At 40.3% G+C, this 138,986-nt stretch overlaps 2 protein-coding genes across 2 annotated transcripts; both read left to right on the forward strand.

Annotated features, from left to right (window-relative positions):
• Window positions 1-610: 610 nt before the first annotated feature.
• LOC135492253 (adhesion G protein-coupled receptor L1-like) lies at window positions 611-106,691 on the forward strand. Its single transcript, XM_064778602.1, has 26 exons — window positions 611-1,125; window positions 68,554-68,682; window positions 74,014-74,127; window positions 76,699-77,022; window positions 79,335-79,679; window positions 80,075-80,140; window positions 80,685-80,798; window positions 81,415-81,521; window positions 81,670-81,822; window positions 82,107-82,208; window positions 82,730-82,937; window positions 83,116-83,268; window positions 83,705-83,774; window positions 84,487-84,601; window positions 84,789-84,838; window positions 86,259-86,382; window positions 88,054-88,163; window positions 89,670-89,769; window positions 91,156-91,321; window positions 91,548-91,614; window positions 92,438-92,498; window positions 94,542-94,627; window positions 94,918-95,044; window positions 95,344-95,385; window positions 101,271-101,429; window positions 101,860-106,691. The coding sequence occupies exons 2-26, from the start codon at window positions 68,586-68,588 to the stop codon at window positions 102,031-102,033; spliced, it is 3,234 nt and encodes a 1,077-aa protein (XP_064634672.1). The 5' UTR covers window positions 611-1,125; window positions 68,554-68,585; the 3' UTR covers window positions 102,034-106,691.
• Window positions 106,692-116,631: 9,940 nt separating this feature from the next.
• LOC135497630 (zinc finger protein 488-like) lies at window positions 116,632-131,745 on the forward strand. The gene is made up of 5 exons (XM_064787488.1): window positions 116,632-116,755; window positions 117,631-117,721; window positions 128,492-128,635; window positions 128,846-129,074; window positions 129,335-131,745. The coding sequence occupies exons 3-5, from the start codon at window positions 128,498-128,500 to the stop codon at window positions 130,564-130,566; spliced, it is 1,599 nt and encodes a 532-aa protein (XP_064643558.1). The 5' UTR covers window positions 116,632-116,755; window positions 117,631-117,721; window positions 128,492-128,497; the 3' UTR covers window positions 130,567-131,745.
• Window positions 131,746-138,986: the final 7,241 nt, after the last annotated feature.

Consider the following 138,986-nt stretch of genomic DNA (forward strand, 5'->3'; position numbering starts at 1 on the left):
ATAAAATGGCGAATTGGCTGAATTCGGTGGATCATTTTAATGAATGCATACGCTACGGAAATCATTTTCACATGACCGCTTAATAAATACTTGTGCATTGTATACGACAACATGTGGAGGTTGCCCCTGCCTTGACTTCGAGTAAAGGTCCATGTAACGGCAACTGACAGAATGGAGGTTGTTCCTGTCTTGGCAGCGATGAATCTCTCTCATGTTGACACCCGAGGCTGGCGTCTGGTCGTTGCTGTTAGGTACCTTAATATAAATCATAAACACGTCATCACATTTTGCCAGGCAATGTCTTCCCCAACGTCACAGACACTTTGTCTTCCCCAACACAAGAGAAATTGTTTTGACTCGGTTATCTCGGGTAAAGGTTCATGTAACTACTGGTGTGTAGATGTTGCGTTTTGTTGGTAGAGTCACCAGGAAACGATGTCTTATGTTGCTGCAACTCTCAAATAGAGGACGACTTGATTCACCCCCCCTCCCTCCAAGTGAGTCACTGGATTACATTCTTCACCACCTTTGCCAGGCAATGCTTTCCCTGACGTAAGACCAATAATACATCTTACTCCCTTCTCCTTCACGGCGCTGCTGTCGCCTTGACAAGTTCATCACGTTTACATGCAGCTCAGAGTTGTCGCCAATCGAAAGTTGATCAAAGATCAACAACGGCGTTAATGTGATCGCGGTGATATTTCTGAGCATTCAGGTAGGAAAGGTTAGAGTGTCGTGTAGGCGAAAGAGAGGAACCAAGCAAAGCTAAATCATTGTGACTGGCAGAGCTAAGCTCGGCTACACAGCGTACTGAGCGGATTACGAGGACATACATAGTGATATGATCGATAGAAGGCCCGCTATAATGGAATATTAATTCAATTCGCACTTGCGATGCGCTCACTCGCGGATGAGCTAGAGTTGGTAACACTTGTCTATCGGAGAATGTACCGTGATTTCTGACGGGGATTATATACAGATATCCAAGAGGAGTACCCTCATAGTGTGTTTTCTCGTACAGACGCCGTTTTCATTGATTGTCCCGAAATAGAAACTGTGAATAAAGATTGCATCCACCCGGGGATGGAAAACTAATGTTTTATCTGTGCCCAGAGGATCTGTGAGGTAAGTGGCTTTAGATGTCTTTCTGTGTCAATGTTTGTCTTCGGAGAGGCGACACGCTCTTGCCATTATATGAGCAGCCAGCATCGCTGCTTGCATGAATGCATCCTTCAGTGTGCATCCAATAGGTCAGCAGCAAATAATGTTTTTGTATTCGCAGGATATGTTAAAAAATCACTTAATGTAATTGGATCATATTTTGCCGATGTCACTGGTCATGCGGTTTGCCTGAATGCATGGCTTAATGATACTCTCCCTCTAACGCGTATACCTGCAGCCAAGTAGTGACTAATGACTTGCCATTTACATCATACCATGCACAACTTGCTTTACTTCGATTGCTTTATCCTTTGAATGAGACGATAAGACGAGACGATTTCTTGTACCTGGCATCCATGTTAACTAAAGGACCTCATTTAAGTGGCCTGTATGGCTTGCAATCGTCTCCGCCTCTGGTCTCTGGCCGAAGCAAGAGTTGGAATCACTAGGCCAATGTGTCACCGAAGTGGTAGGCAAAAGCTCATTCCGCCTTGGAAGAGGAATATACTGTATGAGGATAACTCTTCCAAATGCAAGGTGGAACAGGAAGAAGAAGAATATAGTCATAGAAAGACGGGGTATTTCCTTGGCTTTTACTGCACACTTACATTGCTTATGTAGCCAATCACCAAAAGGGGAAAAGGAACTTGTCGATGCACTTTGGCTAAACACCGAATGTCATATTCTCCCCAGAGGTGCATCTGAAAATTGGGTTTCTCACTTTACAACCAATGTCAAAAGTTAACAATATTTTCTCTACCGACTTTCACCAGAAATAATCAGATTCGCTCGTAACCTTTGAAGTGTTGTGTGGACGTCGGATATCTTTTTATCTAGTTTGACAAATCAATGTAGCTGAAAACGGAATTACCTTCATCAGATCAATCGCAGGGCGGCAATATAAATTTAAATCCATGTCTGGGCAACAGCTCGACCGGAGGAAGCGGTTGTCAGGGTGTATTTCGGAGTTCGAATGCCTGACTACCGAAGTATAGCTGTGTACTGCCAGACAAGAACATTAACAAAATTGTTAATCAGGTCATAGATGGGTTCTTTCTTCTTTTCTGGGAAGCTGGTGGCTTGGCATATATACGCTAACACTCAGCAAGGGTCTACATTGTATAAGACGGAGCTCAATCTGGAATGGCATACGCAAAATCTTGAGAAATAAAGGTTTTAGAGTTTTAAAAGGTATTTTTGAACGTTATTCGGCCAACACATGAACATCTTGAGATGCTTTTCAGCTCAAAGTTTTCAAGAACCTTTTTATTCACTTTGTTGAAAAGCCTTTTCGAATTCTCAGAAGCCTTGGGAATACAAATTGGCTTTAACAAGCACATCGAAATGATAGCTTTCGAGCCGTTCGAATTAGAATAAATCGAAATGAGGAAGTCTAATCACTGTTTAATAGGCAGCAGGCTTGACTCATGACTACCTAACGGCAATTGATGAAGACGGTTCCTGTCTCATTTCGTCAAATTAAAACACCTCCGTCAGCGGTAATTTTCATTTGACTCTATTGTCTAGACGGTACATGTAGGTACGTGAAACCCTTGATCATTGATAGCCATACCTTGTGGTCCTTTACTGTTGACGTGCGAGAAGGAGAGGAACATGACAAATGTCTGAAATGCGATTTCATCGAATACATTGAAGGGAAGCAGTGCCATAATTAACTACTGGAAAGCGACATCACAACGATTAGAAGTCGGAATGAGCCACATCAGGCTTGAAACCGAGTGTGCAAGTCATGCTTAGACTGAGAGTCAATAGTCGATAACTAAATGACTGCAAATTATGTTGACATGTTGGGTAGGTTGCATTTTTTGTGACACCCTGTGTAAGATACTTGATATCTCCTCGTTGATTTGAACTCACTGTCTAAATGACGAAAATACTTCAGGTACGCCAGAAATCAAATCCACAAACCTTTGAAATAACGGTACATAATGTCACTAAAACTTTTGCAGATTTACGAGAAAATATCCAATGCCTCTAGCTCGACCTCATCGAAACTTGGAATACTTTGAAATTGTGCCTTATAATAAACTTCATGATAACATGAAATACAGTAGTTTTGTTTCATCGATACACCCGTCGGCGATGCATCAATGGTTTGCATTCAATACATGCGATTCAATAGATTTGAAAAACAAATACCATATCATTTCGATGTTCATAATGGTTATCGGTTCCCATATCAAAGTCAGTTTTGCGCCTTTTGCTTTTCTCACAAAGGCACATGTAAACTTTTACATTTGACGTAACTGCAGGAAAATAGCAATTTATAACTTGCTATCCTTTGACAATGATGTCATATCTCTATATAAAAGATGTTTTCGATGCTCCCCTTGGCGACGATTATGTCAGAAGTTCATCTGGAATGCATACCATATAATTATATTGTTCGTCATGAGTCCCCATACCCTCACATCACCATAGACGACGTCAGACCCCAATTACCGTGCGCAAATAAAATGGTTGACGGGTTCATGCCTTTGATATCGTTGTTATCATTGGATCACAACCTTAAAAAAGTGTCGCATACGTCATTCTCATTATTAATACCCAGCTTGTCACGAGATGTGTGGGTAACATATTTTCTATGCATGTATGCCTGCTGATATTGTCAGTGATACGTTTGACGGTTGTATATTCGCATGAAAGAGGAAATATATTGATACATGGAGGCATGTCCTATTACATGCATACGTTAGGAATTCGAGCTCTTAGGCCAGGAGACCGGTAAGGAGAGAAATGTTTTGAAAAAAGATCCGTTGCTGCAAAGAATTGTTATGTGTAATCCCTTTGAAAAGTTACAAGGACCTACACTTGGTGCACCGTATTTGTGTACGAGTACTCAGTTGTGCATGTACATGTACATGAAGGCAATACAAGCGATTTTCTTTGATTAAAGAAAACAGGACTCAGTTACAATTGCATCCTAATTTTACTCATTATTAGGATGAAATCGAGAGAGGCAAATTGGTTACGGAAACGACCATGGCTCTTGCTGATCAAAAGGCCTCTAGACCTTCAATTGAGACATCACTGGTAATATGCTCAAATGAAGGACATCTTGAATTGCCTTCTTTTTTTTCGAAATAAAGCATTACCTACATTTTGTCTATAGTGCAACACTCGTTGTATTGCCTACATCTAGATACTGCTTCTTGTGTTGCCCATAGTCTTCCTTTATGTTTAAGATTCGATTATTAAGTTGCGTGCAGAGGCAGAGTGGTCAAGTCACCAATACCAGCTACATCGAAAATCGTTAAGAAATTATAAATACTGCTGTTTCTAATGAATAAAAGGGTCGCATCCCTTTGTGTGGCAATGTCAATAAAATCAATGATGGTCCGTCTATTGTTTCTTACGCTTAATCAATGCGATTGATTATTGATAATACCTCGTGATTCGATAAAATGTACGCGCAGCGTTAGATGCGGTCATACATGTAGATGAACGTGTACATCATTATTATCGGGAAATACATGATGTATATTTACTTAGTAATTCCATCACATCGTAGGAGGGGTTATTGAAGTTACTGCTCATTTATATTCTCGTAATATATATATAGTGATAAAACACTGATAACGAAATATGTAAACATAACATCACATACTCACATACAATGTAATCATAAAAAATATTAATCATGCAATCATGCCTTCATGTTGGTATCTTCATGAATGTTGTCCAAACATATCAGTTTCGAAGTCAGCCATGAAAATGCCTTTAAATATTTAATATAGTGGCACGACATGTGTGGCCTTCCCCACGTATACTGCCCTTGCTAGCACAAGAGCGCGGGAACCAAATTATCTACATTGCTGGGCCGCTGTGTTCCTCGTCAGTGGACCCAAAGGTCCAATTCAATGGACCCTAAACGGATGTAGGTCTGGAGGAAAATGAGAACCTCAAAAGTTAGACTTTTTAAACAGGCCATAATTTTGGTACAAGACAAATATATCGTCGACCATTTGCTTTGTTAGAGCGTTGAGGGGTGGGGGTAGAAGTAGAAAATGTCACATTGAAAAAGTGTCCGGCTCTATTGTTTTCTGTTGGATTATGGTATATGGTTTTTAGAGGCCATCACCGTCAACAGCTTAGAGATTAAAGCACTTGATATAATCCTCTGTTTCCTGGACAAATCTGTTCCCAGGACATTTCTAACTTCTACGCGTGGCACAACAAAATCAGCAATGAAAAAATACCTAAATATCTAATTCCTATGCGTCTCAATTTCTCAGTTTGGATAATATATATTCATGTTTATACAGGTGATACTAACCACAACAACCCTCCCCGGCGACAGCTGAGATGTACTGTCAATAGTCGTTTTCGTTGCCCTGAAGTAGGTTGCCAATAAGAGGCCAACAATTCAATCAAACCAAGACAGCCACCTCACGAGATTTCAACTAGCTCACGCGTGACTAGCATGCGAGATTAAAGTGAGCAACGATTTTCAATCTCAGGATTCAATCGCATTTTTTTTCACGCCTCAGTTAAAATCATTAGTATAACGTACATGTGTATCACTTAGTTTTATGTGCGAATCACGCAGTTTGTAAGATTCTTCGCTAGTGCACTTTTAATAGTTTCCTACTTTAGAATGGGCCATAAAGTCATGATTACTACGATGCGGTGTCTTCATTGATCGAGTTGTCGAACTGGATCCTCCATTGGCTGTGATAATGAGACTTGCTCGGCTCAAAATGACAGGGCAATGTGGGGTGACCGGCTCGGGCTGATCATCGCCACCTCTGTACAAAATAATAGTTTCAAAGCAACCGCGTATAAAGCCCTTCTTCATAGATTTGGGATGGGTATTGTCGTGATTGCGAAGGATAGTCTTCACGCTTGCAACGAAGACGGATATAAAAAACCCTGCTCAGTCAGCAGTTCTGTTTTGTATAGTCCTGTTTCGTTGGATAATCTAGTCTATGACTTTTTTGTTGGATAATCTAACCAGCCTAATGGCATGCTGCAATAGCATCTTTTTTTACGGACACTCAAAAATCCGCGATTTGATACGGACACAACAAGAAGACGGACAAGCACTGCACTTGTCGCAAAAGTTAGTCGACATTATCGTTGATTTATCTACCCCGTGCTATCTTTATGTTGTATCCGTAACACCATTTTGCTCGGATATTGCGATAGGATCTTGCACAACAAAAAGTACCCTATTCAACTTACTGGTCATGCTTGCCATGAGAAGCGCAACCGACATTGATGGGCATGCTAATGCGTCATTGTGCTCGACAAGTTTATGGCCTCAATCCCATCACATGTCCATTACGGCCTAGAATGTTCTCAAGTGCGGCAATTCCCGACTACCGGTTTTGTTTTCCTCGTTCATTAGTGACAATCCATCAGGAGACAAGATTACGGTGATCATATTTCTGCCCGCTTCCCCGAGCTCCAGGCTCTCTAAGCGAAAGCTCATGGACTCGGATAACCAACAGTATTTTGGGCCCTATTTGCTTATATGGATATGGTGCGCGGAGGAATTATGATGTATAGAGGATGTCAAATCAATCGTAGGCTGAAGTGGTCGGCGCGTCATGAAGGGGGACCGCATTGATCTTGCCATCAGATCATGATGGATGAAATCGGCGAAATTCCCGATGATGGCGTGGATAAGTGGGCGAAAGCAAAGACCAGGAGCACTCAGACTGGATGGGTTCGGCAATGTTTGTCGTTTGACGAATGATGTGCCCTGGGGATATGCTGCATTGACATTGGTGTCAAATTCCTGGTCTAAACTCAAGCTGTTTCTGTATGTTTGAACATCTTGTCTATAATCGCTGTTGTTAGCGTTGATCACATTACCGAATATCGTGGTTGAGGCTTGACTGAGCCATTTCAGCAATGTTTAAACTTTGTACCCCTGTCTGATCCGCTGCCGCTGAATCACATTGATGTGAGTTTGGGGATGTTTCGGCCCAGGCTCAAGCCATTTCAATCATATCTATACGTCGTACCTCTCCCACTGTTTCATTACGCCTTCAGCTGCCACACTCGCCATCATTCCCCACTGTTTCGTTACGCCTTAAGTTGCCACACTCGCCAACATCCCCCAACTGTTTACTGCAATGTTCGCCAACATCCCCCCCCCTCTCTCCACAGGTTTTCTAAACAAGTCGTGGTGACTCGCACCTTCGAGTTCGAGAGTAATGGATTTCTCGATAGTTCGATGCTCAGCTTATTACATTGTGACCGATTACTTGCCCCTGAGCCTGTAATGAAGAGCCGTTGTAAATAACTGGGGCGTAATGCTTTATTGCGGTGCAGGCGTGGTACGACTATGAAAGATAATGAAAATTTAGAAGTTCTTAACCATACAATGTAATAAGTAGGTGGATGGTGGTGGTGGTGGTGTTGATGGGGGGGGGGGGGGGGGGCTATAAAACCATGAAAATGATGTGTGGATGACCTTGGTATTCGAAAATGAGCCCCAACATACCCCAATGGAATAAATTCAATTCCCGCGCTCGTGCAGGAATCGCTGATCGCAGATCATACAGTGTCACGATGGCCTTGCCCGTGTCAAAAGGAGAAAACCAGCAGCATGCAGTTCCTGACCTTCACATCGACTTATTATCAATATTGACTCTCATATAGATGTAATTTCTCTCTATCTATCGATGTCCAGCCGCGTATCGATTGTTGCCCCATATGGTTTGACATTGTTATGCTCCGTATCACGGCTCCACTTGACAAGCGAGATGGTCAGATTAGATTTGAGGCCCTCTTTAAGTGCTATAACATTTTAACACTGAGTACACAAAAAATATGGATATCTACGCTAATTTAAGTGCGCTCGAAGTGAAACCAATCACGAAATCTGCGAGGTTTCGCAAATTCGCATTCTGAATTATCATTTTTTATTTCTTTTATTTTCTTTTGCGGGAAGATGACGATAACCATAGCTGATTATTTCATGTAGACGTTCACGCCTCTTAGAAGGGCGACTCGATAGGCAAAATTAGTTTGCTAATCCATTGAACTGACGTTAATAGATGCAGCAAATTGTGAATTCGTGGCAACGAACTAACTGAGTCGTTACCAATTCGTTTATACACTGTATTGTTGCAGCGTCCGTTCTTCAACCAGCGCAGACCGGTAGATAGTTTTTCAAATAAAGAGCAGTGGGATCAAAGGAAACTTGCCGTGACCAGACTCTTTATTGGAACGACTCTGATACAACGTTATTGTAAACTGGAAAGTTAGTTTGAAACCACACTATTGCTCCTACACTATTGCTTCATTGCTCCTACATGCATTACACGTTCTACCTTAGCATACATTTGTATATGTACTAGAAGATGTACATCTATCGCCAGAAGACAGGAACTAACTAACACCTTGGCAACGTATTTAGAAAAGGCAAGCCTATTAGTTCTACCGCCATTCAATTAGCTTTCATATACAGTGTTTGATTTCACGGACCCTTTTTAAAATATTGACTCTCAATATTCTCGCAGAAGAAAAAGTGGCTGCGCACATACAGATATTGCCAGTGCATGAGTACGGATGCCATTAATTTCGATTTTCTTTGTCAGCCCAATATTAAATGGTCGACGAGATTGAAATTCAATTCTGTGCTCATTGATTAGTATTAACCCTGACGTTACAATGGAACATATCTATTAATATAAAATCAGGTTAATGGAGTTCATTTGCACATATCAAATATGAGACTTTTTAATTTCTTCGCTATGATGACGTCTTCTATATAAGAAGCAGCTGACTTCATACCAGTGTTGTTGGATGAGTGCGTTTCGCACGAATTACTGCCCGAGCACAACATGGATACGTGTATTGTGCTAAAGCATGGTAGGGGTACATGTACATGTGTGTGTACACGTATATGGTATCAGCCACGACCGAGCGTCAGTAGTTGGCTTTAAACTCCTTCTTCAATCAAATTATATCTCTTTTAATATTTGGTTATTATATTCAAAATATAATTTGTAACATGACTTATTCTTCTTCTGCGTTCAACTATGTGCTTGTTGTATGTAACAGAACAAATAAACTGTTGTAACCGGCTGAAAAAAAGCAGCAGCATACCTGCAGTATCCTATTCTTCCACAGAGCGTGGTGTTTCTTCTATCATCGATTGCTCGGGCTGCGAACCGACGATGCCTTTGTGAGTGTTCATATTAGAACAGTTGTTCAATCTCAAATATTATTGACGTTTCTTTAGAGGATAAACAATGATTATAGAAATGTACGTCGATCGTTTTTCTTCTATATTGGCATCGTTACTCTTCGCGATATTACACAAGAAGGTCTTTTCTCTCCGTTGCATTGCAGGTGTTCTTCGGTATCAATGTATGGCTCATATTGGTTGGTTTTGAGACAAAAAACCTTATTTATTTGAGTTAGGTTGGTCTTGATAGTCAATTGGCTTACATGTAAACATCAGTACCTTGGTCTCGCAGGTGCCGACATCGTTAGGCCTACACTCAAAAGTGATTCGTTTGAGATGGTAACAGAAGCTAATAGCAAATTATGTCATTTGTCAGTGCAAATGCATTTGCAGTCAGCAGGTGCCTGGGCCTAGGAAATGAATTCAAATCCAAGCCAACGACTGTGAAGAACACGCTGGGACGAGTGTATACAGTTCTTCTGGGAAGTAATTGAGACAGCTCGTACACAAACAACACACCTTGGCGAGACACCTACGACCTTCTCCACTTCCATTTCGCCTCGTCAAAGTCCTCGTCCTCATCACAATGCACGATGCAACTCAACATCAGCCGCACTAATGATGACACACATCAAATGTTCTACATCCTGCAATGCATTTTATGGAGACCCAGCCACATCGGGCGTAAAATTTCTGCAATTCGTTTTCTTAGGTCTTCCGGCAGAAATATGAGTGATGTTCCTCTAATCGGTTTTGACATCCTATCGGGTCAGCGGAGAGCACTCGCTTAGAAGACACATAATCAACGACATTTTCGTGGACTGTACATGGCTCTGTCATCCAACCAGTTACATCTGTACACAGACAGATATAATTCATACGTCTCTGTTTGCGTGTTGGAATCATGGAATTTGGGATTAGTGTTATACTGTCTGCGAGCGGAATGATTTATTTCCGAGATGCGTCTCTACTTGGCGGAGTGGAAAAATATGACAGCTAGTTCCATTTGCTTGTACACGTATCAGCTGTAGCAGGTTGTTAGATAAGCTCGAGGTGTTATAATGACTAGAGGCTGAGCGTTGTGGGCGCAAGCAGCAGCGAATTCGTTACATTTAATCAAGTTTGAATCGAAATTTTTATTTTTAACTCGCATGGCCTACCCACACTCGTCAAACTGACCATACGAGATAAGATTTAGTTTTTATGTCCGCCAGAGCGATTTGATCATCAGTGTTATGGGAAAATCGAGCCGGTCTAACAGTCATCTCTCAGTGTCTCAGTCATTGCCTGCTTATCCTACATGTACCATATCGAACTCGGGAGTGAATCTAGGTCCTGTTTTCTAAATTCCTGGTTAATCTAAGCGAAATGTAACATTTATATTTGTCATGGCTTACTATGACAGGACCAACCTGCCAGCCATTTGTTATCAGTGTTGGCGATATTAAAGCAGGTTTCACACACAATATTCTCACCTGCCGACAAGAAAAAAACCAACCCGATCTGTTTATTCAGAAGCCCTGCCACTGAAACATTTCAAACTACCAGAGCGCATTCATGACAATCTGGCAACACGGATAGTGATGAAACAGGATGGGTCCAACTATAGCAGTTGTATGATAGCAGAAACTGGATAGTTAAATATTTCCTGAAGGCAAGCGAGCGCTGTTGGCGTGTGAATAGAATTTCGTCTGATGATGAAAATACTTCTAAGGCGCGAAGTGTCGACGACCTCAGCCCACCCGTGCGCTGGTTTCGTGTGTTCTCGTTCGTATCGTCATCTTTACAAAATGCCTTAACGGTTATTTACTTAAACGGCATCATATTGAAGCCAATCTCACTAAAAATGTGCCAGTATTTCCCTTGGCAATTTTCACCCTTTGAAAAAAGCAATTCATGTCAGTGGTTGAAATGAAAATAGCTGCGAAATGAAGGTGACACCTCCTTAAAAAGAGTGTTCATTGTAACGAGAGACGACGTGAGTGCATGATGTCTTACTGGTTTCAGTCAATGCAACCGCGGGTATGTCGAATAACTATGCCAATTTGTCCATGCGTGGTCTTTTTTTGCTTTAAGGCGAAACTGATTGCAACCAGTATAGATACAGAGTTATTATCGCCATGTACGAGCAGAGATTCGTTCTCTGAGATATGGACTAAGCTATGGTTTTGATCATAAGAGGATGGATTGATGAATGAGTTAGTCCGTCTTGGTATAGGGAATGCCCAGCATATACCTGTACTTTTGTTGTACTCTAGACAGATCGGTAAATTGCTACTACTGGAGGTTATATATACGTTTAAGAAGCTGTTTTTTGCCAAAACACTATATTTCAGAACAATGGCCTGAGGTATCAGGCACTGTCTTTGGTTCATCAGAATTCTAATGCTTTTAAACCAAAAATTTGTTTCTTCTTTCACAAATTCGTGCCGGCCGGACCGTCCTCAGCGACTGCCACTGACATGACTGCCGATGTGAAAAAATATTCGTTATGTGCCCATAACATGCTTAAGCGGACCCATTCTCAGGCTTAAATAGGGTATTGTGTCATCAATTTTATCGGCATACTTATAAGGATCTGTGATAAGTTGCTGTTCTCAACCTCCCTTTTGATAAGATCCAAAAATCTTGTTGGTCAAGATGCTTCCTTACATGTAATCACAACAGCATTTTGGCCAAGCCATTTTCACGAATGTTGCAGAGTTACTAGAATTCGTTAGATAATCCGACAATGTTGTAACGAGAGAATCGGAAAAGTGCTTTTGGTGCCGATGCAACGCGGTTCACCAGAAACTTAAATCTTATGTGTCCTAGCAACCAGCTGAAGTAGGAATTACATCAACCCCATGAGGCCGTTCCTTCTTCTAGCCACTTCATACGATTTCAACAGAGAAATACGGCTTGTCATTTCGATGAATGGGCACAATGTAGAACATCTTCCTTTTCTGTGCAGGATCATCAACATTGATGTACATTAATCACTTGCATTGATGCACATTGATCATTGTGTATACATTGCACTGTACGCATCGCTCTTTGTTTTCTGCGGTATTTTAGTTAGAAAGTACGAATATCTTCAAAATGTTATGAGTGGCACATTGCGTAATTCTACTGTTTGTGTTACTAAACAGACATCGCGTCTGCAATATATTGGCAACCGTTCTTCAAATGCTCTGTTATGAGTTGTACTAGTGAAGCAACTTTTGTCTGGTTGAGACAATACGGCGCTGTGCCGACGCCAGTTCTCATCGGACTATTTGTAAAGCTTCGATTGACAGTTTTCATATTGACTCAGTAGTGTTTCAGTTATTTTGTTCCTATTAATGTGACATTTGCTACTAAATATGTAGTTTTTAACTGGTGAAAGAATAAAATCACTTAGGTATCATGCAAATGGAAATAGCGATGGCAGTTAAATATAAACAGCAAAAGACAGTAACGAGATTAAGTAGATCTAATTCAGTAAAGAAATTGATCTGAATTGTCTACTGTCAACATACAGCCTACATCCCAGCTCCACACATCACTTGATCTGATGAAATGTGTTTGATTATCTAAGCAAGGGGGCTAAATCCAACCACCGTGTGACATAAAGTGGTTTCCTGTCTGATTGCTATCGATACGCTGCTCGTCATTTAGCAAATTGGTCTTAGTCAGACACTTTGGATATTGATGATTCGGATGCTTGGGGAATCGTAGGCCCGCTTTTGACATGCCAGACGGAGCTGTAATCACCTACTAGCATCAAATACATCCCCAAGATGCCAAGAAGGTTAATTTGAGTAATCTGGTAAAATGGCTGTGTTAAGAAACATATTTGAGTTGTACAGTGGCACTCCCAATTAATTGCGATTTTGTATATGTATCATTAAAGCTTTCAACTTTAAAAAACATAATTTTTCTTTGCCTTGGGTATCTAAATAACCACACCGTTCACAATACGTTGCGAATCTAATTCAATAATAACCCTTTCAGAAAAAAGGTCCTGCATTGGTTACTCTGATCGATGAAAGGCAATGCACCAAAAGAAAATTTTGAACTGAATTAAAAATCGGTTTAAACATAGTTAAATAAAACTGTAAGCGAAATCGATGAGGACAGTACTGGTGTGTTGACTTGTACATGTAGGCAGTGTACCTTTATCGACATCGAGCTTTTTATAGCCCTTAAACATACATCACCAATACCTTAAGCGATTGTACCAGTCTGCTGTATGGTTATTGTTTCCCCTTGACCCTGAAGCTTAGGCAAACAAACGAGAGGTAAAAAAATGGAGAAACAAGTGTGACCATGGTTACCATTGGCTTAAACTTGGTAAGCACTTCAGATGGAAATAACGGAACTGTAATCATATGATGCGGTACATTGCAGCACTGCTTATAAAATGTGGCTCACAGGGATAGTAAGAAATGCATTTTCTCTGGACAGTACAAAACGTTTTAATTGTATTGGCTATACGCCCCTCAGTTACAGCGGTTGCCAATGGCCTTCACGTAGTCGTCATTTTGTCATTTCCCATGACTGAAGCACCATCAAGGACACTCCATGGTCAATTGCGGTTGCTACTGCTTGAATAATTAAACGGTAAACGTGGCCAAGTGTAAGTAATAGTGAAATTAACGGGAGTATTTGCATGCATGGAGAGTGGGCATGCGCTACTTTGGGACTCTCGAACAGCTTCTCGTGGAATTGAATTTTTCTCTTTCTTAAAAAATAAACAAAAATGAACTTGCAGTTGTTAGCGTAATTGTAGTGTAGTTTAAACTGTGTTCCTAAAAAAAGGAACGTGTGTTGGTCACCTACATGCAGGTCGACCCTGAAGCTTATACGATAAAAGGACATTCCTAATCAGGTTATTGAATCTACCGCCAAGTGACTATCGGTTGAAACCTTACTGAGTGACTTCCTTTACCGATATTCTTAAATTGAAGCTATACCTCCCAGAAGCATATCTAGAGGTCAGAGAAGGGGCAAGTTGTGCCATGGTAATTTTTAGGGTCTATTACCAAATTTCGGGTAAATCTTAAAGATTTATTCAAATAAATGGGATGCACCCCCCCCCCCCTCCCCCCCCCAACCCTCTCCTGCATCCACTGATTACTCCGGTATTGCAGTCATGGCTATGGCCAGTCAGTGTTGTCGTTGTATGATGTTGAAAGAGCAGGGTAATTTAATCTTCTGCTCGGTTGATATTGGTCGAAACTTCACTTGCTATCATCATTTTCCGATATTTTTCAATTTAACCATACTTACTCCTTTCAAAGCTGCATTGCGGTCATGGTCACCAGTCTCATTTGTCAATTTCCTTCAATCGCATTAAATACCTCGAGCGTGTAAAAGCTTCCTGGCAGTGTACGTAATGGAGGTATGGCTTGAGAAATTCAATTTCCTCTAATCTGAGAGTAAACCAATCCGAAACTATCGAGAAAAAGAGAACATCAGTGAAGATGGGTGCCATCTTTGATTTTTTTGAGACACATTTTGGCTAATGTACATGTCTGTAAATCTTCTTCTCCCGTATTCTATTTGCGAACTCCGATTCTTCGATAGATTTTTAAAAGTGTGTAAAGAATGTGCATATTATAATTTTTGGGCAAAGAATTGTTTTTTAAAAGGTGCTGAAAATCGCCTAGGCGACATGCGGCTTATACCAAAAGAAAATATTTACCCCAAAGTGTGTGTGACGACCTTCTATGTCTACCACCTTTGCTGAGTGCATTGTATTTTTTTCCCAGTGAAATAGAATTTAAAAAACAGAGGATATTATAAGGTGTACTGCCTCTTTTTATCCATTACCCCCCCCCCCCCACGCGATTCCAGGCAACTTGTCGGCGGTGGCATTGAGTTTCAGTCTTTCTGCAGTCGCATCATCCCCTTTACGTTGAGAAAATCCACTCCTTCCTATTTCCTTCTGCAAACTTCATTATCGATTACATGCAGAGAGAAGTGCACGCAAGAGCAATACACATTACAGCACTCATTTGCATAAATCAAATCGAGTTCGATCTATCTTAATGTTGGATTGGACCCATAATTGAACTTGTACTCGAACCTAAAGAATGTTTTCTAATTAATACAGAACAGCTGCAGTTTCTTTCAAGTGTACCGCTATCAGTTAAATCTAGAGATGAGGACTGCTCAACATGCTCAAGGGGGACGCTGAGGAAATTAATAACGAGAGGATCACAGAGCATGATAGCCGTCTCATCACTCTACAGGCTGTATCAGAAAAGAGGCAGAGACACATTTCACCGGATTGTGTGTATGAAGCCTTGAGTACACACATTTATGATGGACGCTGATTGAGAGTCAGTTTACTAAGGCAGTCTAATTACTAAATTCAGCAATTACATGTAATTTTGATGCAATCACCTTAAGCCTGCACCACACGGTGAAAATTTGCGTGATGCAAGTGACACGCGTGCATGTTGCGACAGGCAAATTCTCACTGTGTGGGGTCGTTTTTTGCTGCGTATCTTCCCTCGCGAGTCGAGACGCAGCCGATCTAGCATGTTTGATATTTTCTCGACACGCGAGGAAGTTAATCACCGTGTGGGGGCTACCTGCAGCAATGTTGCGCGAGTTCGACGAATCACAACAAGCAAATCGGTCACATGATTTATAGGTCAGTCACATGATACCAAAATGGCAGCTCCCATTGAGTCGACAGCAATTCAGCAATTAGATTTGCATAGGCCCCCTTATGCTCTCTTCTCTGAATCCATGGCCTTGTCCAAAGACTACTGTCCACGCGGCGCCGCCTCCGCCGCCGCCTCCGACGGAGTAACAGCAGGAGAATAAGGGCAATTTGGTCTTCTTGGTCCATAATACTTCTCATAGGATTTGACAGTTCCCGGGCGCTGCCATTTTGGTATCATGTGACTGACCTATAAATCATGTGACCGATCTGCTTGTTGTGATTCGTCGAACTCGCGCAACATTGCTGCAGGTAGCCCCCACACGGTGATTAACTTCCTCGCGTGTCGAGAAAATATCAAACATGCTAGATCGGCTGCGTCTCGACACGCGAGGAAGATACGCAGCAAAAAACGACCCCACACAGTGAGAATTTGCCTGTCGCAACGTGCACGCGTGTCACTTGCATCACGCAAATTTCACCGTGTGGTGCGGGCTTTACTTGTACTTACACCATAATGTTATAAGGCATAACGTCTCTGTTAGCGTAAGCGCTAGTCGTTCTAAGGAAGTTGGTGCCCTGGGAATCACGCGGGGCGGGGGGGAGGGTGCTCTTGAGGAAAAAACGGAGTGTGGAATTTGGAGCCATCCTTTCTTTCCTCTGCATGGGACACCGTGTCATGCATATCTGTTCAGACTAAAAATTGTCGTCGGTTATCGGCGACCCCAGTGATACAAGTTAGACAGATAGCCCTCAGTTATCACATGTACATGTAAACTCACCCACAATATCTATGGTATCTTCAAGAACAGCTTCATCGATTCTTGAAAATGGATATACTCCAGTATGTTCACCGAGGGCTATAATCTGGCTTTAGAATGACAATAAGAGCTGTTCGTATTGAGATAGCCTAACGACATATCGACATATGTTTTTGGCATTCAGTTTTTCCAATTTCCTAAATATTGATTATACTTCTTGAAGTAAACTTTCTCTGAAAGCACCTCTGCATACATGATTATTAAATCGGTCTGAGTACCTCTTCAGATGGAAAACCAGCATTGATTGGATCGCAATGCCATTGTCAAGTTTTTCTAAAAAGCAATGTCAGCAGGGCTTATCATAACTCAATCACCATCTTTATGGCAGGCACAAATTGAACAAAATGATAATGATCATGGTTTTCAAATCATAATGGTGACAGTCTTGTAGTAGGAATGCAGATTTTATCAGCAATTGCAATAGAATTACACGCTAATAGCTTGGGACGTTATAAATAGCGTGTCCAACATTTGCGGTGCTTGCTTTGGCACTTGTTTGAACGTGTCAAAGAAGGAAATTTATGATGCTTGCAAAACGGTAGGTTCTTCCACATCTTCAAACGTATCAAAAAAGAACATTTCTGGTGCTTTTATACAATACAATCGCCCAGTATTGTTTATACAGCTCAAAATGTCCAAGTTTACGCTCAGCTCTCAATGCTTTTACTACAGTTTTCTACAGAGATGGCTAGTGTAAATGTACATAAAGTTTAAAGTAATAGCATTTACTAGTCTTTTATAAATATCAGCCAATATTTGAAAACGAAAATGCAGATTTACAACTTGCACCATCCATTCCTATTCATTGAAAAGCTGAATCATAATGTTAAAGGGTCTCACTGATGAATTTCGAACGTTGTCATGAATTTTACAATGCTCTTTGCGATTCCTAATTAGTGAACACACTATGGGTAATCCGCTGCTTGAAATAACCAGATGATCAAAAGTGATCATATGCTCAGCCTTTGAATGGCAGTGTTGATTTACATGTAATTACTCACCTGACTAACGAAAATGACATTCTCTGCACGGCTTGCATAATCTTTCTTGGAGTGGATTTATTCCAAGGAAAAGATGGGTGCATCTCAATATCAAAGGCATTTTGCAGTCTTTAGCGTGTATAATGATGGCCTTTCCGTATTGTCAAAGGATACAGATGTCATTTCAGAATTTTAAAAAAATCCGAAAACTCATTTTAACCCAAGGCTTAAAGCAACTGAAATGTACGTGCTTTACAAAGTTTCTCTGATTAGAGATACATCCTCGTAGTATCATTCCGAATGATAACAATTTCAGTAATCAAATAAAACAAATTGAATAAGACAACTTTGCAGCCGGTGGCCATGCTGTAATAGGCACCTGTTCTTGATACAATTAAGGCTGGTTCTTGAAACAGGGATACTTTTTCTTCTGCGGTGAGTCAGTAACGAGTCTTTTTTTCGTTTGACATTTTGTTTTTGGCATAGTGACTCCGTCTTTGCCTATGGAAATGCTTCACGGTTATAGATGGAGTCAATGCATTGGTTCCAAGTCCAGGGAACCCCCTGACCCCAACGTCTTCTAATCGACACTGGTATTTTCTGTTCATAATCGAGGCCAATGAGGACCCGCAGCGGTGCACATACTTTAATGTCCCTCCTAGAGAATGTAACTGGTGAACACAGGCTTACTGGATATCGATATCCTCATGGTGATAAAAAACTAGCCGGACAACATGGCATGGCGGTATGGACGTATCGGTTTCTATAATAAGACATGTCAACATGGTCAACGCCATGAAAAACTCTTTTTTCGGTCATTGTTTTTTCAGCATGAAACTAATGCTAGTATCTAAAATAAGCCTGGGGTCCACCCTGGAGTTTGCCTCAAATCAAAGATGGCCGTAAAAATCCAAAATGGCTACCATCGGACACACTTTAACTTGTAGTGGTTATCATTATCCACATACCACATGTAATAAGCCAAGCGCAATAAATGTACATGCATGTATGAAGTGGTGTATCGGTTTAAATATCTGACTGAATACCAAATGAGCTCACAGAATCTCGCGCGCCTCAGCACCTTCCCGAGAATAGACGCAACAAAGGGCATCAATAGACGTTGAGTGCAAGTATTGTCTAGGCTACTAAATCATTAAAATGACGGTGGGAATGTTATAGGTACATGTATACATGCAGGTTTGGTGGGAATTATACTAGTATTTAGTAGCCGATGTGGCAGTAGGTTATTAAAAAGTTTGGGTTATTTTGAAGAATGGTAAAACAACAGAAGGACAGCAAACCGCAAAATCAAAAAGATAACATGAAAAATAGCTATATTATGGCACACAAAAGGACGTAAAAAAGAATAAGTACCGCTAACCAAAATAAGAAATAAAAAATCAACACTAAAAAAAGCTTAATAAATTTGTAACGGTAAGGTCATTGTCAAAAATGTTATGTGACTTTAATCGTTAACACTATACCCAAAATATTGACCAAACACTAGAAAATAAGTTAATACTAGTGGTGCGTACCCTCCCGGTGGCTAGGAAAGGACATCACATGATGTTTTTTTCAACTTGACATTTTTTTTTCAGGAAATATCTCGATCGCTCGAGATATCATCTCGAGAGATCGAGTTATTTATCTCTCCATTTTCTTTGGGAAAATCACCAGATGAGCTTTTTAAAATGTTGTTTTTCCCATTCGAAAACCGCTTCTCGGGGCAGTTTTTAAATTGACATAACTGTGTGTTGAGGCAGGTCATAGAGTACCGGTGATGCACAGCACAATGCATGCTTGGTAATCTAATGAGGTCAAAAACCTATGATTCACTCTTCAATAAGAGGCTACATGTGGGCAGATACATTTTCATTGACATATCGAATAGTGCCTCGATGCCAGGGTGTTGCTGTACACAATTTAGATAGAAAAAGTAAATCCCAAGATGCGATGTCCTTTTGTCTGGAAAGGTTTCACCAACATATTGGTTGATAATGTATGTATGCGGAGGCAGTGTCTGCCGATGTTACCTAGGTGATTACACCTTTGATGTAGGTCCTGCCTTTCAAGAAAGAGCCATGTTCTTTCTACTCCCTGTCACCAAGGCTTTGATCTCCCGGCTAGGGTGTTCCCCTATTGTCCAATACTCATCAGTGTATTCCTTCATTTACTATACGGCTATTTTAAGATATGGCTTCTTTCTGTTTACATACGAAATGCAAGCATCTCCGACACAACGGACTATGATCTCTTCAGTATTTTTAGGCCAGGTGATCTTTAACATCACATCAAATGACATTAGCCTGATACAATATACGTACATCAAGCATCAATCTCTAATGGATATCAAATTGTAAACATTAGGCAGCTTTCGCAACCCCTACGAACGACGAAGAAAAAATACAAAAGGTGTGTCTTATCATCAGGTCCAAGCTGTGCTTATTTGTTTTCGCGACTCTTGCACAGAATGGCCTGGTGTAAATGTTCCTGAAGCTATAAGTAAACGCACATACTGCGCTTCATTTATAGAAACCGATGTCTCCCGCATTTAGCATGCATGTTAATAACGTAAAAACTTGCAAGAGTTTGTCCGTGTCTGCTGAGAATTGTGTCAGACTGCTACTCAGAGAAGGGTTGGGTACTGAATTGATTTCTTTGCCGTCTTACCATTTCTGTAATGATAAGAGTCCGCTTTAGTCCGCCTGATACATCTTATAGAAATGCATTCACGATTTCAAAGGGCGATATTTCCAAGTCTGCTTGTCAGAACCATTTCTCGTGTACAACAATTTTTAAATGATTAAGTGGAATTCAGTTACTAATGGGGAATGTTTATCAGGAGCAAGATTTTGACTAGTCAAGTAGTTCCTGTATCCCATTTCAACCATCATCAAGTGGAATCTGATGGAAGTATGTGTTTGTCTGTTACTTCAGTTTGACATTCAGAGTCTGCAATTGCTCTCAATGTCTATCGCAGATAGGCCAGCCTCAAACATATATTTGTTTGCAGTTTCGCTGCCTATACCCAAGTATTTCGGCCAATAACATTTTCGGGTAGGCAAATTTCTCTTGTTTGTTGTTTGCATAGAAACATTTGCAAGTTTACATAAGGAAATAACATTGTTTATCTTCTGTTCATTATCATTGCAGGAAGCCAACAGTATGCTTTGCCTGTTCTTGAGGCTGGACTCTCGGCCAAATGTGCGTGTTTTGCCATGGCTAAGAACGTAACAAAATATTGTTTTATGAGAACTGCGTAGGGCAGCCGATGTTTTTGGCAAAATTACAACCAATGTTTCCAGTTCAGTATCAATTCCTTCGGCATTTTATACGTCATGGGCTTAGAACTGAGAAGAGCATGATCACGATGTCAAACTTCAACCGTGCCATGCATCTTTCCAACAGCAAGTAGCCTACTCTCTCTAGATTTGTAGAACCCTGAAGGGTCTTTGGTAGACCTCAATAGCGTCCGCATCAGTTGCATCCAATTGATCACAAATCATCTTATTGACTGAATCATTTCCACAGGAGCTAAAGGTGATGAATAAGGCATCCGCTTTTAATGGCTTGTCAATTCATTTTTCTTCAGCTAGCGCTAGGGTCATTGAACTCCAGCCTAGCATGGCGCTATCTGGGATTGGAGCTGTTGAAGAAGAAAAGCAACTTCCAAAAGACTAATGAATCTATACGGGAAGGCTTCCTTTCAGCACCTTGTTTTCCCAAAGAATGATAGAAGGTCGAGTGATTGTGCAAGTGTTCCAAGGTCTCCAGTTTTGTGTATCACAGTGCATCAGGTCAGTATGGTTGCTCCGAGTGTATCACAGCGTTGTTCGCCGAGACGCCAAATCAGAGAGGAATTTCGACTTAACAGTCAGAAAATGTGGATCAGTATGTATGAATGATGAAGATGATCTACAAGTTCTCTGGATAAGCGTAGTTAGGAATAACCCTCTACGTTTATAGACCCTGCTCCACCCTCAGCTACGATGTGGTTATTTTTGCTCAGCTACCTCTAGCTACATGCAACTCAAGCCAAACATAAGACTACTCGCATCAATCTTGTTGAATACTTCACGTCTTAAGTCGACAGCAGATTAAAGAAACTGTCATGACCTTTTCTAACGTCAGTATCCGTCAGCGTGATTGGGTTTGAAAAGAGAACATCAACCTATCCTTTTTAGTTGACACTGAACTTTGCTGTTGTCTTGCAAGGAAGTTCGTGACAGCGGACATCCTCATTTTTATGAATAAACTGATCGTGTGTGTCAGTGCGTTGAGTTTCCTTATACAAAATTTGGTGAGACACCCGGTCATATCGTCCAATCAAAAGCGCTCAATCCTGCTTCCCCGATGTTTTGAACAAAAAAGCCAATCACAAAGGGTTGTAATGGCTGAGTTTCCATTTTTCATACGCGATCCTCTAAATCCTAACCAATGCCGGGTATGGAATCTGCCGAAATGTAAATGGTGAACGAAAAAAGATTTGTGTTGATATCCATTTTCGTAAAGACTAACTGAGAGAATAACTGTTTTATTTTGTTAGTGACGGCAAGGTTTTATATCAAGAAATTGGCCTGGCAATGAAATAGAGGAAAAATAACGAGGACCTTTAGCACCGGTAACCAACACGATCTCTGTTTACTGCATTTGCTGCGGAACACGACACACTCAACAGGGCGCTTCGCGAAGCGTACCGACCATGAAATAAAACTAGATTGCTGCAGAATAGCAATCCTTTTATGTAGATCCTGTAATTGACATGAAAAAGAAAAAAGATCAAAAATGAACGAAGCTCCTTTTTGTGTTCCCTTTAGGCTGTTGTCATACGCACGCTGGAAGATTAGTTTAACCTTTTTAACGTAGAGCGTAAAGTCGAGAGATGGCATTCCTCTGTGTAGTCGCATTATTTTCTGTATCGATAACTCCATAACCCATGGAACCATTAATATTAACCTGAGGGAAACTGGGTCCACCCACAGCATGGATTTTGCTTACTGATTGAAGCCGGTGACTGCTGGTTTTGCGTAGAATTGTTGATGTGAAAGCCTATGCGATGTCGATATGTGCGCACAATGCACTACTAACTCTGTTTTGGTGAGAATTCAAAGTTCAAGAGATTCAACGCAGTACAGGTATTACCATATAACATGGCACTCGCCAGTTAATTGCATGGCCTGGACAGAAAGTCCTAACTCTAAAGCACTAAAGATGCCAACCATCCAATAAGACGAAGTAGATTTTACCATTATGAGAGAGTGCCGCTTGCACGTGCCTGCATGGGTCGTTCAAAGAATTCCGGTTGGACTTCATATTGCGAATATACTGCATCAGCATTACCATGTGTGTTATTTGATACGTCAAGCATACTCACGCCGCTGGCCAGCAGAACTCTAAGCACCCATGGTACAAGTCGAGTGTTCCTTAATGAAGAATTTTTCGACTCTGAGGCAATGAGGAAGTTGAGCAAGAGGCATGGCCGGTGCCTTGAATGCAGATAACCAACGGGACAGTGTGAAATTTCTTTCACAGCCACAACCAAATTGGCGGGTGCAATACCTAGTCAGAATTGCATTCATGTTCAAAGGTCTTTACTAATCTGATGCTGCCATGAAAGCAAAACAGAAATTCGGCAAAAATGAAAAGTTTTTGTCAATCAATCACATAGGCATGATCCCTGCTGCGACATCAGATGCGTCCGGTGAAATGAACTGTTGCACTGCAGGGAATCACGTCACATTGACTTTGTTTATAGCCCGAGGCAGATAAGAAGTAACCAGCGCGCGTCAGTGCCCGTAGAAGTGGCCCTAGAAGAAATCGGGGATAAAATTGCCACTCAGCCTCACGGGGAAGTAGCCCCTTCACCAAGAAAATCGAACTTGCAGGGGAAATATCATCAGCCAGAGGAAACGATCGGCGGCAATGTACCGATTGTGACTTCGATTATTGCCCGTTCCAAGTGGATAGCCAGAGGAAATAGAATGGACTTTTTTCCATATTGATCTCACCACGGGCACGAAGACTCTGAAGGAGGCATTGGGCATCATTGAGATGGCAAATCTACCGGAGATTGCGCGCGCCTCTGACCGTCCTCGCATCGCCTTGGTCCGCTGCGCTCCAGCTAAGCTTGTACTCAGCTAATTGGACACAAATGAGCCGTAATGGGAAAGACACAACCTGGGCTTAGTCAAGCTGAATTGATCCCATCAATGAGGACCATTGAGATTGCTCTGGGGATAAGGAACTTATCTTGTCGATGCCACTTGTAAATGGTAATGCACCTTAAAGGGACGAGATACGAGGCGGCAGTGATTGAGGTTTAACCTTTTTTGCTGCGATATCAACAAGTAATAGTGATGGTGCGGTGATTTCCTGCAATTGAAGTATCAGTGTATTAATGGAATGGTGATGTTCTACCATTTCTACAAAAAATAAGTAAGGTGATAAAATTGACTTGCTGCAATGCAAGGAGTATGAAGATTTTGTGAAGACCTGATTGCCAATGCATGTACAAGTATGTGATTAACGTTTTGGAAGGAAGATATAAATTTTAGAGTTTAGCGTTAATAAAACTGAAATGATTGAGTTGGAGAAAGGAAATCTTTGCCATCCTGTCTAGGGATATGGAATCTGATCGACCTCCGAAACTAAGACATATGTTTGAAGCCAGAACAAAAAGGTCTTACAGTGGTATGTTAATTATCTTCTTGCCAGACGCATTGCCTCTGACCCTGACCGGGGTCCTATTCGAACGCGTCATAACGGGCGGCTGCAGCTGTCGCCGACTGGCATTGCCAACCGACTGGATAATGATCAAAAGCAGACCTGCGGAGGATATTAGCAGCTCCAAACCCACCAGTCCGATCAGCGCCTCTCGGTATGTTACTATAGTTCTTCGCCCGGAGCCATGCTGAGGGATGGGGGGATTGCCAATAATTGAGAGGTATTGGTGACATAAATCAACAAGCATGAATCTTATTAGATTATGGTGACATATTGATATACATGATAATAGCTAAATGGCGAAGCTCCGGAAGAGCTCCTTCATTATAAAGTTCCCCACAGGCGTTAGGGACTCCGCAGGCAAGTATACCCGAAGGCTAGATCCTGCGTGGATGTTGTTTGCTCCCTGCTTGATGAAATCTATACTACCACATACTACCAATAAGCGTATGTGGCTCCACTTTTTTCTTATATCAGTGATGGATCCCGTTTCCCTCCACGTTGTTTCTCTATATGAAAAGTAGTTCGATAATTGCCAATGGATCTCCTGAAACCCCCTCAGTAGTAGCAAAACATGGACGCAAATCTCAGATGACGGTAACCCTAACTTAGCGAATTGACAATATTGGAAATACAATAGTGGAAGCCGTGGGTGGCGCGTACAATGTCTCTGTACATTGGAGATTATAGATATTCTACCGCACGCTGTACATGCTCATCAAAATTGGTACAAGACCGCTGTTGTCTGCGCGGAATATCATATTCAAAGTGTGACTGCCACTAACGAGGAAATAGCGTAGCCTACGCATTGTGATATCACGCTGCGATTGCTTTGTAATTTCCACTGTGTTGATGAGAAGAAGATGATCTGATGCAACAGAAAGTTTACCGAGGGTTTGTTTATTACGCACGAATTGTATATCTACATGTATTTGTTATACATTTCAAAATTGCGTATGCCTGAAGCGTTTTCGAAGGTGATATTAAAAATACTCAATATATTTCGCATCAGATACATGTAGATATTTTCAATTGCTGGTTAACTATTAGAGAGGAACATTTCCCTGCAGGTTGCTAAATGCACATAACTGTGTGTAATATTGAGATTACATTATTAAAAATTGATTTGTGAAGACGATGCTAGGCCTGCCTGGGGGGCTTCGGCGGCCGAATATTGGAATTAATTATTAAATATAGCGATATGGGTTCAAAACCAAATATCGGATATTGAATATTGAAATAAACGGTAATAGCATTTTCCATTGCCAGGATTAGCCGTGGCTTGTGATAGCAAATGAGGTTGTGCTTTCGATGCCTGGATAGCGGAGGTCACAACGTGATCATTAGATTTGGTGATATTTTCTAGCCATTAAGCTTTATCTGTGATATATGATTCCAAGCTAGTATTAGCAATAAATCCATTGCTGATGCAGCTGACTGTCATCTAGCCATAGGCCACGAACGCTATGTAGTATAAAGTATCGGATACAATAGCTGATGTATGGCACCGTAAATTAATCCAGAGTGCAGCTACCGTAACTTGAATTATAAAGGACTATCAAAGAATGTTTATGTGCTACGTTTGTCCTGAGAAATGCTATTTAGAACAAGTGGTTTCGGATTCATCGTTCAAGTATAGAAACTGTTCACGAATGTCGCGTACATGAATTAGTACAATGGCTTGATAGACTTGATGACGCAGCATACCTTGAGTCGTAGGTTGTACTTCGTCGTTCGTAGGCTTTGCGAAACTTACCTGCCTTAAGATGGACCACGAGTCCAATCGTTAAACAACACGTCTAAATGGCCACTTTACGAAGACAAATATAAACCCTGATATTACATTGTTCAAAGTTCAAAGTCAAAAACTTAACCAGTTACCATTCCGATCCTACATCTGCTTGCCAGTTGTTTCCCTCGCTGAGCTTTGACAAATTTCTGGGCTTTTTGTACCGATCAAATTGCTTATCATGCTTTTCACTCAAAAAATAATTTTGAAGGGGTGTTTCCGAAATTAGTTCCTCCATTGCTTCACGTTCTTGATGAAGATTACTTTTTGACGTTCATTTTTGCTGGAGTCAAATGATAAAGAAGATTCTGCCTCATCCGAAGGGAAGGCTTTGAAAAATCATCCTATCTCCCCGAGAGATTCGTGAGGTGTCTATTACACGTAAAAGCGCCACGCGCCTCTAGCTGGGTGACGAGATCGGGTAGCTTTGATATGTGGCTACCAAAGCCATTAATTAGTGATGACAGGCATGTTTTTTTGCAGAGGGCCGTGGGAGGAGATGGGATACAACTGGTTATGATGTGTGCAGAATTATTATGTGGGTGATGGTGAGGAAAACAACAAGAGGAGACATGTTGGCCTTGGTCAACAACCTTCCACGGGGTGACATTCGATATATCGTCCTCCACGTATATTCATGATACTGTAGCAGCTCTGTGATGTCGATTTGTTATGATAATACTCCGTAAGCAGAGACCATCGACTCTGTCTAGCCTTCAGTCAGGTCAGGTTTCAAGTGGTTTTAAATTGTCACTTGTAAAACCGATTTTCAGTGTCTGACTCTTCAGTAATGCTCCCTGGTTGTATGGTTATACTCTCATGGAAAGACTGATTATTCTAATGCAAGACCATTCTCCAACATGAACAGAACTGACAGGTTGACATTGGTTTTCGACGTAGTTACACATAGCAATGAATACAAATACACGATGGTAAATCAACGAAAGCCTTCTTCCATTTGCCTATAGTATATTCCTGGCTGAATATTCGAAACTGGCTTCTTCTACCAACAGCAATTACTAGATTTTGACGGAACAACACCATAAGAGTGCAATACTAGATTCACCCACTCACTCACTCACTCACTCACTCACTTCTGCAACTTGACATTTCTATATCAACTGTGCCATTACAATAATACGAGATTATTTACATGTATATTGTTCGTCCTGAAAAATGGCGTCGCTAAACGTACATATAGAGGTGACTTAAACCAGAAGTACTTTAACCATGTAATATCAATTAATACGATTTTCATGTAAATTACCTTTTGCTGATTGTCCTATTAAAACGCGGAATGTTGTGCATCCACGGGTATGCATAATCATAAAACTTTGATGGACTTTTTTCATTATACCAATACTTCAAAGCGATGTTTGTGTATAAACATTTGAAGTGTATTGTTATTACACGTCTAAAATCGATGGTTTTACTTTCGATCATTAACATGCGTAGGTATAGCATATGGCGTATTCATAAAAGTTTGACCTTGATTACCAAGGATGCAAAATCTGCGGCGATTAAAATTGCCTACGAAAATCGAGCAGTGTAAATGACAGATACCATAGAAATATGCTAGATTTTTAAAACGACAGTTGGCATCCTTGCGAAACCCGTTACATGGTCATCAACACACGTGATGATTTAGAGTAACGTTCGCCGAAAGCATTCAGGCTTCGCGTCGAGGCCGATATGTATTATCTCAATACAAGGCGTAGATGAGCTCTCAGAAAATCAACAAGAGGGTTGTTATATTATATTGCCAGTTTTTGTAGGTTGTTTTAAAACACATAAAGTACATATTGACATTGCATCCAGCGGCCATGGAAAGTTGATCCACCATATGCTGTTTTATACACCGTATACGCATGGTATTGACTACATACGGCAGAATTCGATCAATTTGGGTGAGGTGTACTTACATGACATATAATGTATACAGAGGCGCACGATATGCACTATTTGTAAATGACATGTATTTCTTTAGAGGTATGAGGGGAGGCTACGGACGGACGGAGTACGGCGCATCTGATATATAGCCTTCTTCCTCTTGAGCAAATGTCCGCGTTATGGTAACAGTAAAACCTCCATCATCTACTGAAGAACGGTCTAGAGGGTCGTTTATGTTTCACGGACAAATGATTATTAAGGTCCTGGGACTCGTTTCGTGGATAAACTGCGAACATGATATTGTCTTGGTATAACACAAGCCCACGTATGTCGTATTGTATAGCTTTATCTAAAGCCATTCCGACCCATTCGGCACTATGTTTATCCAAATGTACTACAACACGGAAAACTGATTCTGAGCTACTACAACTTGTCCAAAATGTACAGACACTGAATGCCCAGTCGTTTGGTATATAGCATTGCGAGATGAAAGGAATGGTATTCCTCTTAATTCAGGTGGATCGTAGTTAAGACAACTTTCAGTTGCCCACGTACTCTCAACAGAATTTTCTTTTATTGGATATGTCAATGAATGAATTTCGTAAACACATGTATCCTAAAATTCATTTTATCTTCTATTTTCATATTGACACTTTCATCTCATCGTCATGAATCCAGGTAAGTTGTCAAAAGGTTTCTTTCCCAAATTGTCTGCGAGGCGCTTTGGTTTTTGCCTGTATTTTAGCTCCACTCTTGCGAGATTGGTGAGACAGCTAGTACTTCCAATTAGGTATCAGTTTCTTAAACCAACGGAGGTCAACGCGATAACTCGAGTTGGTCCATTCTATCGATACACTTTCGTCGTTTATATATTTCGTTGAGGGTGTAGCACCAGTGTCAATTTCCGTATAACGAAGATCTCATTAGTTTGTGGAGTTTGGCCGAAGAGGTGCTTGGATTGATCTTCAGAAACATCTTACATGTATATCATGTACAAAGTAGGCCCTATACGTAATTGTGGTTATTGAATGTTACCCTCTGATGACAAGTCGGAACAGTAATATTCGACACTAGAGAAATGGAATATCTCCAATCAAATACTGAAGCTTTTAAAAAAAGTATGTTTTGCCTTGAATCGTTTTAAATGGCAAAAGAAAGTTCGAATAAGGCATAAAAACACAAAATAATTTTTTTCATAACATCCCGTTTGCAACATGTTCCCTGCTCTCTCCTCACTAGAATTTTTGAGTACATTTACGTACACTTGCCATATACACGGGGAAATTATACTACTTGTATTCTGTCACTGAGATACATGTACTAGTTTATGTACACATACATTCAGATTATTTCTCCCCGGTAAAATTGATTTTTGACCAGGAGAAGGAATACCGATAGAAAACATCCGTTTATTTGTAAACACAAAGAATGTTCCTAATGTCTGGAAAGCTTTACATTTGATCCAGATTTATTTTTTATTCTCTGCATAATTGATGAAGGTCTAAATCTTTTTTATAAACAGCCGAACGTAAATCAATGTACTAACAGAGCAGATGCCACCATCTATCCTGATTAAAATGCTAAAAGCATTAGTGTAATACTATTAGCTCGGCGGTAAGGCTATTACTGTTTTCCGTCCAATTTCTTATATTAGGGCTGGGTGTCAGCGACATGGCTCGAAAGTCATTGCAAGTGAGAGCAGAATTGCGCTAGTGTAGGAATGAGAGTGCGCCACATTTTTTGAAAGCAGCGAATGTATTTCCATAGCCCCGCGGGGTGTTCCCGAGTTCAGATTACAAGGAGGTACATGTTCCACGGAACAGCATATTGCATCAAGCAGAGCAGATCACATCTGAGGGTAGAGCATGGTAGTTAAGCTGTTTAGTTCGAGTGCGTAAGGAGATCGAGCATGTACAATGCATGGCATGTGCATGTGCAGCACACATGTACGTGAACAGCACGCATGTGCCTGTACACTACATTCTCCGGTTTTCCCGATGAGAAATACAATGGTGTTTCTTGAGCTTATGCTACCCAACTATCGCTTTTGCCTGTCACAATTGTAAATGCTGATACAGCGTATCAATAGCATCGCATCCTATTACGAAAACTGATCGTTGTGAACAATACATAGGAATGGGATGAAAATAACGTATCTCTTGTAAAGGTACTTTCGTCATACGAATCACTCCGGAGAGATTGCAATGACTACAAAACATGTGTACGCCGACCCACGGCGAATCCCTGGGTAGGAAGTTCTTGTTCTTCTAAAAGGATTGCTTTTCGGGCAGATAATGGCATTGGTAACTGAACACTGCAGCGATGTATAGAGTAATTATCAGTAAGTAAGGGTTTTTGTTGACAAGGATTGGGACTACTGATATACATGTAATTAGACACGATAGCTGTTTCTCCCGACTTGTCAGTGAAATGTACGACACAAAGCCTTGTTTTGTTGAAAGTCGCGCTGTCTCACGTTTCTGCTTTTTATAGAAAAAAAATTATTCTGAGGAGGATAAAAAAGTACACACACGAAAGGCTTTTAAATTATCGACGGTCTCCTCGAGCTATTATACACAACCCCCATAGACTAAAAAAAACACAGTTACAAGACTAGTGTACTACAAAGCATCCTGAATTTTGTGTGCATGCAGATAGTGAAATAGTGGGGAAGCTAACACCACAGGCTAAATAATAACCGGAGATGTTTTCCGACAAAATGGGGCCCCTCGCATACCATTCGGATGGCAGAAGTCTGTTTGGTAGAGGCAACTCGTGCAGGAGGTATAGTGCGAGCGATTGAGGACGATGAAGAAAAACGGCATGGAACTTCTCTTGAGTTCAGTCTGAGAATTTCAAAGTTTTCGTCACCTGACATCTGAATTTGACGGTAGATTCCTCAATGTCATCTCCAAGACATTCTTCAAAACCTTACTCGGTATTCTAAGAGCATCAGAAAAACCAATACCCTGATTAATGAGCTATTCTCTGCCAGGTGAATGGGAAAAAATGGATGATGAAGATCGAGTTAGGCGAAAGTTTTGACATTGGATGTAATGCAGAATCATCTTCGGAGGCAATTATGGTCATTAAAGACAGGCCAAGTTTGAGGCGGAAATCGACTCCGCAGTGTTTCATCACTTGCTGATGATTATGGCGTGGGGCTGTCATTTCGCCCAAAATACGCCTCGGTTTTGGGCTACATTTTAGGTCCGCCTCCCAGTATTTGGTGAGACAACCCCGGGAGACAACTTATGCCAATTAGGTTTCCTTAATTGACAGCCAATGCTGTTATGCACATGTATCCTTGGTAGTATCTTTCTGTGTCTAGAAATTGTCTTCAAGACGTAAGATTTTGCTTTTACCGATATCTGTCTCTTAGGACAATTTCACAGCCAAACACCAGGATAAAGGTCACTGTAAAAAATGCACCATTGCAATATATACGGTTTGCATAATCTGAGAAAATGATTTTGATGTTCGCCACCACGTTTGTTTTCAAATACACCAAAAAGTAGCCAAAGGAAAAAATCCGACATGGCTTATCAACAATTTGTAAAGAAAATGAAGCGGAGAAACTGGTATTTGCGAGGTGATTACTGGTGATGAATTTGCTGTTTATTTTCCGTCTAAATCTCCTTAAAACCATTGCTTTTTACCTAGAGTAGTGAGCGTTAATTGCTGTAATTTTCCGAGGTGTTTCTTTCCGAATCCGCCATTAATCATTCAAAAGAGGTGGTGAAATGTACTATTACCGAGATGTGTCATTCATCCTGTCTGACTACTGTGACTTAGTTTGTATTTTTTTCTTTTTCAAAAATTTGTGACGGGTAATATTGGACGAAAATCATCTACAAAAATCATCTGACAAGATTGCAATCTATATGATTGGGAAGCGACGTTCTAATCAAACATTTTCCCTGAAATATTTTTTTCATACTTTTAGTAATTGATGAGCAGTATTAAGTATGCTTCAAATGTCTCAAATGCGTGCATCAACTTCATATAGTCACGAGAGAGATTTTACATTAATATTGTTCAATCTTTTTGAACGAATATACCAGCCATACAGAGAATGCACACTTAGATGTGTTGCGGAGGTTTTTTTTACAAAGTGTAACTGAGCAGTATTGACACTTCGTCAGCAACGCCACTTTTCTTGTCATTGTAAAGGCGAACATAATCTCCTCACGTATTTCGAAGCGTTATTCATAATCATGACTCATCAATCACCCTTTTGCTAACATTTTTAACACTGTCGTGGTGATCGGTGTCGAAATTTTGATATCTTGAGATCACATTATTTCTGTCCAATAAAATTACATTACATTGTACAGGACATCTAATGTATTTGTTTGTACAACTTTATAAAAGTTTCTCAAGAGTGAACACCAATTAACTGATGAGGATGACAACATTTTTACAACACCTTGCATGGTGTATCACATACTTACCGTACGTCATCAACTGCTGTCACACACTATAAAAATACGGAACTTAATGATAGAAAAATTGTACCATAAGCTTTGAGACACCAAACATCTAAGACACCAAACTTGCTTCTATCCACAACTGTGGCCCGTCAAAAATACCAACAAAACGCAATAATTCTACCAGTCTGACAGAAAAAAGGCAACTATGTGTTGCCATCTTCAATGCGATAAGCACTACCCAATTCACGGTGGTGTGTATCATATCAGTTTAGCATTTTAGTTACCCCCACGTCGTGCAATTGGTTTCTGTAATACTACAGCCTTCTGATCTGCAGCAGCTGGACTTTTTCCGGTGGACAATAGCCGACACACGATAAGCAAAGAGATTGTCTGGTGCAGGAAATCACATCTCTAGCTCGGGAGACCTCATGACGCAAGGCTTTGCTTAGTCTACCTTTCATTTCACGGCGTTGGAAATCCGCGATCGCAGCCGGTAAGCTACCTTCGGATATGTAGTTGTATCATGTAGTACTATATAGCTTCGTACTGCAATAAAGATCGTTCTGTTAATAAAGAATCTATAAAATCGAACTTCTCTCCCTGAGCTACCTTCAATTAGATATGGTACAGAATATCCGGGAATTAGCCGTGTGTAATATTAACAGACCTGACTTAACTTCCCTGACCTGTCAGGATCCCCAGGTAATTCAAGGTACCATTATGTTATTTTGTCCCTTATTGCGCAGTTAAATGAGTTCAGGCCTAGCCCAATACACGGTCTATTGTCTTCAAACAAAGCCCGCTCTCACCTTAGCGCAAATTCCTATTGTTCCATTGTCTCATCAAAGGATTATCAGCGCAAATCCTCACAACATTGACCCAACGAAGCAGCTTTACCGGCGGTCGATAGGTCTGAACTAGCAACGGCAAATAAACCTATCAACAGTGTGCCTGCTACCAAATCTGTTTGAAAACGAAGAACGTTTCCTCCCTATGTAGATGCAGGAACCTGGAATATGAAAAAGTGGTACAGTCATATACAACGCAGCGAATTGGCATCAGGGGAAAAAAATGTGACACAGAAGAACGACTAACAGTTTTATTATCACGAACTTCTACATTCTATGACAATTGTCCTCATCTAAATATTGTAAATTTCGTCTTGTACGAGGTGCCTTTAAAGGACAATTGATTGAACTATCATATCCACGTGACGCTGTTTACCTCAGCAGTCGGATATAATCCGCAGATGTCAATACCTGGTGTGGCGGTATCGTTTATTTTTGTAACAGAAAGAATTTACCAAACGAACCCCTGTCATGTGCTCCAGAGCTAGCTTTTTACCGTCTGCTGCCAGATTGGTGAGGTCATGTGGATGATTATTTACAAACTATCTTCGCGGATTAGATTGTCTTGTTGATATCTTGCATAAGTGTATAAGCGAATCGGCTGTGTTTGTGTGACGGAAAGAATTTTCCAAACAAACCATTCTACAGTTGGCTTTTTACCGTCTGCTGCTAGATTAGTGAGGACTACATGTATGTGGATGATTTAAAAAAATAGGATATTCGAAGAGCAGACCTTTTTTATTTCATGCGTTGCATACTAAGAAATCCAGTTACCGTGACATGCTGGAGGTGTCGAGAGTCCAGATACATATTTGGAGGTGGATATCATAAAGTGAGCTGTTGCTAAACTTTATATGTACCACGAAAAACAACGCTTCAGTCCTAATTTTAGATAAGGTGGTCCATTTTCTCTGATGAGGTCTGACATGGGAATCCGACCAAAACACCACTTGCCACTGGAGTTGATAAGCGCAAAAAAACGAAATCTTATTAAAATTATTTTGTAGCGTGTTATTTCGTTGACAGCACCGATTTAAGAGGTAAACTTCTGGAAAATCCCCTATTCAGATTATTCTTTCCGTCAGTAATGATAACACTATCCATCACAGGAAGCGCGGACTGCTTCACGTCGAGTCAATACTCCTTTCAAGCAACACCACAGATGATAAAATCTAAGAACAGCCGTTTCTTGATGGAGTTAGTTTACCCAGCGGACCAACGTTTTTCATGATTGCATCTAAATTATTGGGAATTTCTTTTTGAGTTGTTTTGCGGAACAAAATGATTGTTAAGTAGTAGAGGGATGTCCTTCTGAACATCTTGAAAAATGACGACTAAATGATAACTATGGTCAGTAACCGAATACTAGACTCAAAATTGCAGTCAGAAAATTATCTTACACAAGCAGTGGACTACTGACGGTATCTTAATTTTATATCCCAGCATTCATTGTTTACACTAACGATCCAGTAGCCTACTCACGACTCGGAAAGGGCCGTGTTATCATCTTCTTTCTCTGCAATCTTAGATCATGTCCCCTCATAATCTTCTGCCCGTGGATCTCGACCAATGATGAGTTTCCGTTGACTCTAAACGCTAAGTATGGTCTACATTAGATCGGAAATTACACTTAATGGTGCTTCGATTTCGGGCAGTCTACATTACAAGTATACGTTCTCATATGATAGGGAATCAATTATTTCTAAACAATATTGATGGCTGGAGGCAGTGGAAGGAGTCAACAGTCGTCTTGACCCGTGACCTTATGCCAGCGGTCGAAGCACCGATGAAAAGTTTTATTGACGAATGCATTGTAACCCGATGGCTGATGGTAAAGGTTGACGATATCGGACACGGATCAATTTGTGAGGCTCTATCCGCACGATACGTATGCATGTATTCTCTTTCCGTGCCCACTTTTAGATATTGCACACTGCGGCATGTGATAATGAAAAAGTTAAAACACCAGCGCTATAAGGTTGTAAACAACTGTAATCGTTATCTAAAATCGTTTGAGAAGAAGGCTTTTGCATCCTTGGATGATGGCAAAATGTTACTTATTCTGATAATGTAACGATATTGAATGTGGAGTCAGATTTAATACCTAAGAGAGCAGTTATCTGCTCGATTTTTGTCACATCTACGTGATTTACGAGTATATGCCCTGAAGGTTTGCCATTCATGGATTCCTTGCACCGTCTTTAACTGCGGTTATTGCTCTCTTTTGGAACACATCTGTACACCTCTCCATGTCGTTCTACTATCAAAACTGACCATTTTGTACTTTTGGCATTCTCTCAGTGCATCAGTAATAAATCTTAGCATGTCCTTGCATTCTGAGATAAATCAGGATAAAGTGAAAGTCCGAGATACAAGTAATGTGATTGGCGGCTATTTCTTCGGGTCCAAACGAGGATAAATGAGCAAGCAACACACTCAGTAAGTGAATATGCCAGATGATTGATAGGCTTTATCAAATACATGTACACATGTACACTTCAAGACAAGTCCAATATTGGCTAGTGGTGTTTTTCAGTGGTCGCACGATAATGCAAGTGGTGTAGTGCACCATCTTCACCAAGAATCAGCATTCGCCTCAGTGCCATGCAGACTCCATCATACGAAGAACCGAGTCCTAGTGGCGCTGAAGCCATAACTATTCATTGTTGATGGTAATGCGCATGAGGGGCACGTACGTTGCATGATTAAATTTGACATTTCATTTAATATCCTTTTTGTCCACTATGCTCATCATGCTCGACACATAACAGTCTAATATTCATACTGACCACGAATGCCAATCAGGCACTAATACAGCCAAATTGGCATGCTGACCACACACCAATCGTCCTTTTCCCAGACTTATTTGCATGATGCTGACTACAATTCAAGACAGCCTTCTTGGCATGCTGATATAAAATCTTAAACTAAGTACGCCGAGAGAAATTAGACGTATGCCTTGGCTCGTTTCAATATACCCATACTACCATGCCGGACTATATGTAAAGAAGTGGACAGTAAGATCTAACGATGCCCTCGCGCCTCATCCGTAATCACGTCAGCAATGAAACGATGGTACTTCCCTTTCCATCAAGCCTTCAATTGAACAAAATCAAAACGTTGATTGATTGATCTAAAATTACTTGTGAGTTCGTCCTGTCGCCTCCGTCTGAACACACTTTCACCAGAATGAGGAAATGGCGCGTTTAAAGAACGGAAAATTGATAATATTCTAAAAGACGAGTGAATTATTGAGTGGTCGGGTATTAATGGAATAACCGATGCAGTTACCTCCCGGTTCAATATAGTCATTATAGCAGACAAAATGATTCTGAATACGCTCATATTTCCTATAGAAATGTTACATTCCGTCACAAAACTAATCGATTTGGCCGTGCTCTGTCGCAATTTGATAATATCTAATGATATAAATAGAATGAATGTGGACATAGCAGTGTACTTAATGCGTAAAAACAATCCGAGGTAATCTATGTGTGTATAGCATGTATAGCGTGCGGATGTTGTAGCAAGTAGGCAATTGGTGGTGTAATTGTTCGAGAGTGGTGCACTATGTAACCTTGTGATCCCTAGAGTGTTCACATCAGGGTGTTCAACGTGAGATAAAGACCGTGTCCTGGTTCACCTCACCAAGGCATCAGATTCCTGTCTGACGGCTGACATGGCAGAACAACGTGCTTCGCGACCATGTCGGATGTGGTAACCAGACAAGGACAAGGCATGTACGTTTTGAGTTGCGTGTTGTGACAAGGGTCATGGACAAAGCAAAACGTTAAATTCTTTCTTTAGCATGCAATTGATAGATGCCTCGTCGTAAATTTTGTGGATTTATATGTTTCAAATATCTTTCTTCGAGATTTTTGTCTCGGTCTCGTAGTACAGAATGCCAGTGCTAGAAATCATTGTCTTGTGCACATAATCACCTATATGATAACCTACATGATAGTAGTCGATTCAAACCTATTATATTTTGTCTACGTTCATTCCTTAGAGTAACGGATTTTACAAGATATCATAAACACGATAATCGTGGCAAACCTAACGGATTCTACAAGTCTTATCATCAACACGTATGAACCTCCCCAGTTGCTTTACCGATATCAGGAGGAGTACACTCATCAGCCAAAATGGTTTCGGATGCCATGTTGCTATAGAAACCTGACCACGATGTTTTTATGGTTTCCTTTGAAACGGTCTTAATTGTATGTGAGATAGTTTTAAGTGGTCAGTCGACAGAATGGCTCTGCTGTGTGGAGGGTCACTGGGGTATCTTCAGTAGTACCAATGTAGATGAAATTGCTTCATAACGAGTTTTTAAGAGCACAACAAGTAATTCGGGCTATTTGTACTGTAATAGGAACTCGCTTTTTCAATGAAGTTGCAAGTAATTGAACGCACACTGGAAATAATCATCCTCATAACTTTTTATGAGAAAACGTTTTAACAGCGAGGGAAGGCGTGAATAAACATAATGCTACAGCGTGGCATGGTCGCCGAGGCTGTCCATTTCACCTGAACAGCTGCCGGGTACTTCTAATCAAGACCAACAACCCCCCTTATCACTCAAGGCGTCACGAATCCCTGGCGACGCACGTCTAGTCACTGCTTCCTTAGACATGTTCCCCTCATTCCAATCGAATTAGAGGACCAAGAAATGACATCTTTACATTGGCGGCGATTGTTGGCGGTAACCTACCAGAAACGTGCCCAGATGTCATTAATACATGAGTGCATTATAAGTTATTGCTGTAGATAAGTGGAGGCGAAAGAACACTGTGTTATATGATAGCAGATTGCTAAAGCCACTTCGCGCGATATCAGCTGTATGGTTTCACTGGATTTTTTGGTTCGTGTGGTATGTATATTGGATTCGATGGTATTATCATATGGGGTATTGGCGGTCTAGTAGATTGGCGTTTGAGTAGAGAGGCGCCTTGGCAATATTGGTTTCATTACAAAAATTATACTTGCGTACGTTAAGTTGACCAGGCCAAATGCGCTCGAGTCTTTAAAGTATGCTGCAGGCGTAATTGTATCGAACGAGGTCATGTCATGCAATTCAAGCAGATCAGACCATTAAAAAGGATCTGAGTCTTTATCCCTCTTGTGGTTTCTTTTGTGTTATCACGGTGAAGTGTCGGTGTTACATACTAACACATGTTTACAATGTACCGCTGTTTACAGTGTATTACATGTATGCATGGCTATTGTATCAATAACATAAAGGGTTTTTTCTCTCACTTTTCTTGTATAAATTTCTCATTTGATTTTTAAAAAGAAGGTTATGAGGTTGAAGGATAATTGTCACCAACGAGCCAAAAGCAATTTGATAAATCGTATAGTGCGGCACATAAGTCATAAGTCATATTAAAATTCATGTCAATAAAATTCGAACGTGGGTAAAATAGCTGTAAAAAGGCGCTGAACGGTGTAAAATATTGTAATCAGTGATGTTTTCCAAGTCGTCACTTCACAATTTTTAATTTTTATGACACACTTCGGGATAACTCAGACGAAATTTGAATAGTTATTATGATTAGTTTGAAAACCGACGACTGCAGCTTATAATTCTGAAAATATGGAATGGAGGATCAATGATATTAGGGATATGTATTGAAATTATTGTACTTAATAACGTCAACACAGTTACCGTACTGTATTGTAGGTAATGTATAGACTAGCCAGCACCAGCGTGCTACCCTAGCTTGGCACATTATCACCTCAGAATAACTTCAATCCTGAATATCAATCTATGAGCACTGTCACACATGCTGTTGACCAAACGATCTCACACGACGTCCTTTAAACCATACGAAAGAATACTCCAACCTACACAATATATCATTAAGATTAATCCATTATGTTCAATATATCAGTAAGAGTCACTAGAATAATCAAAACAAAATTCAGAAGTCCATGTGTTTGCATTCCTGTACAGTAGGCCTGCCAACGTATGTATAAATCGGAGCGAGCACACAAACCATTGTGTTCACCTTGGCCTCCAGCCCAGAACTGACCATTGAATGCGTGCATTACGTTACGTCATCACCTCGCGTGTCCCACTTCCAAAAGCAAGGGTGCTCGGCCGTGCATGATTGTATTATGCCAGTATTGTATTAGTTCCTGAAGGACAACAATGAGCAAGGTGATTACATGTGCGTATACACACACACAACAAAAGAAACAAAAACCGTGCATCGTGTATGTTTGGATATTTCCTGAAGGAATTAGTTGAAACTTTTTCTGATGTGCAATTGACAACAATGCGTTAATCATTTATTTGCGTCGTGTTTTTCAAGTTGAAGTTACCTGACTTTATATAACGTAATTTTTCTGTGAACGTTATCGCATTTTACAGTTAATATGTAACATCCACATATCAGACACGCAAAGAGAAAATACATCTTTTTCATTAGATGTTGTGATATTATTTCCCATGCAGAGTGTCTTTTTGTTTGTGAGGATAGATTAGCAGATTAGCACCAACTCGATGCAGCGCAACATGATGACAGACTCAGCCAAGGTCACCACCGCATTGCCAGTCAGATGTCTCCGCTCTACATTAATGACAAATTAATCCGCTGATTGAAATTGACATGGCTGTGCCACTTCCTTCTGATTATGACATGTTGGATGCTATTTCAAGCTGCAACTGAAAACCTCCAGTCGGAATTGATGGATGGCTGTCTGACATAAAGTACATTATTGGTATCTCTCCATCTTCCAGTAGTAACTCGTGAATACCTGAGTATGCGATAGAAAATATTCAAGTCCCACAGTTCACACCAGAAAAATCGCTCCAGCAAAATTGCTTGAAGTAAATCAATTTTCATTATGTGTTGAAGCAGTAAATGGTTTAAGATGAGGTTGGGAATATATATGAGTTATTGGATGAAAGGTGTAAAGTGATTCAGTTTTGATTACCTCTTTTGCGATAAAATCATAATGCTGACGAGAAATTGAATGATCGATACGCCTCGAGACGTTTAATGGCATCATATTTCAAATAATATTTGGTTATATTTTAGAGCACATCAGTCATTGCCAGCGCTTAGAAACAACCAATAAAAAAACGATGGGGACTTTAGACTAGAAATGAGCAGTATGTAAATAAGCTTACATAAATCAATCCCGGTCGGTCCTAACCCAAGCCGATCCACGGGCGTTCATGTGCAAGCAGTATTATTGGAGGAGACCTAATGTATATAAGTTTGTGCAATTGCTCAGTGCAGAGAGCAAGGTGGCTCTGACGAGTCTTGCAAAGTTTGTGAAGGAATGTATGCAGTTAGAATTTGATGTAATTGTGATGGGCATGCACTTTCATTATGTTGCTTCTTTTGTACCACCCTATTCCTATGTTACTTGTAAATTTGTACCATAAGCCAGTGTGGCTTAGTGTCATTTGAAATAAATATCAAAAATGTGTCCATCCTGAAAGGATGATTGACGTTCACCGCCGGATTTAGGATTGACGTTCATCGCCGGTAAGTCGGCATGGTCTGACCCCGACTATCACACTGAAACTGTCCAGATCCCTGGGTTACCACGCTGTAACAATATACATGTAGATGGTAGACAGTTCCTCTGTAAAAAATTAATTTGTGTGGGCGAGACCACTCCGCTTCAAGTGTCTTCCGTTTACTCAGTAGGTTTTCAGAGAGATTCCAGCTGAAATTTGTTGCTTGTACCATCATGTACTTTAGATTACGTGACGATGTTGAATTTGAAAAGCGTTTATTCAGTGACTGTTGAATGTTCGATTTTGACTACTCATGAATGTCTGAAGTTACAAATGTGTACATATGATTTTATACTGAATATAAAATTTGCATAATTAAAATGTAATGTGTGCTTAGAATTGATGAAATGAATTTCCTAAATTTCAAGTTCCAAATACATTTACATGTATGCTTCTTTCTCTCTCATGATTTTTGATTTCATGAGAGTATTGTCAAGTAAATGTGTTAGAATTTTCTAAATAACTTAATTTGCGCTAGTTTCAAACTACACGACCTAGCTTTAATTAGCAAAACCTTTGAGTGGCGACACTTGATTCTTTAAAAGCATTAGATGAGCTCCAATTCATGTAACAAAATCGTCGAATTTATCATGAAAATAACCGTGATAATGTTCTCTAGACGATTAAATTAGACGTTTAGGATAGCGAAACTAGAAGCTTGTTATCGCAGCAAAAACACACGAAACATGTCTTTGTGATAAAGCGTTTTGGACCAAATTATTCCTGTTGAGTGCTTTTGATATCTGGGGCATCGAAGATCACGAGTCTCTATACCATATCTTAATCCGTTACCGTACGATAGGGACGGGGACCTTTCCGGGGTGGCGGGGAATGGGGCATTTAAGAATGATACACCGGATCTCTTTCGACATCAAAAGTGTCTATTAAGATGAATTTTAACTAGGATACTTGTGGAAAAAAATAAAGAAGGACTACAATAATAACCATAACCTTGATAATGACGGTTGCCATGCCTTGCTTAGTGCTTTTCGATATATTTAAGCGTCGTTCAGTGTTATTATTGGAAATCCATCTAAAAGACCGCGCTGTGTTACATGTACTATACCAACCTTCAATCCTGTCTAATGATGTTTACCCAGTCTCATATAGCTTAATAACATTCAAGACCAGCGCGATTTAATCGTATCGCAATTTAATCAAGGATCGTATCCAAAGAGTAGCAATGCAGTTGAAGTAGTTTGCTGTTTCAAAATCTAGCACCCATGCCGCAGTTCACCGGGGATCCAATTCGTCATCGGCATCATACCCTAAAGAGACGAGCGATGGACTAATTGTGCAATCACATGTTAACCCCTACATGACTACCGCAAGCTATCACATTTCCACCGCTAGCCAAAATCGCAGCAGTTAGCAGCTTTTATTGAAACTACCCGACTTCACTACGTCCAATCTCGTCACGGCTTGCGCCCCTCCGTATTTTCGATCGAGTTAATCACAAATATTATTGGAGAGCGAGTTCTGGCAAATGGATCAATTCCTTAGGGACGAGAATCTTGAAGGAAACCATTTAAAGGATTGATTTTTAACTGCGGGATTGAAATGTACTTTTAGTGGCACTTGAAGAGAGCGTATCATGAAATTTTCAGTGATTCGGAACTACGTAGATGGGTTAGTACAATGTATGAATCACCATAGGTGCTGATGGTTCTACAAGGGCATCGGCCGGTATTTATGGACTCGTCTGATCATTATGGAAAAATTTAGGGCCGATATCGTCTAAAATGGACAAGCAATCCCAAACACTAATGATTTATAGCATTATATTTTTCAAGCGTGTACTTCGGTTTCAAACGGAAGTACGTACATCAGTGTGTCAGGTTGCGGTTCCGTTAGTGTGACTGGTAAGGTTGCAAATCTTGAAATTACTATATAGCATATAGAATGACATGTACTGGTTCAAACGAAATACTGGCATTTCAAAGGCCATTTACGTTGGTTTCTACGTCTATGTGGATTACCTGCTTTGCGCCTTCTCACCATGGCAGATATCACAACTCGAGACTGACACACCAATATACGCAGGACTTCTGACTAATTACCAGAACATGCACTAGAGCAAAATTGCTTCATCTATCAATGACCAATATCCCTTGTTCTTGCCGCGCAAAGATGTTAATCATCTCCCACCATAATTGCACCTAATTGATACCATCATAAGCCACAACACATAGAATACATTGCCAACTTGAAGCCGTCGTTGGTTTGAAGTTGGTTGAACGTGTCGAAGGAGTTGGAAGTATAATTCAGAAATTGACCGCGGTCTCCTGGTCGATTCGCCATCAGTCATTTAGCACTAATGAATGGTTTCTTGGGTAATCGATCACTTGGCGATTTCTAATCAGCGACACGACGGAACTCCTCACTTCGCCACCAGACTTCAGGAGTTTGTTGTGAAAACTCATTCGAGCTAGCCATTACGCTGACGAACACTCATAATCCCAGCAACCCTCATTTACAACGTCCTCTCAGTATTCAAGGAACGTACATTTCCAGACACCAGCCGAATTTTATTCTAAGGCAAAACCATCGCATCAGCTTCACGTACAAAATTGGCGCCGAGGTCCATCCCATTCTTCTTCGTCGACCCATTATAAATGCGTATCATGTGTTTCATAAATGATAAGAGCTTAAAACGCGTTAAGATGGCTTGTTTTAAATTACCGTTATATCGCCAAAGTTACCCTCTCCCAGTGGAACTTTTCTTATTTTTTTCTTTTTGGTGATCGCTTTCATCTATGGAACCGGTTTCTGTATATAATGCTGGTTTGTGCATCTTTCCCTTACCACGTCTCGTCAATAAGATTGGAGTGCAGGTCAATAACACGAAGTCAACAATGCCTCCAATATCTATTTACTCCTTGGAATCATCAATAATTTCATCCAATGAATCTTTCTAACGACCCAACACGTAGTTTGTTAAAACAGTAAATCTTACACCAAACAGCTTTGCTAATTGGATCTGGCTGATCTATCTCAATTCACTTTCAAATACATTTTGTGCTTTTCTTCATCATTCTCTTGTAGCTGGTAAATGCCGTCTTTCTGAGAGCTGATGGATCATACTGCAGCAGAGGTATACTGGAATGAATAAAACTGGGTACGGGCCATCACAGACTCCTCCTTTTTTCTCTAACACATTTCAGAGGGATGACATACACTCAGTTCATCCCTCAGTTGCAGCGATTTCAATAAGTCAATTGTGGCCCGTAACCGATTAATCCAATGCGATTAGCCACCTCGGTTAAGTGTAATCGTGTTAGCTAAGGGTTACGTCAGACTATGGAGCAGGCGGTAGTCAGATCTAGGTAATGGCACTACATTATATAACACTGGCACCCCGCCTGTCAGACTGCGCTTCCTCCAAAACGAAACGCAAATATTTGAGGACCATAGGCGAATGGAAATTCTGTGTCAACAGTTAATGTGAGCCAACATACTGCACATGAACATGCAGAAAAAGTGAGCCAATATGCATGTACATGAAGTGAAGGTAAGCCAACATACATGTACATGTAGTAAGGGGTGTTGATCGGTCAATTCACATTCGGGAACATTGTGGACGGACATCTAACTCTCTTAAGAAGATGCCTCATTATTGATCAAGTCCTTCATCTACTAACTCAGGACACTAAGTTGTATTCACAGATTACTACATATAAGTATACCATGCATTTAAGCTATGGTACATGTACCTTTGCGTCGATTATCGTAGACGAGTCAGGATACACACTTTCACCCATGCTTAGTATACATTCTATCAAGTAGGTATCAGTATTTCTAGCCTAAATACATTTTCTTTTCGATAATACGCGATGTTGTCGGATTAAAGAATACGTAAAAAAAAACATTCGGCATCATTAATTACATGTACATGGATTTATAACGTAATAAACAATGCAATTACTTCTTGCAATTGAATGTTGATTAAACATTCAGTCACATGCGAGTCTTGGTATATGTTTAGATTCGAAACACTGTTGGGTTGATCAGGTCGGATACTATATAGTGTAATCCCATCGACAACATGGGCAACTTCTCTTCAACTTGGTTGCCGCCGATGAGCTTGATTAAAATGCGCCAATTGACACCATAACGAGAGAGTAAATTGAAGTTCCGTTACTCTAATCACCCGGCCAAGGAATGCGGCGAAGCCATACATTGTGTCTGTGCAGTCTATGGTTGTGGCTGAGTCACTGGCTGGTGACTGTGATAGAATCTTTGGCTTTCGAAAAATGAACTTGAAGATAGATTTTCAATGAAAATACGGGAATGCAAACTATTCAATGTCAGTCGTTTGATTATGAAAGTGGTGGTAAAAAAGTTAGCCACTACCATGAGACTCGATCCATATGAGCTTGCCACAAGATATTCAAAAGTAGAACAGTCTTGCCTATTACACCTCAATACTATAGAATGGCTTTGTTCTAACCTTTACCAAGAAATTATTTGTATATAGGCTTCTTGTGCATGGTTCTTTCCTTTATCCAGTCATTAATCCCAACATAGAAAGCTCATCAACCATACCATCCAGACCTGATGGCAAATGTGAAGTGACTGACTGCTATGTAGAGCCTTCAGGTCGCGACCTGTCAGCGCGACTGATCACCGCGACAGCCAAGACGGTGATAAATTAAGCCTAATTGCCTGAAATAACACCCTGTCTCCCTCCATGTGAGATCTGACAGAGAAACTCGAGTGGTAAATAGGAGTAACACGAGGTAATAACTGGCCGTGTGAACTGTTTGAGCGTGTGGCGTTCGTTTGATCACGGCACGGCCGTTCCTTACAATTATCTCCATCCATCAAGATATCTTCTTCCACGGCCTAGCTTATTACACGGCCCTAATTATCCTATCCTCAGGCACGGGGGCAAAAACTTCATGATCTTTGGTAATTCTAGTTATTCTTAGAACTCCTCCGTCTTATTATCCGTATATTCGAGATAGAGGCTGGCGAAATGGTTCAATTAGGACACATGGAATAACACCTTCATTACCATTGTATTTGGCACGACAAGGGTTGAGGACTTTACGGGGACGATACGAAACCATATTTGATTGCTTACATAACGCAATTTTAGCCTGCCTCATCTTTACTTTTATCATTAATGCGCATTTCGATTCCTTACAACCACTTGCATCCGTTATGTCACAAATTGAGGGAAAGAATACCCCTCCCAAGTAAATCTACACCCAGATCAGCGCTGGTAAATGTTATAAACCGTATAGTAATTCGCGGCAGTAGGTCTTACGGTACTTCAATGATTTCCAAAAATTTCAATTCCTTACATCTCAATCATCCATAATTTCCATGTGGAGGGAAAAAGTCCGTACTCAGTGGTAAATTTACCTTAGATCAACCGTAGTAATTGTTGCTATTGGAAGTTGATTGCTCGCATTTGCGTTTTTGAAATATCATTTCAAGGAGGTTATCAAATGAGTCTGCAGTATTTGCATACCAACCGCCGTCGTTATTCAAATTAACACTAGTATACCAGTCAAGGGTCGCCGGAAATTTACAATAGACTCGCCCCCCTCCAACACTGTATTGAGAGGGCCTTGTTTCTGTTGTGTTGCAAAGGTAAACCAATACCTTTACCCACCGTGCTTAAGGGGTGAAAGGATTTCGAGAGTTGAAAAGTACTTCTTTCGCCCCTCAATTTCGCCAAGCCACAAAGGATTATGGCGAGTCTACTATTAATTTCTGGCGGCCCAGAGTAGTATATTAATTCGAATCACCACACTTAAGCCCTGCATGCCCTACGAATATTTTATTGCAGGGGTAACTCAGGCAGAATGGCAGAAAAACGCATTTTATTGAAACTGAGAATTTCAGGTTCGATTTTAACTTAGTCTTTCCAGTTTGTTTTGCAGGAGGTTTCTCCATCGCCAACAGACATTGTTATTTGAACTCACCACGATGTTGATACATGTGTATCTTCGAAAAAGTACATTTCTGATTTTGGTAGAAGCTCATCTACTCGTTGACGTAAGTTTGACTTCGGTACTCTAATAAATCACGGGCGATGGCAAGAAGAAAGGTTCTTCAGAGAAGGATTGTATCATGTTTGATATTACTACAATGTTCTAGTAGCCTACAACAAGCAAAAGTGTTTAGATTTTTGGAAGGTTTCTCGTAGGCGTAAAGGTTATTCGTTTGGTTTTCTTTGTGAATCTGAAACAGCCGTATCTCTTTGGTTAAAACAATTGCAGTATCGTATTAGCAGATTGATATAATGCTGGGTATCAGACATGAATCATACAATAAATGTGGTTCTCCAATATCTAGTTACTATATTGAGTTAGAAGGGAGTCACATCATAGCATTAATCACACTCTTTATGCTTTGACATTTGTCACTACTGTTGGTCTCACTGTCTAGGGAGGACACATATTTAATGCAAGTCGATGCAAAGGTCAAAGCAGTGAGGAAAAAGCATTGGCAATGTGTAGGTCTGATGTGCGGGATTAGTAACAAGGCATAATAAGGCAAAGGTAGGGCGTAATGCGTAGGCCAAGGCTGCTGTTCGGTTTGAGTCGGTAGCGAGTTAAAGGGCGTCTATGCATCGGGGTGAAAGGCTGTCTTCTTGAATGAGTTACCGGTGTCATGAGCTAAAATCCGTTTCTTGAAGAAGAATTGCATGGTATCAGATCCATTCTTATTCGTTTAAGGATATTGCCGTTTAGATGTGCTAGTTTATTTGTGGAATATGTGCTCAGGCGATCTTAGAATTATCACTGATTGCTGATGATGATTTCTTCAAACAACTAGGCTAGCTGGGAGTGTGCTTAAAAGGATTGCCATTCGTAAGTTTCCATTATTCTGAATAAGGTGTAGTCATTGTGTTAGGTGATGATATACTTGAACGTGATGAATAGTACCGATGTTAGGTGAGATAGCAGAGACGCCTATCGGTGAATTCGTGTCCCTTAATGTTGTCAACCTACCAATAGTCTCCCTTTCAGAAAACTGTACTTGCCTACATCGATGTTGTAGACGAACTCCATTCGAGCGACAAGATGATTAGTAAACATGATGTTACAAAGTTACGATCGTCCTCAATAGGTGAAGTTTTGATCAATCCTTATGTGAGACGGGGTTGGCCATAACTCACCCCTGACTTTCTGAACACCGAAAATCTGTTAACTGGTTCAGCCTCTTCCTGAGGGTTAGTAGAACATTTGATGCGGACGAAAGGTGTTTTATTGCTTTGCATAACTGTAAGAACCGTCAATATACCAGGAGGCATACAAGTCAAATTACAATAGAGAATCTAAGACTATAGACGCAATTGTTTGCTTAAGCAAGTTGGCGCCTTCTAATAGACTTTACAGCCAATCCATCTCAATTGTAACGCGGCACATCTCAGTCATGCCAGCCTCTTTGTTGGCTACATGTAGCATGCTGTCAGCATCGATCACACCTCAATGGCAAAGCCGTACAAAGAACATTGCATTTGCTTGCCTGTCTCGTAGAAAACCATCGCTTAGCTAGCATGAATGATGCAGCGTGAGTGTAACCGCTGTTTTTATGACTTGTCTCGTGATTGAGGAGCAGGGGCTCAAATCTGGTGTCAGTCTGGATTCGATTTGGGAATCAATTACTGTCCAGAAGCACAATAACCATCAAGGTTTCCACGCTTTAGTGCAAAAAGAGAGACGGACGGAATCAATGTACAGTTGAGGTCAGAAGTTTACATACACCTGGGTCGAAAACATTCAACTCTAATTTTTAAAAGGTTTCATTGTACTTACAAAAACGATTTTGATGTGATGATATACCTCAGAGGTCTACTTTATTTTCTTACTGCATTCGTTTATTTCTGTTTCTTTATTTCAGAATTATTGGACATAGTTTGATATCTCTATTAAAACCAGTGGGTCAAAAGTGTACATACAGTAATACTTCAATACTTGGTAGCATTGCCTTTTACAGCAATCACCTGACTCAGACGTTTGGGATAGCTGTCTACAAGTTTCTTACAATACTCTTGGGGAATTTTGGGCCATTCCTCCTGGCAGAAGTTATGTAATTCAGTAAAAAATTTTGGCTTCCTTGCTCTGACCCGCTTCTTAAGTTCAGTCCAAAGATTTTCGATTGGATTTAAATCTGGGCTTTGTGAAGGCCACTCTAAAACCTTCACCTTGTTGTCCTTAAACCATTTGGTGACTACTTTCGCCGTATGCTTGGTATCATTGTCTTGCTGAAAACTCCAACCCCGACCAAGCTTCAACATTTGGGCAGAGGCCTTGACATTGTCATCAAGAATCTGGATGTAGTGTTCTTTTTTCATGATACCATTTATTTTCTGGAGTCTTCCCATTCCTGATGCAGCAAAGCAACCCCAAAGCATGATGCTGCCACCACCATGCTTTACGGTTGGGACGGTGTTTTTAGGGTTGAAGGCTTCACCCTGTTCACGCCATATTTACCGCTGGTCGTTATGACCAAACAGCTCCATTTTCTTCTCATCAGACCACATAACATTCCTCCAAAATGCTGTCGGTTTGTATTGATGTTTCTTTGCAAACTCCTGTCTTGCTTTTCGGTGCCGATCTTTAAGCAGTGGCTTCTTCCTGGGGCGATATCCCTTCAGTCCAGCTCGATGAAGAATGCGCTTCACTGTGGATCCTGAGACACTCACTCCTGCATCCTGCAGATGTTTGCAAATTTGCTTTTTTGTTGACCTGGGGTTGATCTTCACCTTGCGCACCACGGTCTGTTCATCTTTGGGGGTCAGTTTCCGTTTTCTTCCGCTCCATGGCTTGGTTAATGTGGTCCCGAGGTCCCTGTACTTCTTGACGATTGTCTGAACGGAAGACCTGGGTAGATTCAACTGCCTAGCAATGTGGCCTAGTGAGGACCCTGCCTTGTGAAGATCAACCACACGTCTTCTAAGGTCTTGGCTGTGCTCTTTGGATCTACCCATCTTGTCTCTATGCTTGTGAACACTGAAATGGGCTATACACTATAGAAATGCCTTTTTATATAGCCCCTATAGAATGCTTGGGTTATTACATAATTTCTGTAGTGGCCAATGGCCTGTGAAATCATCTGTGAGGCCCTATATTTCAATTTCTTGATGATTCAAGGTTGTGTTTTTAGAGTTTCACTTGGTGTATGTAAACTTTTGACCCACTGGCTTTAATAGAGATATCAAACTATGTCAAATAATTCTGAAATAAAGAAACTGAAATAAACGAATGCAGTAAGAAAATAAAGTAGACCTCTGAGGTATATTATCACATCAAAATCGTTTTTGTAAGTACAATTAAACCTTTTGAAAATTTGAGTTGAATGTTCTCGACCCAGGTGTATGTAAACTTCTGACCTCAACTGTACATGTCAGCATGTAATGCAAGTCGTGTACACCGCTAGCTGGCGTGCATGATGCAGTGTAGATGCACTGGGTTTGTTGTCGCTTCGTCTATTTCAGTCAGTTAGGAATTTGTTTCCCAGCTCCAACTTGCGATGGACAGTAACGAAAGTTTACTTGAAAAGCATGTACATGTACATGTATCTGTATGCCAGTCATGTAAGTCTATTAAGTGTATTACTTTGTGTGTCATCATTGCCGATGCAGTGCATGCCAGCAACTACATCCAAGCTTCTGTTTTGTTTGATTTGATTAGTAATGAGGAGCCGATGCTGCCAGCAAATCTTCGTGCGTCCTGTGCATATACGAGGAAAAAAACAACGTGCCTGTATGTGTTTATTTCCAACTGCTATTTTAGTCAGGTTCCATACTTTTCCCGTGATCCACTTCGGAATCCACTTATTCCCGAGACGATTAAAAACGTTTCCGAACGAGGCATGTAGTTGTATTCTCCTAAGACTATTACTTAGGCTGTCATCATTGATGCAGTGCGAGTCAGCTACTGCAACCAACGTTTCTTCTATAATCCGATTTTGTTAGCGTCGAGTATGGGGCTGAAGTGTCTGCATGTCGTTATGTAGAGAACCATCCATTGTGCAACGATTATTTCCGTTGGCGTATGCTTCTGAAAGGGAAAAACTCAAACAGTGCACCCTCGGCATCATGTGAACAATTTTTTGCACCCCGTTTATATCACCGACAAACAAAGTCTTGGGTGCAGTTAAAGATTACTGTTGCGTTTGCATCACGAAGTCGAGATCAATATGAGAAAAGCAGTGAACCACCACAATTTGTTGATAAAATTAGCTGAATGTCAACGCTTTAGAATGCTAATCACATAAACATGCATACGGTAGCTTTTTCTTCTTCTTCTTCTTAGCGTTTGACAATAGTAACAATCGGTCGTCGGTGTATGTCACAAAATTAATGTGGCCTTCGGGTCTTCATCCGTTCCCCGTAGTTTCTTATTGACATTTTGATCCTCCTGCCAGGTCCTTTTCCGCTGGGCTTCAAACAGAGCGTATTTGAAGTATAACGCCTTTCCTTCACGTTTATAATGGATAATAATAAAAACCAATATCTAGCATCACGTTATATTACGAAAGGGACTTGACATGCAATTCTCTTCTTAAATAGCTCATGAATCTGTTGACCAGCTCGGTAGCATTTCATGATTGCATGATACTGATACTCGCCCCTGAAACTTGATACTATCATCAGCATCGTATTTTAGCAACCATACTTTTGGATACCACATACATGCAGCCAACTGTAACTAGCTGTGCTGAAAAGACAGAGTAGCATAAAATTTATGTGCCGCTAATAAATGGCTACTAAATCTACAGTGTTAAATCATACTTACGAGGTACACAATGGATCATCATTCCCCTGTCAGCAATTAGTGCACTTTTCAAGCCACACAGCAGAGATTTTTCTTATCGCGACATATCAAATTCTCACCGCTAGCGAGTGCAGCCCGACTGAACAGATCTGATAGAATAAGTTTCTGTGAATCTCGAATAATATGATATGGTACAAGATATGGAAAATAATGTAAAAGAGAGATTGGGTGACAACTTACTGGAACAGAAATGTTCAAATAGCCCAGGGATACCTTCATTCGTTTGTGTAACTTTAATGCTTCAAGTTTAAGGAATACCAAAGTGGAGGTAGCCAAACACCGCAAGGGTTGAGCTAGGGTGCAGGCCAAAACCAGGGCTCCTCGCGGAGGTTTTGGCAAAATGACGACATCATCCCAGCGGTGTTTGGTGACACAACCAACACCCACAGTGAGGTGTTTCAGTGATGGCTTTCATATTTTGCAGCAACCCAAGCGGCTGTATGGTTGCCTAACCATAATCGCTTCCGTTATAACGAGGCACGGTGTATTATTCACAGTAAAAAGAACCGTGGTACAGTGGTAACCAAGGTGTTTTAGAATACTGCACTGAAATGGAAAGAAAGCGCGGATGCAGATTTCCTTAGCGTTATTGTGCAAAATTTATACTCAAAAACGCTGAATGTGTTAAATCTTATAATTTGAGATTCCCAGTGGATCACCACATCCCTGTTACCAATTAATGCACAGTTTAAGCCAAGTGCAGGATTTTTCGCTCGAACACAAATCAAACGGACCGCCAAGTGCAGCTGGATTCAACACTTCGCATGGAAACTGATAGAATGACAGGTTTTGCTGAATCTCAAATGATATATGATGAGGTGAAAGATAGGAAAAATACTGTAAAGAGAGATTGGGTGACAACTAGGAGAGGATTTTCCAACGAGCTCCGGTCGGGTGAGTGTTGTGTTTATTCAATGTCTGTTTGTCTTGGTGCTTCGTGTTACCATAATGCGAACTTCACTGATTGAGATGGAAATGATGCAGATGCAAGTTTTTCTGAAGTTGTTTTCCAGTATCGCCCGTCCTAATTAATCGAGCAAAGGATATTTGTTTTATTGGGAAACGCTATCCGAATCTTCAAATACAGTTTACACCACTGCGGCATGATATTAAAAAAAAACGCTTGCTTTATGGTTGTTGAGCACGTTTACGGCGAAGAAACAATTACACAAGTTGGGAACCAATAAATTGGTTAACGAACAAATAATCAGATGCGTTAATTGAATAAACACGCGAGTTTGACATAAGTCACGACGTGTAATCTGCCTTCAATTTGGAATCAGTTCTGTCTCCTCTCTCCTAATTCTGCAAGGTTTTCACTGAATCTTCTTCTTGTTCATATCACTGATCTAGAAGACAGTCCCGGGGATTTATAGGCGGCGAAAGAGTCGCAAGGGATGCAGGATTGTCCATGCGGTATCATAAAAGCCGTTCTTTGATGTGGTGATATAGAGTTTATCCTCCAATCCATGAGGTTCTTAAAAGCTTTCCATGACGTGGTCCGCCGAAATCTAGGGCTACTGTGCTTCCCCCAGAGTCTTTCTTTAACAGCAGAAGTGGTACACACTGCTGTGAGTCGGTCCCTCGAGAGAGATCACACTGACTATATTACTTAGTGGAAGCAATGCATCCCAATTTATCAATGCAAATAGAATCACACTGCGATTACGGCAAACACTAATAAAGGTAGACACTGATAAGGCGTTTGTCTAATTTAGCGCGGAAATCTGCAATATAGGCGTTTAGTTTTGATGACAATTTAGCCAACCTTGATTGAGTGATAATGATGAAGAGACAATAGAGCATATCTCAGGTAAATAGTGAACACATCGATTAATTAGTTGGCGCTAATGAAGTAACTTGAATCACGAAGGTTGATGTGGCTGTCCGGGTTCGATGTGTGGTTTTCTTCCAAGCAATCGGGCACTCATTTGGTGTATATTCTCGACCAAAATTAAAGAGCTTTTCTGAAAAGTAGTAGTACTCAAAATATATGCCGTTGTTATTCTGCAAATATCGTTGCAATGTCCGAGAAAAAGAATTGTTTCACATAGGAAAATCATACGAAAATGTTTGATGTAATTTACAGCGCATTGATTACGGTATAATCTTTGGAAAAAACCCGAAAGCGACAGTACAGGAAAGCCACATCAAGCATTCATCATTATCGCATATTGCAACTAAGACGCGAAACTAAGACGTATTGAGAGACCAATTTATTACATTCATGACACTTATCTATGACAGAAAAATCCTCAAATCCTCAAATTGATTACCTTGACTAATTACTCCCACTTTAATTGATAACCGTTACCGCGTCAAATATCTATATTTCACTATCAATCACCATGCAGTCAATGTTGTCACATGGCAACGAAATAAGTCATTTTGATACTTTAGCGGTGCCCGATTAATCTGCTGTGTAAATGACTTTTTCATTAAGGATAATAAAGTTTCAGTAGTCGCGCCAACAATGGTGCTTTTGAGCGTGCTGACGGGTTGACCACCAATGATCGATGCCTCATTACGGCATAGCTCATAAGATGTGACTCCTTAGCGAACAGCAAGACGTCTAGGCAGTCTGGCGCAATGTTTACCAGGTTAGCGTGATTTGTTCCGGGTCGGGCGCAGTTTCACTTGACTGGACGTAGGCTGTTGATTTTAGCACACTGTATAATGGTGAAGCAACTGCAGTATTGAGAGAAAATCCGTAGCTGCACCCAATCCTCCAATATCATGTTTGGTCACCTGACCTTGTCCCGAGTGCGTTGCCTTAGGTTTTGAACTAGCTATCGCGCTGTTTTTTGTGTTATAAATGGTAGCTGTATTGCATACACAGGGAGTCAAGATATGCACTGCGAATTCTTCTCGACGAGGCAATACCTTCCAAAAAAACAAACACTGTTGATTGCTACATGTAACTGTGAACACAACTTAACATGCTGCAGCGGAATGTTGCTTTAAACTTTCGTTACACGATCTATCACCATATACATGTCATGTACATTTACTTAGTAGTTGGCAGGATCTTCTTCGACCTTATAAGAATGTATACTAGTAACTTCATCCCTGTACCAGCCTTGGCTTCTCATTTCCAAGAGTCTCACTATAATGTATGTTGGCATGTACTGGTTCGATTGAATACGAAAATCCATTGTCATTGAATGTACCATTAGTTTCTTTGGCGTCATCCCGAAAAGCAATACTCTTACCGTATCCTCTTGTTGCTTTATTCCAACTTCAATCGCGGTATCATGACACCATGTAACCGTGATAACATGTATGTGTATAGAATTATCCATTCACCTGTCCAGAAAAAGGTTTAACTTGTTTGATCCCTGTCTCTTGTGACGTGGGCAGGGCTGTGAAGTTTTATCCGGGGGATTCGGCGAAACGTTGGAGGGAATTTGTTACCATAATGCGAAACCTAATCTGACTTTGGGTAAACTGATTCTGATTTTGCATGGAAAAGTTAAGTGGAGTGTGTGGCCATCCATGAGTTAGCTGATGAAGCTATACCACTACGCCTCAGACAGGAAATAGTATTCAGTGTCAGAGGTTGCTACATGCACTTAAACCATTTTGTCTAAACTGTCACTTACATAGTAGACTCTGGTTCTCACCGCCTTACAGGTGTGCAGCTGGCGGACAGAAAATGTCAACATACAAATCCTCATGTCTTCATTTAAATATGCAAAACCATTGCTCGAGACTGTTTTGAGCTTTCGCTGAATTCATTCCCTACTGGTAGTGTTCTAATCTTCATCAAAATCTAGAATTCTATCGCGGCATGTTCTCGTGAACACACACAATTATCTGGCAGGGAAATTTCATTGGCGGCCTGATTAGATTTTCTTCAATTTTGATTGATCTGTCTGAGTAATTATTTCTTAACGTAAATATAAAACGATGAAAGCTCCGCACACTGCAGGTCGATTTTAGTACATGTACACATAACGTTTCGTATCGAAGTTACTGGTGACGCTTAAATGAAGATATCTTAAGCGTCGATCTATCACTCAACAGACGAATGAATTGCATTCGGTACCCTACTTATTCATGTTTTTTACAGAATGCGTATACATATTAGTTTTATTACATCATGATCATGCCAAAACCATGGACGTCTATACACGCTAGACGTCCGTAGTTTTTCATGCTAGACGTCCGTAGCTAAGACCATCAGGCGTGGACCTATTAATTTTGTCTGGATTGCAGGCCAGAAATGTATTACAAAACCCACTTTTATACTCAGAACCAAAATCTATTATTGAAGAAAATTGATTTGACTCAATCCTACCTTGCAAAACACCAGAAACATTGCAAAAAATTTATTAACGCTTCCGATACCGACAGATAATCCATTAAGGAAAATCTTATTTCATTCCTTATGAATGTAATTCATCTTTTTCATATCTTTCAGAAATTTATATCCACTGCACAGTCAGATCCTCCCTAAATCACACCAATTAATCAACATGCATTCTCCATATTCTAACATTAGGCAATAAAATGAGTTAATATGATTAATTTCTCTCGTTAACAATTGGAGTGATGAATCCTATGAGAATAGCATACTGGGGGGGGGGGGGGGGGGGGCTGCTGGTATCGCTCACGTTGCAGATAGTAATAAGGAAATTGCATTATGGGGTGAAAAGCTTGTTCCCAGTTCGCATACTCCTGAAAAACACTCAACGAAAGGGCAACGCTTTTCCCCATTTTGCTATTTGTGCATTCCAGTTTTGGGCAGTTAGAGTGCACTTGACCATTCCACTAAGAATAGCCTGCTGAGGAGTTTGCTGGTACGGATTACGACGTAGATAGTCGTATTACTGCTTTTCATATGTAGCGTGTACCATTTTAAGAGCACTGAGAGTGCGATGGGGTCTGTTTTCAGCGGCTATATGAGATGGAGAGTCCAGAGACATTTTGAGCAGTTGACCAAAAGATCGTAAAGATCTTGTATTTATCTGAAATTTTCGCGAATCATGGACATTTCGCGGTTAACAGTACTCATTTCATCCGGTCCTTTACAGTATCCAACGCGTCGATCAGGCTAGGAATGTCTAAATTAAAGCGTCTCCGGGCGTTATCGGAAAGTAATGGCAGCGCTCACCTGAGTGGTCCACGAGAGACGTGGAAAAACTCCTAATGACACCCGGCGATTGGCCAACCATATTGAACAGGCGCCCAGGGATAGACCTAAAAACTCTTGAAAGGAATTCATCGGAGGACGAATTATGCATGTTTGCCACAAACAAGGCGTTTTGTATCAAGCGAAGTGTTCTTAAAATATCTTCTCCGCTATCGGCGATCATTAGAATCGAATCGTTCTCGTTATATAGGAATTCTTCAAACACCGCTACATCAAATACGAAGGGATCGATACCGCTTACTTTGAATAGATTGGAGTGGAAGACAGTCGCCAGAGGATGCGAAGGTACAATCGTCTGGGGATGGTACTCGTTGGGAAGAAAATTGAAGACAAATAGAGGGAGTTTGGCTGAAGTGATTTTCATTCTTTTGCAAGATATACCATGTGCATAAGTGATACTTTTGAAAACCATGAACAACCATAGTATGAGTACATAATCGGGTAAGCCTGGTCCAATTTATGGCATTTGAGATGTCGTCGCTGTTGATATAGAGAAAATAAAGAAACGTACTGCTGATCCATAGACATTTTCTTAAATTGACTTCAAATAAACATCATCGGATTCTTGTGTAGACGAAGCGATTATGTGTTAACTGTTTGCATTTTTATGTTGAAAGACAATATTGACAAACCTTTACGAAGTCATTTTGAAAACCGTTTCTTTAATCCTCCAGGTAAATGTAGGCCTATAGTGCGATTCCGATGGTGTATTGGGAACTATGAAAAACTGTTTTCACTATTCTGGATGGCTACTGATCCTCATTATACATAGATACACCGCTTTCTGCACGGACGGTCAGCACAATTCACCAGAAATAAACCTTTTCCACCCGGAATACGTACAGCGAGTCAAGTCGGGTTCTTCCTGCCATTCAGGCAGACACTCCTTGGGGGTTACCATTAGTCCATTACCTGTATTGTCAACATCGCCCATACAAGTCTCTATCAACATGCACCAAGGCGTCTACCCTAATGAACCAGAGATACGCGCGGAATATAAGTTGATATAGATTCATAATAATACGATTTCGTGTGTATCTAGAGTGGTAAGGTCAGAGATGCCTGGCCATAATGATAGAATTTGGCGACCACTCAGAATAACTGATGAAATCTAGGATTGATACGTGAAAATGCGAAGGAAAACTAAAGTTTGATCAGATTAGTCTGATTGATGATTAGAAAAGCTAAGACGCGATTGACTCTGACTGACATTTGGTATGAAAGATTTCGCACTTGGGAGAACACCTAGTCTACATGTATGATGTTCTGTCAAAGACCCTGAAATCGAAGCAAGGTAAGAAATAACCAACAATGCGACGTATTAAGTAAAACCACGGATGTCGTGCTACAAACAAAACCTACTAACAACCCCTTTTATGGGACAAATGTGTCTTTAACCAACATGGTCTCGGGGTACAATGATTTGGACGCCTTCTTATTTCGTACAGATTTGGGACAAAAGTGTTTTTCCTTCTCCTTTTGCCCCTAATCCCAGAACCACAAAGTTGAATACTGCAATGTATTTAAAGGCAAGCATCAAAGCCTTTGTGACTTTCGCATGCTACCAAACTTAAGGCGTCCGTTACGAAATCATAATGTTCTGAATGTGGATTGTAATGTTTTTTTAAATAAAATGATATAATTCTTGTCACATTACCTATTTAATAAGGATTCTCAAAAAACAATATATACATGAATGACAAGGATAAAACCCTTCTTAGTGATACTATCGTCATACACGGAAGCGTAATTTTCATTATCAAGACGCGTTTAATATCACGTACCACTCATTGCTAGACCCTTATTTATGAGCCAGACTGGAGAAATTGCCATGTCAATGCAGAATAACTTTCACGCTTGCACGAGCAAGAGATCGGATGGCATCGAAGGCTGTTCTACCCGATGGGAAACCCGTACCAATATCATAGCCTCGAGGAATTCATATCATCATACCAGTTTGATTGAAATGGCACCGGGGTCAAATGAATCATGTTTTGGTCTAATGACTGATTCCAGGATATCCAGATTGGATCAAATATTTGAATTTCATTACAGATTAATTTGATAAGCGATTGGTTCTCGTCGTATAGGTTACGGTGCATTCAAGAAATCACCCAGAAACGTGCACGTAAGCTGCGATGTACGGAGACTCGAAGATCCGGAAATATCATGCCCTTACAGATTGACCTTAAGCACCGCCATTTTGGCTAGAACTTGAAATCCTAAAGCGAATAGAACTCTATCAAAACAAAGTGAGTGCCAATTTCAAGGGTGGGTGACTGTTCTTTATTTTCCAGCCTCACAGGTTTAAATGGGCATCCACTTCATTCGCCACACACCTTGTTCCGTGAGGCTTGCCTGCGGTTAAACCACGTGATGTCAATCTTGTCCCCGTCACATAATTTGGTAACTTTCCGCCACCAAATGCGCGACCACGGAATCACCATTGACAATCTCAACCAGAGTATTACCTCCAACACGCATTCCGATGTACAGATAAAAGAACTCTCAAGGAAATGAAGACATATTTCTGCTTGTAATCGGGGTGACCGAAGTCAAGCTAATTAATCATACATAGTCATAGCGGAAATGTCATGGGTTGAAGGAACCAACCGACATGGATATTGATATCAATATCGCGAACTTATATATCACGCTTCAGTTATTAGATCCGAGTAGGTGACTATCTATTAATAGCGATTTGTGGTTTGATGACGGGTATATTACAATGCATATTTGGTGGTTTTTGTGACTACATGTAGGCGTTGGCCAGATGGACCATGTAATCGCAGCAATGTGGGCCTCCTGGTTTGATGGTAAAATTGCTGTTGTCTAATATATGTCAGTCTGATTTTGGCAATCAGATCGATTTCCAACAGATTGAAAACAAGATGAACAAAAGCAACTGGAATTGCAGGATTCGTCAATGAAACTATTAGCGTTATCATAATTTGGAGCCACCATCGTGTCTATGACCGAGCACACCTCATCGACAAAGTAATGCAATATCTAATTCGTTCACAAAGAATTTGAAACGTAGTAAAGTATTCTCCTTCATCTGTGTTAATTTCCTGTTTTCCTCAACACAATACGGATCAGTGTCAGATTAAGAACAATATACATGTACACTATACACAGTAAAATTTTACAGGACAAAACGTTCAACAAATGTACTTCAAACAAAATGATAATGGTAGTCTTGTTGACTAGACCGAAGTGTGCATTAGGAAATGGTTAATACGTGCATCCCTTGCACATACAATATCTTCAGCACCAATTAAAATCTATTTAAAAATGTGGTGCTCTATTAAGCTTATGCATGCGGGGCTGTCATCCCGTCTATTCAAAAGCCTGGTCGTTTCTATAGAGAGCTACCTATACATGTAGTACTTCTATCGTTTGCGAAAGAGACACCAGCAGCTCAAGCAAGAAAGACGGGCTCTTCTTTCAAAAGGTTGCATTCGTGGACATTCACCGGGACAATTGCATTTCTGAAAGCCAGATCTGTTGATATCGGGTATCCACTGATAACCTTTTAACATACATGGTCATGTAGTGTTGTATCTGGACGACAATGGTTCCATATACACCCCAGTAGTGTGTCCGATGTATCAGGAAAACAACCAACAACAGCTTTTGTCGTGACATGCAAACGTGCACCCAATTTCCATACCGGTACTATTTACTGGTCTGCTAACTGTCAAAATGTACTGTTAGGAATTAGGAATAAGGAATAAGAAATAAGAAATAAGAAATAAGGAGCCATCTTAAACTCGGTACAATATAAACAGATTAGTTGGATAAACTGCCAGGGGTCACTCAAGGATTTTATCGAAGAAGCGACAGTGCCCACCATACATTTGACGAAGCATTTGTGACACATTCGGTGTCATTATATTCCTGTTGCTGCATGCAGAATGAGGCTGACACGAAGGCTGACGCGCAAAGCCAATTTTATCACTGTCTATTATTGACAAACAGATGATTAATCTTATCCTCGGCCGCGTGAGTCTTCCAACATGGTCAATACGTAAAGGCTAATTAGAGTGTAGCAAAATAAGTGAATAGAAGGTGCCCCTCAATAAAGTGAGGTCGTGGCGAAATTTTAACAACATTTAATTAAAATCCCAAGAATCCAATCAAATCGAAACCAAGAGGCTCCAGTTAAAATGATGGTTATTTGTCCCCATGGCAACGTCATCCATGTCTATAGATCCTTATTTTCAATTGAGACTCCTTCGAACCGAAACTGTGATGAGTTGTTGACAAATTATCTCTAATTAAAAGCCCACAAACATGAATAACTCTGATGACTATTCTTGTCAGAAAATCCATTTGTGTTGAATGTACTTGTGTCAAGTAAATCCGAAGCCGTATTGATGAGCTTCGAATCAAATGAGTTAAGCTTTACCAATAATCCGATAATCTATAATCTGTGTTATTTGCAAATGCGACGAAACGCGTGGTGAGGATAGATTTTATGAGTTCTTTTATTTCGCTTATGATGAGGAAATATTTCATTAGGTTAGAATGCATTTGCGGCTTCTGTGGCTTGTTCAGTGGACAATATTAATTCATGTGTTCATCTAATCCGTGTTTTTTTGGGTAATTCTCATAAGGTTTTTGTTGACAGCTGATATTGACTAAAGAACTTTTTATCACCGGCACCGTAATTATTTTCTTTTTTTAGGAATGAAGCAAAACAATTTTTCAACATTGGTTTGATTTTTTAGAGTGCTCCTTAATTAATCTGCACGAGAACACGAAAGTAGAACAATCCTTGAGGTAAGATAAGGTTCCAATTTTGAAATATTCGCGCTGTCAAATCGGATTTTGTTATCTTTCCCCGTCTGTAACTATCCTCCAAAATCCTCGACATCAAGTAAGAACTCAGCAAGACATCCATCTGGCGTTCCGTGACAGGCAGTTATGCGAGTCTGATTGTTACAGCTGGGCTTATTATTGGCGGCGGATAACCATGCAGCTTACGTTATAGACACTCGTGAACACCTGATTTCGTGACAGAGTTGATCAATTCGACGAGCCCTGGCAGCAATAACCATCAAATTTAATGTGTTTCCTTATATCCGTCGTAATTGTTGGTATTTGCGAGAAAGGATTATAGTGGCATTAGGATGATTACTATGATTGGCCGAGTCGTCTGATAGTAGAGAAATTTCAGATTCTTCCGACTATCATCCGGGCCGACTTCATCATTTCCGCCTTAATCGTAGGTCCGAGGCAGAATTTCAAACATTATTTTGCTGGTATACACGTACGTGCAGTTGTTCAATTTGCCATCATTTGTCAGATCATTTGAGTCGAAGTTGTGAGTCGACCACTGTAATTCATTCACAAAGTTGCCAAGTCATATATAGAAGTGGTGGTCGCGAATGATGCCCAACTTCAGTAATGCCGGCATCACAACTACATGTAGTTGCAGAAACTCAGGAGATCTAATCATTCTTAACAATATTACCAACCTAACCTTCAGTTAAATCAGAAAGCAAAAATCGTGTGTCGAGGCAAAAACTCCCTAGCTACCAGCTTGGCTGCAAGTCCACCTAGCCTAGCTAAGAAACTGTCGTCGCAGTTCTTGCTGCGAGCCTTCCAACTATTGCAACACCGGCTGTCGTTGATAAAATTTCTTGCTCCAAACTTCAAAGAACACTTTTTAAACACAATTTAGTTTTGTTACTCCGTTTAATTGAATTTTTTAAAGAAATCTACTTGTAGAAAGAATGAACTCCGAGAGAGCGCTAGTAAACCCGGCAATGAGCATGATTCAGCTGTTAAAGCTGGGCCCACAGCAGATTCAACCAAGTGTTGAGTCATCTCGGTAGTTTTCTAATGTACATGGTGGAATAATGCATTACTCAGCTGGTCCACTAGGAGGACTTCTCTTTTTGGCGCCGAAGAAGTAAATGACAGATCTGTGCACAGCACTTGTCTTCATTCAGGTAGATGCATTAGATGCTGCTCAAGTGTAATTTGATTAACGGTTGGTTTAATTTTGGGCAGATATTGCAGCCTTGATTAGTCGTGTTTGCTGCCTAACATGCATGCCTGGTGAACAAGGAGAACTTCTCTCTGTCTGGCGCTGAAGGTCTGGAGTGAATGACGGCCGATTCATTAAACGGTTAGTGCAATTCAAGCAGATGTTGCAGCCTTGATGATCAGCCTTGTTTAGTGCTTGTTTTGAATAAAGAATAGCTGTTGTTTTGCCTCACGAGCTGATGCATGCTTGGTATCCATTCCAAAAAACCTCAGAAATGTGAATCTTGGATAACTCGGCTACATGTAGTGGCAACGAAACCACCCATTAAGCTACTGCTTTTAACAAGTGGGTCTACTCTCATGCAGGTATAGATAATTACGTTTGCGAATAAAGCTTTACTACATGTTGTTCTTTATTGCGAATAAAGCTTTACTACGTGATATAATAGTTTCAATCAAGAAAACCCTAAGGTCTCCCTGAATGCCATGTTGGCTTTATCGCCAGATATAAAATTACAGACTTTGCCAACAAGAAGCTAGTGCAAAGATTCAATTTCAACATTTCCAATAGAATGTTGATTTCTTGGTTCGGAAGAAAAGCTTTACTATAGAGTTCAATAAAGACACCATCTCCACCTGAGTACCAGGCTTATCGTCTGAGGATTATCCTTAGAAATAGTGTCTTCTTTTTTTCCGCCAAGACGCTACAAAGTTCAGTTTGATCCTTCTACCTTTCGATGAACTGCAGGTGGTTAAGATCGATCCTGCCAAGCCGTCTTTGACTGTAGCTGACATTTAGAAATCTTTATCCAACGTTTGACTAAAACTCGCGCACAAAGCCAAGGGTTGCTGAAAATAGCTTGACTGTTTAGATGTCGTGCTATTTATCGAGACTAGACGAACGCTTTGCTGGGCTGATTTTAAACGAGCATAGGTGCGTTAAAGTTTGTCGGCGATGGCTGTGTACGGCAAGGATTACCAGTTAGCTGAAGTGGTATTCATCACAATCCCAGTTTGAGTGCGAATCCACACCATCAATATGCGACTGAGTTCAAAGTTATCACTGCACAAGACCATCATCATTGTCATCCATCAGTCGACTGCGCAACAGGCGGCCACACGGTCCATCCAGCAAACTCTATCCTGGGCTAGGTCCTCCAACTAGGTGTCAGCAGTCTTTCTCCATCTCCTAGCAGTGACTGGGTGTAAGACAAGTAGGACATTCACTGGTGGCCAAGGATTCACACCAGTACATGATACTTGAAAACGAGGCAACGACTGTGAACAAAGCCACGTGATTGAGCTTGTCAGCCGTTAAATTCCGCTGAGTTGGCATAGTCAGAATTTCAAAATCAATTTGCAAAATCATCGCTTTCTTATAACAAACCTGATTTATTTGTACAGCTAAGCTGATCTGAAGTTGCACCTACATATAACTGTGTCGCGTGCCTTATTTTAACTTTGACGTGGACACGAGTGGAGTGTTAACATAGCATTTGCCGAATTTTGCGAAACACAATTCATTATTAGTTGATGAGTATACTCAAGGAGATCACTCGAAAACCGGTTAATGCTTGAATGTACTGTATAAAATTTTATTAAAGCATGTTTCGGATACACTTGTAGTTCATTGCCATTGAACAATGATAAAGGGTTCTCTTCAAAGTTCATTGCTCTCGACGTAATTCGACGTTCGATCCTTCAGTCTTTCATTATGGAATTTTCTTGTGTATGGTGGATTTTTATGAAAAGGGGCAAGTGGCAAACGCTTTCTCTGCAGTGATCATCTCTATAAGCAAGTATGAGCTGGCTAGGGTTAAATGACCCGGGGTAATGAGGAGAGGGCAATCTGACCGGTCCACCATCGATCAGAGATGAGTCGTTAGGAACACGCCATTGATATTTCCACAGCTGCTGGTCCTGATCCTTTTCCATCATTATCTCAATAACTCCACCAACACAATCCACCATTCTTGGCAAACATGATCTCCAGCCGGGCGGAGAACATGGATCTCCTGGACAAAACAGCGGTTTACACTTCAGCAACATGAGAGCTTGGTAAGCGTGGGGAGTATTGGTCACATGTAGATGGTGTCTGCTAGTGGACGCAGTATTTCTTGAGATACAAAGCTCTATTCCTAAATAACATGAGTTTATAAGGCAGGAATGTTCAGTACTTTAATGCATAGTCGCAGTGCAGCGAGTAATATTAGGCCAAATTTGAATCCGAGAAAAAAGATAAATAAAACATCTCGTCTCTCTCATGTATTCGGGTCATTTACTAGTGTCGAAAGTGATAGTACGCTTGGCGTTTAGAAGGGTCGTAATAGATCCCCACAACGTTGGGTAATTAGACTTGGGAGACCATTCATTAGCATGTCATCAATTAAGAATAAGCCTCACTTCTCCATCTTCCTGCCCGTTGTCTTGAATTCGAAGCAGTCCGAAACTCATGCTGGCAGTAGTATAGAGAGCATGTGATGCAAGTAGCTAGCAACAACTTCTTCTCTGATCGTTGCAAGAGCTACATGTAAAACAAGTTCGTGTCTAACTGACGCAAGTAGCCAAAGCAGTCATTTCGCTCTGACCGTCTTTATGTTTTTAGACTTAAACGTTTGGTGACTCATCTTGGACATGCTGAAGCATTGCTCTTACAAGTACATAACAGAACCACCATTCCAAGCTTAATTTGAGCAAGGTTTCAGGTTTTTGTCTGCATCAGCCCAACAGCAAGAGGAATTGGAAAGGAGGAAGACGCTGGATAGGACTATATTAACGATGAAATAAAGCGATGAAGCCAGTTCAGAACTAGAATTCGTCAATTCAGCAACATTCAGAATAGCTGTATCGACGCTGTCGTTGACTCGACTATGATTTAAAACAGTCCAGCTCTGGCTACACCATAATCAAATTAATCAAACTAGCTGTGCATTAGATTTGGAATTCTAGATAAGAAAAAAGAACTATCTTACGGCTAAATTAATCTTGTTCCAATGTTGCCACGCGTATTCATTCCTGACAATAACAGCGGAATCAGATGTTAGGCTCTCATGAAATGATGTGATTTAACCGATTGCAATACAAAAAAGTAAATTAACAATGTAAGGGCCGTTCGTCGGGTAAGTTTGCCTTGAGCTGAATCGTAATCATTCATTACAAGATATGTTTCGTTATCATTTATTTGAGAAGAGCGGCCTGAAAGCGCGTGTAAAGTGGATGTTTGGTGTCCTCGCGGAGATCCAGCAAGCTTCCTAAAGAAGTACTTAGTTTTATTAAGGGATATCAAATATCAAAATTATATCATGTTGTATTAGATAGATAAGAAGTTAAATCAGTTGAAACTTTGATATTAAGTTTCTCTCATGAATAAAATACGTACTGCAGCATTTAAAAAAAGGTTGTCACTGATAGTTCCAGCAGCCAATATTCCTGATATCTGAATCTGCTGTTAGGGACTTACTCAGTACCAGTGCCAAAGGTCAAGCCTTGTCTCGAAGCTATATGCTCATTAAGATACTCGTCTATCGCAAAATCATCACGTTCCCGATCTAACCGGATAAATAAGCGTTGCAGGAAAGGTCCCGACTCCTGGTCACAACCCTGGGTTATTAGTAAGACTGTTTCACCCTTGTTTGACAACTTATCCCTACTGTTCACTCTATGTTATACACAACTGTGTTGTATCTAGTTGACTTGCGATGTGCTCTCAGACGAATCTCCGAGCCGTTCTACTGATCTTTAATACCATTCTGATTAATTCAGATCAATCAGTTACTTAAGTCGAAATATTCGATTAAAGGGAAGTGCTGTCGTGAGATTTACTTGTTAAATGAAGCGAGAAGATGAAGCGTGAAATCAGTCAATTGACGCCAAAGGGAATATTCTACATCTATTTGTTCATCGACGTTTTATGGCCAAAGGGAACGAATACTGGTTTTCTACAAAAGTCATGTAGTCAATCAATTGCATAGCCCATTTAACGCAAATACTAATATTCTAACGTCAATACTAGTATTCTTACTTCAATACTAGTATTCTAACGTCTAGTATTCTAAATTTGATGTTCCAAATTTTCCTCAAAATACATTCTTTATGATAGAATCTTTTTCATGCGACACAGCCACGATAGGGTTAGGTTATCATTTGTTATCATGTCCTCGGCTTTTTTATCACAACTAAATAAATGTTTACCCCTACACCTTATAAACAAAAATAGTGTTCACCATCCTTCGCGCAACCCGTCTTTGACTTCTTGTGCATCCCTGCCTGTGCATGCCGAAAAAATCACGGATGTTTTAGGAGAAATTGGCACATTAGACATGGTCGTGATAGTGGCATCTTCTCAGTCAGTATCGTGTATTCATGGTGAGAAATTTTATAGTTAATAGCAATGTAATGGCATCCAAGTTGCAAAAAGTGTCAAAATCATGCAATATTCATAAGCCCAGTGGCTCATAGAATTCCACAAATTTGACATGGCGTGAATTATTGATAAAGTATAGGGGGCCATTATAATGTGCGTGAGGAAGTCGCCTGGCATTCCGTTGGTTGTGATGGCATGCAGGAAAAGACAGAATCGATACCGGCAAGAATTCATAAGTTACGACCAAAAGTTAAGAGAAGTAATCCGAATAGTTTGCCTGTTACACGAAATGTTAAGTTTAAATTAAATTCCATGAGTTGAATTAAGTTGACTTGATTTATTGAAGCCTCACTGCTTTGTAAATTGATGGGGCGAAACATGGTGTCGTTATTACCAGATACGATTATATTCCTTCGCGTGAATCTTCGATTACCAACTTAAGGAGCAGTTATTAACGCAAAAGAAAACATTGCAAATTCGCTGCAGAAGTCTGGGTGCCCATTCGCACTTAAAAGCAGTCTAAAACTGCATGGAATAGACTGTTTGGAGCTCCTTGATTAGCCATTGTCAGCGATTCCGAAGGTGGCATCTTATTTTAGGAAGGCCCAGCCATCTCAGAATAGAATTTTCCGTGGCAAGATGGCGGCATTATCGCAGCACGTTACGGGGGATGGTTGTGATATTGAGTTCCTGACCTTAAAATGGATCAAAAGATGTCTTCTTCTCTGTCCATCTGTCCATGGTCAGTATCCAGTGTTAAGCAAAGGACAATCATTTCAGGCAATGCTTTCAAACGTATATCGACAGTTTCATCTCGAAAAATGTTAGCACTAGCGCCAGCAGGATCAGCTTAAATGCTTATTCGCTCTAGAGCAATCTATAGGTTAAATATTTACCAAGTGGTACGCAAGATGAATTTGGCACGACCGGCCATTGGGTTGACGCGTTTGATCAAACCATGTAGGGTGTTACTCGATTGTGTGTCGGATTTCCGAAGTATGTTCCGTTACGTGAATACTGGTTACAGAGGGGTTGTTGTGCATCATTCACGACCTCCTCTCCGACTTACACATGCAGTATATTGTGTTCACTGGAAGAGGCAATGCACATTTTATACTTGTAACCACATGTATATCTATTTTTAGGGATGACCAGAATGGCTCATCAATGATAAAAAAATATAAGAATTTTTTTATCAATACATGTAGCTTATAATATATTTTAAATATTTTGTTGACATTTTATCATTGCAGGAGGAGCGAATAGTGTGTGGGATCGCGATACCATGCAAACATTGATGACGGGATGGACGAGCCTGATTGAAATCGCGGGACTTCTCATTCTCATCAAGACCACCTTATCCACGGCCTCAGAACACATTTGTGAGTATATAGGTTTGCTGTTGAGTTAACTAAGTGCAGAAAGAACACAAACGCTTTCACTCTGTCTATCTTTGTATTTACCGATTGCGCTTGGATAATTGCAGTGGTTTACAAGACAGTATGCTAAATGAAGAGGAAATGTTTGGAACGCAACTCAGCGACAAAAAGGAGACAACTTTCAAACTGAAGTCTTCTACTTCCAGCTAGACATTAATCTCTCAGGGTATTCACAGCTTGGGCCCAGACATAGACGCAACACTTTTAGCCCGTCTCTTTCTCGTTGATTGTATTAACCGATAGTGCTTGGATAATGGCAGAGTTTTACCAACGAAAGGGCTAAGTGAAGAGGAAATCTTGTGAATTCAACCATGATGGAGCAACTTTCAATCTGGAGATCTTCCCTTCGAGGTGGCAAGAGATTCTTTCAATGGGTGTCAAATTGCGAAACTAAGAAAATACAAACACCTTCACCCTGGCGGTGTCTTTGCTTGTATTTACCAATAGCGCTTGGATGACGGTGGTTTACCAGGCGAGAATGTCAAATGAAGAGGAAATGTCGTGAACCCAACTCGATGATTGGCGAAAACTTTCTGGGCTGTTGATAATATTGTGATAAAGGAATTCGATATCGATAAACAAAGAAATATTTCCAGTCTGCTAGACATGATTTAGTTCAATATTGTCAAAAGGGGTTGTGACCGCGGAAGTGGCCATGAAATAATTGACAGAACATTAAAAGAAAATAATATCCTGGTTTACGGCATCACCTCTTCGTTTTATGCACAAGTGTTGAGGGTAGCTACAAAAAGATCGACAGACCACAAGTATCTTAATTATTTTATCCTAATCTATTCCCCCTTCTGATAGGAAAACTCCTATCATTATCCACGCACTGTCGGTAGAGAGATCGCGTATAAGGCTTTGTGGCCCAAGCTTGGCAATTTACCCATTCTGTGACAGAATCTATATCACCATCTCAAAAGAGAAGAACTCCAGATTAAAAGTTGGCCCCAGTATCGAGTTGAGCTGACAACTTACCATTCCCCTTCATTTAGCATTCTCCTTTTGTCATGTTTGTTGTTAACCGATGCCATTATCCAACCGCTATCCGCAAATACAATCAAAGAAAAAGGGAGAAGGTGTGCATGTTTCGAGCTTAGGAAATTTACCAATTCGGTGATAGAAGCTGGGTCCAACTTGAAGGAGATGATTTCAAGATTGTTATCGGGGGCTTCATCGGTTGCGATGAAAGAGAATACTGTAGCCAACATTCGACTGTCCCCGGGAGATAGAATCAATGGCACCTGTTGTTTTCACTCGGTTGGGAATTTATCGGTGGTGGATGATATGTTTGTTGTCGAGAGGAAACCCTGCTGCGTACTTCTTCTTAATTTAACAGAAAAACATTTTAGCAAGGCGATGCCTCTTGGTTAATCTAGGTAAAGTTGATACTATTTATTCTTTTAACCAAAGAACGTTTGTTGACCGTATATGTTGCGGCCGCGGCTCGGCGTCTTTCCGTATCTGGCACCGTAAAATGCTAAATCATACTCATCCGTCTCACTTAAAAAACATTCTTTCTTAAGAGAAGATGCATCATACAGTACAAATCACTGTTACTTTTAGCAGTACTTTAAGATTATTTCCATGGATCTCTTATCACTAGCATCTGGTCAAAAAAGTAAGCTTATCTTGGAATGAATAGAAAATGATTAGCATCAAATCTGTAATTATAGCAAATTATCGCTCTCCGGGCACTCGGTCAGACACACTGCTGACATATTTCATCCTCGTATCAATGCATATGCATCTATAGGATTAATATTTATATGAATTTATCCTGGTGTCAAAAAAAGTCATTGCCACAAACAAATATATTGTCCGGGGTCCCCAACAAACTGGCCCCATGGTAATCATCAGCAAACATTGGCTATCCCACCAATATATTACATTGATAGATTAGACTATTAGAGTGATATGAATTGCCCCCATGGGTTTACCTTTGTTGTAACAGTTACAAAGGCAAAGCTAGACTAATTTACCAGTTGTCTCCCGCAAATTGTCTGGGGGTGCCACCAGAAGATGGGCTGTCTTTTAATTGCCGTAAGATGATATAACATGTCTCATACAATATGTCAAGACAATAGCTAAAGTTGCAGTAACCATACTCCAGTTTCTCATGCATTTTCTTAGACGCAGTATTGTCTGCCTGATCAGACATTTGATTTATAAACCCCACTCTGTTGATTGAAGACAGTATTTACCGAATCAAGCAGTGTCTATTTTCAAATTCAACCTAGGAAGAACCAGGTTAATCTATACTATCCTTATACTCGATCGGTGCTCGTAAAGATTTGTGGGGTGATAGGCCTGATGATACTGCCTCTCAATAACTGCTGGTTTCACCGATCTGATACTGTTTCTTATTACTCAAGTTAGCCCCCAAAGGATGCGCATAGTCATAACTCATGCGCGTGTTATAAAAGGGAACGAATAAATACGCTTGTAATTTGAAATCGTTTCCTTGTAAGCTAACATCTGTCTGATATCCCAATCTGATACCCAAGAAAGCAATTAATGTTTTACTGTACACACGCCGTAGTATTTTGACAGCGCTCTCTTTAGCGGGTGAATATCGAAAATATGTTTTCCGCTTCTCAAACTGAATAGATACCAAGGCTAATATCTATAAAACAGCTGATAAATAAGCTGGTAGAGGCAAAGCGAAGAGGAAATTGGTTTTGCCGACAGCCTACCGTATCGGGCATTATAAGCCAGTTTATGGCGATGAAATTGATCCTTTCACGCAGTAAACCGCAAATGCCCGTTGCACTATCAATTCCCGTTAATTGTTTCATATATCAAACTAATGGATCCATACCCATGTCCTGTTCAGTGTAATGATGGGGAATTCGCATATTGGTTTGCTGTTCTAACTTTGTTCAAAACTGTTTTCTGTCCCCTGTCCGACGGAAATTATTTTTGATGATCTTCTAATTGTTTCGATAACTAACAAAATGATGATCTCTTCGATAAACACTCATATTTGAATTGTTTCAACTGTAGGGGAAAAAGGGAAAGGTTCAGTCAAGTTTAATATCATGCTTCCCATTGATGTTGTCAGCATAACATGAGGCCGGTTTGCGATCGAATGGGTCGTTACGAGGCGGAGAAGTTTCTCAGTAGTGCTCAGTTCAACATTGCTTTGGATCCAATCGACACCAATATCGGATTGCTTTTGTGATACCCGTTTGTTATCGTAGATATAGCTTGAGCTAAAACACAAAGTCATGTATTTGATAATGTCTTTGATGGTTCTTTGAAGTAGTTCCAATAGTGAAATAGTTTTCAGACGTCGATTGAACATACCAGTATAGTCATGTGATGAAACCACAAAATGGTCGTAAACTGCTTTCGGGCGATAATTTGATCATACGGATATATATTTTCATCTATTTATAGATCGTCTTCTTAGTGGCTTCACCCTTGGGGGCTCATAAATGACAGCGTTATTGATTAAGGAACATGTAATTAATGAATAATCATTCCACTTCCATTACCATTTAGCGGTTTGCCTTTAGCCATAATTCTGATGAACAGCGCGCCATCACTCGCAAATACACCGAGGAAAGAAAAAAACACAAACACTCCTTATAAGAAGACAAATTGATGAATTAGGCGTTGCATGTGGTAATCTATGTTTGATTAGAACGTTAGCAAGAATTGCGCGGTATCTTTTATTTCCTTTATTTATGTAAGTTTTTACGCCTTCTCGAAAAAGATGGCAGTCTAACATGCCTGGAAATATTTGTCAATAAATCGCTTCAAATGGTGGGGTCGTTCTTGGTTATGCTTTGTCAAATTCTGACAGAGTAAGCATTTTTAGTTTATCTGGACTTCGAAGTTTCTGGTGAAGTATAAGATGTTGTCCAAATATTTCATCTTCCGTGCGAAATCACCGATATCAGAGTGCCATTTTTTCTTCGTGAGATGGAGTATAAGTTAGTAGCAAAAGAAAAAAACGACCAGCTTTTCAGAGGAGCAACGTCTTTATCCGAGAATATAACTTGATTTGATTCGCTTGGTTGTGAGTTTGAGACTTGCTAATTTGGCATAAGATAAAGTCGGATCCTTAAGTAACTTATAGCAACAGTTTGTAATACCGGTATACAAAAAGTGGAAAAACGCGTAGATCTAGCCCAACCCCATACAATAAAGGAAGAAAGCTGGGTTGTTGCCATAGTAACGTAGAGGCCTTTATATTTAACATCGGACAAACACCATGCTCAGGTTGCGCATTTAGCGATATAGAATGGACGCTTCCGAACCCGAAGCTACATGTCTATACACTGCTTTTTTCAAATTATATTGTTTTAAAAGCAGAACTGGCGATATGAGTATCTGCATGCGTTTCTGACAACATTTATACATTATTAACTACTTATGTAGTTCCTGAGTTCACGTGAAGACATTGAATCATTCAATATTCAATGTTTTGGTGATAAAATTTGGAATCTGAGGGATTTCTCTTTGTCTCTCATCACTTCTCTGTCACGCTTAATAGTGTATTCATACTGCATGTTGCATTACGATAAATGAAAACTTTGTAGTGAATGCATTTTTGGAAGCGTTGTAAAAAGTTGAAAATAATATGTGGCATTACTTACATGGCAATTGCACAGCCTAATTCGGCAAACCTAGCGATGTATCACCTTTGCCAACGAAAATTTCTGCCTACTCTTCTCCCTTTGAACAAGCATTTCCGACTACACACAACCTTAGCACATGCAGATTCTTATGTGTTTATACACACAGCGACAAAGCTTACTAATCGTAAGAGAATAGCCTTAAGCTTATGTGTACATGATACTACGAGACATGATATCGGCTGTTTAGCATCTCTGTTAGCAAATCCAAATCCAAATCCAAAAATAGATGCTTTATCCTGTCTGCAATATACGCACCCAGTGCCTAGATACAAGACGACGAACACAATGGAGTTACCAATATCAAATAACTTTTGATGTTATTTGCATCTTAAGGTTTCTAAAAATAGGAAACCCGTCCTTAAAATAGCGCAGGAAAGAAGCCGTACTTAAGCATCTAGTAACCGAAGCATATGGACCATTTGATTATCTAAAATATATAAATTTTTTACGATGATTCTATTTCGCGTTGCAAGGAAAAACGTTGGCGGTCGATGAAAGGAGTTTACTTTGAAGATGGAGAGACAGTGAGACGTTTTTCTCCCACCTGTGTATTCAAAGCAGACTATAGAGTTATTAGATGCGTTTGAAAGTATAATTTATGTCCACATCTCTCTCATTTCAGCCAAATCAATATGCCATGAGGACTTTTACGTGCCCCCTGGATGCATCGACAACCCTAAAGGCTATGAATGCGAATGTGGACCCGGGTTTTACTGGAACACAGAGAGTTGCATATGTAAGTAAAATGTCATGGATCGGTGGATTACAAAGCCAGTATCATAGCCAAAAAGGTAAAAATGTCATCGGTGGCTTCTCAAAGGAACATGTATCCGCACCGCAGAAGGTCATCGCTTATCTAAGAAAGCGGCGCTGCCAGAACTCCCAACAGAGGTCTCCCTGACACTTCGCTCTGTCCATTATTAAGAACGACTGCTTGTCACGGCCACACGAGGCCCTCTCAAGGGCGTCATATCGCTGAGATGCTTTCCAAATGACGTACATGCACAGTGTACGAAATATTATCAAATTGTCTGCCGAAGCCCTTTGGGAATAGCAGATAAATAGTCTCAAGTAGTTTTAGTATTTACAATATTGTCATAAGATGGGCTCAAATCTTGATGTCTTGGGGAACTGAGCAGATGTGGTCAGATATCCCTGAACTACCATACCCTTGCAAGGCAGCGACCAAATGATATTTGCTGGCGATAGAGCATTGCAAAATGTACTTAATGCCGGATTCTGGCCGCAGCATTGCCAAAACTTCCAACACAGCAGTCAAGCCGTTTCATCAATGGAAAAAAATATCTCACATTGTACTTTTACGGAAAGACCGTTGGACATTTTTCAATCAGACACTCAGGGTGACCCTTCCAGTGCAGTTCGGTTGCGTCCCGCAGTTTGCAAAGTTCTATTAGATTTACAGGTCACTTTGGAAAACAACAGATTGGACAGGTTCTGACAGGATGATAAATATTGTTCTAAATGCACTTTCGGAAGTAAGCTTACTCAGACATTCCAAACATTTCCAAGAACATGTGCAAGGCAGCGATCCAATATTTGCACCAGCCGTGGCCATAGATCATTATAACTGTTGTAACCACCAGGGGTTGGGCTGCCACAATCACCAGTTTCGTTCAAATCAAAAATGATGGAAAACTCTGCTTAACTGAAAGTCAATGTAACTGTTCTCTTCATCAGCCACACCCTGTCAGTAAAAAGTCAGTAAAAGTACTGCTCACACTGCGCTTATCCCGGTCAGAGCTGTCAGAACAAGTTAGTTCTGCCGTCTGTCGATGGCGGATTGAAGCTGACTGCAAGGAATTCTGTTCAATCAATACCGGACGGAAATTCTCTAAAGCATCCAACTAAATCTGGTTCCCTCAGCCTGTGCGAGTGTCTTACACCCAGGTTAATCAATAGAAAAAGCAAGGTACGCGTCACAAATCAAGACCTCTCACATTTTGCATATTGTTCATCTAATTATTCCGAATGGCAAAGATATTTTCTGAGTTTCTTCCTCGGTTTCTTTCGAGCTAGTTTGATTTCTCCTCTTCATCAGGACGCGCTGTTACACAATCGAATCACGTTGTGTACAGGAAATAAGTCAATGGGTTCCAATCAGGCCGATGTTGACAAGGCGGTGGCTTGGTGTTTGTTCAATTTTATCAAAGACGGAGATTGATTGCCACGAGAGCACGTCAACAAATCTTGAAGAAGACTTGTGGCCAATTGCTTCAAGGTGTAAACAGAATGGACAAAAATCTCCTGCTGTTTTTCACCCATTCGATCATTTGCGGCAAGCATGTCTCTCAAAAATAACCAAAATCTGCATCGTCAAATCTGGACATCACGCAGTTGTATGAAATTTGTGTTTGACAGACAAAAATATACAACACGTTCGTATGAAAAAAACTCCTACCTCATGCGTTTCAAGGGTGCGAGATGATGTAAATATAATATCAGCAGCAATACCTATTCCAGTAACGCTAACATTACCCCCGGTAAAATGTGTTTTTTTACCCGAGAGTGGGTAGGATGCGTTATAAGCAAAAAACAGAAAGCCGTACATGTAGTATGCGTGACAGCATTTATCATCCTTATATAAAGTTCACGACTTTTTTAGCAGTTACCAAAATTAGATAGTATTTTCCAAAAAACATAGGCACCCGATCAAAAAAAAACTAGAGAAACCTTGACACGTAATGGTAATATCAGGCAATGGCTCGGAGAAGAAATCACAAAATGTACATGATAGGGTAAGGTTCAGCTTAGTTTTTGTTGGCTCATGTTGTCAGAACCAGTTGTAAGAGTGGGTACCTTGACGGGATGAATACTTTTTTAGAGTTATTTTTACCTTGGCCATATCAAACCAACATGACATAAAGAGATCACCATGCAAAAACAATCCAAATAATCTTTTAAAGATGTTTTTGTTTTGACAGAGATATTGAGACAAATATGTCGTTGCGGCTGAGGGATGTTATCATTTCTAATAAAGAGCTAATGATGCGAGATGATAACACAGCGCACTTCGCTATAGATTTCGAGATATCCGAAATCTCAGATGCAGTTACTTAATTGATCGATCATTCGAGCTTGGAGTTCCCCCGTTTATAAGTTGTTTTCTGTGAAGTACCTTTTTAAATATGAAAACTACAGTAAATCCAATAATTTACCATTACCATTTGCAATTGATGCAGTGTTATTTTCCCCCCGATGTCTCCTGATGATGTGGTGACTTCTGTGCAGTTAGCAGCCGCAGACAAAAATATTCAGTCTAAATATAGGCCGATATCTTTTTCTTCAGCGGAGGCCGTGGATTCCTCCTTCTCATTCAACAGAAAGGATTTCGCCTATGCCCTTCTCCTGGGCAAGTCATTTCCCGACCTGAACGCGTTCACCATTACGACCTGGATCCGTCTACCGGGCTTCCTTGGACCAGGCGACGATGGGCCACGCACGGTGCTATCGTATGGTTACAAAACGGACCAAGACGTGGACCGAGAGAATGTAATTTTGATAACTATTGGAAAGCTCCTTTGCCTGCAGCTCAATGATGAGGAGGTATTGACTGAGGTCGTACCAAATACAACTGCGTGGTGGCACATTGCATGGACGTATGATTCATCAGGTAGGTGCAGTTATGACTGAGGTCATACCAAATACAACTACGTTTGGGCACAATGCATGGACGTACGATTCATCAGGTAGGTGCAGTTATGACTGAGGTCATACCAAATACAACTACGTTGGGGCACAATGCATGGACGTACGATTCATCAGGTAGGCGCAGTTATGACTGAGGTCATACCAAATACAACTACGTTGGGGCACAGTGCATGGACGTACGATTCATCAGGTAGGCGCAGTTATGACTGAGGTCATACCAAATACAACTACGTTGGGGCACAGTGCATGGACGTACGATTCATCAGGTAGGCGCAGTTATGACTGAGGTCGTACCAAAATCAACTACATGGTGGCATATTGCAGGGGCGGAATATTCAAGAGGTGATCGCGCCTCCTAATCTTGGCTTCCACTTCCACCTTCCTCCCCTGTCAACATGTACGTCCACCATGTCCATGCAATATGCCACTATGTACTTGCAATAATTTTAAGGTCAGTCATTCAATTCAACAGGTTGGTGAGATTATGACTGAGGTTGCACCTAATACATCTACGTTATGACAAATTGCATGGGCGTATGATTCAACAAAAGACGAGAATTTAGGAGTAAGGTTGTACGCAATACAACTAGATAGTCATGCTAGGGTCGTATTGCATGTCATCAGGTAAGCTAACAAAAAAGAAACAACAAAAAGTGATGTGTAACGTCTGAACTCCAGGTAAAAACAAGGGCAGAAAACACGGCTTTGTCGCATAAAATTTCATGATATCTAGTCTTGATAAAACTACCATATCAAGTTAAGTAACAATGTGTACCTGGAAAGCATGTAGGTGTTGGGTTTTGGTTTTCTCGAAGCTAAATATAGCATTCTCTAGTAATTGGAACATGATCCATCCGCCAACGCTGGTATATGGAACAAAGAATACTATAATCCGTCTCTTTTCATTCGTTTTCCGTTCATTTTCGTGATTCCAATATTTTGTATTCCGCGTCGTATTATACGTCGTCTCGGGTTTGGTACAGGTGATATCCCGATAAACTTTCCAATCTATCGTAATAAGACAAATGAAGACATCGACAGACTTCCTGCCACGCATTTTTGGAAAATGATGCAATGATGAATATCGCAGTAGCCGAACATCAGCCTCACAATTGCAATCCGCGGATGGGACTTTAAATGTTACAGTATACCCTCGTTAGTGTGGCATGTTTGGGTTAAGTGTCAGTATTGGATTTGGCACAACTGTGTTATGAGACGGTCTCAGCCAAGCAGGTGATTCATAGGTTGATTAGCTAATACAGATGCTATTGATACGGGCGTGGCGGAGATGGATGTTGATTTGAGCTCATTATTAGAGCACCACTGAGCAGAGGAATAAATGAACAACATCAAAGAGACAGACCAATGGCAGCAACCATATTCTATTTTTGTGAAACCAGCAACGACCAATAGTTGATAACATCCCCGGTATATACAGAATATCAAATGGAGCCTGGTCGGATCTTAACCTAAGTCTAAAGTAGCTTTTCGACAGACAAGACAGTATACTATATTTGGGACAACATGGTAACCTTTTGTTCTCTAACGAAAAACGCCGATGATGAATGTATCGATATCATCAGTTGTATTTTTATTCTTCTAACATGGTTTCTACAGCATTATCTAGTACGGAGCAAAGGAAGTACTTTCACCAAACACCCTAAAGAAAAAATTGACAATGGACTTTTCATGTAGAGACGGAAATTTGAGAGGAAATAAACGTAATCGATTTCGGGCATTTCTTATATTGACCAAACAGAAGAAGGATATGCTTGTCTTTGGTCTTGTCAAAGGAATTACTGCTTTGAAATGCGAGATAGACAGAGTGTATACCTTAGAACATGTCACCCCGGTGGGCGTTTTTAGATAGTGACAGAAACTGATAAAAGTACACTGGAAGGCTTCTATGATATCGGTTTTAGAACGTATACCAAACATTTGACGCGGCTTATAGATGATAGGCGTCTGACTGCTTGAGTGACAAACAAGAATGCTGTCGTCTCCGCTAGCTTTCAGAGTATTTTGAACACTTTGTTCTTTCGCAAGTCTAACGGGTTCCTATTCTTCAGGTTTCGTAGAAACCAAGCGTGAACAGATTTCAAACGGTGCTGACATTGAACGGGTCAGAGCAACAACAACCTATGATTTTTTGGTTAGAGTATATTTTAATGTCGATTCCAAACATTCGGTTTATTAAGCAAATAATGGTTTGGTAAATGTAAGGCAGTAGCAGGTACTTGTAAATAACGATACTTTTTTTCATCTTCTTTACAGACAGGAAATGGCAGTTGTTTATAGATGGCCGAAACATACAGACTGGCAGGTTTCGTAATGGTGGCTTTCAGGTGCCTGGTCACGGACAACTCATAATCGGAGGGTCGTCCTTCCAACACATTGTCAGCAAAAGCGGCCGTGAGATGTCCATGATTCCAAGTCAGACTCGCTTCCATGGTCAAATTGCTCATCTTCATATCTGGGACTATGTCCTGAACAATTCAGATATTTGGTCTATTTATAAGGATTGCAAGTTTATGTGGTGCGGTAACGCGGTGCAGTGGGTGGACTTACGGGAGGGGACCCGTGGACAGCTCAGAATGAGATGGCCGTCCGGCGTATTGCGTAAGTAGAATTTGATATTTTATTTTCAGTTATTTCCAGACTAATAACTAAACTTTAGGTTTTTTGAATCAATTATCCTTGTCTGTTATGCGTGTTGATTGGTGGCATTTAGAAAGTGCATCTGTGTTAAATGGTTATGCGGACATAGGTCGAATCCGAATAGCCGTGCTAAAACACGTCGAAACGGCCGCTGACTCCAAACTTTCGTGAAGACCTTTCGATTCAATCATAAATCGGCTTTCATACTCGGTTCATCAAGGAACTTCTAAAAATACGCCGTTGCATACATCGTTCTCCGTCTCTTCGTGAGGGTAGCGAAACCTCCCTTTTTTAGCAGGACTTGTTTTTTTACAGAGCTGATAACATGTATGATTTGACTCTCGTTATCATTTCAGAATCGCAGTGTTTTAGTGTGGCTGAAGCCGCCTCTAAATGTGATAGACATTGTAGCAGAGTTATTGGTGAGTACATATACTTTTTGGTTTTCCGTCGGAACATTAAAAGGGCATACATGTATATCTCGCTGTTTGTTAAAAATTTGAAAATAGAAGGTAAATTTTAGATTTTCCGGTATAAACGTAGTGTAGTGAAGTATCAATCTCAAATTTTTTGTTTTGTGCACAAATGTTAAATTATTTCGGTTGAGTTTCATTACGCTTGCGTGGAAGTTACTGCACTCTACAGCCATGTAATTATGTATGTCTCCAATTAACAACTTACTTACCACATGTGATCAATGTACAGTAATACACCTAACCAATATAGGTTACCATTCAATATATGATGCAATGCACATAGTCTAAGGCAGAAACGCAGTCAGTTGATATCCCTGCACAAATAATGTTTGTGGAAAAGAGGCCATCGTACATCACAGTTTTCCATAGGAAGTATCTGTTCTGCTGCTGCCATCTAAATCTAGCCGTCTGAGTCAAAGCCTCTTTTCGGAAATCCTTCAACCGCTGTTTGTGGTTCCATCTACATTTACCTTTTTTTTTACGATTCCAGGTGCTCAATGCAATGAGGAAATCAGGGAAAACGTCCGATGGACTCGAACAAAAGCTGAGGTGAACATCAGTGTCCCTTGTCCTGGGAGAGATATAGAAAATGGTGAACAAATAGGTAAGCGCGGGGTGACAGGGTGTTTTTTCAAAAGTAGTCAACACCAAGCTCTTAAACGCTAATTTTGAAGAAATGAAACATGTTGTACAGTATAATGAAAAGGCTTGAAGTTTACGTTCAACATCGGATATATTTGTCATAGGGAGATGGTGCATGCTGTTGTGAGAAGTTTTCGGCGAAACCGATCGTTCTGTCAGACACAAAAAGTACTGCTTATTTCTACAGAGTAACATTTTTGATATTAATCATGTCAATATACTGGAGGACTATGAGTACTATACAATACGATACTACACGGTCAAAAGAATCAAACCAGAAGATATGTGCATTATTTGTGTACAAAAAAAGTAGATACATTTTCTAGAGTCTGTATTGTGTTTTTCTCCAAAAACCTCGAATTGAAGAAAATAGACGAAATCATAGTCCAATCGTGTTTGCTTTATCCGCATCGTTCGGGGATCCGGAGAGTACAGTCAGTGTACAGAAGTGATCTAGTGAAATGATGAAAACCAATAAAAACCAAACCTGAAGGAAATCCGACCAGTATCCCCCCCCCCCCCCCCCAGCCCTAAACGACGTGGCCATTACATACTTGTAACCTCTTAACTTCTTCCAGCCTATGCAAACCGGTCGTGCTTGAAAACCGAAGAGTATGATGGTGAATGGGGAGAGCCTATTATTGAAGACTGTATATCTCCAGCCTATTTAGAGCTAAAACAGGAGGTAACTATTGATTTCCTTCCGACGTTTTAGTAAATGTATGGTGATTGAAGTACTGCCACTGGGTGAAAAGTTATTGAGTGAGCACAAATAGTTGATAAAAGAAGAACAATTATGACCGAAGTTGTATGTGTGTTTTCTACTTTTGCAGCTGGAATCCTATGCTCACTCTGATAACTTCGAAGAAATCAAAATCCTAGAAGCTGCCGAGAGGCTTGCCAATTGGACGTCGACCGAGACATACAGGAATCCTATAGATATATCCGCCGTCATCCATTCTTTAGACCTGCTGATTCGGGCACAGGTAATTAATAATGAGTGATTTATCCGCAGTTATCCATTCTTTAGACCTGCTAACGATCGAACTTCATTCGTGAGTTGGCCACTGAATGATTGGATTGTGCAATAGATGGCGATATTTCAGTCTAGAGTAGGCTTCCTCTTGATAAAATGTCTCGTCATGAGAGAGAGTATAATGTTGTCGTTTAAGAAGGTCTGGCAAGAATAAGAAGACGTAACATTATATGCAACAAGATATGCTATCCCTTGCAAACGTGACAATACAGAAAATGTTTCATTTTTCTTCAGGGGGCCACGTTGGAAAACGTGTCTTGGACAGATGGAACAATCAAATATGCACGTGCCAAAGACACCTATCCAAAATACGAGCAAACGAAACAGTTTGCACAAGTAAGTCTGTGTACATCATTTTTATCACATGCGAAGGCATCATCAGGATTTTGCGAAAGGCCATCTCAAAATCACACGTGAGACAGACGAGCGGTAGAATATCATCCGTAGATATTTGATTATCAGTTGAACATCAAAGTAACTTTTCCTTAAACCTTTCCATTGTTTTATGCCTCTGTCAAGCGTGCAATCCAACCGTGTGTTACGTGTATTCAGGGAGTGTTATATAATAATAATAATAATAATAATATATGAGTTCTTATATAGCGCATTTCCAGGTTCCCTGCTCAATGCGCTTTTGGGACTACATTATTATCATCCCGGTCTCCACAGAAATCAATCTGGGGTTTCAATGAGCAGCTACTGAGCGCTCAATTGAACTCGACCAGTAGGAAGTTTCTGAGTGGCGACTCAGCCGGGAATGCAGTGACCAAATGGCACATGTGCCGGCCCTTAACATGTATCAGGATTTTAAAGATCCGTCTCCTCTGCTTATCAAAATCATCTTCTCTTTATTGCAGTCCGTTGCCAGAAGTGTCGGTGGCTTACTTCATGAAAGGAATGAAAGAGGGTGGCGGGAGATAAAGCCACCTGGGTCCGAGGGGGACGAGCTTATGAAGGTGATGGAGTCATTTCTCAACCTCATCGCCAAAAGTCTTCTTTACCATGTAAAGGTCGGAGCAATATCACATAATGAGGCTTTTATTAAAGCAAAATATAAGAAAATAGGTAAGTGTTGAGATCAACATCAAGAAGCAACATGCTTGTTCCAAACGTCCTTGAAAAAGCCCTTGTCGAGTCAGATAGTGTTTAGAAAATTTGTAGTTACGATTGTACCACCTTACCTCAATAACTGCTGATAACGTTTTTCAAACCAACGAAAGTCTATCATTATTTTCTTCTTCAGCCATAAAAGTAAACATGTTTCCATCAAGCAATATCCAGGGCATGGCTTTCCCAGACAAGGTCGACATTACAACCATGAACATGTTGGACAAGTTTGGGACAATCGCCCTTTCTGGGGATGCACTCTCTAGTTTAGGAGCTGATACATTACCAGGTACATTGTAACTATGTACTGTCATTATTTGTTGTGATTTGATTCAAAATATTATCAAAATGCCAGATGCATTTCAGCACACAAACGCTGTCATGTGGATGCTATCTTTAGACGATCGAGGCTCTCACGGTAATGCGGAGTGCCTGCTATCTTTCAGGTGGCGTTGTTGCCTCTTCTATTGTTCTATAATATTTTCATGCTATACATGTACGTAAACTCCATTCACAAAGGCATCTCTCACTTTATCTATATATGGCAATGCTAGGTCTATTTTGGAAGAGTACCGATATAGCCATTTGTACAAAAAGTATGTAATGCCTTCAGGACACGCATTCATGGTCATGGTTATATATGTAAAAGGTTAATAACGTGACATTTAGCAAACAAATATTCAAAAAAGAATATAATTGTGTATATTGGTTTTTTTCTTTTCTAGAATATATAGTGATGTCAATGGTGCGTTATAATCCTATGGCAATAGTGCTTCCAAATCATAATGTTACAGGGTAAGTCATCAAACATATTTTTGGTGAACTAATAATATAATGAAGTTGTTAGCTAACTGTAACCTAACAATTCCTCAACAGTGCCTTGAAAATGTTGATAAATGTTTCAACTAAAAGGCACGACCATGTCTTAAATTTCATGGTGGTTCAATTGCTTAGTGTCAGATGGTTTCTATAGATGGCATCCCAGCCATACGTACCACTGTCTCTCAGCAGTCGACAAGAGAAACCATGATAAGGATTATCCGTTCATGAGATGATGGAGTCTAACCCATTACATTGTAATCATCAGAGCAACACTTTTTGGTACGTTACGGCGTGACCAACGGAAAGGTATTATTTCTCGGAAAGACGCTTTGGCTACATTACCGTCGGAGGCCCCTCGTTTATATCACTAGATGTGATAGATTAGGTCATGAGCATATTCGTGGGTCAATTTCGATCTGATTGACAATTGAGGGATCACATATAGAGCGGCAATAGGCTTGGTTTCTGCACTCTTTGTATTACCGAATGTGTGCCTTTTCCCATGCTCGTTTTTCCATGCCGATCCACCGCCGTTTTGCGTATAGGAGGCTTGAAGACTGATATTCACCGCCGAAAAGTCGGCATGCGTTTTCCATGAGATGGGGCACATACATGTAGCACTTCGCAATGAATTAATAAATTGTTTTTTTAACCATCTGTGCTTAGTATTATTCTATCATTTCAGGAAAAGTAAACATGAAAACATCAATTCACTGCTGTATGGTGTATACATCCATGTTGACGACCAACGGTTGAACAACTTGTCTACGCCAATAAAAATATATCTGCCCTATTTAGATGTAAGTAGAAAATGTACAATGTACAATGTACAATGTACAATGTACAATGTACAATGTACAACGTACAATGTACAATGTACAGTGTACTTCAATCACCGGGCATCAACACTGAAATCATGACAGAAAGATGAATAACTTTGAATGATTGCATAGCATGCATAATTATATTTGTTTACATTTATTTCAGCATTTTAATATATCGAATCCAGAATGTGTAGTGTTAGAGCATGGAAACCGGTAAGTTGAACACTTAATCAGTTACATAGTTTGCAATGTAAACGCGCACTTTTGACTCTACACATATTTTCAATATATATTCATGTAGCATAGTTCCAATTTTATCGGTATTGCAGTTTTATTTAACCAAAAATTCTGTTGTCCATTTCAAACATCTTCCGGGTTTCTAGTTCTGCCAGTTCAGAATTACACCATTTAATTCGCGTAGGGGTCTGCATGTGTTATATACATTGTTCCAAAATCTTAACCTCGCAGAAGAAATATTTCGAGTGATTTCATTGTTTATTCCATTAGGATGGTCACATGATATTACTTATTCAAGGTTATATGAACAGATTGGACTTGCTTTAAATGTCGTAACAGCGTCTTATATATAGAGCTGGTTTCCATCCCGAATATTTATCTATATTAAAGCGCAAGACGGCGTGAACTTTATTTCCAGTTGACCAGTCTCGGTAATTCGGACATAAAAACCCGTATGGAGCTGGGGATTGGCAATATTGTCAATCTAGAGCTGCAACTCCTTGTCTCAGTGGTCTAGGTCTGTCGCTCATAAAGCATGAAAGCGGAAACTGTGATAACCTGCTTACGGGAATTACTCTTAATTTCTTTGGCCCTTCTGACAGACCGAGTAAAGGCACTCATGCCTGTAACGGGCTGATTACATAGACAGTGCCTTAATCATTTCAATTACCCCGAGCGTTCACGTCGAATTACCCGTATCTTCATTACGACGCCGCATTTTGCATCTGCCGTGGCAAACCATATCGCTCAACAGTGATGTGCATATTCTATGATGACCAACCTGTTCCCAGGTCATGAATCCTTTCCACTGTTTGCAATACATACATGTACTCAACCCGATATGTACGGGGTTGAGCAGTCATCTTAAACATGGTCAGGAACCATCAGCATGCGCGACAGGAAACCACTTTCTGTATATTTTTCGCGGTTTGACAACACGATAAATCACGAGAACAGCTCAATTCAAAATGGTCATCCAATCATATTGAGAGCCTTGATAAACATGAGACATCGGTTCCTGGATGGTCGACCAATGTATCCGATTTTTTTTATTGTCAGTGTCCCATACAATCAATCACCGAAATGATACAGCGGACAACTGACCCCTATCTCCCGCCTTCCGCCAGAACATCATTTTTACATTAGTGTGTCTGCTGGAGCGTATTGCCTTAAAACTATTAACCGTGATTATAATACAACATCGTTGCGAAAGTTTAAGGTCACCGATACACGATATACATGTATAGCTCAGTTTTGGCTTCCTATAGTTCATGTAGCTCCACCCTCGAAGTGTTTGGTGAGGCAACTAAGCTTTAGTCAGTAGTTATCAATTCATAAAACTTAAGTTTCAACGAGAAAGGTAGGATAAGTTATTTTAGTTATGGTGCCTTTTCAGGTCCAAGAGGTGGTATTGGTCGGACGAGGGTTGCAGTGTGAACGGGAGCAAACCTAAATCAGCCACATGCTCATGTATACATCCAGGCCTCTTCGCTGTCACCACAGATATGTTCAATGTTAATGTAAGTTCAGCGTACTCGGCATATACTAAGTATCGTACAGGGCTAGGTTTCGAATTTGACTCAAACTTACTAGAAATCTGCATGAAGACTTATGTGTGCTTATTGGATTTGTAGTTTCAAGCTTACTGATCTTATATCAAATGTTGTGTGCGCAAAAATGAACTCTTAGGTGGAAATGGGCTAGGCTGCCTTGTCCTCCATCCATGATTCGCATGTTTTGTCTGCTCTTGTGTCACTCGCTCGATCGAAAATGTCTGTGTGAACGGTGTATCAGAAGCACACAGCTCGGATGAATGTCATCCTACACCTCTCCAAGTTATCAAAAGTCACTGTCGCCGCCTCAATCATTGTCTTAATAGAAATCTACTTATCTAGTACGGGAGTTAATCAGGTCGGGTTGTTCCCGCGAGGACCTCGTAGACATCTTGCCGATCAGATGTTCATATTTCTACGGCATATTATCATTTTCATATTACGGAGTCGATTACATCTCTAACTTCTGCAATTAATTTATGACAAGATTGTGGGGGGTTTATCAAATTTTCTTGCGCCTCTGACTTTGAGAGACTGGTAATCAGTTATTAGTCTTCATCGATCATCGGTTATTTTCTTAATGATCCATCTCCAGTGCTGCCGATTGGTAAAGTGATGCTATATAGGACTGTAGATATCGTTCATTTCGAGTAATACATTACCCGTTCATTCATATTTCTTGAGCGAAATGACGTATGTTCTTCAGAGTTCTTAAACATGATAAACCTAGACATACTGAGTATATGTCCTATATAGCCATCGAGGGAAATCAAATCCTAGTTGCACCACGAATATGAAAGTTAATAAAATATTTTTAACAACCCCGTTGCAGGGTACCCATATTCATTCAGCACAGGTAAATGTCAATATGTCCCCCAGTACAACATGTGATATGTAATACAAGTACGTGTCCAACATTCCTGTGCTATTTTGATCTTGTGACGTGTATACTCTCAGTAGCTATCTTCCCTATCTGTTCTTTCGCAAATACTCTCTCTGATTGTAATTGATGGAATAGATTGGTTGAAAGCGCCTTCTCAAAACATCATCGATTGCTAAATGAGAGATTAAGAATTCATTTTATTATTGCACACTGATGAGGACGTGACATATTGTTCTTATTCACGCCAACATACCTCGAAATACGTTCGAATGTGAGACAGTCGTCCTTTCTTTCAAATCACATTTCCTGTTTATTTTAGTTCGGCTATAGCTCATCTCTCTGAAATATGAATCCGACCTGACCATGTTGTAATTTCTTGGTCTTAACGATGATTAACTAGGGTATATTAGGATTGAGAAAGGTTTCTGCAAGGACTGTACCTCAGTACCATGTGTAACATCTAACGACTAAGTACCACAGACAAGTCATCTTTATCCATACTGTTACCGGAAAAAATATATCTTTGGTATTCTAAATCAAAATCACTGTTACGATTGGGTTGTTCATAACTTACAAATACAATAAAACTGATTGAGCGATGTTACGAAATACTTATTGGCATTTAACTCCAGTTACCAAACCGGGATCCTTTGCTGCTAGCTTTCTCCCCAAGTTGCCCTGTTTCCATTCTACTTTGCAATGACATTATCATCGCGCTTGATTGATGGATTTTGTTTTGCTTTTTTTTCGTCCAGTGGGACAAAGGAGAGAAGCCAAACACCCTGATGGAAGTCCCTTCCTATGTTGGGTGTTCAATTTCAGCAATACTGTGCCTTACATCATTTGTCATGCTAATATATCTCAGGTAAGTGGAAATGTTCTATTCAAAAGTAATTGAAATACATGCATGTGTCAACAAGAGGTGTTGGCGTCGGTTTTGTATTCGGTGTCAGCGCCCCTTAGCTTTTCGTTTAAGACAATTCACCTTAATCGATACCTTCCGTTTTATGGTTCTTTTATGACTGACTAAAGGAAGCAAACCTTCGGTAATCAGTGCCAGCATTTGATCAAAATGGCCGCTGTGGCAGCCATATTGGATTTCATTTCGGTATATTAATTATTTGCAAAAGAAATTTGTAACTTTACTGTAATTCAAGTGGTTTGCGTCATGTTGAGAAAAGCATTGCATTCCATAAGTAGAGAATAATAATTCACTCCTGATGATGAATGCAACGCCGTGTAGTCTAAATTAAATTTCAACTGCCTCCTTCTTGAAAGCGAGATTGGTATTCGAGGATCACTCCATCATGCAGTAAAAACGTGCTCAGAAAGAGGGGCATCTGTCATTCGGCATGGAACAAGATGTTCATTTCTATAAAGATAATCATCACTCACTTTAACACCCAGAGGTAGTGTGTTTTGTGATCAATTCGAATTCGTGTGCACTGCATAGCACTAATCTGAAGAAAAAAGACAGGTTCATGTATGTATGTAGATACTTAACATGATGTTTACATGTAGGATAGAATTGGCTGATTCTTGCCACACGCTGTGCGGTTTATCTTGTAAATATTCTAATCATACCATTATGGTACAACGTCTCTGGTGACTTCTGGTCTTGGTGGTGTCCTGTGACCTGGTGATATCACGAAACCACTCTCTCAGTACTGAAGAAGTCAAGTTAGCCGAAATGTTTGCAAGGTCCATTTGTCTACGTGTTACACGATAAAATTAACTTACAAGATAAACCTAGTATAACGCGATCTCCTTTTGGATCATCATTTTTTTCCTTGTGATGTGATGTAATCAGTATATGATTGACTGTGGATCGTGATGTCATGTCAGCGTAAGTATCGGCTATCACTTGGCCAGAAAACTATGGTAGTTTTTGCATGTGCGCTGATGAGTTTTGTCTTCAAGTCAAATGCCATTTCATCTATGGACTTTGATGCAGATATATCAGCGTATGATGACGTTTCAATTTTAGAAGATGAGATATTAAGAGTGATGCAGCCAGATTTTAGTACTTAGAAAATCAGTCGACTTTCTTTCTAAAGAATAACTTGAGATCTGGGCATGATTGTCTAAAACAAGTTTTGTCACTAACGCTGGCGTTGAGTCAATGGACTTGCATGTAACAAAGTATAGATTAGAGATACTGTCAAGTTCAGTTAAATCCAGCGTTATTGACAAAACCTGTTTTAAACAACCAATCCCTGAGCCTAATGGAAGTCATGCCATGCCATGCCTACGAAACCTATCTGCTCACATATAGGAAATAAAATACAGTTGGTTTGAAAGGAACCGACACCATTAAGCTTTTACCATGAAAGGTTCCACTAATACAACTGATTATTTGATATCATTACAGGACGTCATCGAATACTGCAGCAATACACAAGAACTTTTCCATCGCCATTGTGTTTGGTCAGCTGACTTTTATGTTTGGAATTGATCGAATACACATGAAGGTAAGAAGTTTCCTTTTTAAACGCCTGTGTTACTGTAACGACTACTAGAAAATGACTGCGTTCTTTACTTCTCCATTTTCGATGAAAATTGCAAGTGGTTAGACCGAGTTACTTTTAACCCCGTCCCCCTTACAATTCGAATAAGAAAGCAGTAAGAGAAATCTTTCAAGCAAGATATAATTATCGATACAGCATCTTTCAATTATAACACTAATTGAAGTCATTATCATGCGCCTCCCTGACCCTAATGTTCCAGTGATATATCATCAACAGAAATAGGTTTGGCCCTTATTAACTTAGGTTCAGTTAGTGTCGTCCCAACAGATGATTGAAGACAACACCATGATTTCGGACATAAGCGAGCCAACATACAACTTATTTTAGCGCTCCTACATCAAAATTAGTTCCGTCTTCATCTGATCAATTCGCTATTTGTAATGCATATCAAATTAGTTCGGGATAATCGCTGACGGTATCAACATTTCTTATAATGAAACACTGACACGGGGTGCACTGCTAGATTGGAGGCCAGAATTATTACGATGAGATTATCGAAGGCTGACGGACTGCAATAGGTCAGGAGATGACTAGTGTTTTTTTCTCGAGAAGCGTATGCTAGAATTGATGCAACAATGGAAATGAGTATGATACTTGCCAATTTGTATACATTTACATCTGGTACATGTTCAACCGATTGGTGAAGCACCGCTGTACCTTAGCACCGAACAGTATCGCGCGTTTTCAGCAAGTCAAAGTACTCTAAGCGATGCGTTAGTTTCGTGGTAGTGCGTTTGGTATCTAAGCCGAACGCATGTGCCATGAAACCGAATTCCAATTTTCTGATTACAATAAGCTGTTCTTTCATCGACAATGCGCGCCGAAGACGATAATAATGAAAATGCATTAAATTTCATTTTGATGAAATAAAGTTTATGATTACATCACCATGCGCCGATCGCATTGTCCGTTCACACTTCACGCAGATAATATTATTCCCAGTTCGTCCACAAGATTCAACCGCCCAAGGCGTCATCCGATCACCTTTCTATCGTTGAAGATAAGCAAAACCGTGGGTGATTTAGAAAAAGTAATTTTCTCAATAGAACTGGTGTCTGCTTACATAACCTCTTGAACACTTGCATTTGAGAAAAATAATCTTTGAAAAAGAATGGTTGGCTGCAGCCGTGTTATTTGTGCAGCGAATCGGAAAATGTCGTTCAGTAGGTTACACCGTTAGAAATAAAGGTATTTGAACTTTTGAAAAGCCTGAAACGTGTTAAATTACGCCAAGCCTACCAAACGCCAGCTATTTTATAAAAATACCTTTGAATTGACTCCCATTCTGTTAAAAAAATATATGATTTCCCTGATATTTCTCTTTTATAGGTGATGTGCCATGTCTTTGCCATAATGCTCCATTACTTCTGCCTGGCCAGCTTTTCATGGCTCATGAACGAAGCATTCAACTTGTACATAGTCATTACATACGCTGCTCATTCACACGGTGAACACACCGACTCATCCTTGTGGAGGTATTATATCCTCGGATGGAGTAAGTACCATTCTGTGTAGTCTTATTTTCAGAATATATTCATGACTTTTCCTGGGTACATAAGGGGACCTTGGCGACTGAAATATCAGGATACTGTTTTCCTTTCTGCACTAACACGAAGTTATTCTATGAAACACTCGAACACTTTGGCATGGGATAACTGTTACGGGTTGTCGTACATGTATATGAAATGCATGTTAATATTTCTCATCATCATCTATTTCAGTCATTCCGGGAGTATTAGTGGGTGCCTTTATTGGGACTCACACTGACGACTATTATGCACCAGATATGTAAGTTTCAATTTCTTCAGAATTAACTACTCGGGCAAATGGGCAAAAGTAGTTATTGTATAGCTTCAGTTTATGAGCCGTCCTAGCTGAATTAGAGTCGATAGAAGAAGCGTCCAAATGTCGAAATTCAACCTCGATTCGAGATTTTCATATTTCATATTCGAAAAATATGATTATTATTATCATCAAGCAGTTGAATCAACAGCATGAAATGCAACAATGACGGATCGTCTCCAACCTCTAGTGAGCTGATTCGGACATAGAATTAACGTTGGTTGCAGTTACCAAGGCTACAACCAAGCGGACGTTCTCCATGTGTCGTCCTACATTCGGAATGAGCTAAGGTTTTATACCTACGGCTTAATCTAATTGACCAAATTGACTAATCCACCGCATTTATCACTGACTAGAAGGAACAATAATAAGCAGATTTAGAGTGTCACAGTAAACCGATTCCATTTGCTGGTGGACGAAGATAACATGGATCAATAAATAACATCTTGAACGTTGACCATTTCAAAGTGTGGCTATTCTGTGTCAATAAAATATTCAATTAGAGTGATGAAAGTTGCCCGAAACATCAATGGAAGATGAAGCATATGATAGTCTATGTACTGCTTTGCATGTACTGGTATTATATTGCTTTGATCTGGCCAGAAAAACAATCCTTAGCTGTATATATATTAAACGTTTTGTTTTTTTTCACCTGAGCAAACTTCTAAAAGTCAATGTTATTTGGGGTTAGAAATAAACTGCAGATGAAACCATGTGCTGCATAATTCCTTCGGTCTTACGATTTTCTTCCTTTTCTCCTATTTTGTAGGTGTTGGATTGCATGGGAGTATGTTTGGTTGTTTGCAGGTCCAGCCGTTGGTATTATCACAGTAAGTATCAACCAGTCAATTAAACCACGTAGAAAGTATGCTCAGCATGATGATCAGCGGCCGAGACAGGAGTTCTGCAACGTGCCTAACACGTTGGTGCTAAAATCATACGAACCAGCTTACATGTACCTGTTCTAAAACCCCAATGGCGTGAAAGGCCATCCTATACTCTTTAATTCTGAGTGTCTGAATTTACTCCAGCTCGGCTAATAACTTTTGAGCCGACCTATACTTGAAACGCTCGTCTTACAATATGAATATCGCGAGCGCTAAAAGAAAAATACCGGACTTATGCATCCATTTTAAGGATTGCACCTGCTCCAACCCCAGACATATAAACTTGAGGAGCATATTCCCTCCGCCACATTTCTTGAGCAAACTCATATTTTCTCACTTAATAACCAAACTGCGTTCCTATTGAATTCAAATTGAAATGACAAATTCAAATTACATACCAACACATTGTGGATATTTCCTCCTCAATCATGGGGGCGATTTAAATCTGTTTGAATGGTATGAGTAGTTTTTCATGGGCATCATGTGTTTGGAGCCGATTAGAAATCACTGTTCCATTATAAGGAAATAAATTCAACATTGATAGGTTGGAAGAGGATATTACAAATCGAAATATGATATTTACAAATATGAATTTGAAGATGATGACCGTGCTGGTGTAGATTACCGATGTGAACCTTCGGCAAGGTAAATATGCCAGGGTAGAGATCATGTTGTAGAGTTACGCAACTGCTGTTACTGGCTGCTATCTTGCTTCAGTTGTGAAGATTGTTGATGAAGGATTGAAGTTGCCCGGAATTATTGAATTAATGTCTTACCAGTCCTTTAAAATCTTACAATCAATCACTAGCGAACTACGCATGTCTTTTTCTACCACGAATGCACATTAATTTAAGTACCATTGCGCATCTCAATTTAACCTTGGTAAGAGATTAATAAACTTAGTTCGAACCAACGAAGCAGTTATTTTGCAATGAACGAAATACGCTGTTAATTCTGCATCTCGCGTGGGCTTGAACTCAACCAATCGGGTCAGCGTTCATCAATGACAGGCTCGTATTTGATGCCTTGAGAGATCGCAATCGATCCACTAATAAACCCTGACAACTAACCAAGTGGTGACGTTTTGACTTTAAAAGTAAGCAATCAACTTGATTGTGCTGATTTTTCAACTTATGGCTCTCTTGCATAAACCGAGTCAATCCGATAGCCCAATATCTCGAATACGATCTCTAGGAAAGGCGTCATTCCAAAAGCGTAATTGAAGCTTGTATGTAAAATCAGTTTGAGTTAAAAAGTCATTTGATAAGAGCGGCGAGCCAGAAGGGTATCTTTTTGGTATCTTGGATCTCCCCATCGTGTCCGGCCGATGTTTTGATTGCGTCGCGGGCTTCGATGACAGATTGTGAATAAATGACAAGATCTATGTCCATGGCACACCCCGACCATGACCAATATGACAATCTATCTTCGCAATGTGATCCAGTAGTTGATTGAAACATTTGTCGTGACGCCCAATACGGTGTTCGAACCAAGAGACGTCGCGATTGACTCATTCTTTACCTGACCTCTGACCTTATCAGATATCGGTTTATTAGTTAGTTTGAACAGGGCTCCACCTAATCTAATTAGTAAAGTAAACTTTTGCTTTGTTTGCGCATTGAAATGGATAAGGTGGTTATTTCGTAAAATGATATCAGTGAATCGTCCAGCTGCTTGAACTTTCCTATTAACTCGTTAAACTTAGTTATCGTAACAAGAAGAAGTACTTTTAGTGTATTATTTTCACACAGCCATGAAAATGTCAATAGCTACGACTCGCATGTGCTTATTTGACAGCACCCCTTACTCTGAGCCGTACACAAAAACATAGCTTGAGTGTGGAGCTGTCACAACATCAGAACGTCAAAGAAAAACAAAAAGGCAACAACTTCGCAATCCCTATACCAAAGTCGTTTTGATTTTTTTCTCTCTTTTCTTTATGATTTTTCCCCACAAGATTAAAATGGGATTACTTTCTTGTTGCAGGTTTCCATCCTCGTATTGATATTTACTGCAAAAGAGCACCATGAAAGCTCATATACAAAAAATGAAAAAGCGAACAAAATTATATTGTAAGTATACAAAAGCGCCATGCCTCATCATCAAGTCCCGTGCTTGTATCCTATAGTACCTTCAATTGCTGGTGTTCAGACTTGGGAAGTGTTATCGTTGTCAGATTTCTACAGCATACAGGGAAAGACGCGCGGCGGATCTATATGGTATAGTGGTTAAAGGAAACACGGAAAAGTGTAAAGCTGCAAAGCCGAAAAGGAGTTAAGTGATCAATATTGCCGATACCCAGACCCGATTATACCATCTCCATTCATTTCAAAAAAGCTTATTCGAAACTTTATATTTTCAGAATTCACACAAAGGCCTTATGGACGCAGTTGATCCTTCTGACCATTATGTGGGCGTTTGCTTTCATATCGGTAAAAATGAGAGGCTCCATCATCAAATACCTATTTGCACTTTTCAATATTTTACAGGTAAATACACTAAAATCGTTGCTCTTCTTTTCGTCATTATATACCAAATGGGTTTCCCACCGGTCTGCTGTGTGGTGACAATCTTGTGAAACATGCAAGGAGCAAATGGTTGATCTTTAAGAAAACAAGGCTTCATGTGTCTTGGATTGACACTGACCATAGACCAAATAAGGAGATTAAACATTGTTTTCAATGCCGACATTCTCGCTGAGATATCACTTCAGCAGATAACAGGGAATACAATCACCTAAATGACACTTGTCTGAGAGATCATTCCAGAATATTCGTTTCTTTTTCAGGGTTCCTTCTTTTTAGTTTTCTATTTTCTTCTGAACGATGAGGTAAGTTCATGCATTGTTTTCCGTAAAAATCAGTGAGCATAAAAAGGCAATTTAAGTGTCAAATTTGACCTGACTAATTACACAATTTGTCTTGGAACAAACTCTCAAATAAGAAAAAAATGGCACTAAACTTTCTTAAAGATGAAGAAGTCAGTTTCTTTTCATTAAGCAATAAACCCGCGCATCTTTGACGCATTACCTTCAAACAAAATCGACACCCCTAAAGAATCACCAATTTAAAAGTCATCAATTTCTATCCGGCAATTACTATAGGGCAAGAATATCGCCATGTCAGCAGTAATTTCATTTTTACTACGTTACGATATTGCATCGGTTTTTCCGCTCAAATTTAAGTTGCGTATTATCAGAGTGCGTGACAGAATAAATGAATTGCTTTAGAGTGGTTTGCGCTGTAACTGATATCTCCAGCATCTTCTGCCATGAAGAATGAACCCATTAACATATTCTAAATCACCCGACCCGTCTAAATCTCGCGACGAAAACGCATAAATATCTCTGTTTATTTTTCATTAAGGATATGATTCATCTTCAACTAGTGAATGCAAACTTGAAGAAGCACATTAAACATTCTTTGTGGTGGTGAACCACGACACAATACGTGTGATGATTCCGTGTGTGGAATAGGAAATCTAAAGATGGTTTTCCACATAAATATTAATCTTTCTGTCAGTTTATCGCGGGTTTTTTTGGTCGTATTTCCTTATTTGTCATAAGTGTAACTCTTGAGGAATCCCTGGAGTTTGACAGGTTGATGGCAGATTACGTCGTCAACCATCATTTCATATGTTTGAAATGGAGAAAAAGAAAGAAACTAGCTCGTTCTTTTTTCTCGGTCTAGTAATTGTGAGATGGTGTGCTCGTCTGTTCCCTGCTGTGTTTTCTCCAAAATATAATGCAATTTTCACTAATGTCAAGAGGAAGATTCTCTAGAAAGAAGTCTGTTGGCTTAAAATAGTATTGACGTAAGTAGTAGTTAGGAGGACCAAGTCTATAGACCTATATTCATTAGTCAACGATCTTTGCAATGTCCCCCGCCATATGAACTAGTGCATAAGTGGCAGATGAGACACAGGTGTCTCATAGCACATTAACAATAAAACATTGAGATACCTTTAAACAACAATCACATGCAAATAAATACATGTTTTTACTCATCAAGAGATCTCTAGCTCTAATTTCCTTGTATCAAAATTACTGCAAACATTTCTTTCAAATTTTTTTTTTTTTATTTCGTTATTTTTGGGTGACATCGTAGACTGTGGTGACAACATTTCACCTTACGTACTTTAAGGTGGGGATATTTGGCCTACTAACGAATCAACATTAACTGTATCACATCAGCATTGCCTAACCTTAGTTCACCTCGAGCCCGGGTGCACCTTTGTATCATATACCAAGGCGGATGGCCTCTTCCAGTCGTGCATTGAGCCTCCGCCACAGTGGGCCGCCGCCTCTACCCAGCACACAACGAGCATGTCAGAGGTACTATTGTCGTGTTGTTCATTTTCGAAGCTGGCAGATGGTAGGAAAGAATGGGGATCATTCTATGCTGCTGCAGGGTCCCTGTTGGCAGCCACCAGCGCATAATTTGTCACTACAAACGTATAGTCCACGAATGAGATATTAGCCATTAGCAAAAGCGCCAATTATTGAGAACATATATTTTCATGAATAAACTTTTTCCACTGGCGTGGTTTTCAAAAGACCCAATCTCGGCTAATGACAGTCTGCCATGGTGAGAGTCATTTAACAGTGAACGCACCGCCGATCTGGAGATTGCTCATATTTGGGGTCCCAGGGGTAGGGGTTGAGCAGCGTTACGGCAACGCCGTCTCATATTGTGTAAGCCCCTCTGGGGTATACTAGTTTAATGAGAATATGTTGCCAGATGAGTTTTAAGGACACATTGAAGGCACTGGTACAACGAAACCCGTACAATCGAGTCTACATCTCCGTTTGTTAGTTGACGATTAGTACGTGAAATATTCCCTATTTGCTGCAGTCATCATACCAGAGTCATCTCATGACGAATGGCGTGAATCAAATGATGACACCTTTCCCACTTCCATAGCCTTTTTCCGGTAAAGGCCAGCTTATTTCTTAAAATCTTGAATTTGAACTTGGGATTTTTCAATTACATATTGTATGTGTTCAAAACACATAGTAACGTTGTGTAGATGATGTAGAATTGGACGTACTTCAAGGTATTATTAGGAAATATCAGGCCCTCAAAATGACAACATAACCGACATACATGTCATGCCTCATCCCTTGCATGACTGGCCGCGTAGGCAGGCATACAGGATCAAAAGCACAGTGTTTGTGGAATGAAGGCATGAAGATGCTGCACCTTGCTAAGTGAAGGAGACCCATTTAGAAATCTTACCAGCATTATAACGTGTTTTACCACTCGCGTGAAGATTTGACTTCTGTGCGACACGCGGCCAAACCATCTGTTTGTTTGGTTTAAAGGATTTGGTTTTGTCCCGGGTGGGGCACGATAAACATGGCCCATGATTAATGCGTTAGGGGCACGTGGGTCGCACACGCTCACCATTCAGGGATATTATTCGAAGAATGGCCCCTGAGATGCCCCAGCTTGTTCTAGATGATATTTGCATAGGCGAGGCGACCACTTGATTAAAGGGTACGCATTGATTCCGTAGAGGAGAAATTAACGTTTTAGCCATTTGTTTGGTTGGTTCTTGGGGCGAGTAACCCGTGTCACTTTACGATTAAGAAATGAGATACAGCCACTTAATGAATTCAGCATGCAGGTTGGCTTTTGATGTATGTTTACTGGTGTAAACCTTAACAGGTTTTTGTTCAATCTGGTGTAAGGAGAAACCATATGCGGCGCCAACGCCTCGGACGGCAGAACCATGCCTCGGTATCCCCAGGCATCTGGTCCCCTAAAATCTATTCAATATATTGCAAATTACGGAGAAGGCGTAACAGTCACGTCCAAAACACTTTCCTTTCTCGAATATCATTTTTTATTGCACTATACGTGTTTTGGAAATAGATGTGAACGTGATAACACGACAATGTGTCACTTGGAATTATGTGACGATATGCAGGTGCACGCTTGCTTGTTGTTTAAAGGGGAATTGGAGGCTACATTTGTATAGAATATACATCATCGATACTTTTTCATACACTTTATACATGCGTTTCTCATGCATTCGTCGCTTTCTACCCCACTTAAGACCCTCCGGGGCAACGGACATATGATCAGCCATGGATATAGGAGCGCCAGACTTTTGTATTAGACACCTTGAAAGGAAAGACAAGACTCAACTTTTTTCGGGGTTAGAAATGATGTGAGGGCCTTCTCCTTTTTTCTTGATTAAAATACACGATTTTCTCGCAACACACTTCCCTCATAACACCAACATTCACGAACACATTCAAGAGATGTCACGAGTTCAAAAGCATTATGGCAATATGCATTAACTAAGCTATTTAGACTTAACAGCTAATGTCCACGATCAGCTTAACTGTCACGTACAATGGCCAAACATCTTTTCCAAAGATGCCTTAAGTATTACCAAACCAATCCTGATAAACCGTATTTTGATACCTCCTCCTTAAATGTCAAATAGACCAGCGTGGATAGCTAAGATAAGAACATTTGCTATCTGTTTTGGTGAAGTCGTGTGATAATCCCTCGTGAGACGTCTATCTGTAACGCCGCCATTTCTATCGGTGTTTAGAGTGATTACACTAAGATTCACGCTGCATTCATTGCCCGTCACGGACAGTCTGCTACCTGTAATCCGCTATATTAAAGCTTGTTACAAACACATTTCCTTATTAAGTATTCATGGAAAACCGCGAATATCATCCCTATGAGACGCAACCCGGCACCCCCATAGATAATTAACATGGCTGGCAATAAGCCGCCATGACAGGCGCGTTCTAACGTAACGCGATGATGATGCTGTACCAATGTCGTCTGAAGGATGTTGTAAAAATCAGCTTAGATTACACTGAATGAACCACGAATTCACGATATATTGTTACGAACAGCAGATACGTTGGCATCCAAGTTGACTCATATGTGAATCAGTGGTCATTAAAATGTGGCCAACCAATCGCGATTTTAAAAAAATGAACTGTTCTACGTATTCTATGTACCAAATCCGTCAAATAGCAGGAACTGTTCCATGTAAGTCATACTTGGTTCTACATATTGAAAATCGAATCTGTACACTTGGTTTCCTTAGGGCTACTGATTTTGCCTGTCAAATATATGATACCAGACTTTCTTTTTTCTTTATTCTAGGAAACGCTGTATCACAAGCATTTATGTATAATAACAATATGGCATTTGTTTCATCAGGAATTACATTTGACAGGGATACTTTGTTGACTATTTAATATATTCAATAAATTCAATTTCTCTGTTACAGTTAACTGATTCTGACATGATATGATATAACTATGCATCTATCATTATGCTGAAGTACTTGTCTCTTTATCTCCAAATAAACCTGAAAGACATGACTGCCATAGCTAACACATTTATGCAACATCTCAATTCAGCTCCGATGACACTTTGACAAAGCATTACCCAGACAAGTCAATACCAATCCCGCTTCGAATTAGAAATAAACTTGCCAAGCTTGGTAAGAAAATTACGCTCTATATCGGGTTATGAGGTAATAAAGTGAATAAACTTGCACAATAGTTCAACAGGCGAATCACTGCGAATGTTTGTCAATTTTGCTTAACAAACACTATTCGTCCGTACTGGAAGCTGACATTGAGACCCCAATCGCGCGTTGCCGCGTTATCTCCTGCTCCAATGAAAACAGCTGTCACCCTAGGGCGCTAAATTCCGATATTCTGTCACCAGGAACGTTGACTTACACAAACAGTTACGTCGTCACATTGGCAGGTGACGTCTAAGACGGGCTGATGAAGCAGTGGAGATGGGTCGCACAAATCTATCTCCCACTAATGAAGTGGTAAAAACGGCAGTGAACAATGAGGCGATCGGGTCGCTCTCGGCCGCAACAAGAGCTAATGAGCTTTATTGAATTAATCAAAATTTTCCGGCAAATTTCATTGCTCTATTGACAAGGATATGGTAATTAATTGGGATTCGCAAGCGCTTCTGACCTGCGCAACCACCCTAATTCGTAGTGACACTCCAATCCGCGAACATCTCTATTCACTGGCAAACAAAATCATCGCCACCCAAATCTCGCGGAAAGATTTATTTCATTTGTGTACCAAGCGTATCACACTCACAAATTAATCTTCTCCGGCTTCGACCAACAATCAGACAAAATGCAAAACCATAAAGTTTGCGTATCTTCAATATTGGTCAGCGCTGAGACGGTCTGTTTGTCCCGTTGAATATTATTGGCAACTGTGGTCGTTCGTATGGTGACTGATTCGCGGGGCTGATCAATGCTTGGTCATCCTACTCCATAGTCATGTCGGCGGATGTTGTTACAGAGTATGAGGCAACAATGGGTGAAATTGAGATACAGCCTTCAACTTAGCATCGGGTTATGTTTCGGCCATTGTCTGCGAATTTGCAGGATCATTTGGAGAAAATTATAATCTCACTAAAAATGATGTCCCCTACGGATAGTGCATGAGAGAAGACGCCTGAAAACTACGGAAAAAAACGAATAAAAGTTTAATGCAGGTATCTGGGGGTTTGGGTTCGGTTGTAAGGTCGAAGTGAACATTCAAAAATTGTGTTTTTTTACTGTAATTGCGTGTCGGAAATTCGCGTTGGTCATGAAATAAAGAAGTACATGTACATGTATAGTATTTTTACTCGAGCAATATGAACATCATTGTTGGCCTTGACAGTAAATTGCGACTTATCTCTCTCGTTTTAGGTTCGGACTATGTATAAAGCTCACAGAAAGAAGAAAAACTTAGCGATGCAGGGATATGAGTACTCCGGTTCGGGGAGCGGGTCCGAACACTCACAACAGGGCTCTGACAGTGAGGAATCGATGTTAGAGGGGCTAAGCAGGGGAACATTACAAATAGACGTAAGTTGACTTTCACTGGGCATTTAATTCAAAACGAAGATACTTAAAAGCTCTATCCATACTACATGTGCTATAATGAATAAGCATGTGTATTTATGTTCATAGATGTCAAACGCAGTTACTTGAATGTACATATTACATTATTGCAAATACTGTGCTATATGTCAACTCTGGATGAGTCTGGGCGTTCCCCCGTAATCTCAGGGTCGTGGTACAAGTGTGTTATAGCCATCCTACTGTATGGCGTACACTTAGCAAAACATGGTTTTCATTATGCCCACAATCCTTCATGCAACATCGGCAGATCGTCTTAGAATAGCATTTAGGTATGTTTCCTCTCTTAATTCAGAGTCAATATCCGACTTATGCTTGATTCATTTTTGTCCTTGTCCGTATAATGTTTGCACAATATGGTAAACTTTATTTTCAGGATGGTCCGAATGGTTCAGCCAGTGGTGTCACACAAACAAACAGACAAACAGACGGCCAAGCGGTCAAGGTCAAGCGAAAGAAAAACGGGGGCATGCGCAAACGCAATAAATCTCAAATCGAGGCTAGCAGTGATGAAGCTTCGGACTGTGAGGTCATGATCACGAGTGTATGATAAAGGTTATTTGTAGACATTTTTATAGAAAAATTTGTAATTTATAATTCATATAATAATGACAGATTTCATTTGTTTTAACATGAAAATTTGACATCGTTGATGATCTCGAACATTCATAGGAATCATTCACACTTCAGGGTCATTGAGAGAAACCCAATATAACGCTTCCTGAACGTGCAAGGAAATGTGAAGAGAAGTGGCTGGGCAAGCCCCCATACTCGTGTTCCAAGCAACTTGCGGCACATCATTGTAATGGATCATTGTAATGTTGACTTTGGTGGTGTCGAAAGAGATTTTACCAGCGAAACTGCCCAAAAAAGAGCAATAAGCCTTAGATTTGTTTTACAAAGTTTCTAAAACGCTTTCTTGGGAACACGTTCTCCAACGTGTAATTTCCACATTATCTTCGTACATTGTATCTTCCAAATGTTAAGCGTTGATCTACTGGGAATAGACTCCTCTGCGTACAAGTATAAGTACATGTATAAGTTCCAATAAAGTGTTGATATGCTCGGACCAGACTCTTCTGAATATAAGTTGTTTAGTTGAAATAAGGAAAATCTTTTTTCTCCAATACCGTTATGATCAACGAGGCTTTGAAAGAGCATTTGAGAAAAAAACAAATTAGGGGATTTGTGATCTGTGAAAATGCTTTTTAAAGCTCAATGACTTCAAAACCTGCAGCTCAAAGAATATAGCAGTCTATTAATTGTATGACTTTTTTTCATATCAGTCGGATATACCCGAAACGCAGGATTGACGCATCAGACTTGCAATTACATGTCTCCAATAGCTATTTCCTTAGCTTAAAACTTCTGCGAGTTTGTTAAACACTGGTTTAATTTTCGTCTTAGAATGATTCTCCCCTGTATATCCAATCAATCTTATTTGATATGCTGAATGGCAGTGAATTGTTCATTCACGAAACGAAGTGCTTTAGTACCAAAGCGAACGAGTACATATTACGTGTTTCAAAATCTGCTTTACAATTTTTAACTGAGGGTATATCTTTAAGTTGGCAAGTTTAGTTGGCAATAAATTACCAACTTCCGTAAAAAATAGTTACGATATTGTTCCCGAGAACTAACTTTAAAATAATTATCAACCGCAAATCGGTAATTTTTCGCCGTCTTTATTGGCCATCCAAAGTGTCAGATTCATTTTCGAACACGTAGTAGTTTTCTTAGTCCAAAGTCAATGACAGTGTAAGTAGTAGACATAAACGAAGCCTGAAGGATTAACTTGCAATATCATGGTTGTTTCAAACATAAGCCATTCAGAAAATCACCGAAGTGAATTCCCCATCGGTGGCAATTTGTTGGTAGAGGAATTTATTATAGCACCTTTGAGCACATGGAGGGATTAAGAATGATCTGGTTATCTTGTGTAGTACGTTTCAAATCACAGGGGATTCAGTTACTGCCCGGACGATCCCGATTTCTTGATCCCGGATGCACTGAACGTCACGGAAATGAGCGATGGTCTGAAACATGCAGAAGTCGCGCTATGTTGAGCCACTTGGGACCGTTCATTTCACATTAAACTATTTGCTATCCATTTTAATGTAGTTATAAATACGAATAAGAAAAATTGCAGTATTGATTTTAGCCGTCAACAATTTTCTGAACTTTCTTGTCGTAAATACACCATTCTATGACACTAAATTTATCATTAACTAAACCTCTCTTTTCATTTGATTAAAGAAGCATGTAGTTGCTGCAGCTTCAATGGAATTTAGGTATTATGAAATTCTAATTAATTCTCTTCCAAATGTCAAAAAGCGCAACAAGAATTTGACACAATTTGTACAGAGTGATGCAATCGTTATGGAAAAATGTTTGGATGAGAAATGCTGTGACATGATTGGCGAAGACGTGAAAGATTGACTTCTTTCCCATTGCCGAATTGCGTCAACATTATGTAATTGTTTGCAGATTCGAACCTTTGTCTCGCTTTCTTTCCTGTTTTTGTATGGCAACGACAAAACGCCTACCGTTATGACCGTACCGTCGATTAGGACATGCTTGTCCTTCACCCAACATGTCCAGGTTTAAGTCACCATACCATTGTTTCAGACTTAAACAGAAGTTGGCGTGACTGAAAACGTATGTTGATTGCAACTTCAATAACTGCTAAAAACGCATTTTTACTCCACACTTTATGAAAAAGTTCTTATTTTCAACTTGAGTTTTTAATTCAGAATTCCAAATGCCAGCATTGTTTAATAAGATTTAGTTGCAAAATTTTCAACTACCTTTTGCGTAGTTTGATTTTGGAGTAGTGATGTCGCAAGCTGGTTGATATATGTGACATGAAGTCCGATAACATCTTCACCGAAACACCATTAGCTGGCCGTAGATCTTCACCAGCGACAGGTAGTACCCGTAGAGGGGATTTTGAGACAATCCTTTCCGCAGATGGAGACATTCGAAAAAGACTCAATGAAACGAACGGGCGCGATGGAGGTCCTTTGCGAGTAATAAACAGCGTGCCTGGTGCCGATGTGGAGATCGGGCCCAAGAATAACTGCATATGACGCTAGGATTAAAGGAGAACTTGGTCGGAATTAGGCACCAGTTTGAGATAAGTGCATGATGAGGCAGATTTACATTTGACTCGTACCCAGGACGACTATTTATCAAACTGCCACTTGTAGCTTTGCTTCCGAAGCGGCGTATCGTTTAAAGGTCAAGTGAATACTTGACGACAGTTGAATTTTCCATATTGATTTGAATATACATGTAGTCCTATAGTGAATATGAATTAAACATAGGTGTGTATAATATGGGTTCAAGAAACGACGCTGCTAATAATCTGAGTTGCTGATGATGGCCTGTGCAATTACTGTATCACGCCGTGTATTTTATAATTTTCTGCGTACCACTCAAAAAAAAAATTTAGGAACAGACGAGACCTTTAAATTTTGTATCGACTGCTACATCAAGGACTACATTTATTCGATGCAATTAATCCACTCTAACACAATTTGAAGAAAGATAACAGAATCCTTTTGGGAATATAACAGAAATATGAAGTTTTGAGCAATAGATTTGTCAAGTGGATCTGTTGCATATATCAACTGGTCACCCAGATATTGATAAAGATGTAGTTTTACCCTCAACTGATTTTTAATCTGTTTGCTGCTGTCGATATTTCCATGATAAGAGAAAGTCAAGAAGGTCTTGCATCTTATATAATATATAGATATAGTTTGTAATGGTGGGACGGTCGCACAGTATCTTAAAAGAGACTGTTACACTGGCATGGAGATATATACCACAGCGATCGAGTTCGACCTGTGTTATGATTAACCTGTTTCGTGTAAATACGTGTGGTGTGAATGGGGATATGTGAAAGCTGATCTCCCAACTTAAAGGTTACGTCTGTGTCGGCAACTTGCAGTACCCGACATGTACATGTAGTTATCTGAAAGAGTGGAATATCTTTTTGGGACGTACTGTACCTTCTACAGTAGTCCGTGCCAGTGCACGCAAACATTAGGTAACAAAGAAAGTAAAAGCAAAAAATCACGGATTTTTGGTTAAGACTACCTGCATATCGACTTTCATCCCTGATTGAGTGGTTTTTGTTGAATGTTGTGTGAGAGTGCAAGTTGTATCGGGAACAGCCTGCTCTAAAGTCCCGGGTCAAAACTCCACGTTCCTACATGTAGTTCCACGTTCTGCGGTCGGAACTTGGCCTGTATATACATGTGGGGCTTGGAACGTCCGGTGGATCTTATATTTTAAGGTGTCTCCTTGTGTCGGTGTTTGCCTCCTGTTGATAAAGTTGATTAGGGGTGTGCGTGAATGACCAAAGTGTATCGGAGTGCGAATGTTTTTTGATAAGTTATTGTTACAGTTATTTAATTCGCTTTTGTCAAATGATAATACTTGTTTGTCTGATCAACTTTTATTAGAAAAGTAGAAAATGATTAAATTAATAACTAATATGTTCAATGGCTGCAACGAAATATAACTTTTATATTGTTATGACAAAGTTGGACTACAATCGATTATAAATTCATAACTGACGAAGTTGCTATGTACATGTATCATCAACCATGTGATCTCCTGTACATAAATATTGTTCAGTTCAAAGTCAATTTTGTTCATAAAGTAACATAATAATACCAAAAAAATCAGACAAGCTTGTATAGTTGTCCTTTGTGACAAATTGCTCTAAGAACTTGTAATTGGAAGATACTTTTGGAAAACTTGTTATATCTTCACATATTATATTGTCTTATACTTTGATATACTGCAGAAGCTTGTTACGTAGGATCAATAGTCGACAGAGCAGTTGGCGGTAGTGTAGATTTATACTTGGTGTACAAAAATACAAGTTGTACTTTTGTTTTTGAATATCACTCCGAATAAATATTGTCAATCAGGAAGCTAGCAGGTCAGCTAACCATTATTCCGATGTAAGGCCAGTAACATGCTGACCATGATCAAATGGCACCCAAGCTGAGAGGACAAACGTTTACAAGTTTAGATTGACGCTACAAAAACATTTCATTGCCACAAGTTAGAATTTCATTTAACATGGTATTCAAATACAAAATCACAACATATATCATTGTACATTTTGGGACATGTAGATACACAGACATTAATACTTGATTTCATTTGTACATCAGGCCATGTGTAAATAAAGACAATCTGATAGTTTGATACATTAAGCGTTGATTTTTGATTTCATTTCCCTGGTAAAGGAATTACCTAAAATATTGGGAGGTTAACGAGGGGTCAGAATGGTCTGCCTAATTCTGTTCTCCGTCGCGATTAGATTGGCCTTATAGATTATTGAATTCTACCTGGTGGTGTGACCAGGTTTGTATAATGTTATTGGAAGCTTTACATATTGCCTGAGGTTCGGTGCTGTGAACCTCGCGTCTAGTGGTGTAAGATTGTCCTCATTGGAGATATCATATCAATATGTGCGCACGTATACACCTTTCCAGAAATGGGGCGCTGAGTGTCCGAAATAGTGATGTCATAAGGGGAAACTAGGCATTATGGTGGAGGGACAAAGGAGATAGTCATGGTTGACCAACACACTTGAATGCCTTAAATGACGGACAAGGGGGAAAAAGTTAGTTCCAATGCAAGCCACCAATATTCGGGAAGCATGTATAGACGCGTGTAATTATCTGTTGTTCCGGATTACGTAACTCGGCGATTCAGTTCAAACCCGTCAACGAAGATCGGACAACTCGTGTTCTTATTCATAAACATATATCCTTACAGCCAATTTTGTTCGAACAAATGCATCTTCTAAACATTTTCATCCAGCTGGGTGTTTCGCCAGAATATCGCCATAACCCGAGGTTTGTGTCAATATGCCCAATCAGGACAAGCAATGAAATCAAACACAGAACAATTTCATATGGCGAGACGCTGATTTGTTGCCCAGGGCACAGGACACCAGATTCGACCAAATTGGCCCCCTGATTAATTCTAAGAGGGCCCCCTGGCCACATTTTCTCTAGAAACAATAATATTTCGGGGAGATGATTTTATCATCTGGCTAACCGCTGGCCCAATGTGAGCATTTTCCATATCAATATTGCGAATTTTTACTTAAAGCAATTTACTTGCTTTTAGCCTTGTTGTGAACTGAGGAATACTTCTTGGCGTGATGTTGTCAGTGTGGTCATTTGGTGAAATGATCAACACCATGCCGGGAGAGAGTCAGAATCATTCTGGTCATGTTCGATGAAAGATAAAGAAAACTGCGAGAATTTCTAACTCGCTGTTGAGAGAACGTTAGAAACATTTGCCGTTGAATCACAAAATGGCCAAAAATACTACGTGTACATGTATAGAAATATCAAACAAGTGCAAAATGAATTAGCTCTTTCGACACTTGTTTTATTTCAATGTTTGTCTTGTAAAAGCATTATATGGGATCGCCGGATTTTTCGGTTTAACACTAAGAAACATTAATTTAATTCACCTTAACCATTCGAAGACTTGATGAATCAAATCGACCGCGTTTGAAGAAAATTGCCGAAAAACAAACGTGTTAAGTTGTCAAAATTGAATGCGAAAATCGATCTGTTTTATTGATTAACTTTTTCAATGGTATCAATTCTTGGCGCCTTGGCGAAAAACTTGATTAAGTTGCATCGGGATTGAAAATCGCACATCTGAAAAAGTCCTCTGCCGGCCGTGGCCTCAGTGTAACTCACAAATTGGTATTTTTTTCAGTGGAATATGATTGCCTAGAATCAATGGCCGAATCGATGCTACTTTGAAAGTTTATGATAAATCATGATGGTCAGATGGGCACCCATGGGGAAAAGAGAAAGAATATTCAACTCAAGGTGCCCCATTGATCAATCTCTGTTCTTCAGGCCCCTCAATCATTGTCATGGCATGCAGCATGGGCGCACTCGACCGTGCCTTCTCATCTCCGCCAGCAGTCTGACCGACCATTCCTGGCCACCACATCACCAATCCCAGCACAAGAATTTTGACATGTGTCACAAGTTCGTGTTAATCTGACCTGCTAGCCGCTAGGCGAGAGGCAACAAATACTGCGAGATTGGTCAATGCTGCCCAAATAGCCAGTAAAATTGCTTGGCCAGATATGCAATTTTCTGCAAGGTCTAAAGGGCATATCTTGATGGGTTTGGTCATTGATCATATTAATATCAAGACATGCTTTTTTAAATGTTTGATTTATTCCTCTCGTGGTCTAATTGGCAAGTTGGACACTCTGTCTGTTTGTCTATGCTTCATTGATGCAAAAAGAAATCAACCAAAAAATTCACAGATTGGCTTTTACGTACTATTATTGTGATTGTCAACACCTTCCTTCCTTCGACCCCCATGGGACAGCTTTCATGGGGGTCAGGATAGGCATAAATCGGCAGGGCAAATAAACATAATGGTATACTGAATGACAAATCTTGCTTACAGAATATAGCATCTTTTGCATCAAGGCCGCGCCAAAATGTGATGTCTACACACGACGGTTTAATATTCAAATGTAATCCACAACTTCCTCACATCAACTTCTTGTTCATTAGGCCGGTTAAACATTGCCTCTGAAAGTTTGACCTTGCGTCACTTAATGAGTTGTATTGACAAATGACTGGATGCGGCACTTCTGATTGGCTGATAAAAGTGGTCTGAAGTTGATGGATGAAAGACTTTTGATTGGTTGATAGTATTGCCTCGTAGTTGATGATGAAGTAACATTTGTCTTTTAGGAGTAACTATTTGACTTTAATTAAAATCTATCCAAGTCGTTGGCTAGGTTCAATATTTGTTTCCTTCCAGGATATTTTGAAATAGAATTCTGTTCAGATTAAAATACCTGGTGATGCGTAGAGCGAAAAGGAGGGCGATTTTGATAATTTACACTAAATGTCGTGAAGTCAATGGATGACAATGATATATGACAGTGTACACTTGCATGAAGTGTACTCGTGAAGTCAATGGATGACAATGATATATGACAGTGTACACTTGCATGAAGTGTATTTTACAGTGGCGAACTTAAAGAAATTAGTAGTCTTATAATCTTTAAAATAATCCCTTTTTCTATACCTGTCCAGAGTCTTATAATTTAAAACAATATTTTGTTTAATCAAAAAAATGACACTTTCAATAAGAATGAGTTGTCAGTTTTAACCCGTGTCCCCTCTAATCCCCTGTCGAGTTCACCATCCGTTCAAGCGCATGCGAGTTGTCAAGATGCGCGTAATGCAGATTAACAACGTCATTGAAAGGTGAAACCAAGTGACCCGCTTAGAGAGTATGCGATTAAACATTAGCCTCGAACCAGCGGGTTTCCTAATCAGAGTAACGGAGAAATGAAACTGGTTTGTCTTTTTGACCCAGATTAATTTTGTTGACAGCAATCGTCTTCATCATGGATGAGATGTAATTAGGAAATTGCAGGAGGTTCTAATTTCTCATTCGGGAATTCAGATATTGTACGTTGACAAAACATGCTTTTTGTTACGTGTTTCCGAAGCATCTGTAAATACGTCAAATGCTTCCTGTCCAGACGATAGGCCGCATGCAAAAATTTCTGTTACGATATATTAGAATATTGCATGACACTCGTAATCTAGGATTCATGCAAACCCTTCTTGTTTTGCTAAATCTTTACCCTCTATAACACATGGCGCCTCACACTAAATCATTGCACACGTCCATCGGGTATGATTATATTCATATTAATTTCCTTTTAATGAAAGCTAAATGGAAAACTTTACAAAAAAGGCAGTGATGACAATATAGCTTTTATGTTATTATTCATAGGGGGTAACTACCAAACACGAGCACAACTGTCCACTGTACCAAGACCAAAGACGTTGCTAAAGTTACTGCGATGCTCCAGCCTTACTAGAAATGTAAAAGCATTAGGTATTCCGTAATGTTATTTGTAATTCACGCTATTTTTGGGGGTGAAATGAAATCTTCAATCAGTGCCCGGAAGTGTCAAGGAACACAGAGACTAAGTGTAAGCCACAATCCCCGCGTGGAAAGATGAAGATTTAAACAAAGACTCATCTATGGTTATACGAGCAGTCTTTTATCGCCAGACCATCTGTCGAACCGCTCTTTACCGTAAGCCATACGGCCACAAGCTCACATGGCATGGTAAGAAAATATTGAGCTCTGCTCGATGGGTTGAATTGCTGAAAAATATTCCAAAAAACTGTTCCGATTGCATTCTGAAGCCCTTTTTCATAGCCCGTAAGTGGTGTGGTAGCCTGAGTCTGACCAGAACCTCGGCTTGTCGAAATTAACCATAGCCTGACCCGCTACACAAGTATAAGGAACTCTTTAAAAACGTTGAAATATGAATCAATTTTGATTACTGGTCATCTGCAACAGAATTGTTTTGTAGAAATAGCCCAGTGTGAAATTTAAAAAAACACTTTCCTTTATGGTAAATGCTGATTTGTTATCAAACTTGAGATGTGAGTGAAGAAGTCGTCTTCCGGAGAGGAAGCGTTGAGCACAGAAGGTATCTTTTGTAACCTGAGGTGGGACAACTTTTGTACTAGTCCATTATCATCAGAAACGCTCCACTTATCGTTACTCGTGGTAATTAAAACTGTCTTTAAACGTTCATTATCATGTAAAGTGACGCAATATGTCGTGCTCGTTCAATTTGTTGAAACATTAACTAAACTCATTGAATGCGGAGACGGCCTACCAGCCGAGGGCTCCTGACAAATCATAGCAACGATAAGGACATTTTAGCATCGATTAATAGATTATATCAATTAAAAGAAGTTTAACTTGGACTTTACGCCGCGACACATTGTTTATTTTCAAACTCCAATAGCTTCCAGGCTTAATTCACTTTTCAAATTAGGTCGTTTCGCTCAAAGGATTTCATCAGAGTCCTCACGAATATTTCTTGTTCGGAGGACAATAGAGCCACGCGACGCATCCTTTGTTGATGGCATTATAATTGGGAGGAGACGAGCTCCCGATTACAGGCCACTTATGTTTTATCAATCGCACACACCGCCATATGTCACGCGAAGCGTCGCGCGCATGCGTATTCCATTCTTTTGCGACATAGAAATATGTTCGGTGGTCAGCTCAGAAAGTGGCACAGATTTATGATTTATTTTGTTACACGCCGATGGGTTGTATTCAGAATTTTCTGAAATAACCTAAATAACTTTACACAATAGTTAAAAGTGGTCGATGCCGTTATATTTTAACTACAGTCGCTCGTCCTGGCCGTTTTGTTGATGTTTATCGCGTGGTCTTTTCAAGCCGCGGAGGGGTATTTAACTTTATTTTGAAAACCAGCTGGGGCAGACGAGTCATTTCTTCGTGGTCTTTTTGTGGTTGTCGCGAGCTTGTCAGATACCAATAAACCGAACGTGGTCCAATTGTAACCCACCATGGCGTAAAATATCATTGTGACCATAATTGTATAGGGCGAGGCGAAAACAGACGCTGCACAGTGATCGGCACATGTCTCCCTTAAATCAGCATCAATGATAGACTTGCAGAGTCGAGAATAGACAATTCCTCCATTTCTACTGATGAATGCCATTTTTTAAAGACTTTCATGCCTTTCATGCATTTTCATGTCTGTCATGTCGGTCGGATTCATTTGCAACGCTGTTGGTGTTAAGTGGTCTGAGGATAGGCGTCAACGTTGTATTGTTCTTGGAGGATGGTCGGACAGTGTGCATAATTGGTCTGCCTACGTGACTGCCCAGGGTGTGGACCTTTTTGAAGGACTCCCCCACCCCTTGCAGCAAGGTCGGCGTATGTCGATTGTTCTTATCTCTTCAGTGAAAGGACCACACCAGATGAACACCAAGAAAGTCCTCAGAAAATTAAGTACGGTGAAATACCAACCGGACACTCAATATGGTGGCTTACCCTAAACGGCTGTTTAATTGTTTTGGATTAACAGAAAGTCAGAATGGGTCCGAATACACTCTTAACAAACTTACCATCCTCCGTCTTGGTTTTTCTTAACATGCAGGTGCTAACGTACCACTTTGTGGGTGTGATTGTTAAGAGCGCTATTATTGTGGAAGACGTTTGTTTGACAATATTGGCCACTATACCAGGCGCTAAGTTATGTTCACTTTCCATCCCAGAGACCATAAAAGCATCGTTTTGACAACTCTGAGAAATATATAGAGCAAACTGCTTCACACATGAACAGCTGGACCATGTGTCTGAATTCTTTTTTATGCACGGAAAGTGCAGCCCAGTTTTCCTGATATGAACTAAAAGAGAGTACCGGCCATTTCCACCAGTTTTGTGATAACTTTTACTTAAAATATTATATGCTAATAATCAACACATTAAACACAGGTGAACAATTTGTCGAATAATCAAAAAGGCATACGAATAAGATGAGCTTGAGCAGTCAATTATGGTCACCGCATGGCCTTGGGGATGTCCCCAGGTCAGTTGACCACAGTGCCAGTCGACACTCGGATGACGCGTTGGTAGGAGTGCGCTAAACCAGAACACGATAGACCCCAGAGCGTCCCCAGGGGCAAGACAATTATACCCGGGACAGATGGATTAGGAAATTGGACGGGCCATACATCTTATTTTGCATATCGGAATCGAGATCCGTCCGGCAAATGGTCGACAAGGCGAGAATAAAGAGCTGTTCGGGCTTTTTCTGCGCGATGCAATCAGGATTAGGACGCTTTCAATACTTGATAACATCTAACTGGTTATAGATGTGGAAGCTGGCTGCTGACTATGGCTTTTTTATTGACCATTTGACTCAGTGTCCAATGGCCTTTCTTATTGTGATTTTGAACTACGGTAGTCGAGTGCTATTGCCTTTAAAACAATATGGTCGAAATTGAATTGGCTTGGTCTTCGAGCAATGGTAACCATCGCGATCAAATTTTGATCCTTGTTGCTGAAGAACATGAAGAAGAACACCTTGATATGATTTTTGTCTTTGTTGGGAAGGACTTGAACCTGCCTATTCTTAAGTTTCGGATAGATGACAATGATACAAGAAAATATGATATGCGCGCGTCTAAGAAACTGCTCCTTTGCCGGCCTTCTGAATAGCCATGCAGATGATGTCGGTTTAGGACATTCATCTCGAAGTAATTCTGTGTTTCTTTCGCTTGACTGGAGATATGAAGCCGTATCATTTCCATAAATACACAATTGCTATTTGCGAGTGCTCGGGATGGAGAAGTATGGCGTCTGCCGTGAAGCTTGGAAACTCGTACGGAGATGTTTTGAAGACTGTATGGTGCAAAAGGAACACAAGATCTGTCAAAGTGGGAGAGGTTGGCAATGGTGCAAAAGATTAGCATGAGGGAGTAAATATGTATCAAGTGAAATGACCTGATATATCAGCATACCTCAGGGGTCGTTATTACATAACGTATATGATCACGACAACATGGCAACGGTATACCAGAAGGATCATCCTCTAACCATCATCACTGCCTGAGGCTAGGTGAATTATCAACTCAAAATAGAATTTTTAAAAGATAATGCCGTACCGAGAAACCTTGATTGTGAACACAAGGTCATGAACGTGACGAATGAAAGGAAATGTGTTTTCCTTTTCCTGCATTCTTTTGGGGGGCTTCCTCTGAATACAATGGCCATACAATGAACTTAATATTCAAACGGAAATATGGAAATCATTGTGAATTAATATGTTCTAACTATTTTCAGTATGAAAGTGGTTTACATGGTCACAAGGTTAAAGAGGAGTTATATTTTCTACCCCTTGATGTGAGACCTCCTCAGGGTCCGGGGCAGCCATCTAGCACCTTTTTTTTCATTTTGGCTATAATTTCCACATTTTTCACATGTTTTCCTTTTTGGATAGAACGACGTATTGATACGAGTTATGCTACTGCATGTAGCTCATTGTACGATTTTAGTTTTTATGGTCAGTTTGCCTTGTCACCCTCACGTATACTAAAGCAATTGCCATATGATTCATATTGGTAAAACTCCTTTTCAGTGTCAAATTTGTCACTTAATTCAGCAAAATTTTAAACAAATTCGTTACAAAAGGGATTTGCACATTCTGGATTCTGTGCCCCATGGACCGCTTAACACCTGACCATATGCAATAAATGCATTTGACTGATTTCATCCGATTCTTCATCACGAGTCACAAGAGACCGGAGGGCTTTTAGACTATCTAAATAGGCTAAATCCCTCTTTAATGCCTCATGATATTCAGTAGCAATGGTCACTGATGTACGTATCCCAATTGTCTGCTTTGGACACATGCCGGCCGATTTGCCTGGACCATTCTTCGCTGCCGATTCGTATAATTAGATTAGGGCCGATCAAAGCCAGAACAGATTGGTTGAAATTGTGAAAAATATGACCCAGGCCCGAGGGTGGATTTTGGTATCGCGAGGGTCACGCGTCCCCAAATCAAAGACAAGGCCCAACGTCCAAAAACACCACATTCTGAACCCCGCACAATGGCCCCCACTTCTTAAAGGTTTACTTGAAATAAGATCCGCGTGAAGTACTCGAGTGTCCTCTTACCCTCTTAGTGCCTCTGTATTTTCTAAATATTTAAGCCATATCGCACAAATGATACCCTGGTCCAGATTTCAGATGCTTTCACGCGTTTCGATTGTCATTTGGAAAGTCGATATCAACGGGGCTATTTGATTGTGCTTTCTTGGTCATATTCACCCGCTTGGCAAGTCACTATTACATTTTAATGGAGATGCTGTGATTAATCTTGACAGATGGTCCATCTATTGCCGGGCTCCTCTGGAAGTGGTATTGTCTTGACATGGCGCGCACACGTGGTTATAGACAATACTGTAGGTGGACTCTTGAGAGAAGACTTGGAATATCTTCGTATCAGGTACCGCGAGTTTGGAATCTCGGATTTTAAAAGGGGCATATGGTCAAGTTTCTCCATGGATGACATTTCCACAGAATGTACGACTGACTTGAAGGCGATAATACAGTTACCATGATGCCAGTCCAGTAGAGAAATATCGTTCCACTATTATATAAATTGGCTGGTGTCATGGTAAATGTAACATTCGAGTTGAAGCTATGATTGTTGATGCTTTCTCCTTTCTGTCCAATGACAAAATTCACTCACTTCTTTTTTTTCCGTTGGGCACTCTTTGAAAAAATATTTCAGCATTTGATTTTTCAGCCAACACAAATATGCACCCCGTATAGGTTTTTTCAGGGAAATAAAGCCCGGTTCATCACAAGCTCAAACATATTCATTGAATTTTTGTTCTTTTTTATGAGGGAAAAAAACCTCTATGAACTGTATATTTGTGTTGGTTCAAAGCCAAAAGGCTCAAAATACGTGTGACGTAGGAGAATGGTTCTTTACATCACATACCCTGTCTCCTATTAGAATATGATAAAAGCAACAACTAACATATAAGACGTTGGTGACGAAGTTTCTTCAGTATCTCTGACAATTAGTGGTGAAACAAGGGAGGTTCAAATTGTGAATTTGATGGTATGATGAAACGTGATGCTCTTTTTATGTTTTCATACATTATTGTAACATTATTTTCCTTTCTCAAAACAGCTTACTGGTAAGAAAGCAACCCCATGAGCCCTCCACGATACGTTTCCAACAATTGTTCAGCCATTTGCATCAGTACGTGATATTCAATGACGAATTATACCAAGCTCCTTGGGACACAACCTCCCTCATATGAAGCCAGCATATCCCTTCTATCATTTCATTCAATGCATTGTTCATTCTTGACATTGTCAAGTCGTTTGCTTCCAGTATTCAAGGTATTGCAGGTCCTAGGGATTCAGTTGATTTACTTGTAGTCCCTAAAGAATATAAGATTCGCCTTAACTTGCAGGATATTCGATGGCCATTCATTAACGGATTGCTAAAGAGTGTGTAGATGATTTGCGTTAAACTTGACTGAAACAAACTCCAAATGCAGCATCTGCTGGTGGCGGCGTTTGTCAATTTGTATGAAAGCCGCCTCTATCAAGCAGTATCAACCAATTACATTTATTATAAATGGACCAATCAGCGCGCAGCTTTCAGCAGCCATGCTGCTTTAGGTGTGATGGTGAGCGGCGGGCTTGAGGACGTTCAGAGATGATTGACTGGGTTCGATAAAAGCGACCAACGTCAAGGAGAGGATAGCATTCTTGGAACAGATTGACCGGCGAACGCCCGCACGCGTCTCAACAGACGATTAGACACGTGCGCACGTGTCCGTGATTAGTAGCCTGATTGAGTAAGTATTCCTTATGCAATTTCCCTTTTGTTCATTTCAGTAGATCTTTTAGTTTTATTTTAGCCTCCTGTACTGCCGATTGCCGTAATTACTTTCATCGTTATGCCGTGTGGGAAATGTACGTGGCGATATGTCAGTGTGGCTTCTAGAGCAGCTTCATTTATGTTATGTACACCGAACTCAAGAGGACTTTCTGTGCGGGTGTCAGGTTTTTGTAACATTTGTTCATTTCAGTAAGTGGATTACGTATGCCCAAGTATACCACGATATGCCTGTTAACGATGACACATAACAACAATGGTGGCACCTTAAGCCTTCATCCGATCTGGTCTACAGGCCAATTCGTGACAAATGACTTAATGGTTTCGACTTAATACCTTCAATATGTGGCTGTATGATAACAGCGGTTGCATGATCCGCTCAGGAAAAAATATCACTTTTTAGTCAGGGTGAACATCTTTAGCAAAATGGTCTGTAGACCTATCGTCCTTAATACCATGGATGACCTGAGATATCAACACGTCATTACGGATAACTTAAAATGAATTGAAATACTTAGTAGTTGTGATTTGCCACCAGCTAAGTGTAGTTGTGTTTGGGTTACGGTTGATTTTGTATGGCGGTTACATCATACCAAAGCTTCTTGGGGGATATTTTTTTTAAAATCATGAAAGCCAGAAACATCCTGCCTATATGTATCCTAATTTTCTCCTTCCCATACAGGGCATCATGTCTGTTTCCGCCAAGACTTTAGCTTGTTGTTCATTCGTTGTGTGAAAGAGCAGTTCTTTATTTCAGCATCGACTTGCACTATCGTCATGTATAAGTGACTGAAAAGGCTAGCTTTTGACTCATGGCTTGTATCAATTTGTTAGTTTCAGAGGTAGAGCGGGATATCTTCGAGAGAACGTAATTTCGTAATAAGGACTTTGGATTACAATTCATACTTCAAGATACAGCAAAGCTGTAAGTATGATTCTATGTTGTGTGTTCATGCTTGTCACCGATAGAAGTCCGATAGGAATTAGACAGTTGCAAATGGAGATATTGAGAAATTGAACGTGGACGTGTTCATAACCATCAAATTTCCTGATTATCGACCAAAAAGAACAATTTATCAGTTTCTTGATTCTTGTTGTTGGTTATATGGAACATTTGGTAATATTTGGTAATAAGTTTGTCATACATGTATGTCCATATCAGATTGATAAGGCAGCATCCAGATGTGAATATCACTGCATAGAGTGTGACTCTTCTGGCAATGGCAAATCATGACATGAAAATATCTATTTCTAAAGGATTTACTAGTTAATGTTTGTTCTCAAGACATTAACCACAGTTCGCCTATGAGATGCTTCAGATAGCGCCAATTCTTCACGAATGGAGATGTCATAGTTTCTCCCCTCGATGGAACCAGCTGACCCTTAACCAGTGGTTAGGGAACAGAGCGTTTTCAACAAAAGCCTTCACCTACCACAATAAGGTGTCACCGAGCACAACATTCCCCATGTCTCAATCTCTCATCAGTTATGATAGATGAGCAAGAGAAGACCATAGCAAACCGAAAAGTCTGTTTCCATGCTGCTACAAATCATTAAGCCCATACTCCTACGACATTGAAGGACACACTAAGGACCCTAAGTGAGATTTAAACATCACATTCCTGAAGGATGCCACGTTTATTTCCATCAAATTTTAATTTTAGGTCTCTGTCGCAAATTGCCTATCATTATGGTCTGTTATAGCTTTTCACAGGTGACTTAGCCTGACCCTCTTCCTTATTGTGCTCGCTAACTGTTACCGTTTTCGTACTTCACGTATTCAGAGTTTATAAGTGTTCTGACCCATTGTCCAAGCACCTCTCCAAAAGGATTTGTGATTCCCCGATGCGGTTATGCAGAAGGGAGGATTCCATTGACACTGTGTCAGCCTACTTCATAATTTAATCGACCACCAGGCATAACATATTTGGCAATCACCTCAGTATCAAAGCGGGGCAACCCCAAGAGGAAACGCCAAATTTGAAATGCCTGAGCCCTAGTGAAGGAACCTACATGGAATTTTCAAATCACTGATGCACTGGCGTCATATAATCATAGCACGAAGTTTGTAGTCGAATGTGCCCAAGTATCAACTTGATAACCAAGCAATGATTCCTGACATTAGATTATTGAATATTTCGGAGGTTGTTAATCCTTTCTTATCAAGACTTACGATAATGGTCGTTTAATGGTCAATTTTCAAAGACTCTCCTCTATTCACCGTCTTCGCACCGGCTGGGGCAACAGTCAAATTTGTGGCATATTTGCGTGACATATGGGTGCTAAGATGAGGCAAGATAAAGAAGTGTCCTTGGCATATCATTAGACAAAGCACAAAAACAAAATCTGTTCGACAACAAAATTAAATTGCACCTTTGGTATCCAAAATTACTGCACACATTTTCTTGGGCATATTGTGGTGACGTTACCCCTGGGCTAAAATGGTTGCCTTTGACACTGGGTCACCTCAATCTTTCGCAACACTACCGAGGTCAACGTAATAACAATAACAGTTTCATTGTTGCGAAGTTTCAACTCTCTTTGAAAATCTCATCTATTCACTGCAGCGTTCCTATAGCAGTTTTCAGCACAATAGCTAGTTAGGATGAGGAAGGGAGGGTTAAAATATCTTGTCAATAATAGAGTCAATCCATCTGGTGGGGCAGACTCGTCGCTTGCACACGTTCGCTTGGATTTCTCTACCATCTTCTGTCATCATACTTCCTTTGAATCTGCGGGACCATTAAGGTAGGGTAACCATCATCCTCGTTATTGTTTTGTTTTCACAGTTCCGTATTTCCGGATTACAGTAGGAAATTTTAGCCCGACTAATCACACTATCTATTTGTTGTCATCAAAGAATCTTTATCGTTCGACAGAAATGGATTAGACTCATGTCCTATGTTCAATTATTCAAAATTTATTCTAAAAGTACAGAATACGTGTAAAAGATATGCTTTATAGAACATTATCGAGTACAGATGTTAATCCATTACTTGACATTATGGAAGAAAATAGCTGAATTAATTGTCTTTTATCATATGTGTGAAACTTCTGTCATGTACAATGTACATGTAAGCTTATGTCGTTTAAGAAGGAATATTGGCTATAAAGTGCTGAGGATAGCGTAGTATCAACTGATCATAACGCTTATGTACCGTACATGTCCAAGTGATGCTTTGAGTGATGTACTGACTTGAATTCACCAACATTTGACAATTAGTTATTCCCATCCCCTTAGGTGTCATTAGTATACCGTTAGCCGCTCAGTTTGAATCTTAAAAAAATAGAAATCACACCCAAGCGTATGACTGATTAAATCTAGAACAGCATTGACATACCCTTCCCTTCAGCGTATTCATTCCCAAACTGTATAAAGCATCTAACCTTCAACTTTTACCCAGACATGCCATTGTAACAAGTCGTGATCACTTCAAAGAAGCTCGAAACCTTTCCTTATTTAAACCCTTTCTCTTCAATTGTCAACCCAGGTCATGCACATTTCCCTTTCACCGAATAAATCACTTCCTGGTTGTGGATAACGGCACTTAAAAGCTTTAAAGATATCGCCCGATACTCTTTTGAAGACCCTTGTCTTGCCCGCAGCACTTTATGTTCTCTCAATCATCTAAGCAGCATCCTTTCGTCTCCTTACGTGCCCTATGCAAAGTAATCTCCAATGGGTTTAGTGAATTCTAATGATAAGTTCTTTCATACTTCATTGGGTCCCTTTGATACTGTTAATATCGTCGCCGTCATACTTTTCTAAACAGGCCAAGGGTGTTTATACCCTCGGGTAAAAACCTCCCAAAGACTTCCTTCGTCCCCTTCTTCAATGGTTGCCTAATCACTTAAACTACCACCCAGGCGAGCCCATCTTATTCAACGTATAACGCATCCTTTAGAAGATGCTTCCCCTTGCAATTAACTCTATGGGAATCAGCTATCACTAGGCCATTAGCGCCTATTCATCCCGGAATCATTTTCACACGCGATGTTACAAATTACAATGTTGTCTTGCTCATCTCAATTTGAAGACTTACAGAGTCCTAACGGATAGTGATTTGCATTGACATGGTCATGTAATTTGCCAGTAAAGCGGGATGACTACAGGGGATGACTATACTATCTTCTGCCGCCAAAGGCTGCGGAGCCAAAGACTACTGTTTCATATAATAAGAAAGCTCCGACGAAGTGCAGGAAAAGAGCGTCATCATGGGTTATGTTAGAAGATAAGATTCTGAGTTAATTTATATACTGTTAGAATCTTACGCGAATCTTCTAAATATTGAGCAATGTACATTTTCCATTATACCCACATATTCAATGTTCTTACAACGCGTACTATCTCTTCCTTCACGCCGGTTAGTTGATAACTCAAGATGTCTGCAGCGGCCACTCTTGACTTGCTAACCGTGTCAGAACGATAATCACCAGACACTGGCACAATCTGTCATTCTGTCAATGGGTGACCATTCAATCAGATCACACGAGCCAGAAATAACCCGTGCAAAGAGATCTTAATTTGATTTTGAATCAACTTGACCGTGCTATTATAGGCAGCTGAATTATCACGGACTTGGAGTTATCATTCTGAATAATTATTTCAGTTCTCTGTTCGTCTTTAGATAATTGTTGCAAATGCCACTTACACGACTGAGTTAGAGTTGTCAACGAGATTCAGCTTTCTCGAAAAAACCCTCTTACATGAATCTTACTCGTGTTTGTTAACTACATGTAATTTGTTAAGCTTTAGAGTAAACAACCCACAGTGCATGAATTCCTATACCGATACTGAAGCATTTAGGAATTTTGAACTGTTGGTTGTTTACAATGTGTTCAAACCATGTAATTATAAGGAACATCGATACTTTAGATTCTAGTAGCTTTTTAAGGTTTAAACCCACTTAAGAATACCTATCCCTTGCCAATTTCATGAAAAACTGATCCAAATCGATTTCATTATCGAGCAATACCAGTGTATGACTCAGTCATGTCAGTACCCAACGTCCCTGCTCCAAACAGAAATTCTGTATTCGCTTGGCGTCTCCGAATATGACAAGACTGGCGACGTCATCTGTGAAGGGCTCTAAGGAAGTTAATGATGCAACAACCTGTCAAAGGTGCACAAATAACGTGTTAAACACATTAATGGCTAATATCTCTATAAAAATTCCTAACGCACTCGATCAGGAGAGGGTCTTGCATACCGACCTATTTTTACGCGTCACCCATATGCCTCGCCAACGGTACTAAAATTATCTCCCTCACGGGGAATGGAACAGATTGAGCTCTTTCCGTAAATAGGTTCCTTTGAGTTGAGGCATTTCGGCTACCCTAGCAGAAGGTCCCAGTTCTATAGATCACCTAATCTCGGCAACAATAGATAACATTTCAAAGACACGCCACGTAAATCACTCTAATATTCACCCATCGCTATTTCCCTTGGGGTGCGTTGCGATACCCGGCCCTTGGTAACCGTTTCTTACACAGCCTAGCGCAATATCCCCAACCGAGCTTTTGTCTCCGGTACGCAATTATGACGGGGTTTTCCGCGTGGAGGGGCAGCAGATAAGATAAACAATGCAGAGAAAATCACTGGGTCTTCCTGGGACTCTGATTACGGGTAATGGCGAAATTAGTGGTCTCGTTAACTTCCTCAAATGACACTCGATACTTTTGAAGAAGTCATAAACTAACACTCGCTACATTTTGGAGCGATTTTCGATGATTTCAAATAGCTACCTTGGGTACATTTCTTGTTTGCAAATAATCAGACTCGGTGCTTTTGTTAGGTTCTTCATCAGTCAGGAACAGTTTTGCTTTTGTTTCTGACTTCCTCAATGGGATCAACATTAGTTTGATGTTCATCCGCCATGAGCCAGCGCCAGCCAAACCTTCCGTTTCGACATTTGTCATTTTGTCATTTCTCTTTTCGATCTAGCTATAGTCCCAAGAGCACGTCCTCCCTGACATGTTTATTATCTCTGCAGCGCATCCCAGTGTGATTTATCAGACACCTCCATGTTTTCTAACTCTCATCCCTTTGACACGACTCTAGCTCATCACGCAGCATATTGAAAACACCATCCAAATCCCCGGCCGATCGAATTTCTTTCAGTCCAATTTCAAAGGTCGTACGGCAGCACATTCAAATGTAACGGTTTCGTGTCAAGTTTATAATTAAACCCCTGCCTTCGTGAATGATGTTAGGATTTAGTGTCACAGAGTCCCAAACGCTAATCCCCATAATCGAGGTTCCTGATCTGAAGCTGACTCAAACCATCTTCTGACAAAGTGGCTAATAACTTTGATTTACCTGAGAACGGCGCAAAATCATTTATCGAGGTTAATACTCAAGGTGCTAATGGCCCATAAGTCATATCATAGGATAGCGACTTGGAAATCCGCATCTAACCCCAGGCTATATGGCCGTAAACACCCAAATATGCTTAGCCGAAAATTGTTTTACCCGGGGTCGCCAGCTTCGTTATACGTGACATATTGTCCAGACGCGGCTCTGCGGCGTTGTCTAGGGTTTTTGATACTAACGCGCCGTAATGACTTGGAATCGAAGGTGCCAACTGGGACACTACGCAATTACCAACCCGCCGCTAAATCCCTCATCTCCGAAACAAGATACGTAGCGTGTTGGTTACTCCGACAAAGCCGGCTTAATGAAGTTTTCAATATTTCATGATACAATTTAGATTTGCTCCTTATTCCTTTTGGTATTGACGAGGATGTGCGGGGTCATGATTTAATTTTCCGCCGTGCTATGTCCAAGGCTGGTTCACATTGATTGAACCAGGTTCTTGTGGCAGCTGTCAGAGTGGATACTCGTCATTGCCCGGGCGGCCTGACCGAGATTGCCTTTTAAGACAAGGGGAATCTGCTGCAGTATTATGGCTGTCAGACAAGGAAGCTACTGGTCATGACCAAGATCTTAATGATATTGCTGTCTGGGAAGGACTAATGAGTATCCTAATTGTATCATTTACAGGGTGGTACAGAAAAAACAGTGTGATCATTTTTGGAACTATGCCCAATTAAACTTCACATGGCCAGTAAAAACAGTACCAGTGTATAGAACCTGTCTAAGGACACTCTTTTGACTTATAAATGCTGTCCTTAATAGAGAGGTCCTGACTGTAGAGGTCAACTTCAATCAAATGACCAATTTGGGACCAATGATTTGTCCTTAATAAAGGGGTTATCGTTAATGGAGAGGTTCATGCCAAGTGAGGCTCTACTGTCTTTGCCTAATTTGCATTCTTCCAGCCAATGACATTGGTTACTGATTTTATTACATTTTAAAACTATCAGCACTTCATACTTACCAATAAATACAAAATCATTTTGAAAGCGGAAATAATAATATGGAATAAATCCAGTTTTATTCACTATCAAAGACTCTTCATATCGAAATCGAAGCAAGAAACAAGTAACAGAATGCGCCTGAACAATTAGATTTGGATGTCCGCCGACCATAAGTATATCCTCTCATACACCAATCTCCTCATCCTTTTTAGACATAAAATATAAGTGTTTTCTACATGAGTCTGATGTTATTCACTTTTCTTATCAATAGGACCGTAATGGCAAATTACGGTTGAGCGCATCAAGACGTCCATATAGTTGCGCCGCTTCATCATTGAGTTACTTCATATTGCTGGAGTACCACTCAGGAGAGATCAGGGCCCCGATCAGGGTTCCAAGATTGAGAATGGGACCTGGCGGAGTAAGCCTATCAGAGATTGATCCCCACCAAAATGCGTTCAAATATAAACTTGTTCAACTGAGCAAAGTTATTGATACGATTGGATATAATCAAGATATATTGAGTATAAAAAGAAATGCGTAGGCCAGATTTCTGCTTTAAGATAAGTACGTACTCGACTACAGACAAATCTCATATGGGTACTCGACTGCAGACCTAATTCATATGCGGCATTGATCAGCTTAGATCGTATCTATGAGACTCTTGGATTTCCAGATATAAATCTGATTGTGTCTTCTGACTTGATGAGCAGCTCTAAGACTAATCACGGCCCGCGCTCCTTATGCCTTGGCTCGTCCAAGTTGGCCTCCTTGTCCCGGGATGCCATAGCAATATTTGCTGGCTTTTGTGATCTGACGGACTGATCGTTACTGCCACATCTTGGAATCCTCTCCCTAGACTTCATCTCAATCCACCCTGAATTGAAATCTCCCAATAATTACGGTCATAATATCATTCAAACAGATCATTGGCTCGTCTCGGTGTACCAACGGAGGACGCATCTATAAAACGCCTGTCACCAATGATTAGATTTACCCCAGCCTTTTCAAAATTCTATCAGAGAATTTGCGCAGTGATTCGATCTGCACGCAGCGGATCATATTGAGAAGAAAATTCCCGCAGCGCACTGCCTTGCCATTGTTATGCACATATTAAGTCATTCCGTGTCCAAAATTGACATATTTGCTTCATTGCGAATGGCCCATCAGTAAGAATGCTATCGAATCTTGACTTAAATTAGTTGATTAGTCTGTCAATTCGATGCGTTTCGCGCACTGATGGCCATATGTTGTGTCGAAATGTCATTAATTTGCCTTCATTTCTCAATCTCGATACATCAATAAGCAATCATACTGAGTATGCTGTGAGTTTTAATGACTTTCACCAGAATCAACTCGACTAACACAAAAATGCTTAGCACCTGCATATCAAACTCACGACACATTCATCTCATTCATTAACCTTTTTTTTTCTCCATCACACTGCAATTTATTTTCCAAACAGTTTGTTTTCGTAATTTGAATAGAAGCATCTTTATTAATTAATAAATCACCGTCACTGAAACAGGATTATGTAAGAATTGAAGAAAATCCATAACCCGTACACGTCATGTATCAAGACACGTTTATTAAATCATGTTCGTTGCTTGTTTCCGTTAAAATGGCTTCAGCGGAACCCGGGTTGTGAATTTCAATTTCGCACATGGTTAAGTAGAGGCAGAATGGAGATGATGCACTACAAAGAGTAGGTGGCGTGCGCCCAATTCCTTGAGTAACTCAATCAAACCAACATATTCTCCACAGCCAATAATTGGAATACTGCGGGTCCAATTAGGTGAAGACTAGCGATAGATTCCCCGAGATGGAGGAGCCACTCCGACCTGCTTATCTCTTCAAGCTGTTCGTCTGAACGTGGCAGACACTTCATAAGGCAATGCCATAGGTTGCATTCGACTTGAAGAAGATGCAGCTATCTTGAACCTCCGTTGGCGGAATGTGTTATAGGTGGCATTGGGTGCGGTTGCAATTCGTAAATACGATGGTAAAATGACATGGTGCCATAATGTAATGAACCTTCATCTTAAGAAGGTGCAAATCAATTGGGTGATATTTCTGTTGTAAATTTTCATTAATTATGTGTTCTGTTGATAGAAAGTGTTGTCTAACCTTACCTATTACAGTTGCTATTCAGACATATTTCGGCTTGTATCGTCAATTTCATGAGAATTGGCTAGAAAGCAGTTTTGGGTTTTAAGGAGCCCAGGTATCAAATATCCTATTTGCAGTTAAGATTAAACAAAACCCGAAGTGAAATCTAAGGACACCAATATTTTCATAAAGCATACCAGGAAAACCTTTATTACCTTATTACTAAATTTCTTGCCGCTATCTAGTTTTCTGTAATTTTCACAGCTAGTGGTAGAACATGGCTGTATTTCACTTAAAGAGGCGTGGCTGGCACCCAGAAGCCTAAATTTGCTGAATGAAAAGCCCTTAATTCCAAAATTGGACTACTCCCGGGCAGATAAATGACGGTCCCCAAAATGATAATTGTCATTCGTATTGGTTTGAGGTCAGATCATATTACACTGTTGTTTTGGTGTCGTGTGTGCCAACGTCCGTCGTTCGTGGACCCTTTGTCAAATGATAACCATAATACGCTCCTTAAGGATAATGTAGCCAATGTTTTCCAATGGCAGCAGGCCGTCAGCCCATCTGTAATTATATTGTCACTAATTGCAAACAAAATTCCAACATTTAGTGGATTTTCAAAGTGCTCAGCACATGGTTCATCCGTTGTTTCGGCCGGGTTTATTCTCTGATAGGGGCGTCCTGCACATCTCTAGCTCTTCAAGACAAATGTGTGTCCAGATGGTGAGGACGGTTTAGAATTTATCACATATGCTGGGCTAGATCCGCACTTAATTGTCATCTGTCTTAGATAGCGACCAGGCTCTGATTAGTTGAGTCCATCTCGGGCATAGCACCACCCCCGTGCTCCAAGTGGTACGCGCCATCTTCACGCCAAAATTAACCAGATGGGCCAAGTCCGCTCCAGGCTCTCGGTTGGGTTTCTATCGTCTTTAACCCCGGGTCATTTTTCGAATGCAATAATTTCGAATTGATTGCATTCAGATGAATAGAATGCTGATCAGACTGAAGTAATTTTACACGACAATGTACGAATTTATTGGCGGCAAATGTCTCTTGTAATATCGCACAGACGGTGAGGGGGGAGACAATGGAGAAGACCGATATCTTTGATGGGGGATGCGCTGTTTCCTGCGGGGCAACGACATTGCAAATGACCAAGCGATTGTTTCAAGCTGGTTGTAATATAATACATTCGCTATTAAACTGGAGACAATCTATGCTAATACATTCGTTTGGAATTTTGGCCACTGGTGCACTACTGGTTGAGATATCATCAGTTAGCACAATTAGTAGAAACTAACTGTATGCAATACAAGATTGCCATAAGGAAACAAAAAGATGCATTTCAACACCTAACGGAATATTGCGTCAATGGCTTGTGGATCAATTATAGATTAATCCACACTTGCTAAGATTAAATATGATTATGAGATATGGCGGCGGTTGGAACATTTTTGGGACATTAGTCTGCTTTTTATTAGCTCACTTATAATCTCCGCCCTTCTGATTGTAAATGCTTTGATATCATATACGTGCAGTTAAAGAAAAGTGCTCATTTCAGTGAAAATCGTTCATCTCGACACTTTAGCAAATATCAATTAAATTCAAAAGAAAAGACGCCATTTCAAGCAGCGACAGCTGTGAGACTACAATTCTAATTTCTTATATTCAAACTTCTTGCAGTCTAAGAACTGCGTTGATTACATTGGAATTCATAATATCTGAGACAGATGTCGTGTGACATGAATATAAGTGTATCACCCAGCAAGGTAATAATGTGCACAAAAACCGCCAAGGGGCTGTGGCACAAATTTTGCTCCAGGTAGTCGTTTTCGATTAAATAATATTTTGGCACTTTCAGAGAATTCATTTATGGATGCTCTAAGATAATTTGAATGTTGCTTGGTCTTTGTCTGCGGGGCATATCCAGAATCTGCGACATGTTTTTGGCTGCGGGGGAAGCGAATTGAATGCCCTGGCATTGTCCTGGCACAATGCTAATCCATCTCTTTCTCATTTAACATAAATACCAATAAAATATCTTGACCACTTAAACGGGAATATCCTGGGGGTTATGTAGCCTCAGGATAGAACCTGAGAATAACGCCCCCTGGCTGCTCACGAGGCATGGTAATCGATACGAGGCGCCGACCCTTGGCATCGCTTCGGGCAGAACTGATCCAGACGGCGGGATGGTTCGAATGCATCCCTATCGTGACACACTCCCATAATAATTCAAGCGATCTTTCATGTTTTGCAGGTCTCCATGGGGCTGCTGTCGACCTCTGAGATCCCCTACGGGAGTAAGCTAGGACCCATACCCCCTGCTATGACCCTGACAGACCCGGCATATCTTATAGGCCATATGACACAGGACAAATATCCCGATGTTCCAATAACAAAGGTAAGCAAACTTCTCAACTAACATTATCCCAACTTTCTGCTCATTCTACAAGTTCTCCGAATGGAACATGATTTTGTTCCCTATTACCAATAAACTGAGAAGCATCAAATACAAATGCAATATACAAGGAATATACAGGAACATAGGTACGCGCCCGGCGCTGAGGTGTAAACTATCTGCGTCATTACATGTATTCCCCATCTTTTCCAGATCGACAAAGACACGTTATATGACCCAAGCCGAATCATGGAATGGCTACCTTACATTCATCCAGCAAGAAACGAGAAAGAACAAAACGTGGAGGTGTACAGCAAAGATGGACAGATATATTACCGGACAATACGAACGATATTGCCAAAGGAGGAAATATTGGCTTGGTACAGCAGAGACTTTGCACTTATGTTGGGAATTCCTGAGGTTCAGCCGTCTTACAGAAGAGGTAAAACATCTTCGATTTACTGTTACTACAGATTATTTCACTGAAATAGAAAAGTTTTGTTTTTGAGCGAAGTACAGCTTGCGTCAAAAGCGCCCATTTATCGTTTGTTTATGCGCATATCCGCAGCACGTTTCAATTTTGTAACGTTGAAAAACTGTAAATCTCCAATGCCCTTTCACGATAATCGGTGGTATTTGTGCTGGATGTTTTGGTCTGTTGTTGCTGAAACGTCATTTTTATGATCTGTTCCTTTATTTCAGAAAATGGCTGTCTCTGCTGCCCAATGTGCGAGAGTCGATTCCGACACCCCTACAGTCTACGGTCGCATATGCGATTTAAGTGTGAATATCGAAGGAAGATACCTAGTGCTCACCAAGTTAACGTTTCAAAGTCAAACCATATTTCACTAGGACACAGTTATGACTATATCAAAAATAACATACATTCACCCGTAGCTCTTATCGGCTCAAAACCACGTCTTTCTACATTCGAGACAGGGATTGGTTTATCTTTAGATAAATCGAAAAACAGCATTATGTCAAAACATGAACAACTTCTAAGATCACCCCTCAACGTATCGGCGCTTGTTCCACAGAAACGGAAGTACGATGGAGGTGATGGGGGAACGTCACCAAAACATAGACTTGTGGAAGACCAGGCGATAGATCTTCATTTGGAAAGGGTTAATTCCGATGCAAAAGACTATAAAAATCATAAGGCAGTCACGTCAACGTTTAACCACGTGGAAGAAGAGGGTGGAAGTGCTTTCAGGAAAGTTGAAAAATCACACTCGCCGAAATCGTCGCCAACCTCTTTGACGTCGCCGCCGATCCCGCGGAGCAGTAATGGTGTAATGTTTCCAGCAACATCGTCAACCTCTCCAACCTATTCTGCACGATTGACCATGATGTCATCGGGGCCGAGCATTACCAAGGACGCACCAAGTATATTTGCCGCATCCGCGCCATATTTGCCTCGTTTTCCCATGATGCCTGCGAACGGATTTCATCGCGCAATGCTGCCACCTGGCGTGAACTATAACGAAAATCTACCGATAAACTTCTCGGACATGCAAAACACGCCACTTAAAGCAGCTGACTTCCCGCGCCCACATGATAAATTATCCGATATCAGAAATTTAGAAACAGGCGCCATGCAGACTAAATTACCATATTATGTAGACGGGCGTGTCCCGATGGGTTTGGCAATGCCTGTAAAAGTCACAAACCCAATGGTAGAAAAACTTTTAACGGCACCAGCGCCCGCACTGCTCCCACCTACGACTATGGTCAGCATAGCTCAAAACTGGTGCGCCAAGTGTAATGCAACTTTTAGAATGACCAGTGACCTAGTTTACCATATGCGTTCCCATCATCACAGAGAATTTGATCCCATCAAAAGAAAACGGGAAGAGAAGTTGAAATGCACTATTTGTAATGAAACATTTCGAGAACGGCATCATTTAACGCGACATATGACGTCACACTTATGATGGTATTCACAGAACTATCAGTAAGTGTATTTATTGAATAACAAAATGTAAGTATATCACCTGGTCGAACATATATCAGCTTTAATACCTCTTATTTATACCTCCATGGCTAGACCGAAAACCCTCACCCTTAAAAGTTAGTTACATCACCTGGTTGATACTCCTGTAACTTCAACTGCATCAGTGTCTCTACCAAGGCTCGTTCATATCACAGTAACGACATCCCTCTACAAACGTAATGGAATTAGCTGCACAGGAGATGGTGACACATGTATGATGGCTTTACACGTTTGTACAGAAAAATGTAGGCAGTATCAGAGAAATGTGATTAAACTCTTACAATATACTTGCTCTCGATATACATTTCACTTGCTGTTGATATCCTCTAATGGTGTCTGCTGTCGATTGCCGTTGATCTTGATCTTGTTTATATAAGCTGTGAGCATCTGCTGTACAAAAGTGTTGAGCGATCGCAGCGCCATCTTGCATGGAATTATGCTGCGCAGTGTCATTAGTTTCTGCCTTTGAATACGGCATCACTATTAAAGTACGAGACCTGTAGTAACTCGTGACTTATTCTCCGAATTGACATTTTTGATGGCAGTCACTTCCGTTTGGATCGCATAGAATTGTTGTTTTTACTAGTATCCTATTGTTTATGTCAACAATAACCATTTTTTAGAAACGCGTGTTTTATCGAAGTCTGTGTCAGTGTCGCTGTTTACGTACGCTTGTTATCTTGAGACTGCATAAAATTAGTTACGTAACAGCAAGACTTTTATTTTTGATGAGAGTCATCTCCATAGAAAAACAAAAACGACATGTCCTTCCTTAACATATTTCATATTTTGGTCCATCGTTGGCCAACCTCCTGGAAGGCATATCAATGGCTCGTTGAAGTGAAACAACTTAAGAGTACGTTACTTCTCTTGTCCTTGGACACTAAAGAGTCTGACACCAATATGTGTCTGAGGACTGTCAGTGCATTGAAATTGCTAAAAGTCAACGACGCCATCTCTGCGCGCTTGCTGACAACAGTAGCGAGATCGCAAACCTTCATGGCAACATCACATGACCTTCACCTCTGTGTGTGGACAGATATGTAAAGATATTGTATATGTAATTGTAAATATTGTATGAAAAGTTGAATATAAGATATAATAAAATTGTTTATCTAAAGAGCATTCTGTTGTCAGTAATTCGGATACGAGTACTTATAACCGTATTGTAAAAATGTTGCTGATGTTTGAAAGGTAAAGCTTGTATTTGGCCTTGTCTCTCTGCTACGGGACGTGTCAAGAGAAACCTGATGATTCAGCTGATTGAGAGTCCGAGGAAATGCGACAGCTACCACACAAGTTTATAACTATAGCCTTCTCCTGGATCATGTCAGTGAAATACAGCTTTATCGTTTAAAAAGGGAGCGTGTAAGGAGAAGGAGTTTAAGAAGCGTTTCTTAATTGCCAGAGGAGTAACAAGAATGCGACAGGTATGGAGAAAACGGGTGATTACATCCCACATATACATCGTACCATCTAAAATACCATTTGTGGAGAAAGCAGTCACGCCAATGCAAAAATCGTTGGGGCAAAAGCATAACACTTTCCAATTTGTAACACAACACTTTTACGCACAATCTATGTTGACCATGTATATTGATCGGGTATTCACACCAGGCAACAATTTCATAGTATTGTGGTAGATGGCACCATGATGAAACAGCCTCCAATCGAGATCTGATCCAATACTTGCAGCACCCTCATGCTAATACTGAAGGGGCGAATGTCCTAGATGACGCTTAAACGTCACCCACGTTCAATTGCTTAGGTTTTGGCAAATTGTGTTGAACAAATGCACAGCCTGTATTGTGAGAAAACTCGGGTGAGGAAAGCTAGTGACAACTTCAATTTGCTCTCGAACATTGTTCAAACTTGTAGTGTATTTTCAGCCTCATGGTTACATCGCAATTGGACGAGATCGAGTTTTTATTCAACCTGACTACAGGTATAAGCTGAGTGGCGCCTATTTTTCTGTTTTAGGGCAACCTGTATTTGACGATTTCTTTTGAGACTGACATACTATAGGATCCAAACGAATACAAGATTCTCTGCTAACTATTGTATCGACAATAAAAATTTGGAAGAAAATGAAAAGCAACAGATTCCGGAAAGTACGTTTGATGTACATCAGTTGTAAATTGCTCCTCATGATCTGATCTCCAGAGAGTAATGATGTCACCTTTCAGATAAATTCAGTTGCCAATTGCATAAAGAAGTCTTGATTAGATTAGTGATCAGTCAGGTTTCTGTGTTTCTCACATCAGCTGCATAGGTTGATTTTTTTAAAGGCTAATAAGTTTTGCTCACAGAGAGAACGACGATTGTCAGCCTGCTTCAAGGCTCAGATCAAGTTGCTTGAAGTGGTGCCAGAATCTTACGTGACCCAGTGAAAGTAAATTGGTTACTTACGGCCCTGTAAATATCGCATACCTGTAACTTAGAAATTACGATTAAGACAAAGACACTGCAGCCTTATGATGACGCGATGCAGACCGGTGGGGACAGTGATATAGACTGACCGCAAACTATCCCAACCCAGCTGAGAGCAGTGGATGACACCGACAAATCCATAAGCTGCCACGAAGCCCTTCCCTTCTTTCCGTGACCTTACGAGGTGACCAATCACTGTATGCTGTTGTTACTTAGTAACTCACCTTCACCTGTATCGATGAAGCAGAGATAGCTAAATTGCCTACTGCGAAACACACACGCGGTCAATATCCTGAAGCTATGTCAACGTTTGGTTTCCTAGCTAAGACGACTCGGCGATGCTATTGCCGGGATAGGCAAACGTCAAAGATTGTAGTCAGACTCTTATATCAATACGGGGGAGATAACTGACAGGAAAACAAGTTCATCCACAGGCGCCATGAGTAAGCCGAAGGGCTTTCTGTCTATGCTGCCGAGAACCGACCATATCCATACATTTTGGCCAAGGGTGTGGCCACCGAAATAACAGATGAATTAGTCAACGTGATGAATCTAAACTGCATTTAGCATTGTGATCACGGCGTCGGTTTATGGTTAAGGAAATATTAACTATTAAGGCATCTACATGTAAGTCAATTATACTAAGTATAAACAAGGCCTAGCATGCATTTTTGACAAACAATTTCTTTCTCGGATGGTGATTTTTGGGGACCATCGATCAAGCTATTAGTGGCATCACTATATTTTTAACTCTTGGGTGGGATGATCTTTCGAGCGTTACAGACACGTGGTGCACGAAAGCACCACAATTTGTCTCCGATTCCAAAATAATCACGACTATGTTGTATCCACAAGAAGAGAATAAAAGGGAAGAACGAATCTAATTAACAGTACAAACACTTTCTATCGCCTACAAACGTCGTGTGACCCACTATTTTCTTTGAGTGGTACACATAACAAACTATCCAGTACCCCTGATTTCTCAGAGGATCAAAGATGATATTGCAAAAGAAAATTCAGGATGCTGCCGACTGATCTCCTTGAAAACGGATGCGTTGGATTTCCTCTGAGGATGATGACCAGCGTACAATGGAGTCGCCGAAGATAGAAAAGTGCACTTAGCGATAACAATCAACTGGTTGGGATGGCTCGGCGCAGAGGAAATCGATCAAAGTACTGGCAAGCTGCTAGAATGCTGAGGGACTGAGGATCGCTCATGTCTGATAGCCAAATTTTGGTAAGTGTCCTATCGTGTTACAGCTTATGGGCGTCTTTCATCGGCTGATGTTAGGGTTATCTATTGTTTCATAATGATAGTCGGTTGCACGTACTCTCTTCAATACGACGCTGGTGAACTAAGTCAGGGTGTGACATGGAAATTCTGTTTCAGCAAGACAATGTCAAGGGACCAAAGTATTTTCCATATTCTGTGGTTTCAGTCTAGGGCTGGTCGGTTTGTGTCAAAATTGACATGGAATTGGCAAAGAACATTGCCTTCTTTTTGGGACACCAATCATTTGTCACAAGCATCCATTCGCTCGCTTAGTTAGATTATATGTTAGAATGACTAAAAGCAATGCAATGTTATATCGTAAATATGAATATTGCATACCACCAAGCCCGTTGTGTCTTCTCACACAACGCGTATTTCTACTTATTCAGTTATTCTCGTCGTCTAGTATTCTGTATACTGACATTTTTAGATATGCCCACGACGTTCGAAATGTTAACGAGGTGATGGAAAGGAATACACCATTAACGTCCTGAAGTATTAAGTAAATAAAATAAATTATGTTTCTATATGCATACCAAACTCGTGTTCTTTTTGAGCTTCATGAAGGGTCCTTCTGATGTCCTTAGCTTGAAGACGGAAACTCGACCCGTACTATTAGTAAGCGGCGCGGAAATCATATAAATTGTTCACAGCGCACCGTCAAACGTAATGTTAAATGACTGACAATATCACTGAAGGGGCCTCATTGAATTGACGGAACCGACTGGAATGAGGATTGATCGACGGAAAGGATTTGGAGGTTATGTTTTCAGGGCGTTGCACGATGAGGTGCATACGTCACCAGACGAAAGCTTACTGATAATAGATCTGCACATGTGCATTTTTTGTGGTCGACTGGAAAATTGCATTAGTTGTAGTGTTTTAGTATACCATCAGTGCTTTTCGCTTATGGGTTTGATTCCGTTGGATTTTTTCGCAAGTTGTGTAGTACTCGATGATGATAATCAAACTCATAATCAACTAGCAGCACACCACCATCAGAGTCCATTCCGTTATGTCAATTCGATGAGACCAATTTAAGGCCTGGGGCATCTGACAACTTTATTTTTTTCGTAACTGTAAGAAAAAAGGATTGTATCCTGGTCCAAAGCATGATGATCAGTATTCAGGCCTCATCGTTCAGGAAAACTATGACTGGATCAACGGTTACATTAACATCCCTGATCGATGTGTGACGGGCCATTTTTCTGCAAAGGAATTTGTAATATTGCAGCCAGAGATTGCTCATGCTTATGCCATGTCATGATGTTGATTAATGTTGCAAAAATGTTGCCAATCTGCCAGAGAATGTTTGATATGTATTTGACCCTTGCACAACGTATCTATCTATGACCCATGTTAGAGAACGCGGTGCTTTGCATTAACAATCTATGCGCAGCGGAAACGACTGAGACGGCAGATTTCCATTCGAATTTGAATGGTAATTATCTAGACACTGGCATTATTGCATATATTTCAGCCGATTCATTGTGGTCTCATGGGTTGTTGTTGCACATAGCGGCCTGATCCTAGGAGCAGAAGATCTCGAATAACTTCGATGACTCATCGTGGGCTAGCAGCTTCTCCGGTGCAATCTAATCTGTCAGCAGAGGATCGAAAGCCTGGATAGAAATATATTTTTAACCACGACAGTAACCTGCTGCAGTTGACAAAAAACAAATCCCCATGAAACCCTGAACGACTCAGTACAAAGATAAGTTGTAAGTGAAAAGATGAATGGTGAATGTCATATACAAAATTGTAGAAAAATACTAGTGGCTTTGACGTAAGACTTTGAATTGCCGCCACTTGCCAAACACTATTCTTCTGAGCATCAACCTTTAGTACAGATTGTCAATGTGACAAAACAAGGTGAATGCTACTATTTATGTAAATGTTTAATCCTCCATTGTATGGCAAGGGTTTGTTTACAAACAGCTAGAGGTATACAATGATGTACAAAAAGGTCACTGATGTACACAACACTTTCTTATTTGGAGGAATTCTGTAACATAACTTCGTTTGCGTGATGAAAACATGTTTTTTAAACCATATTCCTAGCAACAGTTCAAATTTATCTGTTTTAGACTCTGAATAAGGAGGAAAATGATCAAGAAAATTGAGAATATTTGGTCAAATGGCACATCATGTGACCAAATACCCTCTACTCTTTGTGATTTTGTTTGTGATCTTTGTAATGAATTGCCTGTACATCTGTGGTATCAAAAACCTAATTTTCCACGTTGCTCTTTATCATCACCGAATAAGTATTTGAGTAATCAGTCTTTTATACAGTTTTAAAATGTATCATCATTGCACTATACTTTTCTAGGCTAATGTGAAGCGCCAATGACCACTTATCATAAGTGTCGGCATATGAATAAAAGATGTGATTATTATGGTCAACAACATTATGTAGCAGCTGGGCTGCAAAATGTACATGTAGCTCTCTAGTACAAATTTATTACCGAAATAGTTTTTCTGCGAGAGAGACCCGGGGTTGTCTCTCCCGCATCTCACTGTGTTTTAAATGATACAATTGTTTACCAATGAATGGGTCCACTTCTTAATTTTTTTGTTACTATCATCATCGATACTAACACTTCAGTCTTTCTCTGCTGGCCTTACGGTAAGGTTTCTTTAAGTGCCAATGCTATCATTTACAACGTAAATCCACCTGCTTGATGTTTGGTCCGCGCGGGTGAACGAACCACATGGCTTGCTCGACCTTACCTTGCATAAATGCCAAGGCTACCTGGGGATGCAGAGGTTAAGGAAAATGCCAATTTCAATCAGTGAATAATTTAGAAGTGTGATCGCCTATTTCGACCAGCTTTGTTGGGCACCTTACTGTACCGATATCAATTTCCTTGGCAACATCAATATTTTGACGTTGCCGTTACCTCACGTTACCTGTGAGGTATGCACCGGTACTTCCAGAGGTACATAAGCTAACGGGAAACATACGTTTATCAACATACATCTGTGTTAAACCAGGCTCTGTGTTTTGTAAACATTATTAACGGTGTTTTTCAGATCGCAGAAATGCTCCCGAGGGTTCCTTGCATTCATCACCTCATTCACTGTGGTATCATCGTAGGTAAACCACTTAGAAGATATCTGGCATCTTATAAGATAATAGCTGAAACTATGGCGAATTACCTTCTCCTTTAGAGTGTCTGTTTAGGTCTGATGGACACCTTATGATTGCAAATAACGCTCTTTTGTCTTTCGTCACCATTTTACCTTGGCTGAAACACTGACGTAGTGAATTTGAATTCTGCAATTTTGTGAAATAATTTTTGGTTTTACAGACACTCTTGTATTTTGTACCTCAGACATGTTATATTTTCTTGAGAAAGCACTTACGGTGCGTCATGATTTTTTATCTTCATGTTTTGATTACCTACATGTAATGGTCAATGACGTTCGCTGATTGGCTTGGTGTGGGATCGATATTTCCCAACAAGATTTTTCACCGGGTTCTCAAACCTCGATTGTTGTCTCAGTTTCGATAGCATTTATTAGACGAATTGCTCAATTCATGGCATAGTTATTGATACTGGTTCTCCCACTACGAGTGGACACTCGGAACACCTATAGTGTTGTAGCGAGAGTAAAGTCTCTGAGAAAACCGTTCACACTTTCGGCCACTGAGTGCGAGGTTTTCCAACCCAGAACTTTCTACACATGTACATGCACATACATGTACTCGGAAAAAATTCATACGCCAGCGCAGAGATGAAATGTGGAGACGCTTTGTCTCTAATACCTATTGAACACATATTGACTCTGCCTCAAATTTCGCAATTATTATTACTGATTAATCAGCCGACGATGGAACTAAGTGGGAATCCGAGCATTACACGTATATGTACATAACATGTCGACTCGTTATTATTTTCGTTGTTGAAGTATGCTGAGCGTGTAACATGACCTTCGTTCGGATCTTAAGTAAATTGAGAGATGTCTAATATACATCAACAGATTTCCCTTCTCACGAATGACCAGCATTTTCAATTCTTTATCGATTTCTTTGGTCACAATAATCGGATATGAGAGCTGCAGTGTGTTTCTGGGACAATACACTACTTACATATACGTCTTCACCGGATCCGCTAGCGTTAATTATGAATTATGCTCAGTCGCTAGCACACGCTGTCATCACCCACTTCGCCAGATTCTCAGCCAAGTGATCACATCCTCTCGCGGTTCCCCCAGGGGGTGATCGTTCCGATTTACCTCTTTGTGAAACTCCCTTTCAATACCGAATGACAGGTTTCAACAGCTCCTATAGATGAAGGGTTCATTAGCTGAATCGTTTTGCTGAACCTGCGCAATAAATCACTTAGTATTAGACAGTTAGAAGATATTCTTCATCGAGTCAGTCAGTGATTTTCTCTTTTACGATTCTCTCTTTATGACACTGTAGCTTCTTCCCCAAAGATGATAATTCAAGGAGGGTATCGCCGATCCGATTTCACAAGATAAATTTTAACAAACCATATCAAAAAGTCTCCTGCACATGAGAAAGGTTAACGTTAGTGACTAGAGATAGCTGGAGCGTGTTTTCATGCCACTCATGTACGGGAGACTTTTTGATATGGGCGGAAAAAGATATGGCGGATAATTTCATAACACCTTCAGTGTAGCGTTCT

Source organism: Lineus longissimus, chromosome 1, assembly GCF_910592395.1.
Source record: "Lineus longissimus chromosome 1, tnLinLong1.2, whole genome shotgun sequence".
NCBI classification, from domain to species: domain Eukaryota; kingdom Metazoa; phylum Nemertea; class Pilidiophora; order Heteronemertea; family Lineidae; genus Lineus; species Lineus longissimus.

Bases quoted from the DNA above. Each gene is read 5' to 3' on its own strand.
- LOC135492253 (XM_064778602.1), top strand. From the start codon at position 68,586: ATGCAAACATTGATGACGGGATGGACGAGCCTGATTGAAATCGCGGGA. The intron at 94,628-94,917 runs GTAAGTATACAA...TTATATTTTCAG, and splicing joins AAAGCGAACAAAATTATATT to AATTCACACAAAGGCCTTAT. The intron at 101,430-101,859 runs GTAAGTTGACTT...CTTTATTTTCAG, and splicing joins GGGGAACATTACAAATAGAC to GATGGTCCGAATGGTTCAGC.
- LOC135497630 (XM_064787488.1), top strand. From the start codon at position 128,498: ATGGGGCTGCTGTCGACCTCTGAGATCCCCTACGGGAGTAAGCTAGGA. The intron at 128,636-128,845 runs GTAAGCAAACTT...CATCTTTTCCAG, and splicing joins CCGATGTTCCAATAACAAAG to ATCGACAAAGACACGTTATA. The intron at 129,075-129,334 runs GTAAAACATCTT...CCTTTATTTCAG, and splicing joins TCAGCCGTCTTACAGAAGAG to AAAATGGCTGTCTCTGCTGC.